This window comes from Clytia hemisphaerica, unplaced genomic scaffold, assembly GCF_902728285.1.
Source record: "Clytia hemisphaerica strain Z4C2 unplaced genomic scaffold, Clytia hemisphaerica genome assembly, whole genome shotgun sequence".
In the NCBI taxonomy this organism is placed as follows: Eukaryota; Metazoa; Cnidaria; class Hydrozoa; order Leptothecata; family Clytiidae; genus Clytia; species Clytia hemisphaerica.
The window spans coordinates 795,225-939,403 of NW_027104560.1; the positions used below are offsets into that span (position 1 = coordinate 795,225).

The 144,179-nt window shown below is 33.8% G+C and overlaps 8 protein-coding genes and 6 long non-coding RNA genes across 16 annotated transcripts; 9 read left to right on the forward strand and 5 right to left on the reverse strand.

Annotated features, from left to right (window-relative positions):
* Window positions 1–10,306: 10,306 nt before the first annotated feature.
* Window positions 10,307–11,260, reverse strand: LOC136823012 (uncharacterized). The gene is made up of 3 exons (XM_067079317.1): window positions 11,101–11,260; window positions 10,636–10,794; window positions 10,307–10,388 (listed from the first exon to the last, which is right to left on the reverse strand). Exons 1-3 carry the CDS (start codon window positions 11,197–11,199, stop codon window positions 10,314–10,316), a joined length of 333 nt encoding a protein of 110 aa, XP_066935418.1. The 5' UTR covers window positions 11,200–11,260; the 3' UTR covers window positions 10,307–10,313.
* An 8,963-nt stretch (window positions 11,261–20,223) lies between these two features.
* On the forward strand, window positions 20,224–20,817 carry LOC136823003 (uncharacterized). Its single transcript, XR_010848979.1, has 3 exons — window positions 20,224–20,302; window positions 20,508–20,555; window positions 20,751–20,817. It is a non-coding gene; the product is annotated as an uncharacterized lncRNA (long non-coding RNA).
* Window positions 20,818–26,001: 5,184 nt separating this feature from the next.
* Window positions 26,002–28,993, forward strand: LOC136823058 (uncharacterized protein DDB_G0286299-like). Its single transcript, XM_067079352.1, has 8 exons — window positions 26,002–26,030; window positions 26,227–26,309; window positions 26,593–26,714; window positions 27,088–27,146; window positions 27,344–27,540; window positions 27,843–27,896; window positions 28,305–28,388; window positions 28,803–28,993. Exons 1-8 carry the CDS (start codon window positions 26,002–26,004, stop codon window positions 28,991–28,993), a joined length of 819 nt encoding a protein of 272 aa, XP_066935453.1.
* Window positions 28,994–33,569: 4,576 nt separating this feature from the next.
* Window positions 33,570–35,847, forward strand: LOC136823045 (uncharacterized). The gene is made up of 3 exons (XR_010848993.1): window positions 33,570–33,601; window positions 34,777–34,842; window positions 35,824–35,847. It is a non-coding gene; the product is annotated as an uncharacterized lncRNA (long non-coding RNA).
* A 10,220-nt stretch (window positions 35,848–46,067) lies between these two features.
* Window positions 46,068–49,053, reverse strand: LOC136823048 (DNA topoisomerase 1-like). Its single transcript, XM_067079342.1, has 9 exons — window positions 48,843–49,053; window positions 48,668–48,734; window positions 48,474–48,553; window positions 48,026–48,050; window positions 47,834–47,880; window positions 47,259–47,308; window positions 46,973–47,085; window positions 46,559–46,680; window positions 46,068–46,446 (listed from the first exon to the last, which is right to left on the reverse strand). The coding sequence occupies exons 7-9, from the start codon at window positions 47,077–47,079 to the stop codon at window positions 46,133–46,135; spliced, it is 543 nt and encodes a 180-aa protein (XP_066935443.1). The 5' UTR covers window positions 47,080–47,085; window positions 47,259–47,308; window positions 47,834–47,880; window positions 48,026–48,050; window positions 48,474–48,553; window positions 48,668–48,734; window positions 48,843–49,053; the 3' UTR covers window positions 46,068–46,132.
* A 5,817-nt stretch (window positions 49,054–54,870) lies between these two features.
* On the forward strand, window positions 54,871–58,685 carry LOC136823059 (uncharacterized). Its single transcript, XM_067079353.1, has 9 exons — window positions 54,871–55,197; window positions 55,363–55,483; window positions 55,616–55,815; window positions 55,977–56,093; window positions 56,263–56,418; window positions 57,324–57,525; window positions 57,694–57,784; window positions 57,930–58,112; window positions 58,277–58,685. Exons 1-9 carry the CDS (start codon window positions 54,871–54,873, stop codon window positions 58,683–58,685), a joined length of 1,806 nt encoding a protein of 601 aa, XP_066935454.1.
* An 814-nt stretch (window positions 58,686–59,499) lies between these two features.
* On the reverse strand, window positions 59,500–61,247 carry LOC136823060 (recQ-like DNA helicase Blm). The gene is made up of 2 exons (XM_067079354.1): window positions 60,722–61,247; window positions 59,500–60,455 (listed from the first exon to the last, which is right to left on the reverse strand). Exons 1-2 carry the CDS (start codon window positions 61,245–61,247, stop codon window positions 59,500–59,502), a joined length of 1,482 nt encoding a protein of 493 aa, XP_066935455.1.
* A 7,648-nt stretch (window positions 61,248–68,895) lies between these two features.
* On the forward strand, window positions 68,896–69,746 carry LOC136823004 (uncharacterized). Its single transcript, XR_010848980.1, has 3 exons — window positions 68,896–68,958; window positions 69,156–69,352; window positions 69,646–69,746. It is a non-coding gene; the product is annotated as an uncharacterized lncRNA (long non-coding RNA).
* A 691-nt stretch (window positions 69,747–70,437) lies between these two features.
* Window positions 70,438–70,935, forward strand: LOC136823006 (uncharacterized). Its single transcript, XR_010848981.1, has 3 exons — window positions 70,438–70,474; window positions 70,581–70,741; window positions 70,844–70,935. It is a non-coding gene; the product is annotated as an uncharacterized lncRNA (long non-coding RNA).
* Window positions 70,936–71,331: 396 nt separating this feature from the next.
* On the forward strand, window positions 71,332–72,110 carry LOC136823007 (uncharacterized). Its single transcript, XR_010848982.1, has 3 exons — window positions 71,332–71,458; window positions 71,624–71,745; window positions 72,065–72,110. It is a non-coding gene; the product is annotated as an uncharacterized lncRNA (long non-coding RNA).
* Window positions 72,111–78,698: 6,588 nt separating this feature from the next.
* LOC136823008 (amidase-like) lies at window positions 78,699–87,803 on the forward strand. Its single transcript, XM_067079312.1, has 7 exons — window positions 78,699–78,867; window positions 79,151–79,321; window positions 80,012–80,191; window positions 80,963–81,063; window positions 81,759–81,978; window positions 86,609–86,787; window positions 87,453–87,803. Exons 1-7 carry the CDS (start codon window positions 78,711–78,713, stop codon window positions 87,735–87,737), a joined length of 1,293 nt encoding a protein of 430 aa, XP_066935413.1. The 5' UTR covers window positions 78,699–78,710; the 3' UTR covers window positions 87,738–87,803.
* On the reverse strand, window positions 82,580–85,541 carry LOC136823009 (chymotrypsin-like elastase family member 2A). The gene is made up of 6 exons (XM_067079313.1): window positions 85,450–85,541; window positions 85,031–85,172; window positions 84,574–84,733; window positions 83,864–84,146; window positions 83,244–83,408; window positions 82,580–82,813 (listed from the first exon to the last, which is right to left on the reverse strand). The coding sequence occupies exons 1-6, from the start codon at window positions 85,487–85,489 to the stop codon at window positions 82,644–82,646; spliced, it is 960 nt and encodes a 319-aa protein (XP_066935414.1). The 5' UTR covers window positions 85,490–85,541; the 3' UTR covers window positions 82,580–82,643.
* A 9,560-nt stretch (window positions 87,804–97,363) lies between the features above and the next one.
* LOC136823061 (contactin-2-like) lies at window positions 97,364–121,587 on the forward strand. 3 transcript variants are annotated; one of them, XM_067079357.1, is made up of 10 exons: window positions 97,364–97,635; window positions 102,405–102,475; window positions 115,992–116,072; window positions 116,363–116,644; window positions 117,211–117,546; window positions 117,896–117,998; window positions 118,511–118,707; window positions 119,187–119,337; window positions 119,616–119,746; window positions 120,367–121,587. In XM_067079357.1, the coding sequence occupies exons 3-10, from the start codon at window positions 116,009–116,011 to the stop codon at window positions 120,897–120,899; spliced, it is 1,797 nt and encodes a 598-aa protein (XP_066935458.1). In that variant the 5' UTR covers window positions 97,364–97,635; window positions 102,405–102,475; window positions 115,992–116,008; the 3' UTR covers window positions 120,900–121,587. The 3 variants fall into 3 exon arrangements, with proteins under 3 accessions (XP_066935458.1, XP_066935457.1, XP_066935456.1); XM_067079356.1 differs by lacking the exons at window positions 97,364–97,635; window positions 102,405–102,475 and adding an exon at window positions 109,530–109,597; XM_067079355.1 differs by lacking the exons at window positions 97,364–97,635; window positions 102,405–102,475 and adding an exon at window positions 113,594–113,939.
* On the reverse strand, window positions 99,002–100,497 carry LOC136823062 (uncharacterized). Its single transcript, XR_010848995.1, has 3 exons — window positions 100,409–100,497; window positions 99,587–99,636; window positions 99,002–99,081 (listed from the first exon to the last, which is right to left on the reverse strand). It is a non-coding gene; the product is annotated as an uncharacterized lncRNA (long non-coding RNA).
* Window positions 121,588–144,179: the final 22,592 nt, after the last annotated feature.

Sequence of the window (144,179 nt, forward strand, 5' to 3'; positions counted from 1 at the left end):
ACATTTTATCTAAAATAATGGCAACTATTTGTTTCGAGGTCATTGGATTCAAACAATATGAATAAATAGTCATCTCTTGTCATACTTTAGTCTATGATAATCTACTATTAAATTCATATTTGTGTTAAATTGTCAAGGTTTGGATAATGGTTAGATGCTTTGTTCCAACCATTGAAATTCCTTTTATCCGCTAACATTTTAAAATATAGGTCAATAATAAAGCATAAATTATTAAGCAATTTCAAATTAAACTGATGTGCTTCATCTATTGCAACATAAAAATGGTTATTGGGCACTCAAATGTGTTGAGGGAAAATGCTCTAAATGTAAGAAAGAAACATTTTAGCAAAAAGCAGTTCTCGTTGCATTGTACAGTTGCCCATCATTTAACACATAACAGCTACCTCTACCATCTGTTGGATAACAGAAAGCACAACCACAATTTTACAACAATGGCTGTTATCAATAGTCTCCTTCAACGCTACGCCGAAGTATCGATCTACAGATTCAAAAGTGACAATTGTAGTGAACAATACAAGTGTTTAAATATATTTCCATTCTTTCAAAGGCTTGCTATGAAACATAAAAAAACTTTTATTTACTACTACGGAGTGAAAGGCCACGGAAAAGGCTTAGTCGATGCAATGAGTGGTTTCGGACTGAAAACTCCATTGAGAAAAGCCATTGTTACCCAAAATGTTTTTTATGATTCGGCTCAAATGGTCTGTGAATTCATTGCACAATTAATGGAAGATGATGAAAGCAAGATATACGAGTGTTTAGATAATGTATCAACTGATCCTCCAGAAGAGCAAATGAAAATTAAGGGGAACAGGAAATGTCATATGATTGCTTACTTTCCGTCAGGGGAAATTCAGATCAAAGATAGTCTAGCATGCTAGACGACTTAACTCAGTAAAAAATAGGAAGTAGAAAACTTGACAGGAGCATCAATATAGTTTATTTTAACCATATCCCGACATAAAAATTTCCCGCTTTCAACAAAAACGTTATAAACGACTGGATTCCCAGTCTAGATCAAAGAAGAGATCTGTTCTTGTGAAAAGTGTGATCTTGGTAATTTTGTGTTGTGCAGTGACCCCACCACAGGTCAGAAAGGCAAGGTTCATTTGTCTGGAGTTGAGAGTGATGATTCTGATGATTCTGATGTAAATGAATCAAGTGATGATGAGAGTTGTTATGATGATGACGACGATGGAAGTGATGTTCCAGATGATATGGAAGAATACGAATTATTTAAGCTCACCGATTTTGGTGACACTATTAAGATTGGCCAAATCATTGCTATCTACTCCTCAGGTAATGTAAACGAGTCATTCTTTTTATGTCGCGTCTTGGAAAAGAAACATGCAAACGAAAATATATCTTATCAATATTTCATACCAGCTGATTCTGATTATATGATTTGTATCTATTTGGAGAAAACAGTTGAAAATTTTCGAAAAAGATTCGTCCAATACAAGCTACTTGAAAAGAAAATCGTTTATATAAGATTAAAGCATGTCTTGTACACAGAGGTTTCAAAAGATGATATGAAAATGGTAATGACAACGTCAGAAATTGGATTATCAATGACAGGTCGTTGAATGGATTTTATTTTAGTTTAAAGGTAGCCTGGAAATCCAAGCGTTAAACCTTTTACACAGTCTAGTTTATGATATTTTTTCTGCTTGTTTAACGCTTGGCGCAGGTAACTCGCCTGCAGGGACATTTTTCCCTGCAATGCAGGTTTGGCCTGATTGGCCAGCTTTTGGCGTATTACTTAGCAGTACTTTCGCGCGCATTTTGATAATTTCGATGCGCGCGCATAATTTATGGAAAAAGCTGACTCTGCAGAAAAAAGGAAAACAAATGAAAATGAAAACATAGATTCATTTCGAAACAAAATGGCTGTTGGCTGGAAGTCTAAATACATGTGGCTGATGTTTTGATGTGGTTTTTAGTAGTTTTGAAAGTCTTTAGAGCTTGTGAAAGAGTTTTTATGGTAAGTTGATTATGTGTTTGCCTGGGTTTCCAAAGTTCAGCAAGTCTGTCAACAAGGGTTCACACACACTTTACTTGTTCGATGAAAGATGTCTGCTTGTGCTGCTGTAGGCTGCGATAAACATCAACGTAGGGACAAAGATATAACCTTTTTCAACCTACCTAGCGAAAAAAACTCATAAAGATAAGGAACGTCGTTTGAAATGGCTTAACATCATAAAAAATAAAAGGAAAGATGAATTGCCAAGAAAATTGTTTTATGCGAGAATCATTTTAGCGATGAAATGTTTGATGAATCGAGAGAAATGCAGATTCGAATGGCGAAGCTTCAAGGTTAGTTAATTTCATTTTTATTAAATTTGCCCTTGCGTGATTGTCGCAACAGCCCTGTCTCGGAGAAAAACTAGCGGGTATAGAAAATTTCCCAGCACCCCTGTCTCTGACAAAAACTAGCTGGCATAGAAAATTTCCCAACGCCCCTGTCTCAGAGGACGACCTAGCCGATAGAAGAAACACAAGGGTATCTTAGTGTGAACCTATAGCGGGATATTTTACGTTATAGTATCAAGAAGCAAATGTACCTTTGTTTTCTGTGTTCATAGAAGCGAGTAACGATGAAACACAAGAAACGAGGAAAATAGCGAGGAAATTAAAACCTGATGCTTTACCAGACATCATGCCTCATTCTGTTGATCAAAACATTTGTACGCGACCAAATGTCATGGCCAAAGTCAGACAAAGTCAGGTATATAACAAGTAATTCGGTGCTAAAGAGATTTGTTATGTGGGGTGGTGCTTTTGTCTAGCAATACGGCTAATTTTTGTAACATAGTTACACTATATAATTGCTTTAGGTAAGAATTGAAATGAAAGACTTTCTCTTACTTTGCTTTTAAATGGTAGATTCAATGGTGAACGTAGGAAGTGTTGAACCAGAGCCAGAGCCAGATGACTTTCAGTCGCATGAAGAACTATCTTTTGAAAATTTTCAATCACTGCCGTCAGCCCAATCCCCCGTCCAACCCAGCGAAAACGTAATGGTTGAAATGGTTGAAAAGTCTATCCAAACAGATAATCGCGTCAAGACAGTATGTTATTCTCTTCTCAGCGCTGTTTTTTTTATCTGTAAATTTTTTAAAGACCTTAGTATGGCTGCCTTAGTGAGCCTTTTGATATATCTTTGTTGTTTGTCTGTCCAATTACATCAATACACCCATTGTTTATTTCTGCAGATAAAAACTCGTGCTAAGGGTGTTCAAACGGTTCAACTAGAGAGGCCAACGCCTGATGAGCATGTTACAAAGAATCCTGGACTCGACGATTCATTCGATGCCGACTTTGAACGAGTGTTCAATACAAAAGAGATAGATACATTGGCAGATACCCTTGGATTACCTTCATTACCAGCAACAATACGGTAACTATTTCTTTACAAATTCACATCCTCCAGATCTCACAGCTGAAAGTAGTATTCTAAAGGGTATATGTTGAAACTTTGTAAACACTAGCTCAATTTACTCTTTTTCCTCCATTATAGAAAATTCTACCGTCAGCAAGATCATCAACCTAATGCCTCAAATCAACCTATTGAATCCTCAACCATTGACTCAACTCAACCCATTGAAATCGAAGAGAAAGTAACCAGCCCACCAGAGAACGAACCATTGCAAAGGTACTCCACGAAGTGAATATTTTTGTTACCAAATGCTTTTTGACATTTGGGGTTTGCAAACGCTTCAACTACGAGGGCTATCCGGCTGATAATGTATTTTTATAACATGGTTACACATTTTTGTTAGTATTAGTTCTCGTCTTCTTTTTAGTGCTTTCATCTATTCTAACAACAAAAGTTTTCTTCAATCACCAACAACACCGGACGTATGGCTTGAAAACTCGCTGGAAAGGAGTGAAAGAAAAGATCCCGATTTTCAACCAAGTGGAGGGAAAAGTGACAATGACGGAGAACCTGACACATTATTGAAAATCAACACTGGAGGGGCCTACAACATGGAGAAAGACCATGTATACCTCGTTTACGAAAGCCAGCTCGATAAATTGTTCAAAACATGCCAGGTATGTGGAGAAGCGATTATTGAGACAAAGAAAATTTAAAACGAGGGTACACAATACCGACGAAAGATGAACTGCCTTGGAGGATGTCAAACAGAATGGTCATCTCAGCCTAAAGCAACCAATTTTAAGGGTATGAATGTTTTATCGAGAACTCTTTAGGGGAAACAAAGTGGGTGATAGTTACTCCAATTGGAAAACATTTACATACAATAGACGTTACAAATAAAAAACTTTTCCTTAATTACATATTCTGAACTCTCTCAATATTGTTCATCTAAAGAAACTTATTTATTCCTCAGGTATCGGAAATTTGATGGTGACAGCCGCTGCTGAGCTGTCGGGGATATCGTTTCCTAAACTTAAACGTTTCGCGCACGTGTTGAACTTGAAAATCATGGGACGGACAACATTCTTTGACTTGCGAGGTAAATCTACCAATTAGAACTATTAAATGTGATTTTGAGGCCACCCTTTCATACGATTTTTTCCAACCTTTCCCATGGCTGCTAAGTTATATTTTTTTCTATTAAAGGTACTCATTTGTTCCCTGAAATCAAAAGAACGTGGAAAAGCCATCAAAAGAATTTGATCGAAGAGGTCGATTCACGAGAAGACAAAGTCTCCCTAAGTGTTGATGGTCAGTGTGACAGTCCAGGACATAACGCAACGTATTGTACCGTTACTGCTATGGATGTTGAAACAAACAAGGTACTCGATTTTGAGGTGGTGAATGTGAAAGAATGCAAAAATTCACAAGGTAATTTTCAGCGACTTATATAGTAGCAAAAGATATTTCCGTCTTACTTTCGTAAATTACTCCTTTTTCGAAAATCTGACACTTTTTTTATTTTGACAGTAATGGAAAAAGAAGGATTCATACGAGTAATCTTACGTTTGGCCACCATGCTATCACTACTCGTCATTTCAACTGACCATAACACTCAGATCAAAAAATTGATGAGAGTCGGCCAACGATTTGCTGAGTTCATACACCAGTTTGATCCTTGGCACATGGCAAAGAACCTCTCCAAAAAGCTAGTGAAAGCAGCTAAAAAGAAAGGTATCTTTATTATATATTTCACCATCCGCCAAAAGCAATTTGTTCGCTTGCTTTCACCCATGTCACATGTACATTCCTTAGGGAGCAAATATTGTAGTTGTCGGAGATAAGGTAGGAATATGAAAATGGGCTCTTCCAGAAAAAAATTGTACATGGGGGGTGGAGGATATAAAAAATTTTAGTGATTTTAGTGCCCGGACAGGGCAAATATACACCCCGGACAAGGCAAATTTTGATGATTTTTTGCTACCCCCGGACAATATATCCTCCACTCCCCCCCCCCATGTAAATTTTTTTTCTGGAAGAGCCCAATAGGATGCTCAAACTCTTTTAAATTTCAGGCTGTGAGGAGCTCATGAAATGGATACCCGCCATTATCAACCACTTGTACTGGTGTGTGCAGAAATGTGGGCAGAATGGGGAAAAGTTGGTGGAAATGTTCAACTCGTGCATTCACCATGTGGTGGATCGACATGAGTTTCCTGGTGAGCATTACACAAAATGCCCCCATGAAAACGACACATCACAGTACGACCGGATGACAGCTGGCTCACTTCCTCATGAGGCATTAAAACGTATCGCCCTACACAAAACCTTTCAGAAGGATCTGGAAAAACTGAACTTGAACGTATTCACCACCCACCTCGAAGTCTTCCACTCGCTCAAAATCCGGTACCTACCAAAAAGTGTGTTCTTCGAGCAGACCAAAATGGAATGTGGTATGATGTTAGCAGCTCTCGACCACAATCTCAACATCAACAGAGGGTTTAAATCAGCCTTGAAAGAAGGCAGATTGGTCGGGCGCTTCAAGATAGCATACCACACCTTTTCAAAAAGGTTTGTTGCAAAGAAGGTGAGAAAGAACAAATCCTATGATTTCTTAAGAGAAATTGCTGTGACATGCTATTACCGTGCCATGGATGAAAAGAGAGTGAAAGTGAAATCGAATCGAAAATGGCTGTTCGTGACCCCCGCAGAAAGGCCTCCAAGGGAAGAAATCATCGAGAAATCCACCAAGTTTTCACGTCTAGCTAGTAATAAGTAGATATTTTTTTATTTTGATAGAACCTTTGAATTTATGAGTACAAACATGTTGTATATATTTACTTATATATTAGTCACTATCTTCGCTGTCTTCGCCTTCGTCTTCGCTTTCATACTGCTCTTTTTCTCCTTCGATTTTCCATGTCGCCATACTCTCTACAATAACTTTCCCATGTTTAAAGCCGACGTAGATGCCATCTGGTGCAGGAAACCTTTCACGGATAACCCTTAAAGCACACGCTGGCAATCTACGTCGAACATGCTTTTTAAGTTTGTTATGTACCCACCAAGTGAAATGGCGGTAAGATATATACCGATAGTTTTTCGTACTGACATTATCTCTTGTGGGTAAGAAAGTACTGTACTGCTCATATTGTCCAACTAGACCGATGTACAAGTTGTCCTCATCCATGATAAGTCCCTCGAACTTCGGATGCTTGCACAGACATTGAATTTCTGTGGAGAGAAATAATTTACAATTTAGTTTTTACAACACATGGTACATATAAATTTAGGCTAATCAATCATAATCATGATTTGAAATACATTAGCATCGGTGAGGTTGAATAATGACGTGAAAATAGCATTTTAATGAATAGGAAGACATCACTGTATGTCTAAAAGCTCACCTTCAAGTTTGTAGTACGGGTCTGACACCTTAACAATATCGTGACAACAAATACACTCTGCTTCTTCTAGAAATCCGTACGACGTCATTACACTGCAATTTCCACATTTGCACCATGATGTTAATGGATCCTCGAGATGGTTGATTTTCTCTTGTTCAGGTTTTTTTTCTTCAGGAGCCTTTTTCTTTTCGTTGCTGCTTCTCAAAGGTTGAAATTGAAATCCCAAAACGACGCTATAACATTGTGTTTTCCTTGTTTTTCTCAAAAGCGGCTGTGATTACCCCTTTTAACTGTGCAATTCTTGACGTCACAGGGTTACCATCTTGAATTACGGTGTTTTGAAAAGAAGACCACGAAAAGGGGGATTTATTATGTTTACAAAAAATGAAATAAGACATTTATGTGCTCTCGCTCAAAAAGTATGAGGTAACAAGTTTCTTTTCGTTATCAGTGTAATATGTTGAATATTTTTTGGGGAAAGTGATTTTGGCCGGACGGTCCCTTTAAACTCGTTTGCAAAGATATTCTCACATTTTTTTCAAGTTAATTTTTTAAGTAATTTCCCAGAATTTCCTAACTTATTCTTAAGTAAATATTTCCTAATTTATTATACCATATTTATGATTATCCAAAATGAGAAAATAACTATAAAATATAGAACTTAGAGTGGATAAAATATTATGGAGTTTCTACTATATGCCATATATAGTTTCATATATATACCTTTACTAAGTTCAATAAAGAGTTATTTTCAGCGATCTTAAGGCTGTGTTAGAGAGCACTGCTACATGTTACAAGTTATCCCAGTACTGTCTATTGACTAAGGTATACTTACATAAGCTGACTAATATTTCTTTACTCCCTTACTTTAAAACCGATGCAATAAAGTAAAATATAGTTGCCTATATCCTTGCGTGGTCACATATTGTACTTATTGTAAATATTATCCATAGAGCGTGAAATAATGAATTTCTTATCAAAAAGGAGAATTTAACATTTAACATTGATGATTATCACTACAAACCTGAAAAATAATTAAAATCTAATTAAATTTAATTAAGTAATTAAAATAATCTATTTAATTTCTAATTAATTTCAAAGACAAATTAAATAGGTAACTATTTAATTTTTTACCTAAACGAAAAACGTTATTAATTTTTTTAAACCTTATATAATCTTGATGTTAAAAAATTGGAGAAAATTTAACTTTGTGAAAAAAAGAAAAGTAGAAATATGTCAATATTAAAATCGAGATTTTTCACTATTATTTTGAAAAATAAAAAGCTTCTTAATTTAGGATTAAAAAACAATTAAATTACGTGTCTGATAACTATATAATTTAATCATTGAAAGATGATTATTTTCAGTTTAATTTCATTATTAATGTTACCTTATATTGTAATATATTTTGAGAGATGAAAAGCTTTTTAATTTAGGATTCAAAAACTATTAAATTACGTGTCTGATAACTATATAATTTAATAGTGGAAAGATGATTATTTAAGATTCAAAAACTATATAATTTAATAGTGGAAAGATGATTATTTAAGATTCAAAAACTATTAAATTACGTGTCTGATAACTATATAATTTAATCATTGAAAGATGATTATTTTCAGTTTAATTCCATTATTAATCTTGCATTATATTGTAATATATTTTGAGAGATGAAAAGCTTTTTAATTTAGGATTCAAAAACTATTAAATTACATGTCTGATAACTATATAATTTAATCATTGAAAGACGATTATTTTCAGTTTAATTCCATTATTAATCTTGCATGATATTGTAATATATTTTGAGAGATGAAAAGCTTTTTAATTTAGGATTCAAAAGCTAATAAATTATGAGTGTAAATTTAACTGTATAATACAGTTATGGAAAGGTACTATTTATTTAATCTCGGGTATTATTGTGGAAGAAAAAGCTTATTAATTTGAAGTCAAAAACTATTAAATTACACGCCCGACAACTATATAATCTGATAATTCAATTATGGGAGCTTGATGTTTTTGGTTTAGATTTCCACCTCTTCATTTTATTTTAACAGTGATTTGTTGCTTGAAATACTTCCAAATTTGATATAATGTAGTGGTGTTAATACAATTAAAATAAAACCTTGATATAGATTTGTTTACAATGTTTCACAATATTTAAATTCCATATCGTAACCCTGATAAAATTTAAAATATATCAATGCAAAGTGTAAAGGAAAAAACAAAGTAATGCTGGAAAATTTAGATTCTTTTTAAAAATCAAGTTGAATTATTAATTAATCTAAACCCTAGAATACAAATTTTTCTTCGAATTTACGAATCAAAGTACCAACCTTTTCGTTTTGCGTAATTGATGAATTGGTCCATTGAGTTTAAAGCCCCGAAGGAGCTAGAGTAGAGTCTTTTCGATGGGAAATGAAGCCACTTAATTTTCCATCCAGAACGCCCGCGCATGGTTTTCACACAAATGCCGGACTGAAAGTAAAATCTATCGCTAGATTTCGAAAAATATAGTACTCAAAAACAAAGAAATCATTAGATCCAATCTGTTGTCATGAGCGCAGCGCGTTCTGGGGGCGTTCTGGATAGGAAATTAAGTGGCTTCACTTTTTCTTTTTGTCTTCTACTCTAGCCCTTCGGGCTTTAAACTCAATGAATTGGTCTTTCACATTCGCCCCGGGCGTTTATTGTATTTTAGGAGGGGCGTTCATTTTTAGGTGACGTGCGTTGATTTTTATGTGGTCATCATTAACTGGTAGGAATTTTCGACAAAAAGCTATATATTCAAGAATGTTATCTATTGCTGCATTTCACTGCAGCAGCGTGGTTGCTCGACTTAAGTTTGGAGCAAACACAAGGGAGCAAATCAAACACTAAAATTATTCGGTCATTTTTTGTCTATTTGGTTGAATGAAAACTGAATTGTGTAACTAATTCTAACTTAGGCGGCACCTTTCCAAATATCCTGGAATATCCAAATAATTAGCCACTGAGCAGGATAGGGTAGGGCAAAATGACTCAATTGTTGAAAATTAAAATGACCAATTTCTTTAGTTAAATAATCTCAATACTGATAACAACCTCGTACCCCAGGCTAGGCCCCTGATTCCGACTTTTTTATTGACGAAACCAAAACGTCACGGGAGGAGGTTGAAGGTTGAACTGAAATAAGATAATCTTTTTTATTTATTTTTAGATCGAACAGTAATGAAGAAGCGTAACTGAAAGCGAAGTGAAGGAAGCATTGCCTTAGTATTTATTTTATTAAGGAAAATAAGGAAGATTCAAGTATTATAAATGAAGATGATAAAATGATTCCTTATTGATTATTATTTTTTTTCGGTCAAAAAGCTTTTGCAGTGAGAATTTTTGCTGAACAGGTTGCTTTATTTTGTAGCTTTTTGAGTGCATGCGGCATTTCAGTACGAGAATTTATTTCAAATTTCAATAACTTTTATTATTATAACTTTTATTAACTTTTATTACATAAATAAAGCAAAAAAGTTCTACAATTCATCATTTTCATCAAACAAAATTTGCAAATGGCCAGTGGTTTTGAGGTAAGATACCCAATCGTTGATCTAAATAAAGATTAAAAATAAATATGGTAACTTTACTCTGAGGGGGTTTCTAGTGGGGGCGTACGGGAGTGCAGAGATACCGAATACACCCCTTTTTCATAGAAATACCGAATACCGATCAAAAATAGACCTAATACCGACCAACCCGTACGCCCTCTTTGCTAAGGGCATTAAATTATGGAAGTAATAGAAATTGAAGAAATTTTTCTAATGTTTTATCCAATGTTTTATCCAGAAAAGTACTGACTCTGTAGGTCTTCATCACGCAAGCTTCTGGGTTTGACCTGCTCATCACCCTTCGTTTAATGTACGAATTAAACCTTTCAAAATAGAACATCCACTTTGTATGGATTGGGCCATCTATCAATCCTTCAGCGATATGGAGTAGCAAATGAAATGAAACAACCTACAATGATTGAAAAATTTAAATAAATCAAAGGTTTATAACGCTTGATTAAAATTTAATAGAAAAAAATTGCATTTGAGACCATCTCACTATATTTTTTAACCTGAGAACAATAGAAATTCTATTGGTGGAATGGATGTATGGCAGGCAGGGGTGCTTTAAAAATTGGCATTAGTTTTTCCAAAAAGATTAACAACATGGACGCAGTTTGATGGGCTAAAAATACATACTTTCGTTGTAATTTCCTTAAATGACTGTTAGTCTCTTAAAGATATTCTTAATGTTAATGGAAAATTTTTTACGTACCAGTAACGATAACGGAAAATCTCGCTCCATGTAAGCCAAAGCCTCGGTAACCTCATTTTGGATATCATCTACTCTCCTAACGTCAACTGTTTCAGCCATTAAACTGTTAAGGGCATTAAGCAACTTTGACAATGTATTTGCTTGTCTTGGAGATAAGAAACCCTCGATAGCTTCTTGAATTATATTTTGTTTCACAAGCTGTGGATAAGAATATATTACATGTTAGGTTAAGTCTTTTTCGTGAAATTTTACTGTAATGACCCAACTTTAATTTCAATTCTTGGAATAAGAATAAGAATTTAAATTTACCTGTAGCCAGTCATGCGATTTGAGGATCGGGTTTTCCTTTTCAAATATTGAGTAAACTCTCATTTTCAATTTTTGTTTTTTCTACAAACAAAATAGAAATCTATAAATGTAATTCCCATTTTTTATGAAAATGTTGCCATTGGATTTGGATTTCTATATACAGTAACAATAATTAACACTTACCACGGCTCTGTATATTTTACCATCGGCGATTTTCATTTCCTCTTTACTTAGTTGATAAATGGCGTCATCGTGTAAATCTAATGAATATAATGGTAGTGGGGGCGTTCGGCATTTCGGAATTGCGGAAATCGACCCTTTTTTATCTTCGGAATTTCGGAAATCGGGCAAAATTTCTTCGTTTTTTCGGAATGCTAAATTGTTTCGGTATCGGAAATCCATGAATTTTTCCTTCAGAATCTCGGCATTATGAAGTTTTTATCCTCTTTGTTCGGAACTCATACATGAAAAATCAAATTTGATGAAAAATTAGTCAAAACGAAGAAAAAATACCCAAAAAAATCGGTTTACTTACTTTTATGTTCAGCATCATCAGTTAAAAACTTTTCTAATGTTCCAGTGTGACGGTTACCAAGAAATTTAACAACGTGTTTAATGACATTAGTGATGGTATGCATAGGATCGGGTGTAACCTGCTTGATCATATCAAAATCCTAAGTAGAGATACATTATATTTTTAAAGGGAATTTGTAAACCAGATGTGAATGTACTAACTTGTGGATTTGTTTCCTGTTAATCATTTGTTACACAACACAATTTCAAATTTGAAGGGCTAGAATTTCTAATAAAAGAATTAATTTTGAATTCCCTACTTTTAAACTATCAAATTCACAACCACCATGGAAACCAGTGCTACGTAGAAGCATCTGTTTTTCTTGCACTGTTTTACACTTGACGTACGCGTCTTTGAACTTTTTGTAGTCATCTTTGGTGTAATAACCTGGGTGCATGTTCTCTTCCCCAACACAAGTATCTTTAAAATCTGAAATTATTTCAATTCATCCCGGGTAAAATGTGATGAATAATGATATCAGTAATGTTTTTCATTTCGAAAATAATGAGTTATGAATGAAAAGAGCACAACGCCAATCTAAAATCAATTCGAGAATTTTTAACTTTTACAGAAAGAATATCTGAATAAAAAGAAATAATGTTCCGTACCAGGATCGGTTCTTAAAGGATGGTCTTCCGGTAAGAACCTTCTAAACAAATAGACAATTTTCTTGAAAGATTCCACACGAGTGCCTAAAACAAGTGTATTATTGATTTTATTATTAATTGTATTATTATTGTATTATCAAATTTTCGTGAATCTCTGAAAAACTTGAATGCCGTGAATATCAATAAAAAATATCAAAATAAGACAATTTCTAGAACATAATCTAGGGCTATTCTAGGTCGGTATGGAAATAAATACTATATCAGCTTTGAAGCTTTTTCAGAGTTTACGTTGCGATAGAGGAAATATGTATCCGCATTTTTGCAGCTCTTGTTTTTCAAAACAAACAAATACCTGTAACATCACACCATATACACGCTGAATAGGCTCCAGAACCAGACAAGTTGAAAATTTTATTGATTCCCGGATAGTCCAAAATGAATCGACGTATGTTGACTTCAAGCTTAAACCAATCTCCTCTATTAAAACAAAGATGATGTTATATATTCAGAAAACTTAGTAATCATAAAAATAAGACATTCTGTACAATCAACGGTTTGAGAGGTCCACAAAAATAATATTAGAATATAAAGATAATAAACGGATCCAATTTACGACCAGAACAGTTTTTTATATATGAAACGACATACTTGGCTTCTGTTATACCTGAAAGCATCGTAGGTTAGCATCCCATTGGTACTTTCTATATCTTTAATCATTATCTTCAGGAAGGGACGGATGTTTGGAGTTTCTTTACCCATTGAGCTTGAAGGGATAATACCTAAAACCGAAAATAAGTGAATGTCATGGTCGAGCTTTTTGTTTAATACATCCCGTGAAAGCAAACTTTTGAGTTCTATTTGGGGGGACTTATATAACAACAGCGATAATTATTAAATTTTAAATCATAAGAGTTATAATTAGTCAAGTTTAATAATTGAATATTTTTAATTCCTACCTGTCAGTAAAAGATTTTCTCTTCTAGATCGTAGCGTACGTGGTAAATTTTCAATGGCAAAAATAATCGGCCACATCGAATACTTAGATTTCATACTGAATGGGTTTAGGCCGTCAGTGTTCATGATCAACTGGATCGTTCGTGGAGATCTTCTTGCGTCATTCCAGGATCTACTTTCGTGTACATCAGAAACAACCGACTTCTCCCTAATTTGTAGATAAACGATAGGTTTGCAAGGTTTATACACTTTTCCATCACAAGGAAAATCTTTTTCTAAATTCTAAGGGTAAAAATTGACCAAATTGTAATAACATCTAAATGTATAATATACTTGCAAAGTGAGATTTTTCAATAAAGACACCCTCTCTGAGAAAGGTGGCACCCCTCAACAATTCACTAACTAAAACAAACATCAACGAACAATTATTTGCATGATTTTGAAAATTGATGAATACTACTCACATAATATTAGCATGATCTTGAACAAGTTTTGAAAGCTTTGCATCGGAGAATATTCGAACAAGTCTGTCTTTAAGAGGCATATAGTAAAATATGCGACGTGGATTCCCAGATGGAGTGTAGCGAGGCTCGTTGCATACAGGACATTTTTGACAATTCTCGTATTTACCAAAATACCAAATACAATCTTTCACGCAAACATGATGAGATTCGATTGTTGATAAGAATGGGGTTATCATCTTCATAGCCTCCTTAAAGCATTTGGGATATGAATTACCCTCCGGAAAGATCTTTTTTTTCATCTGAAGCTGTTTTCCAAGAGCATTTTTGCTTATATTCGGAGTCGTTGCAAACCAATATAAATCATTCGCCAGGAGCTCAAGTAATGACGATGGTAAATTTTCGTGAACATTCTTGGACAATTCTGAATCTGGTGGTGGTACCTGATGCGCACCTATATAGAATAAACTAGTCAACTTCTTGTGTATTAAAATTATGGGTCAAAGACGGGGTCAAAGAATAGTCCAAAATTGCCAATTAAATGCGAGGCTCTCAAAAGTAGATTATTTAAAAAAATTTCTATTAAACCCTATTAGAACATCAAAAACGTCAAACGACGGCGACTGCAAGCCCTATTCTCAGAATTTTCTAAAGTTTAAGATTAACTTACCATTAGAAGATGAATTATTTTCGAAAAATATATCATCATCATCTTCAATGTCCGGTTCATTTTCTTTTCCCCATGTACTTGATTCATCGGAGTCGAAGTCGGATGATTCATCTAATGCCGATTTCAACGATTCGTTGGTTTCTTCTCCGTCAATTTCCATTTCGTGGTCGTGGTCGTGGTCTTGGTCGTGGTCATTGTCGTGGTCGTGGTCGTGGTCGTGGTCGTGGTCGTGGTCGTGGTCGTGGTCGTGGTCGTGGTCGTGGTCGTGGTCGTGGTCGTGGTCGTGGTCGCGGTCGTGGTCGTGGTCGCGGTCGCGGTCATCCATCACAACATCCTCACCACCCTCACAAATCCTGCCATTATTATTTTCTAAAAGATATTTCATTTATTTCTTTTTGTCCAAGATAGAATTTATGCATACACGTTTTTTTTCATAAGAACAAACTATATAAGAACATAAGGCTTCGAGGCCCAAAAATTTAAGAACATTCTAAGAACATTCTAAGGCTTTGGAGACTTAAAAACATGCATTTTCTTAAGAAATTACAACAAAATCCTCAAAAAATGCTGAAAATAAGAACATTTTAAGAACATTTTTAGGCTTCAAATCCAAAAAACTAAGAACATCCGAAGGCTTCGAAAATTTTTGACGTTCTTATAAAAAAAAACGTGTAGGACGACACCTTCTCCCTCTAGATTCCCTAGATTTATTATATCTAGAATACATTTAAGCCACACAAGGAAGTTGCAACCAGACACGGGGGCGTACGGAGTTTGTGATTTCCAAAATACTTAACCTCGCTAATACCGAAATTCCGAAGCAAATATACCGAAGGACAATTTTAGCTGATTTCCGAAATCCGAAATCCCCACACAGAAAAGCACCTTGGTAGAATGTAGGAATTAAACACTGCTCATGCTATAGCCAAAAATGCTCCGAGATGATAAATTTATGTATTTTTCCGCCGAATCCCTTTTTGATAAGTAAGAATGAAAGGTCGAAAGTAATAATCCCCATGGTGAAAATGGTACTTACGATTTTCATTGTATTCACCATAAGTACGAATATGTTTCTTTACCATGTACTTTGATGTAACCACTCCAGATCCTTTGCAAATATTGCACCCACAGTAATACATGATTTAAAAAATGCTTTGAAAAGAAAGAAAAAAAAACTAATTTGAGAGGGACGAGCCCCCATTCCCAGCGCGGTGATAACGTTTTTGAGTACAAATTTCTTTAAAATCAAAGGAAGTAAATTATAAATTACTTATTAATACTGTAGATCTAACAATAAGAAACGTTTGAAAAATGAAATATCTGTTAGATCATTTTGAAATCTTATCATAACGGCTTTTAAGTTTTGATTTCTGACACAGCGCCTTCCATGAGTCTATTTTCAGGAGAATTAACTACTTGTGGTATTCTCGCGCGCACCACATTTTTGGGCAGATTACGTAACCATTCTGCAAGAATCAATCAAAATTCTGATCGCCAAATTTATGGATCGCTTGCTTACAATTCTTGATATTCATGACGTAATCTGTTATACAGAACTTGTTTTTTCGTATTCATGACGTCATGAATATCAAAAATTAACTTTTTAATAGATAGCAAAATTTCCAGACGCGGTAGTCTAGTGGATAAGGCTGCAGCTTCACAACTAGATAATCGGTGGTTCGGGCCGAGGCAGGTGACGATGCAGGATTTTCTTTCTCTCATCTTTTTCATGAAAATGATCCCATTCTACTGTCCTCAGAAACAACTGACCCCTCCCGCTGTGAAAAAAAATCCAAAATGTGGTTGTAAAAAGTAAAATATAAAATTAGAAGATCATACGATGAAATGAAAGAATGCATAACCGAATGAACAGTAATAGAAACATAATAACCAACTCAATAAGTAAACTCTCAAGTAAACGAAAACCGGTAACTATTATTGTTGTAATATGCTGAGAAGAGAAGACGTCTCTCCCAACCCTTCTGACCGCTGCCTTCCACAAATTTAAATGAAGCACTTTTGTTTATCACTTTATTAATCTTTTCAAACTATTGCAATACAAGTCAAATTATTTGACAATAAAATCTATTTAAAATGCACATATTTAATTTGTTTTAATTTTCTATATAAATATGCTAAAATAATGATTAATCAAAAAAGAAAAATAATTTAAAATAGAAAGAATAATTACAACGTTAAAAAAAAAAAATTTTTACACTTAAAAGCTATTTAATTTCAATATTTTAGCTATTTAATTTTAACTTTTATTATTGATACAACTCATAAATGCAATGGCTTCAAAAGGACTGGGAATGAAAGGACTGGGAATGAAAGGACTAGTTCTTTTGTCCGATTTCCTTATATGGTGAAAAAATTGACAATGATGAAAAAATAAATTTCACTCTTAAAAGCTATTTAATTTCAATATTTTAGCTATTTAATTTTAACTTTTATTATTGATACAACTCATAAATGCAATGGCTTCAAAAGGATTGGGAATGAAAGGACTGGGAATGAAAGGACTAGTTCTTTTGTCCGATTTCCTTATATGGTGAAAAAAATTGACAATGATAAAAAAATAAATTTCACTCTTAAAAGCTATTTAATTTCAATATTTTAGCTATTTAATTTTAGTTATTATAAATGCAATGCAAGGTTTTCCTTTCTGTCCGTCCGATTAACCTTATATGGTAAGGAAGAATAATGATTATTTTTTGAAGGTTCGATCAAAAGTGACAAGAAGTTCGATTTTCAAACGAGACCAGCACAGTCAAAAATCAACAGTTCTTTCAGTTTACTTTTTGGATTTTTTTCAAAGTACATACTACCTTTCAACAAGATGGCTGCTTTTCAAGAATCAAACGGTAAGGAGCATTCCAAGCTAAAGTTTAGAAATAAAACCTTTTTTGTCTAGAAAGAATCTTTATGTCTGTATTTTAAAGTAGAAAAAAATTATAATCAAAATTGATATCTCAATTATCTAGCGCTGGAAGAAGTTTTCTCTCTTTCTCTCTTCATTGTGATTAAGGTTCATTTGGATATTAAGAAAATGTTTCGACACCTATGCACTTTCCTGTAGCATAATGGAAAAGTAGAGATGTAATTAAAGTTGTAATTAAACTTAGAAATAACCCTACCTTAGCATACTATTTAATTTAAATGTAAAACAATAATTAATATTAAGTCAAAAAGTATTTAATTTCAGTGCATTTTGTAATTAAATGAACAATAAAAAAATCTATCCGTAATACGGAATGCCCGTTCGAATTACAAGTTAGGTTAAAGCTGATTGGCTAATCCGAACTCGTAAATAAAAAAAGACCAATCAACAAGCATCATGACAACTATTCAAAATCGTGATCAATTTGTAAACAAACACACTGATTGGATAATTTGTAGACGTAAGAAGAATTAACCAATCAGCGCGCATTATGACCTCATACAAAAGCGTGATAGAATTTGTAAACAAACATGGCGGACTTAGAAAAGCCAAAAAATAAAGCCAAAATCTAAAACAAATCTCATTACAAATGGACTGAATTTATTTTATTATCATAACTTATTCTTACCACAAAATATTGAAACAGACTACTTCTATGTAATTCACTTTAAGAAACAAAAGCGATCATATGCCCGACGGAAATATTCAAGGAAATGAAGTGTTCTTTGACGCTACACAAACATGTGAGTATTAGAGAGATTTTATATCACAGCCAAAACCAACATCTTAAAACCAACATCTTAAAACGCCATCTTGCCATTAAAATCTTCATTCTTTCATACTTGGAGTTATCTTGATCCTATAAAAAATTGAAATTTTAAAATTGATTTCAGAATATTCCAAAATTGCTATCTTGTCTGCATGAACTGGAACAAACTGAATGGAGTGCTCATAAAATCATGAAGCACAGCGATGTAGTACAATTATTGAGAAAGGTCAGTTTGAACACACGTGTTTTGTCTACAACTAATAAAATCACGTCACTTTAATGTTTTCTGTATAAGCCTGATAAGAAATCTGCAGCCGGGTTACTTTTTCACCCGGTCGGTTTTTGGGAACACTACTTTTTTTTTATTTTCGCCTTATGGTAAATTTTTTACCCATTTACCTATTTTTCCTACCAGATACCAAAATTCAGTACAAGGTACTATGAGTGATATACCCTCCTCTTCCCCAAATGTAATGCTGGGTCCTAACATTTTTGAGATTCAAAACTAAACACCACCCCCGGCTATGAGTTAGTATTTTGCGGCTGTGATTTTATTACAATTGAAAATTTAATCTTCAGTTAAGATACTTCAGATCAAACCAGATTGTTTGTATGAAGGCCGATGCAATTTACAAAAAAATTAAAAGTTACTTTTCAAGAGGTATGATAAATGTTTACTTTTGAGTGTCTAATAATCTGTTAATCTTTGTACATTTTACTCATCCCCTCTGACCTTGTTAGGATCAACCAACTTATTAAATTTTGAAAAAATCTATTTATGTATTAGACACTCCAAGAGCACTTTTTGATTAAAGATTTATATACAACAGCAAATAAACATACTTTACACTGAATATTAAAATCTAAACAACCGAACTATTCGGATTATGAAAGAGAATTTTAAAGATTTTGTATTTAAAATCTTAAATGAAAGCTCACACCTTATAATTAAAAAAAAACATTAAACCTACTTTTTAAGTGACGACACCTGGAAACCATCAAAAGGCAAACTCAAAAGGTAACGATACTTGCACTGAAAATTTTAAGAAAATTTAAATACAATTTAATTGTTAAAGAAATTGAAATATGTAAACAAGTTGATAGGGGTTGGGTAAAAAATCAAAACCAGCCTTAATATTTTTGTTTCATATTTTTTATAATATCATTTAAATCATTTTTTTTCAGACAATTTAACAGATTTGGTGTTTGAAGATGATGTAGAGTTTTTGAAAGTTAACGATGACCATGTATTTCGACGTAAGTCATGTTTTAACTATCTAAACTATCTTTACTTATCGAGAACTCAGGCTTTGAGGATCGCATGTTTTTTTAATTTCTAGTTCTATTAATTAAATTTTCCAAACATCATAAACAATAGGACTTAACTTACGTTGAATAAGTGAACCAGATACATCATTTTACATCTGGAGCTGTTAACGCCGATTTAGCTTGACAGCCTATAAAATCAATACAGTAATATTGAAAGTCACCCCTGAAAATGTTACAATAAAGCAATTTTTTTTTCTACATACAGATGAGCTGAGCAGTGATGGAGAGTATCGTACTGAAAATGATGATAAGGAGATTTTTTGTCTTATGCAAATATAAAACTAGAACTAGATGTTGAGTATGGGTAGACCATAAGTTTATATCATATTCATATTATTTGACATTAACTGGTGAAATAGAATAGAAGCTCATCAATACAAGATAATGATCTCTTTTGATCAGTTCACAAATGAATAAACACTGTCATATTGATCTTTATATGTTCATTGGAGTCCGGAGTTATAAAATAGAAGATGATACTTACTGCAATTTACATAATGTCTAAATTTATCTCTTAGAAGAAGAAGAGCCAAATCACGATTTGGAAGAATCGTTAACCGAAAGCAACATGTCACCTATAAAGGAAGGTAGAAATATTATGCTTAGTTTTTTTACTACAAATGTATTTCAACATTTTATCACCTAAGGTCAAAGGTAATTAAAATATTTTTTAAGGCAGAAAGCTCAAGCGGTCCTTAGCATGCAGTAGCATTGTGTTTATATAAGTTTTCAATGATTTTCAAGTTATTAGAATCAGTATGGTTAACTTAAGAATGTATTATTTACTTATAGCAGCAAGCACTCAGGCTTCGACAGGACTCACACCAATTGTCAAAGAAGGTAAAATCCTACAGCTGATTTTTTGTCAATTTAAAGTCTTCCTTTTTGGAACCGATTTACCTGGATTTACACTAAATTAAACTTTCTGTTTGGAAAATTCTGTTTTTTACAAATTACCTCAATTTTGAATTGACATGTATTTTTCAAAGGACACAATTTTCTAGATTGTTTTTGATTGATTTTTTTTCTATTTAGTACAAATTGCAAAACCAAAACGTGGGAGACCAAAGGGTACCAGTAAGACTGAGGAAGAAAATTTAGAAAGAGTAAGTGAATATCATATTGCATATTTCAGGGAGGGTCGAGCAGTTAGTACAATCCATTATGCCATTGAGTCATTTAGTTTAAGAGATCAAAAAAGTCTTGATACTTTTGAAAATCGAGATGATATAAAAACATCAATAAATTGAATTGAATTAAATACATATTTTGTTGTAAGGTAAGTTACACTTTTATTTTTTATTTTAGCATACCATTCGAACAGTAGTGCAAAGCCTTGGAAATGGACGGATTTATAGAGAAGGAATCAAAATGTCGGACTGGAATGAAGTTGAAATCAGAGATTTCCATCAGTCTTCCGTAAGTAGCATTACTTTAAGGGAATAAATTAATGCAAGAATAAATTAATGCAGAATTAATTAATGCGAACGACCCCAAAAGATGTTTATGTTTTGCAGAATGAGTTAATGCCAGCAGTCCCATTTTAGGGATTTTGCGAAATTAATTAATGTGAAATAGCGTTTCATTTGATTTTTTCCATTTTCTTTATTGCGTTTTAGCAACTGGTTTTGGCACTTACTAATGATTTTTCTGATCTATTTTTTTGAATGGCCAAAATTCACAAGAATCATAAAAACAATCCATATACGACAACAAATCCAATTAGGATATATAATGTAGTCCCCTTGATATAAAAAAAAAATTCTATTGACTAATATTTGAACCAAAATGTTAAATTTCAGCTATTCAAAGAAGCTGTAACTTCAACAGATGGCAGTAAATCATTGACCATGTTGAAGTCGAAAATTAGAAAGATCTTGACTGGCCATAGAGGGTACCTTCATGTAAGTAGTTCCCATTTACATCTTTCTACAATCTGATCTCCTTTGTTCTGTAATATTAATTCCTCTAAGGTAGTTTAAAAGATATTTCTTACCAAATTACAAATGCTTTATCATGACCTTTTAAATTTAGAGCGTGAGTGAAGCAAAGAAAGAATTGATCATTTATTTATAGAAGTGTATTTCTCAGGTCTATTGACCTCTATGAAACAATCTTACATCTTTACAATTTATAGATCTTATCATTCCATTCGTTTGTCAATTCTAGTTTGAATTTCCCTACGGACGTTGCATTTACTACATTGGTTGCCAAACTGTTCCAAGTATCAATGCTCCTATAGTAAAGTGAATTCGTTTGGTATCCTCTAATGCCGTCTTCAGCGAAATTCCTCTTTAGTTCGAGATTGTGCTTACGTTGAGGTCGATTTCGAAGAACGAGTTTTTGACATAGGGAAGATTTATCATAGACATTAAGATGTTTATATACTTCCACCATGTCCCCGATTTTACGCCGGATCTTGAGGCTGGGTAGGTTCATGACTTGTAAACGTTCTTCATATGAATGGTTTCTATAACCGCCGACCAGTCTTGTGGCCCTACGTTGGACACTTTCAATTGCATCAGAGTGTTTGATCAGCCGTGGAGACCAAACAGCTTGCGCGTACTCAAGGTGAGGTCTCACAAATGCAATGAAAAGTGTGCGGAGCATCTCGGGAGAAAGGAAGTCGAAGCTTCTGTTAATCAATCCAACGATCGAGTTAGCCTTCTTGATCTTGGTGTAGATGTGTTCTTCGAAATTCAATTCACTATCAATAATCACTCCAAGATCCTTCTCTTGATCAACATGTTCTAGGACAGAGCCAGCGATCTCGTAAGGATGTGCATGTTGAATGTTCCAGAATTTCCCTAGTGTCAACACGTGGCACTTGTCAGGATGAAATTTCAACAACCAGTCAACAGACCACTTTTCCATTGCCTCGATATCGTGCTGAAGTCTAATTGCATCTTCAGCGTTATTGATTTCTTCAACAAGCTTTGTGTCATCGGCAAAGAGAAACATTTCTGATTTGGTAACTTCAGCTAGATCATTGATGTAAATAACGAAAAGGAGTGGACCTAAGACACTTCCTTGTGGTACACCACTTTGCACCTGGCATTTCTTAGATAACTTTCCATTGACCTTCACATATTGGTAACGATCGGACAAAAATGCTTTCATCCAACCAAGTACCCTTCCTCTGATACCATACGCTTCGAGTTTTCTTAGTAATCTGCGATGTGGAACGGTGTCAAATGCCTTTGCGAAGTCGAAATAGATTACGTCAACAACCTTATCATTGGATATCGAGTCCGCACATTTGTCTAAGTAGTGAAGTAGTTGTGTCACTGTCGATCGCTTACCCATGAACCCATGTTGTTTGGTTGATAGCAATTTCTCATTCGTGAGGTGTTCCATTATTTGTTTCTTTAGGATTCTTTCCATTACTCTACACGCAACTGATGTTAAACTAACGGGCCTGTAATTTTCTGCAAGGTTCTTTTTTCCTTTCTTGTAGATCGGGGACACATGTGCAGTCTTCCAATCATCAGGTAGTTTACTTTCTACGAAGGACTTGGCCATGATAGTATGTAAAGGACCTGCTATGTAAAAGGCCAGCTTTTTCAGCATGACTGGGTGAATCTCATCAGGTCCTAGCGATTTATTAGGATTCAAACCTTTTAGTTCCTTTTTGATCATGTCGATTGTTAGATCGAATGCTACATCTGTGTCTGTTCGTGATGGAAACTCAGGTAGTGATCCAGCAGGTTCATTCGTAAAAACACTGCAAAACTGATCCTGTAGGATGTCAGCTTTATCCTCATCAGTAAAACGAAGTGATGATTTATCATTTGGATCAAGGAGAAGAGGGGAGATTCCCGTTTTGGTCTTCATTGAGTTCCGGATATGCTTCCAAAACTTCTTAGGGCTTCTTTTTGCTTGACCACAAATTCGTTCTTCTAGTCTTCTTCTTTCTCGTCTGATCTTTCCTGTAACCTTGTTTCTCGCAGTAGCGTAAATAGCTCTATTTCTCTGTTCCGAAGTTGTACCTATTGATCTTATCCATTTGCGATGAAGGCGACGTTTTTCTTTTAAGCTTTGTTGAATATCTTGATCGATTGCAAAACTTCCCTTTTTTACGTAGGCATGTTTCCCCTTCGTACGAGGAACGTACCGATTCCTAAGCTCGAATAGTTTATCTCGCAACATCTTCCAGCAATCATTTACGTTTGCATTTCCTGCTTTTTGATGGAAACCTGTAACCCAGTCAGAGTTCTCAAGATGTCCTTTCATTGCTTCAAAATCTGCCTTATTGTAGTTATAGTTTTCAATAATGCATTCTGTTTCAAGGTAACATTCGAACGTAAATGATAGAACACTGTGATCACTTTTATGAAGTGGTGAAAGATAAGTTATGTTGCTAACCTGGCTTTCTTCATTTGTCAGAATCAGGTCAATAAGTGATGGCGTATCGGTACCTCTAGCTCTTGTTGGTTCATCGACGTGTTGGTAAAAGAAGGAGTCTCTTAAAGCTTCGAGAAATTGTTCGTCTTCCTTCGTGTCATCGTGAGGAGTTGACCAGTTTTCCCAATTGATATCTTTATAGTTGAAGTCTCCGACGATACACTTATGACTGTATTTCTTATTCATCGCTATTTCTTTCAGAAGAAGATTAAGTGCTGTATTGTTTTTTGCTGATGTTGGCGTGTTGGTTGGACTTCGATAAATACATCCAAAAAGCAAAGAATCCGCTCCTTTGAGTTTGATTTCCAGCAAGCATACCTCCTGAAATGGGTGTCACTTCGACTACATTTTTGATCGATTTATGTGTCAAAACGATGATTCCACGTCCAACATTATTTAAGGCATTTGTTTCGTAGGGTTCGGAGTAGCCTTCAATGTGGTAGTCTTGTATGAGACGTTCTTTTTTCGAATGTTTCGGTTTTACTTCACAAATTGCAATAATATCGGGTTGTTCTTTTGAAATCACTTCATTTAGTTCTTTTTTCTTTATTTTAGTTAGTTGGTCTGCATTAGTATAAAGTATGTTAAGGTTTTTCCGTTCGTTAGTTTGTTCGTCTTTCTTTTTTGTTACGTCTTTTTTTCGTGTTTGGATTATTGCCGATCTTTGGCGTTTATCTTCTTTACACCGAATCCGTTTTTTGCAAAACCCCGCACTCTCCAGACTCCATCTTTTTCGGTTTGATTTCGTGCCTTAGCATCTTCTGCCGCCTCTTTGTACTTTTTTCTTTGAGCTAGAGTTAGATCTTCGCAAATGCTCATTCCCTTATAGGCATCAATTCCTTTTAGCGCTGGGAGATTTCCAAATACATTCATTTTCTCTTCCTCACTGTTCAGAGTAACAATGAGGGGACGCTTTTTCCCGTCTACTGATTTGCCAATTCTTGAGATATACTTGATGTTAATTTTGACGTGGAGCTTTTCGATGAGTGTTTTCACCCATGCTTCATCTTTTTTGGTAGCATCCTCTGTCGTTGGATCCTCAACACCATGGATGATGATGTTCTTTGATCTTCTGATCTTATCCCTTTCTTCTGCTGCCTCCTCCTCGTGGACCTCTTTAACGGCAGTCTTGATATTGTCATTAGGCACTTGGACATTGGCAGAAGTTGCTGCAGCATACGATTTTTTACATTCCTCTTTCAATGATGTTAAGATTTCCGTTCGGAAGGTTTCTAGTTTCTTTTCCAGTTTACTCTCTACATATTCGACAGTATGAAACGCCGGGTCATTAGACAATTTCTTCTCGAGATTAGTGAGCTCTTTTTTTTGAGATTCAATTATCTCGAGAAGGTGTTGTTCATTAGACTTCAATTTCTTAATTGTCTTTTCGTTTTCTTTAATCGTCTCATTTAATTTTGCAAGCTCGGCGGCCGTTCGCAGGGATGGTTGAGGTCCAGGTTGAGGGAGAGGACCAAAAGATCTTTAGTTACTTTCACACAATTTTGACACACGTATTTGCATGCGTTCGCAGTTCTTCTCCCGTCTTTACAGACTGCAATCATGTAGGGTGGTAGCCTTGTACAAATGTAGTGAACTAGTCGATTACACTTCGAGCAGGTTAGACTTTCTTCGTTTTGGTCGTCAGCATAGGATGAAGGACTGCAAAGCGGATTCGGAGTATTTCTATTCCTCGTGGACGTCATGATGGATGGTTATGGTGATGTTTAAGTTGAATTGGTTGATGTTTTTGATGAATTTGAGTGGGTCTAGTAGCGATTTTTCATGATTTTTTCAGAAAAACTCAGATTTTGTTGAATTTGACTGTCGCTATCAGATGTGACCTTACTCAATTGTGGAGGATCCAAAGTCAATAGTACAACAAATGCCACCTGATTTCAACATGAAACCTGGGTAAGTGAACTTCTTGATACAAAATTTTGAATTACCTTACTGGTATTATATTTTCCAGGTTGCGATTCGCAAAATTTTACTAGGGTGGAAATTTTTGCGTGTACTAAATTTCACGATTCACTAAATTGGGCATAAAAAAATCACAAAAAATTTTTATACACAAAACATTCCTCAAGCAAATCCACTTATATTTCAGCTCACATGTGTGGTGCGTTCATAGAACATTTTCAAAAGGACAACGCTTAGCGGAGGCAGTCATTTTAGAAGATGTCAAAGATGGTAAGTCAAGTCTATCTGCTTATGAGCTTTCTTATTCCCAAAACTTGTGTTATTATTTCAATTTGGATTTGCTCAAATCCCCTTTTTTAATATATCTGGGGGGAATTTGAGGTAAAAATGGGGGGGGGGGTGTACTCAAAACGCTGACAAACAAGATGGGGGTCTGAAAATTTGGACGAATGTACTTTTTGAATACTCCCGATATCAAAGTAAAAGACAAACCTTCAAAAAAATTTTCTATGCATAAAATTTATAACAACAACTTTTGAATTCTTTTCTACAGAAAATCTTTACAAACTATGTTTGTTAAAACATGTGTCCCGTAAACACACTTTGGTGCTACCAAAAAATAATTACCAGGACCTACCAGGAATTACGAAGAAGGAAAAACTTGCGTTATTAGAGGTATGTTTTTGAAAATCAAATATGTTTTCTTAGTTGATTTTTTTACATCAGGATTATGTTTAAAAGTTTTTCAAAAATTTGTGAAAATTTAATCCCAACAAAAATTTTCAACATCTTTGGACTCAAAGTTGCAAAATATAATCCTTCCTTAAATTAAGTTACTCAAAAAATGATTTTCAACGAATTTTGTTTTGTTTTGAAAATGTACCCTTTTGCAATTCAGGTTTATCGTTTTGATTTTTCAGAATCATTTTATCATATAATTATTACTTAACAACATACATGTAACCCTCTTTTAAAAAGTAACCGGTAAACAATGCAAATTTTCAAATTTCAAGATTGATGTAAGATTAAAATTAAAACTTTTGTTTAGAATGGCGACATTTTCTACATATCAAAGACCAACACTAGTCCGTTGAAGTTGAATAATAGGTAAACAGTGACAAAATATAAACTAAACCGATTGTTAAACAGCATTTTTTTTGCAAACAGTGCAGATGTGAATAAATCTTACAGAATGGTAGCCTGCATAGTGGTGATAATTTTTGTGTTGACCAAAAGAGCTTTTTTATTTCATTTATTATAAATCGGGTTACTTTTTTAAACATAAATTCAACAATTTTTTTCAGACCCTCCAAAAAGAAACAACTACACAACGACACTACTACAGACAACAACAAAGAGAGACCAAAGATTAAGCTGCTAAGCAAGAAAATAGAGATGGAAGAGCAAGAGAATCAGAAGCGTAAAGAAAAGATAAAGGCAAAGAAAGCAGCGGCAAAAAATGAGAATGCTAGGCAGCCTCAAACGAAAAGGGTCAAATCAAGTAAGTATGAATGTTATAAAGGAATTAAGTCAAATTATTGCTTGAATCATTGAGCTATCGAACATATATAGTGTCAAATCATCTAAAGGGCTACTTGAGCAACAAATGTTTAAAATTTTGGATTTTCAAATCACAACAGACCATTTTTCCTATATTTAGGATGTCATATTGAATAACTAAAAACTCCGGAATCAAAATAATGATAAGAAAAACATTAATGTGTCATTTTTTTAATGCTAGAGTTATTCAACATTACATTCTAATTAGCAATAGATCTATATTCTTTACGATCTTTTTTAAAGGCGATGGAGAAAAGGCTGATAAAGAAAAAGAAAAAGAAGAAACTAGAAAAACAAGTAAGGATAAATTAAAAAATTAATATTGTAAGATGGCCCCTGGTTTTAATCCTAAAAAACTTCCTATGATAATTTTATTCTTGGGCAGGAGAGTTTTCAATTTTTGGTTGGTTTTGGTTGGTAATCGAACATCTTTTGCACTTGTTTTAACTTTTAGTAAGATTATTGAGTGAGCCAAAAATAGTTGTTTGGGAGAATGCAAAGAATCTTTTGAATAGCTAATTACTTCAGCAGAAATTGTTTTGATGATAACGTCATAAATGATCTGATGATTAATTCTTTTTCAACACAGCTGGTTACATGGGTATAAGATAATTTATCGGTTTGTATGTAATGGTGGGAGTATTTGTTATTCCATAGACTGGTTGTGTTCTCCAAAACAACTATTTAACTTTACATTTATTTTAGCTGCTGAAAAGAGACCAAAAGCCAAATATGACCCAAACATATTAATACCCAAGTTTATGGAGGCTACCAAAGAACCCGAGAAAGGTTAGTATCACACTGGTCTCAATTTTAGTCTGTCTCTGTTTATTCCTGTCATATGTATGTATCAAAAGTGTGAAATTAAATATTTTGTAAATATCAAGAAAGAGGGGTCATTTATATCACTTATAAGTGAACAAGATTGAACAATCTTTTTAAGATTTTCTCAGATTTTTTGAGATTTTTTGGTTCCTTTTTTGGATTTCAGCCGGGCAATTTTAATTAAGGATTACAGGAAAGGAAACATCTATCAGCAAGAATAAATAAAAAAATAAATTTAATTGCAAAGAAAATGTTTTTGAAAAACTTTTCGATTTCTATCTGGGGACCCTCTTCTATCTATTTATATATAAATACTTCGTACTAAGATTCGTACTGATTTTTAATTTTTTGACTGAGAAATATTATTTTGAATTTAAGATTTGTCATCTACTCCAAAATTGCCAACCACCCCGCCATCCAAACCATCAGAACCAACCACGTCCACCATCACAAAACAAAAACCTGGCTATACCTACACCTATCAGCCGCCTGTAAATATATACCAAGAATTAGTAGTTCCTGAAGGAGCAACAAGAAAGATGAAAGCAAAGAAACTCGAATCAGATTGATTTACAAACAACCAGCCAAATTAATTTAAAACAGAATTTCTAATAATAAATTTAATTTTGGGCCTATTTGTTTCATCGCTATGTTTGCTATATTTACACTCATCTCAATTTTTTTCTATCCAAAACTTTAGCACTTTTTGTAAATAAACTTGCAAACTTCCTATCTGCTATCAGCAAATGTAGTAAAAAGCAAAAGCAAAGCAAAGATTGCCATTTCCTCACAGTAAAAATTGCATCTAAAATCAGACTGTTTTCTTAGCCTGATTGCCGATTTTTAAACCAATAAAATTAGAGAAGTGAAGAAACTGTAGCTTGCTCCACACACGGGTCTATATCTGAAATCAAAACAGCAGTTAATTTCATAATGGCGGGATAGTGGCCACACAGCCGTGAATAAACAATGGATCAAAAAACACTTTTTAAAATCTAACGCACAACCAGGGATCATCAAGATGGCAGACGGGATTTCATAGCACTTTTAGCAGATAGCATCTACAGCATTTATAGTAAGCAGTAAAAATGAAACAAATAGGCCTTTCTTTGCTTTATATTTCTAATAATTTTAAATTCCATTATGGAAAAGAGGCTGGTTTTATTTATTTTATTTATTTATCAATAATATATTTATATGAATTTGTCAAATAACCAAATTAATTTGAAGCAGGCAGAATATCTAATTAGGCCTAATTAACCACAAATTAAAGCTACAATTGGAAAATATCTATATAAATTTGTCAAATAACCAAATTAATTTGAAGCGAAATTTCTAATTAATTACAAATTTAGTTACAATTAGAAAATATTTATATAAAATTTGTCAAATAACCAAATTAATTTGAAGCGACATTTCTAATTAATTACAAATTTAGTTACAATTAGAAAATATTTATATAAAATTTGTCAAATAACCAAATTAATTTGAAGCGACATTTTTAATTAATTACAAGTTTAGTTACAATTAGAAAATATTTATATATATAAATATGTCAAATAACCAAATTAATTTAAAGTGAAATTTTTAGTTAATTACAAATTAACTAAATTAATTTGAAGTGGAATTTCCAATTAATTACAAAATAAGTTATAATTGGAAAATATTTATGTATTTGTTGTCAATGAAAGAACCTAATTAATTTGAAGCGACATTTCTAATTAATTACAAATTTAGTTACAATTAGAAAATATTTATATATATAAATATGTCAAATAACCAAATTAATTTAAAGTGAAATTTTTAGTTAATTACAAATTAACCAAATTAATTTGAAGTGGAATTTCCAATTAATTACAAAATAAGTTATAATTGGAAATATTTATGTATTTGTTGTCAATGAAAGAACCTAATTAATTTGAAACGAAATTTCTAATATATTTGTTCTCATTTCTTAGCTTTATATTTATAATCATAACATTTAATTCCAACATAGAAAATGCTTGTTTACAATATGATAATAACATTCCAGTGAAACTATTATTTATTTATAAATAGTATATTTTATATATTTGTCAAAAAATCAATTTTATTTGAAACAGAATTTCTGATTAATTTATTCTCATTTCTTTATATTTCTAATCACAGTCAATATTGATTTCAATATAGAAACTGTTTAATTACAATTGAAATACAATTTCATTTCATTTGAAATATAATTTAATTGCAATTGAGATATGACTTTAAATTTCCCCTTTTTTCACAATTTATTCGGGAAAGAAAATGGATAATTAGTTTGTCTTTGTAATATAATCAGTTATCTACAAACCATTTAAACGTATTTTCTGTCTTTCTTCTTGACAACATTTTATTCCTTTAAATTCAACCTGAAAGTAAAATAAAAGTAGAGAGGAAAATATTTATTTTCCGTTCTGGGACTACTTAATTATGACATTTATTATAATTAATTGCCGAAAATGACAATTAATTTTGCATGCCTCTCGTAATAATTGAAGATGTTTATTTTGATTTTATATGATTAGATACTATCATTAATTTTGGATTCCTTCTTTTTAATCTGGCCTAAGAACAATAAACCGCATACATAATTGATTTAAAATGTCAGCAAAAAGGTAATAAATTTGGATTAGATAAGTCCATTGTTTTGCTCAGTATACATTATTAAAATCATTGGATTAACATATTGATACTATCGATCCATTGCTTGCATTTTTTTCAACAATTTTGGTTGTTTTCATACAAGAATTGAATTATTGTCATTGATGAAATAATTTAAATTTGGTTGTATTTTTGTTTTTACACAATCAAAGTCTTAATAATCTTCACATTATTTTCTATTTTTAAAGTGTAAAATTGTGAATTGGATATTATTGATGAATCATCCTTCAGTTTAATTAATTTCGTTTCAATAGGCATTGAGCTAATCAAGAAAATTTTAAATAACTTTCTCACCTCAAAATAAAACAATTATGCTGTATATTATCTGGTTAACAAACCTTATTAATTTTATTATTTTTTCAAATTAATATTTAGGTAATTAAAGATGATTAGAATCATAATAAATATTTTATTAATTTCATTACTTAGACCTATTTGATTTTTAACCTAAATGCAAAATCGAATTAATTTAAATGTCTTGTCTGTCAAAATGATATTTAAAATCTAATTAAATTTAATTAGATTTTAATTATTTTTCAGGTTTGTAGTGCATGTCAATGTAAAACTATTCCGCACTAAAAAGGTCTCATATGCGTAAGTGAGGATTATATCATTTTTCCTATCGAAAACGCCCGAAAAAATCTGGAAGCAATTTGATCTCTGTTTTTTGGGGTGTTTTCGATAGGAAAAATCTTGACTTATGCATGTCAATAAATGTTGGACAACTGGTCACATCAATGGGCACCGGTTTTAGGGCTGAGGTATATTTGAGTAAATTGACAAAGCCCATCATGGTTGGGTAACGGAGAAAATTTTTGAATTTTGAAGGGTTCAAAGTGCTATTTTAGGACCCATTTCAATTCAATTTGAAAAATAATTCATGTAAGAATAATGGAAATCTTTTAAAAGTACAAGCAACATGAGGGGCCATGCCCCCTGGTTGACGGGACCCATGGGCATTAATTGTGAATTAGCGTGAATAGTTTTCAAAAGGGGAACGAGGAGGCGCAACCATGGTTTGCGCCGACGGGAGAAATTTTCAAGTTAGTACGGCTAAAATCGCCCTCATTTACTCTCTTTTTTACAAAATATGGTTTAAACATCATTGGATTCTTTTGTTCAATCTGCTTAAAATTACACCTCTTAATAAACCTGTTGCTTCTTTCTGTTTAAGGCTTTGTTTTCCTGAAATAAAGGATCTGATGTCTTTGATGCAAAAATTTTCAATTTTCGAAACTCTCATAGCATTCGACTTTATTATTTTGAAAACTAGCTAGCAACTGCTAAAAACAATCGGAAGTTACAAGGATAAATGGCAGATGAATAGAACTGTTCAGTGGACCCCTTATTCCAATTGCATTTAGCTTACTTATGAGAATATCATGGTTGACTGTATCAAATGACTTAGCTAGATCAAGCAGAATAGTACAGCAGATCTTTTTCTTTTTAATTTGTGAATATATTTCATCAGTCAATTTTAACACAGTATTTGAGGTAGACTTACCTGTCTGAAAACCAATTTGGTCTTGGTAGAGTATGTTCTTATCTATGAGGAACTTTTTTATTCTATGGTTTATGGCCTTTTCAAAGATTTTATCAAAAATAGGAAGAACTGAAATGGGTCGGTAATTTGAAATATCATGCTTATCACCATTATTTTTAAAAACTGGTGAAACTTTGGCAGTCTTGAGTTTTTCAGGAAATACGCCCTTTTTTACAGATTTATTGATGATAATAGCTAATGCTGGGCTGATTAGATCGCTGATTTCTTTGATTACGTTAACTGGAAATTTGTATATATCGAGGGCTTTTTTTGGATTTAGTTCTTTAATCAGGTCTTGGACTTCGTACTCATTAACAGGTTCATAGAACATGCTTTGATTTGTATGAGGGGGGGGGGTTCGGCTCATAATGCCGGTCCGGACTAGTCGTTGTAGGTCGGGTCACCGACTTTCTAAGGTTTTTGTGGATCGGGGCGGCGCCCTTCGAGAGTCGTCGTCCGACCAGGAAGTCGTTGGGAGGGACATCGTGTGAGCCTCTCTTTCATTTTATTCGTCCTCAATTTAATCTAATTAATTAGATCTGGTCTTGAAAATATCTGTCATATCCATTGAGAGTCGTCGCTGGTCCGCCGTCCCTCGAGAGTCGTCGTTGGTCTGCCGTCCCTCGAGAGTCGTCGTTGGTCCACCGTCCTTCGAGAGTCGTCGTTGGTCTGCCGTCCCTCGAGAGTCTTCGTTGGTCCGCCGTCCTTCGAGAGTTGTCGTTGGTCCGCCGTCCCTCGAGAGTCGTCGTTGGTCCGCCGTCCTTCGAGAGTCGTCCGAAGTGAAGTTTCATGGTTTTTTCAGAGGCTAAATGAGTCTTACAAGCTAGTTTATCACACTTCTTTCTTTCGAATCTGAGCAACCACGAGGAGACAAGACAAAAATGGACAGACAGAAACTGCTATAAAATTTGCTCAGTATTGAAGAAAAGATTTTGTTGGTGAAGCAGCAACTAGGGTAAATAATAGAAAATCATTATGGTTTGATTGAGTTCTGCCCCAAAATTTGAATTTTTTTCCAATCTTCCATATAGTAGCAGTACGATTGGGGCCATTTTTACTTTCATTTGGGTACTTAAAAATAACAATTTTTCTAAAAACTTTCCACCCAGGACGTTCTTATTCCAAATGCTGGCTTCTTAATTTTTTATAAAATAGTTCCATCCTTCCGCTTTTAGGGGGCGGACGACACAGGATTTCTGAGGGCAAAAGTTTTCACCAAAATTCAAAATTTCCAAGGCGAGAGAAGAAAATGTATGAATTTCCAAGGCAATTGAATCAAAAAAGGTAAAAAAGAGTGGAATTTCCAATGCATTTTGCAAAAGTACATGGATTTTAATCAGAATTTCCGACCACCCACTGGTAAAGAAAAGTTACTTCAGAGGATAGAAAAATTAAAAAATGCACGTCGTCCGACAGGGGTAACAAAGATTTTCTGGAATGGCCCATTACAGGTACCGAGGGTAAGAGGGGGTCATTCAGCCCCTTCATTTCAACAGCACATCTGTAGCTTTTGGTTTAGTTTTATAAAAGATATCAAACAAGCTACTCTTTGTAAAAATGACTCCCCAAGTTGGCTACCGTCAACTGTTCTAACTTGGGATAATTGGTCGAAACATGTGACTGGTTGAATGATATCTGGTCTGTATTTTCACTTACTGTTAAATCTCTTTGACAACAAATTTGTTTTCGTGTATTTTTTAATACGCCGTTCATCAAGTCAAATCAAATGACTTTAGAGGTTCGGCCAAATGGAGAAACATTTTCCCATGTTTTGTCACATAGTCCCAAGTTAGAATAGTTGACGGTATCTTGTATGTATTTCTATATTTCCAAGGTACAGAATCTTTTTATTATCCATTAATTATACTTTTTCAGGGTAAAGTTTGACCAAAGGAATAAGCAAATAAAAAATTAAACTTGGCAAAAAGATTCCTTCTGTGGCCCTTAGTTAGATTATTCTTACTTGTCAATTGCTTATTTTGAAACTTTTTACTTATTAATTTTGTATGTCCAAAATCAAGAAACGGGTCTTTACCCTGAAGAAGTATAATTTGGATAGTAAAAGGATTCTGTCTGTCTGTACCTTGGAAATATGGAAATAATTAATCAATTAATCTGTCTTGTATTTAGAGCATCTACTGGAGCATCAACACTAACATCATTAAACACAACCAGTACCCTCTCATCTCTGCCACTGTGAGTTACTATGCTACAGGGTCTCTTTTTACAATTTCAGAGAGGTCACAATCAGCTGGTAACAAAACACCCTGATTGATTTCATACCTTGGGAGTGGTAGAAAGTATCTACTAGGGGAGGGGGTTGGATGATTCTAGGGGGTTTCCAAACTTCTTCCATTCCTTAGGGGAGGGGGGTCCCAAAAAATCTTCAGGGGGTCCAATGTTTCTTTCAACTATATAGATTTCAAATGTACCAGCAACTGCTACCGTAACTTGCCTTTTTATTATTTGAGTACAAATATGTCAATATACCGTAAGTTGGTCTAATATCGACATCCCTCGTCTAATTCTGACACCCTTCTTTAGAGACTGGAATAATATGAAAGTTTGCTTGAAAAAGGATTATTCCTCTCTGACCACTAAGCAAAGAAAAATAGTTTTGACCTTTTTATCAATTTCAGCTGATAAAAGGGTGTCAAAATTAGACGAGGGATGTCGAAATTAGACCAATAATAACTAAGTTTTCCTTCATATTATACTTCCTTACTGATATACTTATCCTTACTTGGATTTGTTTAGAAAAAGTTAACTTTTTTTTGTGTGTAAAAAAATCCAAGTTTCGAATGTGAATTCAATTCATTTGTAAATATACAAAATTCAAAAGTTTTTATTTCTATTCGAATTCGAATGTTTTTATTCAAAATTCGAAAAAAATTTCTGAAATTTTTGAAAATCCAATATCAAATATCCTCCCTCTATGTAGATACTTTCTGACCACTCCCTTGTATAACTTCTGACTTTTTTGTATTCAAATTGCCAGAAATACTACTTATTTTTGTATTATAGTTTTTAAATTTTGAAGTGTGTACATGAGCTAAAACCCCTTTTTTGGCTTCCCTAGGACTTGCTGACCTATATTGAAAAAGGTCTATAGCATTGATATTGTGTAGCCTATTATGGACACTCTGAATCTAAAAAAAATTAATCTTAACTCTTCAGATCATCAGGAGCAACAACTTCTTCGCCATTCAACGCAGTCAATAATGCATCTGACCTTACACAGTGAGTTGACGACTTAAATCTTATGATTTACACAACTGTTAATCAGACAAAAACATCTTGGCAAGTTTTTGGCATCACTTTTATGAGTAAAAATCTCATTTGAAGAAAAAATGCTCTAGTCTTTTTTAATACAGCTAACAATGAATTGATTTAAAAAAGGATCTAAATGACATTAGTGCTTTATGCATAGTTGGAAAGTTTTTGGATGGTTGCAAATTTTTAAGAGATCAAAATGTGCCTTGATTATTATGGTTCTACTGAGATGGATTTTGCTACGATTGAAACCGTATATGATTAGTAATCATAAACCTCAACCATTGCTTCTCTAATCTCAGAATCATCCTGATGATTATTTCTTTCAGAGCATCAGCTTGGACTTTTCAACACGGTCAATAGCAATACTGGTTATGTGCATCAACTGTGAGTTATACTTTATAGAATAAGATTAGATAACTTTTAAAAAACTCTTCTGATTTCTTCAGATTGGAGAAGATATATGTAAATAATTTAACAATTACCAAAATTATTCCAAAACAAAAACGGCTACAATGTAGAGGCTATCTATAGGATTTTAGGGGGACCTATTATTTCAGGGAGGACTTAAGCCTTGATAGGTAATAAGTCTGGTCTGCCAACCAATGACTTATTTTTTAAAGCAAAAAAAATTAATTGGGGCTCTCTCAGCCCCAAAAGCAGCCCAAAAAATACCAACCCTGAAGCCTGGAGCAACATTTTTCCTACTAGAATGATTTTGATACTAGCTAAATAAGCCTTTCAAATCCTTGAGAAAATATTTAATGAAGAGAAAAGTAAATCGACTATGAAAACATGTATTTCTTTCTATCATCTTTTTAAGGAAAATCATATATGGCAATAACATAGAAGGCGCAAAGCATGTCTGAGACGAGTAAATGTAGCTTATAAATTGTCTAAGGTCTATGAAAGCACTTTAATTACAACCTTTTAACAATTATTGTTATGATTTTATATTCTTTCAGAGAATCATCTGGATCATCAACACTTGGATCATACAATACTATCATTACTTTATCTCCTATCCCACTGTAAGCAATTTTTCATAGCAGCAAATTTTGACAAAAATTTACCCTTAACCTGCCTTAAACAAGAAAAGTTCTCCTAAAAATTAACTATTTTTTACAGTTTACTCTTGGGCTACAAGACAGCCAAATGTGGGTGCGAAATTGGGTGATCAATGTTTTTAGCCAACCTATTAAAGGATCCTCATGCAGGAATTTAGTTCTTCCAGGCTTGTAATTTATCAGTGATTGGATTATTGTTTGTAAATATTTCAGGTATGACCATAGCATTGCGAAAGAACAAGTAGACAATCAAATGGGGTATTCTTTTAAATGATTTACATTCCAGACTTATTTTGTTTCGTTTTGTTAATGTACTGTATTGGTCTGAAATACCTCAATGTCAGAAATTTCTTCGTCCAGAAAATTTTGTGACTCACTTCAAATTTCATTTATTTAAATTACAATTAGAATTGAATTTCCGAGTTTAGGCAAGATTGATTTACTTCACGAGAATCAATTTTGGGTGCAAGATTTTAATTAATAAAACACTAGTAAAAAAAAGCTTAAAGCCTACTTTTGTGTCCTTACTGTATAGGCAAAAGTTTACCAAAAACTGACCTCTGAAAACTGTGTCTTTATAAATTAATACATTTTCAGGAATGAACCTAAACAACTTTTGTAGGAATGTAAATTTCCCAAAGTTGAGGGTCATTAGCAAAAATTAGGAGTTTTCTGGACGCAGAAATTTCTGACACTAAAGTAGACTAAAAATATTTTCAGACATCCCCAACCTTAATTCAGATATTTTTATGCAAACACATTATAATTTTTCTATTGAATTGCTCCATTCTGTAGGATGCATGATAATGTAATTATTGCAAAATTATAACTTTCATGTACTGTAATCCAAAAAACTTGCACACTGTTTTTGGGGTCTGCCAATTAAAGAACTAATTTTATTCTAATTCTAGTATTTTGTTTCCCCAAACAAATGGAAGAAAAAGAAAAGCAAGTAGTCTCAAGAATCCTTTTATGAAGGACACCTTTACAAGAGACTTCTGTTGTCTCCCTTCCGTGAACTCAGCAACAAAACCATCCAGTCAAATGGTATTAAACCTGGAATATGCCAGTTTAGGTAGGAAAAAGATCACATTTTCAAATGGAAGCACACACACTGAGGTAGTTTCACAAATATATTCTACGTACCCTCGGCTGAAAAATGTTGGAATATTCACACTACATAAAGCAAAACGTGGAGGGAATGGTCAACCCTTAGAGGACATCACTTTAGGATCTTATGATGTTGACTCACTTCGGAAGCGATTTAATACAAAGTCGTTAATTTACCTGAGGACTCTACAAAAGAATTTGGACCTGACAATGATGGATGGAAGTGAGGTTAGCTGGAAATATTTATTACAAATTCAGGAACTTTTTCTTTAATCTTCATCTGATTTTGCCCCTTTTTGATGTATGTGAGAAGATTAAAAATTTCAATTTTGGCGAAACTGGAAACTGCAAAATCATCAAATAGCTGGGGGAAGGAAATAAGAGGGGGGGGGGCAAAAAATTTGAGGGGTTTCTCTATCTTCAGGATCACTACTACTTAATTAGAATGACTCCCTAAAGTTTTACCCTACTACCGTCAACTGCTTTAACTAGGGACTATCTGGTAAAACATGGGACGGCAATTCGGCCACCATTTTACCGAACCTTCAAAGTCATTTTTTTATGTTAATGAAAAGCGATTTCTCTTTTGCACCGAGTAGGCTTTTAAATCGAAAAATCGGTAGTGGAACACACGCAAATGTCTGGAATGAAGAAGACCATATTAGTGGTGAAAAGATGGAGTGTTTGACGTCACTTGTGCGGAAAGTTACACACTTGTTATTTGGTAATCCCATTGGGCGATAGGCGGTTAGGCGGCGGGTGTTCTCTAATTCTCCAATTGGTGTCCAGTCATTTTGAATGAAAACAAAAAAGTTCAAAAGGGCGCGCTATCAGTGAAAGTTATTGTGACGTGTTATGACAGAAAGTATGATTGATAAACTCGTTGGTGTTATCAAAACAAATTTGTTGTCAAAAAGATTTAACAGTGAGTGAAAATACAGGCCTGAATATCAACAGTCCCATGTTTCGACCAATCGTCCCAAGTTAGAGCAGTTGGCAGTAACAGAATAAATTTTAGATGTCATCCAACTCAAGCGTGAAATTCCACTGTTTTTACAGGCAAACAAAGAAAATCAAAACATTAAAGCGGCGGCAACAACAACACACTTCCGATGCAACAAAATGATTCCTTTGAGAAGATTTTTAGAACATCAAAGTTCTTGCAAGTAAGTCATCATATTTTACATTTTAATGGGTCGGGTAATACTAAAATATGCAATCCCATAAATGTTGGAATCCATCCATAATGGCAGAAGTTTTTCTTGTGTCACATGGTATTTTACTGCCAAACCTAAACATGTTGCTGATTATAAAAAGTCATAACAATGGTCTAATCTAAAATTTTAATAATAATGAGAATCACTTTCAATTTCTAATTTTCACCTTCGATTTCAAAACTTTGAAATAGATCGTTAAAAAATCTCAATACTGAATGTTTCACAAGGTTGCCTATTTTGTAACTTTTTTTTTAGAAACACTACTGCTACAATGGTAAATTATACAGCTGCTACAGCTACATCCCCTGTGGTGATGCAAATCTCTATGAACAATGCAGAGTAAGTTTATTTCTCTTTTGTCAACAATTAATATGATAAAAAAGGGTGTGTTGAAGGTGTAGATTCTATTATTTCTGAACTCAGGAAACATACCTCACAAAGAAGCGAAATAGTAATGCCCCAAATGTAAATGTATCCAGATTTTTGGAAACTATTTTTTCATAATTATAAAAATATCTAAAATCTTTGAAAAAAATAAATTTTCAAGTTGTTCTCTCCAGTGACATGCAAAAAAGTAAGATCTTATAATCTGAACTAAATGTTTCACAAGGTTGCCTATTTTGTAACGTTCTTTTTTAGAAACACTTCTGCTACAATGGTAAATTATACAGCTGCTACAGCTACATCCCCTGCTGTAACACCGATCGCTATGAAAAATGCCAAGTAAGTTCATTTCTCCTTGTCAACAATTCATTTTAGGGTTTGTTGGCGGACGTGCTCCTTTAAACTTTGAGAGAAATGAAATCACAAACAATAAAGAACAATTCATCTGTCAGTTCATTTTTAACTCATATTCTATAATCTGTGCAACTGGAATAACACATTTTTTTGCTTAAATTTCTTCCAGGATTAAGGAGACTCTGGATGGTGATATCATCTGCTCGATATGCAAAAAAGGCATTTACATTCCAATAACAAAAGTCACCACATGTGATTGCAGTTACAAAATTAACAAGGACGATATATTCACTCAAACCAAGGACACATTCATTGAAACTCTTATGAATGAATTGTGTGATCTGAACAGCGTCAATCCGATAGAAATTTTAAAGTTTCTTCAGCTGAAGCTTGTCAAAGGAAGAGAATTACATATTCCAGCCGGGGGGCTATTAGGTACCCGAGAGTCATGTTAGAACACTCCATAATAAAGGAAGATGGCTGTTCTTGTGGATTGACTTTCTGGTTATCCCATATAAACACAATGTGACATGAAATGAAAGTGAAGAGACATGATTTGTTGGTTTTTGTTTGATTTGTTGACTCATATATCTCATGGCAATGGGATGACTTTTCATGTATTGCTTGGCTCTTCATATGATACCTCTAACTTTGAACACCTCCAGAATATTGAAAAAAGCACTTAACGAGGTAAGTTTCGATTATAATGTTCATGGAAATTTTTAAATCGACAGATTTGACTTGGCGTCAGTTTTGTTTGGTTGATAAATCTTTAGCTACACCATGACCATGATTTTCAATAAACCTTTGCTGTTATACAATGACTTTTTATTTCTGGCTTGGTTATAACAGAACAGTATTTGATCTTATATACACGTGCACGTGAAATGAATCTTGGGGTGAACACAAGTTTGTGTATGACAGAAAAATTCCATTTTTGCAACTACCTTAAGTGGATGAATTTTGGCAGGGATTAAATTTGGCGAATTTTGCCAAAATTTGCCAAACTAAATCCTTGCCAAAATTTCCAAATTCGGCAATTCGCCAAATTAAATCCCCGCCAAATTTGACAAACAAGAGAAATATGCACACAACTGTTTAGTATATTTTTGAGTAATTTTCACCCATTTCAGTGTGACAAATTTTCAATTCGCCAAACTAAATCCCCGCCCAAAATCGTATTTTGGCCAATCGCCAAATTAAATCCAAGCCAAAATTTATCCACTTTGAAAAGGTAGAAGTTATGGAGAGCATGAGCTGATGCAAAACATTTTAAGCAACAAGTATCATGACCATTAAAATCAAAGAAATGCCACACAGTCACTCTACACATGGTACTATGCCTCCAGCCATGATTAGTATCAGAATGTTGGAAAAAAAAAATTTACGAGAAATTGTTGATAACATTTTACGAGAAATTGTTGATAGAAATTATATTGACTTATTTTTACAATTTTGCCGATGTGGATTTTGTTGGTTGATAATGTTTACACCGTGGGATGGTTTTCAAAAAAACTGTTATATTGATTGTTGTTTGTTGGAATTGATTACCAAAACAAGAAGCCTGTTGGGCGTGAAGGCCCAGCAAAAGCGAAAAGTAACGTGTTGAAAACGAGCGGGCAAAACAGCAAATGTATGAAACACACATAATTAACCTACCATAAAAGCTCTTTTACAAACTCGAAAAACTTTCAAAACTACTTTAAACTACTGTACATCAAAACATCAGCCACATTTATAATGACTGTGGCCATTTTGTTTAGAAATGAACCTGTGTTTTCATTTACATTTGGTAGTATTAATGTTAGGGTTATCTTTTTCCGCAAAGTAAACTTTTTCCATAAATTAAACGCGCGTATAGAAAAATATAAAAAATCCTACAAATATTCTGCTTAGTGAGTGGGCTTAGTGCTTTTTAACCAATTAGATGCACTCACATATGCAGGGACAAATATCCCTGCATGCATGTCAGTTGGACCAGACCAGACCAGACCAGAAAAATAATCTTAAAAAAACTAGACGGTGTCCCAATCTTGTTCAAATTTACACATTAGCTGCATTTTTGGCTCCATTAACATATTCCATATAATCAGCTTATTTGAAATAATTCTGTGTCGAGTTTGAAAAATCAAGACACCAATCCTTAAACGAGACAGATCCCGAAATAATCATTTTCACGCATAGCAAAAGTTCCAATCTTGTTCCAATTTACACATTAGCTCCATTTTAGTGTCCATTGATAAATTCCAGAATCAGTTTACTTGTACTTGAAAGATAAATTATGTGTCGTGTTTGAAAATCTTGCCCCGCCCTTACTGGCCGGTGTTAAGAGCGACAGATCCAACCGTTTTCTTGTGTGTAGCATCGAGAAAAAAGTTCCAATTTTATTAAAATTTACACATATGAGCTCCATTTTAGTGTCCATAACAAATTCCAGAATTCAGTTTCTTGAAATAATTATGTGTCAAGTTTGAAAATCATACCACGTCCCACCACTGACCGTTGTTAACAGCGACAGATCCAGAAGTGACTGTTTTCTTGTGTGTAGCATCGAGAAAAAAGTTCCAATCTTATTTATAAAGTTCTATTGAATTATCACATAATACATTACGTACATTTTCGTGATTTTAAACATAAAGGATAAAATAAAATAAAAAGTTAAAAACATTAGCGCAAGATTTTCTAAGACGCTGGTGAAAATGTGGAAAGCACAAAAGTAGGTGTAGACTCAAAATGTCAAAGTGTAAGAGTGAGATGGGCAAGACGATGACATGCCAAGCTAAGTAGAAAAATTGTAGGAACTAAAGGGAAAAATATTTGTAATTTGGAAATTAAAAACTATTAAAATAAATATTTTCATATCAAAATGTAAGATAAAAATATTAAGTTGAAATATTAAAATTATCCATGTCGATGATTCCACGATAGTAATGAGGCCAGCAGTGCTAAGTAAAAAGGAAAACGCAAAAATTGTTCAAACAGAAGAGCATGGGGACACAAGACACGAAGAGTAAAATCACAAGAGACAAAAAGGACTAGCTCAGGATAGAAAAAAGTAAAAATAAAAAAGAAATAAAAAATAAAAAATTCCACAAATTAAAATTCGTAATGCTAAGGCTAAATTTATCAGGGTCTTCTTCATTGACAATATGGGTTGGTAAGGCATTCCACAACCTAATTGTTGAGGGGACATAGCTGTATTCATACGACTGGATTCATGCATTGATTGGTATAATTTTTAAGTTAGCGGTACGAGCACAACATACAAGAGAAGATAAGCAAGCAATTCGATCGTGTAGAATCTTATGCATGTAGTTCAGTTTAGTTTCAAGCCGTCTTTGCTGGAGGGTCTTAAGGTTAAGATTACGAATCATGGTGGTTGGACTACTGGAATATCTCCAATGATTACATATAAATCTGGATGCCTTGCGTTGGACCATTTCTAATTAGTTGATGTTTGCTGTAGTGTGAGGATCCCAGACAACTGATGCATATTCAAGAATCAGCCTCACATAGGTACGATAAGCTTGGAGCTTGATTACTTGGTTTACACATGAGCTTGATTACTTAAGTTTACACATGAGCTGCTTTTGGGTTTATTTATATCTATATCAGAACAGAAGTCATCATTTTCTAAAAATAAAGTCTTTTTGAAAACAAGAAACTAAAAATGAAAGTGATTTAAAAGGAGAATTTTCACTCATAAAATTTTATGAAAACTTGAGCAAAGATATAAGATATATGACAGAATGTTGAAAAAGTTTACAAAGAAAAATCACTACAAAATTTCTTTGGTTTGAAAGTCTCTTGACCACTAAAGCAAAGAAAATGTTCAAGAAAGTATGAATCATTTTTTGATAAATGCTTTATTTTTTTCATGAATCGAAAAAACCGTGTGGATGGGTGACATCTTTTTCTATTCTTGTATAAACCAATGCAGCATAGTGTCCTTCAGGGTCTCTCCCCCCCCATGCCTAGAATGAAAATTTTCCACCCCCGCTCATTTTTCCCCACCCTGCTTCCAAAAATTTCTCTGTCCCCCCCCCCCTCAAGCATAAAAAGCTGTAATGGGATGAATTTAACGCTTATTGCTTTCCCTAAGGTAGTTCAATAAGGTAGTTTCCTAAGATATTCTTGATCACAACATCATCTCATAAAACCAGATGTTTTTCAATTTTGAATTGATTTTGGCGAGTCCCCCCCCCCCATGCCTAGAATGAAAATTTTCCATTCCCTTCTCGTTTTCCCCCACCCTGGCTTCAAAAAAAATTCTTTCCCCCCTATACGTCCTTTTGACCTCAAAACCCATTCCCCCTGAATCCAGGGGGGAGGACACTATGTGCAGTCCCCTACAAACACGGATTGCCCATAGATTATCTTTAAAGAATAATCCACGGTACATCCAACCTTAATCTAGTGATAATCTATAAAAAGACCAGTGATAATCCAAGACATAATCCAGACATAATCCAAGGCATAATCCAGGGGTAAAACATGGATTATCCACGGATTGAGCACTGGATTATTGCTGGATTATCTAATTTGAGAAAGTAAAATGATCAATCCATGAATAATCCACATTCCATCCAATGGTTTAAGTATAGGATAATCCATTGGCTGAATCAAAATAATCCACTGGATTGAACCAACTTAATCTGTTGACAATCCAGATATGGTCCAATGGATTATCATATTAACCTGGGCTACTCATAGTCAAAAATGAGATAATCCTCTGGATGAAGCAACTCTAAGTCAAATATCGCAATCGACATGATGGAATAACCCTCTGAGTACGATGCACCTATATGGTGCATCATTCTCAAAAAAAACAAAAATATATTTTTAAAACTTATCGTACATTGACAAAGAATACTGGTCAGCTTATCTTATGAAGTAGCCTAGAATACTAGACTCCTCTACTTGCCTAAAGTTAAACATTCTTTATACTTAATAATTTTAATGTTTGGAAGATTCATCTCAATATAATACTAAAATACATCAAGAAAATTTGGAAAAATGAGTGAAGAAGTAAATCTCTTACCAAACAATCCACATTACACACAACCATAAAATAAAACGATTGATAAAAATCTTTTCAAACACAGTTTTTCCAACCCATTCATCAATTCTATTTCTTTTTTTTCTCTGAAAAAGAAGAGTTACTTTAATTTGAAAGCTAAGGTAATGTATGCATCAATTTATTGTACATTTTTCAAAACAATGATTAAACATTCTTAAAGTAAAATACTTCAAATGGACACAATGAAAAAATTTTTCTGAGTAAAAGTATGTTCTATGTACAATAAAATAGATGATTTTTCATATTTTTTTTAGCGTTGTTGAACGCTGCCTTTCCTAAATCAAAAAAAAAATGGTGAAAAAGCCTTTCGTTTTTCATTTATAAGCATCATTCTTATAAGCAGAAACAGGACGCTTTCGGTCTCTGACATTTTCCTGCTTTTCTAGAACTTGGTCCTGGTTGATGGAATATAAGTGAATTGTGTTTCTATTCTAAATAAATTCCATTTGTAATGGAAATGAAAAGTGATAATATATTTTTTCTATTGATAAAAAAGTTCCTGCTATGTAATAAACCTAATATATGAAAATTTTTCCGTTTAAAAATAGTCCTATCTGAAATGAAGTAAAAGTTAATAAATGATAAAATATTTTTTATTTCTGATAAAATCTCCTAAAACAGCCTAGACCTTTTTTTATTAAGCATATGGTAATTTGAGCTGAGGCTAGTCATATGCTCAAATTTCTATTGTTCTTTAACAATCGATCAATTATTTTTTAGCTAAATTCCCCCCATGCTTATAAATAAAAGAATGTATAGGAACAACCTGATAGGAAATGCCTAAGATATAAAACATAAATATAAAAACATCTGTTTTAGATAAATAGTTCCTATTGACTGTTATTTAAAATACCTAATGTGTCTGGAAAAAAGCCAAACAGTATTTGCTTTGGGAAAAATTCTCATAATTTATGCTATTTTTTATGACCTAATTACTTGACCGCTTTTTTTCCAGACACGCTGTAATGTTTTGTTAGAGAAAATTACAAAAGTTGCAAATATTACAATACATTGAAATTGCCATTCCGCCCAAGTTCTGGGTAGGTTGGCAAAGGTTTGCCTTCTTTTTTGTACTTTCTTGCTGTTTGGAATGTGGCCGAGCAAAATTTGCGAAGCCTCTTTTTGGTTGGTTTTACATATTCAAATTGTTTTGGCTTTTTCTTTCCTCCCTCCGTGGCCTTCTTCTTTTTCTTTTTATCCTTCTTTTTCTTCTTCTTATCACTTATGCCACTGTCCTTATCTTCATCTTCATCTTCATCATCAGTTTCATTTTCGTCAGCGGGCATCTTATCTTTGGTATTTAGTAGACAAAATTCTGAAAATAGAAAAAAAAGGCAGCCATGAAGACTAGAAGATATCAAAAAGCTGAATAAATATCTTCAGAAAAGGTCATAAAATAATGGCTTTATTTTCAAAAAAACACTTACGAAATATTGCATGTTCATGTACATCGCTAGGCAATTTCTCCACATCGCTAGGCAATTTCTCATGCCGGTTACTTGGTTTGTCCATCACAGTTAAAACTGTTTGTTTTTCATGGGAATACAATCTAAATAAATGGGAATGAGAAATAACATAAAAGGCTAAATTAGTTGTGGTGTAAAATTCAATTCGGTTTAAAGTGAAAAGTTTTGGGGGATTCGTTTTTTTGTAGCATCACTCTTTTTCAAATTTCATCGATCATTTTCATGTCATTTTCCTTTTTCTTGGGCTTTCTTTTACTTTAAGAAAAAACATTGAAATGTCTAATGTTATAGAAAGACACATTTACATTGCAAAAACATTTAATCTAATTCTGCTGGGTCAGAAAAATCTACTAGCACTCTTAGAAAACATCTAACCGTCTAATCAAATATGGCACACAATCATTTGCATATTGATGTAGTAAAGCGTGGCACATGGTTTCTTGGTTAACCATTAAACTACACCCTGAAGTCAAGGCAACCATTTCATTCTGAAAAGGAAGAATAGGGAATTTAAATGAAATAAAATGAAATACATGAACTTGCAATCAAGTTATTTTGTTGTTTTTTCTTACAATAAATATCCCAGTAATTAAATACAACCATTTAACAACTCCTTTTGCTATCTTGTTCTTTAGATAAAAAAAATTCAAAGTTTTATTACCGAATGAGAATTAACTTTTCAACCATCTCGTTTGCTTGAATTAGTGCAGTCTAAATAATGATGTTTAAATGTTATTATGTCGTAAATGATAGTAGCAAAAATCTGTATTTAGTGCATGGTATACAATTTACCTAGCACCTTTACAAATTATCTAATGTAGATTATTTTTTGACATAAAATACTTTTACTGCTTTTACTACAAATACTCATTTTAAAGCTATACTACATTGTGTCCCGGAAAAAGCAGAACATAATATAAATAAAAATCCTCAAAATCATTCTTTGCCACGGAAAGTCATGTGAAATGCTTTTCAACCAATAAGATTTAATTATTGCGAGGGGAAAACAAACACTATGGTTTAACTCACTAAAAGATTTTGTTTAATGATTACACATAATTATCTTTAGCAAGATAAGTTCTGTTTTCCCCCAATTTTGACGCCATGCCGTGGCAAAGAATTAATTTAATCAAGTAATTAGGTCATAAAGATAATTTCATAAAATTTATGAAGGTTTTTCTTTATATAAATTGTTTCTCTTTTTCCAGACACACTGTATATTTCATATTGCCTTACAGTTTGTTCCTTGATCAACGCACCCTTCTCGCTCAATGTTTCATGACCTTTGTAGGAATAAGATTAGAATTACATACATTGAATCAATAAATTTCCTTTCAAGTGGTCAGTATAATGATTATTTAATAATAAACAAGATACAATTTTGAATAGCTAAATTAATGCTAAAACGATAACATTAGAAAAACTTACAGGTTGAGGTGATCCTGAAAATTATCTACAAAAACAACAATTGATTTACTTTAAAATATATTTTAGTACTGAAAAAGTGGTAGTGTCCAGCCATGTTTCGTAAAACCATTAATTAATATAACATGAATGAAATATGAAAACTGTGATTCGAAAGTTATGGGGGTCACAATTATTGGATATTGAAGTGATTTTAATGACGATCCCTAGGAAATGAAGGTTTACACTTTTGTGGGCAAAAGTCATAGAATGTGGAGGGGCATTATCACGTGATTTTGGGGAAGAAAAAATTCAAAAAAATTGGAAAAAGACAACCTTCCTACAATCAAGCACAGAAGAGTATGATATAATATGCAAAATGCTACATGATCATTAACTATGTTATAGATTAAGTCTCTCTGATATTAAGTCTCAGGGGGGGGAATCGGACTTGTCCATTATCAAGACTCACCTCCTGGTACTGTGGGACTAGTTGGTAATGATGGTTGGTTATTAATTCGACTGGACTCTGGCAACAATGATTTTCGAACACTAAAGAGAAGTAAACACTAATCAATTTATCTTAAAATATTTTAAACTTGTAAATCAAAAGATATGTAACAGTTTTTTAAGTTTCAATTCAAAAAAATAGAGCAAATGGCATACTTTATATTCCTGACGAATGATTCCTCCTGTGGTTCTTTCCCAACATCACAAGGTTTATTACTTTGGTCTTAAAAGAAAATAAATATTGCACAATCAAAATTGGTTTATTAGATACTTTAATAAATATTTTGAACGAACTTATCATAAGTTAATCAAAAATGTTCAAAATTCATACCAATGTCTGAATCTTTGGTAGCTGGAGGCGTTTCGCCAAGGATTTCAGTATAAGATGTAACTTAAAAAGGAAAGAGAAGATACAATACATTCATTCTTATCTCTTCACCTCATCCAATATCAAAATGAATGGGAGTTAATAAATTCAAAGGTTCAAAGTATTAGAGTAAATATATCAAAGGTTCTTCTTACCTTCAGTTGGTAGGTTGACATTGTATGTTCTAAAGAAAAATGATAGACAATTCTTTTAACAATTGATAGATACTTATTGTTAAAGAATTTCAAAACAAAAGTTACAACAAAAGTGGCACAGTTAATTGGATGTAGATCAGATATAAAAAAGTTATGAATGTAGCTGTTTAGCTCTTGGATATTAAGATCATGTGTAGTTTCTGGGGCCTCTGTTTCTTTTTCTAGGGAAAAAAACAGATCAAGCACTATTATACTTTCCGTTTCTAATAGACAGAAGAGCTTGAGTAAAAAAGTCCTTTTATAATTTCAGAAAGAGAGGTATTGAATTATGATACTATAAATAATTAAATATTTATTACTTTTCAAGTTTGGTTAAGTGGTTCTCAAGTTATAAGCTTTTTTGACATCTTTTTAATTTTTTCAAAAGTGAATTTTCACTTCAAAAGCTTATAACTTGAAAACCACTTAGCGATCAAACCCTTATACCTTAGGGGGACCTGGGGGACATGCGGCATACTACAAACAATTGATAGAAAAGTTTACCTTTCGATAACACATTATCAAAGGGGTATAACCTAAAAAAAAAAAGAACCAAATCTAGAAACAGCATAATAATTCTAACACTGAAATAACTACTGAGAATATTTCCTCTAATTTCTATTTCTGTAGTGGTATGTATTGGTGAAATTGTAGAAAATCAAGAACTTTTATTACCTGTTCAGCTCTTGGATCTTTAGTGCCACCTGTGCGTCTTTTTTTGCTTTCTCATCCTATTTTTTCTTTTTCCTCATATTCAGCTCTCTCTTCATCCGTTTCGCTTTTCCTCTTTGCTAATATAGGATAGTACAAAAAAATGCTGAAAATGGACGTTTAGCTTATGGGTTATTTATTTTCAAAACCTTTGAATCTGTTAATTGTAGGTAAAAGGTATAAAAAAAAATGGACCTACGGAAAAATGGAAAAATTGCCCCTTTATGACGCAAATTTTAGAACTTTACAGAGTCCCTCTTCTCTCATCGACCCATACAGTGCTCTTTTTTTAACTAACCTAAAAAACAGCCTTAAAAGCCTACTCATAAGTTAGGTCACCTACCTTGGGTGCCTGTCGGCTATTTGTAGGGGGTCTAGTGAAGAAGAAAATTGAAAGTTTGAAAAGCAACAATAAAGCTAAACCTTGCATTTCTGTTTTAAATTCAAATGGTGGTCGCGAAGCTCTTCTTCAACTTCAGAAACGGTTTGTCATCTGCCCTATTGATAAAGTTGCAAGTAATATAGCCTTTGTTTGTAAGAGATTTTATGCTCAAGTTTTGGTTAAAGAACTCGGATTAGATGGGAATGAGGGTTGTGCCACTTATGAGAAAATCTTTGAGCCAGTTACGGACATTATAGAGAGGGATATTAAAACTTTGAATGAAAATTTCTGCATTAAAGTACCAGAGGAAAATAAAAAATTACCACACATCTATTGGATGCCTAAATTACATAAAAATCCAATAAAATTTAGGTTTATTATAGCTGCCCCTTGCTGTTCCATCAAGCCGCTTTCTAAAGCAATTACAAAAATTCTGAAATTATTCTTTCGTCAGATAGAAAACTATAATTCTATAACTATAATTCTATAATTCATTCTGACGTCAAATAAAAACTGAACGGATGTGTTGTTAAAAGATGTAAAGATGGCGGAGAAAATTCAGGAAAATCTACGAAAACAACCGAATTCAGCATCAATTTACGACCTTTGCAGCCCATCTGAATGTGTTACAAGTGAAGAAGGAAGATCCAAAGGCACACTTGAATGTAAAAAGTGCAATCGAATCGTACACTACATTTGTTCAAAGCTCCCCGTCTATCAAATCCAGTTATGTCTAACATACAAATCGAGAGCTTTTGTCTGTCAAAACTGTGTCGTGATCACCCCTGATCTATTGGAACGGGTCAATTCATGTGAAACATCAACAGTTTCAGGATTCCGAAGGGAGATAAAAGCTTGCGAAAATATAATGAAAGCCCAGGACGTAGAAATCACTCAACTGAAGTCCAAAGACGTTAATACAATGATCAGCGAAATAAAGGATAGCTTTGAGACCAGAATGGCAACGATCGAAAAGAAGATGGAAGACATCGTTGAGAAGAAAGGAGAAAATAGATCACAAAGCTACGCAGCAGTCGCGTCGAGGCAAATCGAGAAAAACATAGAAAACGTACTTCGAAGGGAAAAACAGGAGGAACGACAGATTCAATCCACGGCGTGCAATCTAATTCTTCATGGTGTTGGCGAATCCACTGAAGATTCAGAGGAGTCAACCAAAATCTACGACGAAGAATATCTAAATGAAACAGTCTTACCTAAGAAACTAAGCTTAAGGAATATAAAGATGGAAGAAACTCAAAGAATCGGAAAATTTTCGAAGGAAAAGGAAGATGAAAAACGCTATCGACCAATAAGAGTCCGATTTGCAAACGAAGAAGACAAAAATACAGTGTTAAGAGCAATCACTAAAGGAGAAAGATTGCCCTTCCGTGTGACAGAAGATCTTACGAAAAGTGAAAGGAAGACAATCAAAGAGTGGTGTATGAAAGCCAAAGAAATGAACACGTCACTAAAGGATGCAAACTTTAAATTCAAAGTCAGGGGGAGCCCGAGGAAAAAACTCTATTTTAAGAAAATTGTAAACCGAACAAAGAGCGGTTCATAGAGGCCCATGTGCTCGCACGGTGGCCTGCGAACTTGTATAGCATTATTGTTTGTTATAATGCTAAATCTTTTTTCTATTCAAGTGTCAAAACATTTTGGGTTATTCAAAACAATGCCGATGTTATCAAATGAATTAACAAATTGAACAAGCGAGGTTCTTCTAGATCTATGGCCACGTTTGACTTTTCAACCCTTTATACCAAAATTCCACACGAAAGTTTACTTGATGTGTTGAAAACTCTTTCTGATTTTTGTTTTCAAGGAGGTGCTAATGATGTGATTTCTGTTTCTGGTACTAGTGCAAGATGGGTGACAAAGAAAAGTAATGCCGGTGTAAAATTTTCAAAAGATCTTTTCAAGGAGGCCCTCTCATATCTTATGGGGAATTGTTATTTCACTTTTGGGGTAAATATTTTTCGTCAGATCATTGGGATACCGATGGGGTCGGACCCAGCCCCATTTATGGCTAATCTTTTCCTTTATCATTTTGAGTCGAAGTGGATCAAGAGTAGCCTGGATCTCCATGCTAAAATTCCATCCTTCTTCCAAATGAGAACATATTTTCAGAAGTTTGGAATTTGAAGCATGGTGAAAGTCCACAACAATTTCAAATTCAAATTTTCCCTCTAACTGTCAAAGCCATGGCATAATTAGAAAGAGCCAATCAGAATTCACCATTTTTCGAATGTTTAAAATAATTAGCATAATTATGCAGCTTGAAGAGTCTCTCAGGTCCCTTTAAAAATGGCGGATTGAAATAAAAACAAAAATGAAAAAATGTGGCAGATTTCATAAAAAAGCTGCAAACAAAGCTGTTTTTGAGTGTTTTAGAGTTTGCTTTTCTTTTGAAAAATGATTATAATTGAAAGATAACACTAACAAATCGTTCTCCAAGTAAATTCGCGCGCTTAATCTTTGAGTAGGCCCATCAATCGCATCAAATAACACAGAAAAACAGGAACAAATCACTGAGTATCTCTTTTTTAAACTCTACTCCCTTTCTTCCCATGTATCACTTCTTTCAGCTACCATCTCGAATCACAATTTCAAGTTTGTTTATAAGTCCCATGCCATCCTCACTCTCTTTACCAGGTATTCTAAACTCCAGAAATGGAACTTTGGAAGTCTGACCATGTATAATTGTAAGAGTGGGATTTTGCCAACCATTCTCAAAGTATACTTTTTCGGTTAGGGCGGAGAACTTTGTTCAACAGAAAGTATTTCAATTTAAAAACTTCAATAAAATATTCAACTAGAAGAAAATTTGTTATGGATTTTTGCTCATATGATATCAAATTTCTTGATCATTTCTGTAAACAGAAGAAATTATACTAATTCTTCTTTTTTTAAACGCCCCCAAATTTTTGAGCGGGAAAAAAAAATATTTTTTCGATCGAAAGTGAAAGTGAAAGCTAATTACAACTTTGAAGAGTGAGAAAATGTGGTGAAAAGTGTGAGGTGTGAGTGAACGAAGAAAAAATGCCTAAAACTAAGTCTTCTAAAACAGAAATAACATCAAAAACATCACAAAAACAGAAGAAATCAACTCATTGCCGAGTATGCGAAAAACTTTTTAATGATACTGCAACTTCAAATGAACATAGAGACAACGTCTTCAAAAGGGACAAAGATGGAAATTCCATACAGACGAGATATGCAAAGTTTAACATTATCCTTAATCATGACAGCGAAAAGTCAGATTCAATTTGTAAAACATGTCATACTAATTTGAAGGCTTTGGAGAGAGCTGATTCGATTCTTGTTAACCTTAAAGTAAGCTCTGAATTGGGTCTACCACCATCAGCAGAAGAGGTCATGTCTGAAATACTACCACAAGAAGAACCCATGCCTGTTGAAGTGATCCAAGCAGAACCATTTGAGCCTATGGATGTTGAAACCGTGCCAGAAGGACCAATGTTTGACGTTTTACGAGAGGAATCTCAAGGAAATGATATTCGCAATGATAGAGAAGTCTCCCCACCAGCTCCTCTTTTTAACGTAAGTGGGTTATGAAACATTTTTTCTGCAAATTTTATATGGTTTTCACCTTCCAAAGTCCAAAGGGCCCGGGGGGTATCTAGGCAAGTGAAAGGATACGGGTATGTGCCGCCCTTAAGGGTGCCTTGTTTGGACCTTCAAAAATCCCTGTAAGGTAAGGGTCGTAAAAATCAAACGAATCAAAAATCTAATTTCAGTCGCCATAACTTGGATTTTATCAAAAATTTTCAAGTTCTTAAAGACCTTAAACGTGTTGTTCACTAAGGGGTAGAGAATATTATTTTTTAACGAAGGTTATAAATCAAGCAAATAAATAGAGCGACTTCTTTTTCATCATTTGATAAAAATCAAAAATATCTACTGACACACCTCAAAACCAAAGCTCACTAAATATGCTTATGTTATGCTTATTTTTTAGTAAAATTCAGGTCTCAGTACAAACGTTATGCTTATAAAAAAAACATGTATTTCTCTTAATTTTCAGGGAGATTTAGAGGATTTCAAGCAAATGTGTTACGATGAAATCAAACAAATTGATAAATCGTCAACGATCAAAGATACAAGCATCGACAAAATAGTGAATTTTAACTACAATGAAATGTGCGACGAAATCGACGAACTATGTCCAGTTCTATCGACTGCTCTTAAAGGAAGCCTAGGTGTAGCGGATGGGAAAGAGGACAAGGCAAAAGCTATTCGTTTAGGAATATATGCATCAATATTCAAAAAGAGGTAAATATATACTACTTGAATTATAATTGCTATTTTGTACTACTAAGAGAAGGAATTTTACATAGATCATTTGAATTTTACATACCTTAAGGGAACTTATTTTGGCGAGAACTAATTTTGGCGAATTTGTAGTCTCGATTTCCAGACCATAATTCTTTTATTTCCCATAAGGGTAATACTGCCACAAAGATAAAAGCCGAAAAAGAGTAAGTCTGTCATAAACAAAAATACGCGCGAGAGAGAGTTTGAATAATTTTTCCTCTTTCTGGAGTGCGTCTATCTTTTTCAGTTTCATTTATGGGTTAGCATTCTCGAATTAATCATTATTAAATTAGTAGTCTAGATCTAGACTAGCGAATTTTTGGCGAATTGAAAAAAGATTCGCCAAAATTAGTTCCCTTAAGGTAGATCTATGACTTTCATTTTTGCATCTCCTATTTACCTCAGGTATCCTAATCGTAGAAATATTGTTAATTGCCGAAATGATCAACTGTTTGTTGCGGCTGGTGTTAAAAAGAGAGCATTTGGTTGGTTTAACAAATTAGGAGTCACTAATTGTTACAGAACTGCTGTGGATGTGAATGGTGGAATGGCAAAAGATTTCGATAAGGTTGTATTGGCTTGGAAAAAGGCTCAAGAGGACGAATACAAAGGGATGAAGGCAGAGGGGTTAGATCCTAAGAATAAAGATCACGTCAAGGAGTACAGAAAGACACACCCGACACCACCAGGATATTTAGTAAGTTTAGCAACCTCAACTGTATTGCTTTTTTCTAAAATATTTTTGTCTTAATAATATAGTAGATATTTACAATAAAGCACGAGCCTAGACTAAAAATCTCTAGGATAAAACAAAATAAAAATCCAATATGAACTCATGAAAACATCTATCTAATACTAATAGGATGTTGGAGACAATCTTGATTTTGAGCAAATAACAAGGCATCAAACAAAGGATAACCACAATCAAAGTATACATTGGTTTCATCATATGGGTGTTAAACACAGGACAGATCCTATGGAAGGTAGAATTTTCATTTTCAGGTTTTATTTTCGGACATGAGAAGCTTGAGCTTTGAATCCAAAATTACAATAGTTAGAAACCTCGTTTTGCTATTTTTATGTCTTTTTAACAAAATTCTTTGTTTGTATTACAGCTAAGAGATCACCAGAAGAGTACAGCAAAACAACTATTGTCGCAAATGAAGACACTGAAAAGACGCTTTTCGAATCCAATAAGATTTTAGTTGCAAGAGTTTTGGTAGCAAATGTCCCTGCTCTCAAGATATTCAAGAAAAACGTGTGTATGCACATCCCACATATTTATACTCAAGAAATGTCTCAAAAATCAGAAGTTGTAAGTAAAAAATTACTTTTATATGGAATTTGAATTCACTTTTTAATCCACTATCAAAAATACTAAAACCAAAAAAAAATTATTTTCATCTATTTTCAATATTATGTTATAACTTTGGACTACCTTTTATAATATGCAAATGATTTTTCCTTCGAATTTAGGTACCTCTTGGACTAATATTCAAAGATGAAACGAGTACCAGTGGTATGATTGACATTGTAAAGCATATTCAAGAAAACTATGTTCCTCAAGTGACATTAGAAGATGGTACCATAGAGGTAAAAAATAAAATGAAAATAAAATGTTATTACTATTTTAGTTGCCAAAATGCTAAGGAGTTACAAGGCTTTACTTACTAGTATACTACATAGAGAAAATACCTGGCTATTTTGGGCTGCAAACATTATGAATCATCATTACTCTAATTTAATGGTATCAATTTTTAAGGTTATCAAACAAATAGCAGTGGGAGGAGACCAAAAGACAGAGGGACGGTGTGACTCAGCTCAGAGGTGCTTTCTTGATGGAAGAAATGATTTTGAAAAGCTTCAAGGAGTATGGAGTAAATTTGAGCATTGGCATTTAAAAAGAACTCTTTACATAGTAAGTATAGACACTACATTCATGTAACTTAAAAACAAAAATTATGATCATAACTAAAAATTTAAACTTGTCATGTTATATTAAAGTCTATTCACGATAAGTGTGCACTCTTTTTTCATTTACCTATAACTTTTGAAGGAATTCTTCAATCTTTATAAATTTGGTATCATTGGAAAGATATTAGTGAGTGGAACAATTTGAAATAAAAAAATTTTTAAAAAAATTCTAAAAATGAAGATGAAAATGAAGAAGAAAAAAATGAAGATCTTGTAGAAGAGTGCCATAACTTTCATTTTCACTGGAGAGATTCTTTGATTTTAGGAGATAATCACTGTGAAGAAATTTTATTAAAATATTTATTCAATATAAAGTTATGATACAAAGTTCATAAGTGATTGACCCCAAAAAACAGCAAAAAACTGCAGAAAACAGCGTTTTTAGACTTCAATCAGCTTATAACTTTGTTTGATATCTTTTGACTGAATGATTATTTTAAAGAATTTTTTTCACAGTGATGACGTTCGATGATTAAGGATTCACTTCAGTGAAAATGATAGTTATAGCACTTTTCTACAAGATCTTCATTTTTTTCTTCTTCATTTTCATCTTCATTTTTAGAATTTTTTTAAATATTTTTTTATTTCAAATTGTTCCACTCACTAATATCTTTCCAATGATACCAAATTTATAAAGATTGAAGAATTCCTTCAAAAGTTATAGGTAAATGAAAAAAGAGTGCACACTTATCGTGAATAGACTTTAAATTCAATTTGGGTATGCACTGAGTGCTCAAAATCCAAAATAGGTAAAACTATAATTCTAAGATTTTAAACTCATTCAAGGATACAGTTATCATTATATTGAGCTAAAAAAAGCTTGAACTCTCTTTTCTTTTATATTTCTAGCTCAAAGAAACACTATTTCAAAAGTCAAGTTCGGGTTCCCAATATGGCACCACTCAGTGGTCATTGAATGTAACCAATATGACAAATGCAAAATCAGGACCAAAAAAAGCCTTTAATGCATACAAAGATTTCTCAGATGTGGAGCTGGATTCTCAAATCGTTGCCTGTGCTATGGTTCATTTTGATATGAAAAATATAGATGGTATGTAAATAAAAAGTAACAAAAGTTGTAAAGCAACATTTTCCTGAAAATTAGACAGGAAACACTTAGTCTAAATTCGTGAAAATACCTAGATGAATTAAAATTACAATATGTGTACAATATTTGTACTGCAAATTTATATAAATACAATTAATATTCTAATTTCAGACGACCCAGTTCCGCAAGAAATCAAAGACTCTGAAGACCCTAAGGAAAGATTTCTTTGGCTTTACAATAACATTGAAGAAATTTTGACTAAGTAAGTATTCATTCCCAATTGGACAGTCTACAATCTAACCAGTTGAAATTTTTATTTTTGTTTTGTTTTTTCTGGTTTTAAAAGGTAATCAAAGAAATTCGCTAAATCATAGTTACTTATATTGTACTATATTGTTTGTTTTCAGATTTACAATCAAGTACAGTGATGGTTTACAGAGAGCTCAAAAAGAAGAAACACGAGAAGGAACTGTACCCATTTTGCATATGTATCTATGCTACAAGAATAAAACTGGAGAATGCTCAAAGAAAGGATACAAGAAAGCCAAAGGAAGAAACGAACATGAAAAAAAGAAGCATAACTACGACAGGTTAGCTCATGCTTCAAAAGCTCTCTAAACTTTCATTAATCTCAACTACATAAAAATTGTATATATAACAAATGGAATGCTGATTGAAATATTATGTAGTCAACTTTTGTTTATAATTTTGAATAAAAAATAGCCTTTTTAATTTGGAATTTTGTCCATTTTAGATCAAAGTGGGAGACTAAGCGGCTGGACTATCAAAAGGCTTTGTTGTCATTCAATCTGTTACTACGCAACATCAATGACTCAATCAGGGAAGGCGATGGAGAGAGGCTTATGGAAAATTACAAAGTAGCAATGTTATACTTCAAGGCACATGGGCATAAAAATTATGCTTTGTCCCTACTTAAGTATTTTTACACCATAAAACACAAATCAGAATTTGCTCACGAATTGTTGTGGGAAGGTTTTGTTAACAACAAAGGGTACCCCGGCCGAAATATTTCCCTAGATTTACATTTGGAGCACTTAAACAACTTTCTGAAAGAACTACTTAAAAACCTGAGATCTAACCTGACGAAAAACAATAACGCAGAAAGAGTTTCGAAGGCTCTGAATAACATAGTTAATGGTTGATAATACAGAAAAAATGTTGGACGTAAAAAAACAAGAATCTGGAAGTCGCAAGTTCAAGTCAGAAGATACTGTTCGACATTTAGCATCAGAACTACATAAAAACAATCCATTCAAAGAAAGTTATGAGACATACGAATCATTCAAGAATTTCAATGGTCAAATTCTGCAAAAGCTGGACTGTACAGCATTTATGGAATGGATGGTTACAAAAAGAAAAGAGTTTTTTGCTTTGAACAAACTTAACCCAAAAAAATGAAAAAAAACTTTTATTTATATTTATCAGTATGCTACATTGCATTTTTATTTACAATACAAAGAATCTTTGAATTTATTTAATGGCTTTTTTTTAAACTTTTTGAACCCTTTTTTATAGTATTTTTGAAAAGTATTGTGTTTGTTTTAATTTCTTTATGGAACTTTGCAGTGTCTAAAGTGTATAACATTGAGAAAAACATGAAAGACTTCTAATATGTACAAATAGTTTTGAAAAAAAATAAAATAAAATCCTCTTGTTAAATCACAATACTTCAAAAAGGTAAGATTTTTTGTTTGTTTTTTAATCAAAATAAAAACACTGAGTATATTTTCATTTGAGATTATATCAGTTGATATTCATGTTATAGTCTATGAAAGTAGGTTCTGTTCTTACTTGATGAGATATTTTTTGTAAATAATCCTATATACCTTCACCTGGTGTATTTTATATTGAAAAGAAAATTAGAACGTTAGCAAAACAAAAAGTAACGTGTATATATTAAAAATGTGTCTGACCCAAATAGTAATAAAAATATATACATTAAAGATTAAAAATTACCTACAAATTTTCATCATCATAATCATTGTCTGAGCTTTGCTCAGAGGAGTCTGTAAATTCATACTTAAGTTCTACAGTCTCTGTCAGATCAACTTTAGATTTTTTTGGTAAGGATGGTCCACTTTCAAAATAATTCTGAATTACATCATAAATGCGTTGAGCCCAGATTTCATCTGCTATGTAAGTGTTCAACAAATATTGGGGAGAATCAATGTAACACAAATCCTCAATAATCTTCTTCAAGATAGGGGTTGTGAGACCACTAAGAAAAGCTGACGGAACTGTACGCAAAGAATCATCAAAGTTATTATGGAAGTTACGAAGCAGATCAGATAAGTTATATTTATCATCTTCAGACACTTCACGAATAACAATTTTAAAATCTGACGGTTCTTGATTAAATTTTTGTAAATCTTCAAACAAAAACAATTGACAACAGTCATCAGCACCACAAGCGCAAGATTTTGAACAAAAAGAGCAACAACGGTGAGCAGGGGAAATAGATGAAACAGTATTAGTATTTTCGTTGAATGGAGTAAACAACTTAGTTCTTAAACACGAATCATTTCCATCACGAATGTAATCTCTCATCTGTTTTGCAATGACTGTAGAACCTTGTGGATAAGAGTATAATATTGCATGGGAAATGTCTTCACCAGACCTTCCAGCACGTCCTATTTGTTGGCAATACTCAACAAGGCCATGAGCAGGACCAAAATGTAACACATAGGAAAGATCTTTACAGTTAACTCCACAACCAAGAGCACTAGTGGCAATAATAACTCGAACATTCCCGGTTCCTTTTGTTAAACAGTCCATGGCTTTTTGTTTGTTAAAATCTGACGTGTCTGCATGATACATACCAATTAACAAATTTTGATTTGAATCAACACCATCTTTAAAAGCATTCATTCCAAGTTCGGCTAAGAACTGTTGAAATAACCAACCAGTCAGTTCTTGAGAATAACAATAAATTAAGATTTTTGGGCAGTTGATGGCATGTTCTATCAACCAGTTGAAAACCCAAGCAAAACATTTAATACTTTTTCTTTCATTTTAACAAATGAAAGACGAAGATTAGGTCTATCTGAACACGAAAAGACATATTTCAATGTTGATGATAGACTACAAGAAACTTTAATCAATTGGGTGTAGTCCCTGTCAACTGTTGCACTTAGAGCCAGCACTGGAATTTTCTCGGAGCAAAATGAGCGGACAGTACCAATTCTTCCAAAGGCCTCTCTGAAAGCTTCTCCATCTTTCGAGGAAGGTGTCCCCCAAGCAACTTTGTGTGCTTCATCAACTACAAAACATTTAACATTTTTACGAAAATGACTTGATGAGAGCATATCCTTCCAACGACTATTGTTGAGCCAAGCCTCAGGAGTGTCAATGATAAGGTTAAAACGTCCTGAAACAATATCTTGATAGTTACCATCCAGAGAACATGCACGAAGGTTTAAAGATTCAAGATAATTGTTGGCTTCTTCAATTTGATTTTGGATGAGTGCCTTCAGTGGTGAAAAAACGACAATTATTGCCTGGTCTGGCTGTCCTGGAAGCATCTTACAGACAGATGGCAGGAGCTGATAAATCATGCTTTTACCGTAAGATGTAGGTAAAATTGCAAGCGTATCATGTCCATTGATGATATTTTTAATGGATTCCAGTTGTTTTGGCTTCACAGAAAATGCTGGGTTGACTCTAGAAATGCAAGTTTCCACAGCATCTCTGACTAGAGAAGCCATTTTGCAATCTTTATCGGTCGTCTGTTATGATTTTTTATATAAACAAAGACATTGGTCACACTTACTAAAATTTAAGACATTCATCACGGGAAAAACATTTTTCAAGTAAAGACGAACAATGATCAAGCGGGAAGTTTGAAAATTATGGAAATTTATTCTGACCAATCAGAACGCAGTAGTCCAAAACGGACTAATTTTCCGAGCACTTTCACCCACCTCTGTACATATCGTTTTATTTTGATGGAAAATAAATAAGATATGTACTTTGAGGTGGGATATCCCATCTAGATCAAGAGATCTTTCGTTTACAAAAGATATTGAAAAAAATATATGGACGCCAGCAGGTATTCCATTCCCTTGCTAGCAATATAACACTATTCTTAGAAAGTCTTCTCTAGTTTTATTTAATTATCATCATCATCTAAAACATTTATCGGATTTGTCGTTTTATTTTAACATTTTTAGTTTGAAAATTGTGAATGTCTCGTTTGAACTTATTAGAAAGTCTAGTGGTTGGTAGCGCTCCACTTGTTTGCAGGATATGTGAATTAGCAACTCACATTAGTAAAAAATTTGGTTAAAGAAGTTCACGCGTATTGATATAAATTTGTGTGTTTTTTGTTTGAAGTCCTCATCCCCTTCTTCTTTTTCTATCGTACGGCCACTCGGATACAGCACGCCGAACCGGGCTCTTGGCCAACTTTTCAAACTTTTCGATTATGCGTCTTTCTTTCTAAATCTTTTCTTTTCTAGATTGTGATTGCAACACTTTCTAACCTTTGGTTAGATGACGGGTGACTCTAGAGTAGCAGGGCAAGCTTACTCATGGCCACACCTGATGCCAGACTTTGGTCTTCATCCATCGGCTTTCCATTTATTTCTGAACTTTCTTTAAATTCACTTACTTGTTTTCTCTCCGCTAAATTTGTAGATTTCTATTGATTGTTTGTCTATTGTAAGATTGTTTATTTGTGGGTTGTTACTTTTTGGTTCTTTGTTTTTATTTTATTATTGTTGTTGGTTTTAAGGTTTGTCGCTGTTTTGTTTTGTTGGTTTTCAACTTTTGTCCTTGTTGCGTTAAGTTTGAATGTTTTTTATGATTTTTAGTTTGACACGCGTTTTCTGAATTTTTGCGGAACGACCGTTATGAAGGCGCGAAGCGCCCGAATAGGGAGTGTAGCATCCTTTGGCAAGATCCGCATACGCGGGACGTAAAAAATAATGTATATGTTCGGAGAGCTGTCTCGAAAAGTGCTTGACAACGATGGACGATCGAGAAGTGCTTGACAATGGTGAAAAATGTCGACTTTGCTCTAAGGAATGATACGATTTAACCAGTGAAAAGAAGCATCTATCTCGTAAATTTCACTGGAAATTACTTTTAGAAAAACTTTATTTTTGTTTCTATCATTTTATGCAAAAATATTAAACTTTTTTGCAAAAAAGTAAAAAGTAACTGAAATTATATCGAGTTTGATTCACACGCTTGTGAAACATAAACAAAGATGGCGGTTTTTATCGACAAATTTTTTTTAAGCTGAAAGTCATCTTTTGCTTGTAAAATGACAAATGACGTTGCTACTGTTCACACTATTAGAAGTTTTACTCGAGTATCATTCTTGAGGTTTTTTACCACTTCCTCTGGGAGAGGTGTATCCTCTACTTGCTGATGTGGCTGTCAACTGAAATTTTCGATAAAATGATCTGGTGGTTGTTTGCATATAGACATTGTGGATGGCATCCAAACTTCATGGCACTTTTTTGCGATAATTGATTGGAGTAACTATTCCTATTATATCCATTAATTTCATGGAAAACTGTTCTTGTGACTTGATCAAACCAAATATCAACTACAAACAGTCAAGTCAGATTTAAAACAACATTCGGATTTCGAAATATTTTAACTTTTTAATTAAACACTATAATTTTATTGGAATTTTGTCATGGTTAAACTTAACATTCAGCGGATATTGTTGCCAAACAATGATTTTTTGTCACGTTGTCAGCCAATACACTGACTGTTCAACTATTTGAGTAACGCTTTTACAAAAAAGATTATACGCCATTGAAAAATATTTGCTTCGGTGATTGTGGTGGTCAGTAAAATTCGTTGAGGAGGAACGGTGTGAAGAACAACATTTAGACTTCGAATTATTTTAACTTTTAGACTTTACAACGTGAAGAACAGACATATTATTTTTTTAATTATTCTTCATGAAACGAGAAAGACTTTGTGGTTTTAGATCAAGCAAACATTACACTATTATTCCCATCCAGATTCGATAAAACATGATTCGATATTAAGTTGAAGTTGGTTTGATATTCTACGTTTGACGTTTGATATTCGTTTGATATTCTCAAATTTGGTTTTTGAAGTTCCTGTGATTACTTTTGGAATTGGAAACTATTGGAAGTCAATAGAGTTTATTCTCAAGGGTTTCTGTGCCAAATTTTACTGCTCTCCGTCGCAGTGTGCTCCTTCCAAAAATTGGCAACCGTCAAACCTCAAATTGGCCAAAATGACAAAATGGGGTCCTGTGGGGGAGAGGGTTCATCTTTGAAATTGGAAACTATTGGAAGTCAATATAGTTTATTCTCAAGGGTGTCTGTGCCAAATTCCACCGCTCTTCATTGTTCTTTTTATGCTAGAGCTTTTTATTATTAGTTTAAGAAAGGGTCTATTTTCACAGATACTTATGTTGAAAAATTCTAGAAGATTTGTTTTTAAGACACATCAAATTATTTTTAGTTCAAAAGCCTTGTATAAAAATACTCTCTGTAAAACAGTACAATCAGCTACGGTGCTATTTTTTGAGTTTTATTTTTTATTTTTGATATTAATTTTTGTTATTTTATGCTGTGAAAAGTTGTTGAAAGTTGTATATATTGAGCAAATATTTTTGTAATTTTAATCAGCAAGATCTTTTAAAGCTGTTAAAAAAAATTTATAAAATTGAGTACAATTCCTTTTCAAATACCTCCAGGTGCTTTTGGAACACCCCTGTCGCCATGCATTTCTAATTTTTCCAACATTCTCCTCCTTGGCATAGTCGTTTGGGAGAACGCGACCAGGCGACGGTCTTTTGAATAACTACATGATTTTTTTCTATAAGCATAACATTTATTAGCATGTGCAGATTCAGTTTTTGGTACCTTTATCATTTGTTGGCTCTTTTGTTTTAAGAACAATATAATGCTAAGCTTAAAATGCGAACCTGACATAGCGCCATAGGGGCAGACACTTGCTTATAAAAAAACGTGTACAGTAATTACTTCAGCAGAAAAAGATCTTATAAGTTGCTTTTTTGTCATTCTGCATTAATGATGGAGTAGTACATTTTGGATTTCTTCGCTTTGCGAAAACAGAACGTTCGTTCCGCAACCCCTTTTATGTTGATAATTAGCTTTTTCAGATAGAAACTACAGTTACAATCTTTCAGGCCTTACGTTTATTCAAGTTTTCTTTGTCCTGCTTTTTCTTTTTCTTCGAAGGTGTCTTGTTTATGGTAGGTGAAATCTTTTTTTTCTTCTATGTCTTTTCTTTATTGATCACAGTAGAATCAGCTGTCATCACGAAAGAAATCACAAAATCAAAATGTCAAATTGTATTTTTTCAAGGAATATTTCAAAATCAAAAAAATCATATATTGACTTTGACTTTGTAGCTTTTAAAATTCAACTACTTAATATACTGTATACTTGTTCAATTCAATTAAACATACAATTTTACCTTTCTTTTTTGAATTTATCTTTGTGATTGTTGCTGGATAGTAATATCCGTTATCGAAGTAGGCAAAACATTTCAGCCCAATTGCCAGATCCTTGTCAAGGATGTTTATGCTGTCTGGTACTGACTTTAAAGAAAAGATTTATGCAAAAAGTTATTCAATTTGTTACTTTTATTATTTAAATTTTTAAAGAGGAATGGATTGGAAAATTTTAACGGGCGGGGTGCTATTGGGATGAATTTCATTTGGCAATTCGTTTACAAAGAAGCAAAAATTTGGGTGGGAAAATGGTAGAGAAAAGCCCCAAAGCCAAAAATCTTCCTGGCTGTTTAACAAATCGGAAGGAGAGACCTCTTTTAAATCATCTAAAATTCTGAGTACTTCATAAATCAGGGGCAACCATCAAAGATAACAACAATCATCGGTATCATCTTTGATTTGCCAAAATAATTCCAGTGAAATGTGTGCTTAATGTGTCAACCTTATTTTCTGCACTTAGGGGTATTGTGGTCCTGCGGCGTCCCCGAATTTGCCTTGAAAAAGCTCAGACGAGACTCAATATTGGTTAAGTAAACACTAAAACTTGAAGCAAATGATGATCCAAAGAAGCGCTTAGCTATCAAAAAATTATCCCAACATTTGCCCCAAAGAATAAAGACATCCATACTAAATCTAAGACTGTGGATACAAGAGTCAAGAAAGAAATATAAAACAACTTTTTAAAGCAAAAATAAATCTTACAGTGAAGGCTACTTTGTCAGAAAACATGTCCATTGCCTGTGACGATAATCTAAAATCAAAGAAGTTTGCATCGGCTGATTTTGAGATGCCATCACCATAGAGTACCTCAACTGAAACACCTGAATCTGGAGGGAAAAACAAAAATATTAGCCATTTATTTATTATTCAATATCCTGTAAAGATCTCACTTTTCAAAAACCAGGAAGGTTTATATAAACAGACAAAAAATGATGTACAAAAAATTAATATTAAAAAGAGCTACTAATTTGAAGCAGTTTTTTATGACAAACTAAGGTTCAACATATACAGTTTAGTAGGGCATTTTATTTATAGATCTAATCTCTATCTATTGTATAATTTAAAACATAATACTAACCTTCCAAAAGATCCAATCTTTTTTTGATTACGGTACGTTTTCCTGCTGACATTACTTTGACAAATTGATGACAATAGAAGAAAGGTTCCTTGTTGTTATTTATATTTACGAAACAATGGCAATAATAACCTGAGCGACTGTCACTGTGCTGGTTGAAGGGGAAGCAGCTAGAGCGTGTGTAATAAATGGCGGGAGTTTGAAATCAAAATTTAAGGCGCACGATACATCCTTTAATATCTAGCTTATTCCAAAGTGTAGTTCTTCTCCTTTGGTGTTTTTTTTAACTTCGAGTAACATGTTACTTTAAGGGAGAGATAAATTTACGGAGGAGATTAGTAAAAATGGTACCTTTAGTTATAGCGAGCCAAAAACAAAAACAGTACGCAGTGCAGGTTTTATTTTACTGAATGGCTTGGATGGATACTTTATTATTTGCTTGATGCCTTTTTAAATACTATGTAATGCAATGGAAGAGTATAATCTGAACAGAAATGATAGAAAAAGAGTCTTTTCTGACTTTTTAAATTCCAAAACAGAAAGATCATTGGATCAATTCTCCAGTGGTGTTGAAAGCTCATCATTAGCAGCAGAGAAAAAAGAATAGTGAAGAAGAAGCCAAAAGGAAATCCATCGAACAATTAGAACCTTGTTCTCGTTCTGATCAGCAGAAAGATGATTCCTGCCAACATATTGATAAAAATGTATACAATATAAATTTCTCTATTGAACAAGCAAGTGCAAACAATAGTTTTGTTCAGAACAAAATTAAGTCTGAGAAGGGCATCAGTACCAGTAGTGAAAATATAGAAGCTGAAACCATTGGAAATTATGATCAAACAATAAATAATTACAACAATTCTTCATTGTCATCATTGTCGTCAGCTGCTACAGAAACTTGTTTGGAAGATCTTAATGCTAAAAACTTTCATGGTGAGACTTATTTTTAGATTTTTAGATTTGTCTTATATGTATTGTCTATGGTTAAACAGCCTATCTACAGTATGATAAAACCAGAATACTAATCTAACAATCGCATTAATAGAAATTGACTTTTAGCCTGAAAAGGCTTGTATAACGAATACATAAACGTCATTCAGTTGTTTTGGAGAACGCGGCGGTTTATTGAATAACTTATTACTCCACACTCAGTGGAGGTTAACATGCATAGCCCTCAAAGTTAAATCAAAACAAAAATAGTAGAGTAGAGCCGCAAGCGGAGCTGTGTAGTTGGTTGGTTTTGAAATTTTGCTGCTTTGATTGGTCAGTCATTTGATGACTATGCAAGTGTTACCCTCCACTGATGCAAGTAACCAGACTTCACAGTATATTACCTATAAAAGTTTTGTTCAAATTGGCGCACTAACATTCTCCCGAATTAGCACGCAATTAAGCAGCAATCACAAATATCTTCGTTTCGTGTTGCCCGACTGACTGTTGAAAATTGAGTAAAATTGAGTCAGAGAATCGTTAAATTTGTCGGACTGTTAGTGTAATTTAATTTAGACCCAATGAGACATTCTTTAAAGGGATAGCTGTAGTATCAGACCATTGACAATTAATGATAGTTCATTATATCTTTTAAAGATTATGTCCAAGGGGAACAAGATGATGCATATGATGATGAAATGGATGACTATGGAGTTGATGCATTTTTTGATAGACAAGCAATAACTGTAGATGAACCAGTATGCATAGGATCCAATACATCTCTTCAAAACTCTTTACTTCTTCATCTTGCATTTGCCAGGAGACACAACCTCACAAAGGCTGCCCTCAAGGACCTTCTTCACTTAACTAGTTTGCATCTAAGAAAACCAAACAAATTTCCTCAAAATAATGAACAGCTCCATAAAAGTTTGTCTTCAGAAGCAAATGGCATTACTAAGTTTTTCTACTGCAAGAATTGCTTTGGAAATATCGATGATCCAAAACAAACTGCATGTACCAGCTTTGGCTTCGAGAAATTTGGTAATTTTATCTACAACTCAATAGAAAAGCAGCTCAATAGAATAAGTAAAAGTATGTTTATTTTCAAAGATATGAATTAGGCTGCATGTGAATATCAACTTATTTTCATTTAAAATAAGGGCTTACATTATCAAAACTATTTGTTAATTTTTAAATTTAATAGGACCTGAGTTCAAAAGAAGCCTTATCAAACCAGTTTTGAACCAAACAACAACCTTGAAGGATGTCGTTGATGGAATAACATATCAAGAACTCATCAAGCAGGGCTATTTCAAACAGGAGGGGCTAAATTTAACATGTCAGATGAATACTGATGGAGTTAGCCTGTTTAACAGCAGTTCATTTTATGTTTGGCCTGTCTATCTCAAAATCAACGAGCTTCCACCGTTACTAAGGTAAAAAATGAATAAAACTGAATGTGTATTCAATATTTTTAATTCTTAAGGCTCCATAAATTAGTCTATTTTATTAATATCATTTGAATTAAACTTTTTATAACAAAATTGGTGGGTGGAAAAAAGGGAAACATAAACAATCATAAGCAACAATTAAATAAGTTTCAAGATTAACCAAAACATGTTTCTCCCTAAACCTTCACTTTAGGCGATCAAAAAAGAATAGGATTCTAGCTGGCCTATGGTTTGGTTATGAAAAGCCATACATGCGAACATTTTTACGTCCAATTGTTAACACTATGAAGTTGCTAGCTATTAAAGGTATGCATTTTTTGTAAACTTTTATAATTGATGATCTTAATTAAATTCGATTTTGTAAAGTTTCTTAAGATATTCTTTATTAATGTTTTCAAAACGTTTCTCAGGAACACCTGTGGAATACTTTGATGGCACAACCGAAAATACAAGACTGATGCTTATTGGAGGATTATTTGACCTGCCAGGTTTGAAAACTGTTCTTTTATTATATAGAAAATTATGTATCTCATCTAAATTATTCTAATTTCTCAAGTATAGACCTTTGGAGGGACCTCAAACAATTGCAAATTTAAAACAAATGGTAATTTAAGAGAAATATTTTGGAAGCATAAACCTTTGTAAATTGGTTGTGATGAAAAAAAGTTTTATTTCTAAATTATAGCAAAATGCATTGTTCAAGAAACGGTGCAGTTCAACGGATATTTTGGATGTAGCTGCTGTGAAATACCTGGAAAAAATGTTTCAACTGCCAAGAATGGAACAAAAGTTGTCTTTCCCCCAGAGAATGAAGATATTGAATTGAGAAACTGGAAAAAGACACTTGCTCAAGCTTCGGTTGCACTTTAGACCAACTCAACTGTATGAAATTAATATTTCTTTTGGACTGAATACTGAAAACTTTTGAACTAATTGAGTAATTGAAGTGATTATGATGAACGTTTATAATCTTTAAATGGCTTAAAAATTTCTGCTAGTGAAACTATAGCTGTCTCCTTCTTCGAAACCCCTATTCCCAATTTTCTAATTAATTTTCTCACCACGGAATAGCTAAAATAAACTGGATGTTCCTTCAAGGGATTTTTTTTCCTATTCTTATTAGAAATATTATCAAGTATGAAACATCACTCACAACCTTTTTTTATTTTCTCTAGGTTAATGGTGTGCGTGGATACTCAATTTTAGGAGAATTGCCATTCTTTGATGTTATATGGAATATTCCATTTGACTACATGCATGGGACATTTCTTGGAACATCAAGGTAAATTCAACTTCATATTTTGAAATTATATTCAGCTTTAAACAATATTCAGGGAAATTTAGAAACTGTAATCAGAGTATTCGTCTTTTCGAAAACATGTTTGTCCTGTAATCCTAGATCCCTTACAAGGTTGTGGCTTGATTCTTCAAACTCCAAGGAAAACTGGTATCTTGGAAAATTTATTAACACCATTGACAAGAAGCTGCTAGAAGTTAGGCCCCCTGATGAGGTATCACGACTCCCGGGAAGCCTTTCACATCGAAACTACTATAAGGGTACGTATACAATCCATAATTTGACTACGTGTTATAATTCTTATAGAATATTTGTGTAGCTTTCATTGCTTGCTAATGAAGAATTATAACATTTACCACTTATTTTCTTTCTCACTCTTAGCAAATGAACATAGAAACTGGATTTTGTATTATGCGTCCATTCTGTTGAAAGATATATTAGAGAAGACCTATTACAGGTAATACAATCTTCACTCCTTCAAAAATAAATCATCATTGATAATGGTCCTTATCGTAACTTGACTTTTGAAAAATATACTATTCATTTCTTATTTAATGAACAGCACAATCTTTGTGTCTTTTTTAGTCATTATCTTTTACTTGCAAATGGTATATTCTTGCTTCAAAAAGAAGAGGTCAGTTTGAGTGATGTAGATGTTGCTGAGAGGCAGCTTGATTTATTTTGGAAGAAAATGGCACTTTTGTATGGTAAGGATTTTTTCTAAATTTTACTCCAGGTAAGGAAATTGAGATTTAGTTTTTAACCAATTTTTTAATAGACATCAAAATATTGTATGTTATATATAATTTTCAGGTGAAGGAGAGTGTAAAGCTAATGTTCACAATGTGTCACATTATGGGCAACAAGTTCGTATCAATGGTCCACTCTGGGCTTCAATGTCAGGATTTAATCATGAAAGCTGGAATTCTGACTTCAAATATCTGTTTCATGGCACACAACATGTTGAACAACAGGTATGATGGCTGGAAAGTAGTAGTTCATACCTAAATAAAATTTGAATTTTAGGACTTTTTTTGCTTAATTCATCTTAAATTCAAGCTTTAACTTATTTCAAGGTTGTTCAAGCAATGAATATGGACATGAAACTTGTAGAATGGGGGTCAAAAATTCTACCACACCGGAAGGTGAATTCTTTTTGGCATTACAAGGTTCTAAGTAAGTTGATATTTTAATTGCTTCTATGTAAATAATTAATTAAAAATAATCAAGAAATTATTTTTCAAAATCAAAAGGAATACTTCCCATAGCAACAAAGACATCTTTGGACCTTACAATGACCTTGAATCTATTTCACTAAATGGATTTGAATACGATGAGGATATTTCGAAATTGATAAAAGGGTATGTATATGTCTGTCTCATTCCCCATTATTCTTTACTCAATTTTATATTAGATATTCCAATGATACATAGTATATGATACAAATGGAAATAGTTACCTTACCCTATAGTGATAATATATGATAACGAAATAATATAATACTAGTATGTGTGGAGAGTTCTGACTTATGCTTTCGTTTCAGGAAACATATGGACGCATTTCAAAAAATTAAGTTTGGGAATTCTTTCATCAAGTCGCAAAAATATTCGAGATCATCAAGAAGAAACAGTGCTGTTTTAGTCGAACTTTCAGGGGAAAAAGTAGCTGGATTTGTCATTCATTTTATCAAGGTATTCAAAAATGAAATGAAATAGTATTTTCATAACTTCATTGATTGGAATTTCTTTGCATTTCCAATTTCTCAATTCAAATTGGAGAAAATGATTTGAAATGTAGATTGTTATAACTTTAAATTTCTAGATGGACTAAGTTAGAAAAGAATTTTCAATTTTTAGGCAAAGTCAAACGATAAAACTATCCTTGCAGCAATCGAGATTTTAAAAGAAATAGACAGTGATATATGTGGCACTGTCGATGATGAAGTTGTAACACTCGGCCACATCAAGCGTTACAATAGGTATGTATCAAATATGAATGAAGTCAACTTTTTTTATTACTAGTATTGTTTTTCAGGTACGTTGGTATAATCTCAATTCTTAACCTCATTTGTGCTGGAATCTGTCTGTTTGTGTAACTTTTTGTCTCTTTCACTAATTTCGTAGTCTCCCACTTCAAAAAATGGACGGATTTGGGTTAAATTTGACAAACTTGCTTCTTTGGGCGAACTTCTGTTATTTTATTTATAAAAATACTTTGCATTGGTGACGGTATAAAATTAGAATATGACTTTTTAGTTAATAATGTCTAAAGAGAAATGTCATCTTTTTTATTTTTAGGACCAATAAGAAAATTATCTTAAAAATAGATGCGATTTTGGAAAAGAAGATCTGTCTTGACCATAAAGACAGAATTTACTTTGTTGATTTTGTTAATAGATATGAAAGTGATTGAAGTGAAATTTCCTTATACATAAGCATAATTTTCAGAAAGAAAAGAATCACAAAAATTCAATGCCTTATTCGAAGATGTGAATACATTGTTTCTTTCCTTAAAAAAGGGGGACTAAAAATGCCTTTGAAATAAGGAGGGATCTTATGAACATTTTCAAAATGAGGGGGGAGTTTCTATGGGGAGTCTTTTGATAGTTTTCCAAAATTTTTATCTACGGTTAAGGGGGGCACCCATTCTAATTTACAATTCGATTTCATTTTACATCTTTATATTCTGTTTGCCATGGTTTAGCATGGCATGATTCGTGACCAACTAGAATCTGTTTCAATTACAAATACTGTAACAGCATTTGAATTACTTCTTCAATCATTCTTCTTATTTAATTTTAGAAATAAATAATATAAGAGATATAAAAAATATATAGCAAAGACTCAATTTGGATGTTTCAAAGCAGAAATTTGAACTGCAAACAGTTGTGATGCCTATGATGTTGATGGATTAATTTCGGCAATTTTGGGCAAATTTGCAGTAAGTTTGTTGATATCCTAAATGTTTTTTTTGCCAAATTTAGGCAGTATTAATTGGTTGGGAAATATTCATTATCATGTAACGTTAAAATCGAGAGGGAAGTTGATCGATCAAAAATTACCAAATCCAAAAACTGTAAGGTTTGAACAATTTCCTTTAATCCAATGGATTGTCTGTCATATCCCTTAGTTTTTGAGTACTAATCCAATGGATTATGCAAAGTGGTCTAAAAAAGATCGATTTTTAACCATAATCCATTGGATTGTTTCTGATCAACAATTTTTAAGGATAAAATCCAATGGATTATTTTTGGATTTATCTTGGATGATGTTTGATTATGGTTGTCTATTTCATCATCCAGTGGATTATATTTCGATTATCGATGGATTTACATATTTTTTGGATTATCTCTGCTTGATCTCTGGATTGCCTCTGGTTGTTTTCAATTTTGTAGGGGTAGTTAAAAAATGATTGAATAAAAATTGGTGAAACATAAGGTGGCTCTAGGCTATTATAACTTTTAACTTGCCCATTTCTCACTTTTACAACGTTGTACAGTACTCTTAGGTTCCAAATAAACGGGGAGGGGTTGGAAAATTTTCTAGATTTTGATAAACGGGGGGGGACCTAATTGCCGGGGGGGTTCGAAATTGTACTTCTGAAACCCAAAAATAGGGTAAAAATAGGCTAAAATCTGGCTATTTGGAGCAAAATAAGGGGCCTTCTCTTTGACAGCTGAAAATATTCTTAGAGATTATCAAACGGGGGGTCCTAATAAGGTCCAGGGGGGTTGGAAAATTTTCGAAAAATTAACAAGCGGGGGGGCCGTTTATTTGGAACCTAAGAGTAGTCCTCTTAATCTAATAGACCAGGTCGATCTGGGGGGTCTGCGTCCCCCAAGAGGTGAAAAATATTTGATGGTGGTTTTGGGTTGCCAAGATGCTATTTTTTCAGGAATGAGACGGTAAATAGGCTGTTAAGGGGGCTAACTAAAATGGTAAGCTAGGTAAGTGGGGGTGTTTTTAGCCAAAATACCAATTTGTAAGGGATTTTGCTTGAGACTTGAAACACCATGGTAACTTAGAAGTGCGATTCTGCACTATCTAAAAATCGTTATTGCTTGAAACTTTCCAAATATGTTACAAATAGGTAAAATAAAATTTTGAAAAAAGAAAATTTCAAAAATATTTGCCAGGGGGTTCTGTACCAAAGAAAACAGGGGGTAAAACACGAAAAACCCCCCAAAATCGTCTTTTTTCAGCAGGAAAGTGGTCCTAGGCAAACGAAAAGCTGTTTATGATACTTCAAAGGTTATGTGGTGATAGATCCTGATTGCTCTCATCATAATATCAGGATTAACTATCCCCTGGAGGCTTAATTTTTAATTTTCAGGGGGTAAAAATTGCAAAAATACTCATTTCAAATTTTTGAGCTAATGTCTCGCGATTAACCCCTCAAACAGTCTACAACTATTAAAATTCCCAATAAAAAGCCTTTAAATAAAAAATCTGTTGCTAAGTTTAGAAAATTCAAAATACCTCAAAATCCGGGGTGGAAAAGGGCCAAAAACGTTAAATCTTTACAAAAAAAATCACTTTTTTTCAAAATTAAAGACTACCAAAGAGACTGTAATGACAGCGCGGTCCACACAAATCAGAATTACACCAATTAGGTTCAAATTTGGTTATAGTCAGTTTAATCGAAAGAAAAATATGACACCTTTATAGATTTAGAAACCTTTTGTGACCAATTTATATCTAATTATCAGCAATAATCAGCCTTATCTCATTACACAATGTGTTACGTTGGATTTTCAATCCAATCTAGAGAGTGTTTTTAGTTATTCAAAACGTTTGTAATGTAAATTTTGTAACATTTTTGTTAAAAGAATCTCTGAAAAGTGCCATGTTTAAGTTATCATGGTTCAGTGCGTGGGTTGCGTGAGTGTTATTTCAGAAAGCTCCGAAAGTGCCCGATTGTTTGTACAACATCAGTTCTGACCCTGGGAGCTTTGACGGCATGATACCTCCAAATTGGAACGAATTCTTACAAAGATTTCAGCGCTACCATCAAGATGTTCGAGATGGGAAAGTCGGCAAAACAGCCCAGCTTTGGATGATATACCTGAACATCATGAGAATTCAGCACATGATTCACACAGCTGTCCAAACAAACAACTTTGAGATGAGATTGCAAGCGTGGGATGAGATGTTGCCTTTCTATTTTGCATTTAACAAAACCAACTATGCAATATGTGGCTTGTGGTATGTCCAAATAATGAAGGAGGTTGATCTGCGATACCCTGGCTTGACAGAGACCTTCAAAACGTCTGGAATTTCTGTCCAAGCTCGATGAGCTTATCCCTCCACCAATCAGCGTGGAGAACAGTCGATCAACCGCGATGCTAAAACCTCAGGGAAATAATTACATTAATAGGGAATCAGGTTCAATATGAAATCTTTCCCAATCAAAATCAATATGTATTTACCTCGAGTTTGATCACTGGAGATAAATCAAATAGAAGGGTTACTACAGAAAAATTCTTTCGTCATTTTCAGGTGGAATCAAGTTTTTTGCGAACAAAAAGGACGCGGTTCTAAAATGGTGTTTGAATCGAGCTGACTTAGCTAAAACAACCTCTGTATTAAAAAGATGGCTGGCACTTTAAGACTATGTGATAAATACAAGCCTATGAGACCGTCCGAGATTCTTGCCAGTGAAAAGCATGTGACGGAAATTATTCAGGTGTTGAAAGGGAAATACATCAATCCTTTTGATTAGGGTCTGGATGAGTTATACAACTTTTCTTCTCTGGAGAAATGGTTGAGGAATCGTTTGCAAGCAAAATTTTGAAAATAGAAGAAGACGGGAAGAGAATGCGAGACAAATTTGAGCAGTCAAGTGTCAAAGGAAATTCAAAGAACGACAGATTGAGCCGAGTTCCTATCTACACATTCAAGACATATTATACATCAGTCATTAAACGTCAATATTTTGCAAATACAATAGAAGTAAATCGGGATATCATTGGTACCCTTCTTTCGTTTTCAATTAGAAATGAACATGCAATTGATATTCCGTCAGCTCTTGTCTACCCATTGGCTCCCCTGCACCTCTCAGTCTTGCACATGGAAATGGAAAAAAACGTGAAACACCAAAAAGCAAGCTAATGAAACTACTGGTTGCAGATACGACAAAGAAAGATCCTAGATCAGATGTTTCACTGAAGTCTATCAAGAAGAAAGATAAGTCCTTTGTCATTGACCTGATTGCTGCTATTCGAACTATGACGAAACTTCCAGATACCTACGAGAAATTCATATGGAAATTCATCGGAGACCTGCCAAAAGGGTACAACCGTATTGATATTGTTGCTGACACATACAGATCCAATTCGATCAAAGGTGCTGAACGTAATGAGCGTGGTAAAGGTCAAAAAGTTATCATCGCTTCCAAGGAATCGAGATTCCCCTATGACTTCGGAGACTTCATGAGGAATGGTGAAAACAAAACAAAATTGATTGAGCTGATGTCAGAAGTAATGAGAAGCAATTATCAGAGAGTATTGCAGACCACAAATTGTTCGAAGGTCTATTTTTCTCAAGAAGATGTTACGTATTGTCTTAGTCGAACGGGCGTCACTATTTCAGAGGATTTGTCATCTAATCATGAGGAAGCTGAGACAAAGGTCATCCTTCACTGCAGTCATGTCCTGAAAGAAAATCCCGAAGCGAATGTAATCTTAAGATCTCCATCTGCAGACACCGACATCTTTGTTCTTGCAGCATGTCTTCTAAATCCAACCAAAATCTATCTTGACTACAGCAAAGGGAAGACACGGAAAGGGTTTTGGATAAGCGACCTTGGCAAGGATGCTGTCAAGTACAAAACATCTTTGATTGGTTTCCACGCCTTTACCGGAAACGATTACATATCATCATTCTTCAAAAAAGGAAAATCAACCTGTTTCAATAAAATGAAGAAGAATAGAAATTTCGTGGAAGCTTTTCGCCGCTTGGGAGAATCATGGGATTTGGAAGAAGAAACTCAAAATTATTTGGAACGATTCGTCTGCACCCTTTATGGTTATGCTAAAGAAACATCAGTCAACGTAGTGAGAGCAAAAATGTTTGAAAAGAAGTACACCAAAAGCGGAAAAATTATCGATATGGCCATGCTTCCTCCGTGTCAGTCAGTTTTGATTCTTCACTCGAAGAGGGCAAACTACGTTAGCAAACTTTGGAAATCATCATTAACATAAGTTGTTTAGAACAAGGAGATATTACAGAAAATGGTTGGTCGAACGACGGATCTACAATTTGGGTTGATGAGGTCTTTATACAATAAGTATAAGAAAGGCAACTACATCAAAAGGATCAAAATGAGGTCTTTTCCCTTGAAGTTAATTTAGGAAAGTTTGTTTCACTAGTTAACACCTAGACACAAGATTCCTTTCAAAGGGAGAGAGTCTTTAAGGGAAAGAGATGGGAGTAGTATTTAAAGACATGTGTATTTTATTAAGACAGATAACAATAACAGTGAAAATTTAGGGCACCAAGAAAAAATTGAAAGACTGGAACAAGACATGGACAGCATTTTTCTGTACATAAAATAATCTCAAAATGTTTCACTAAAATTTTTTACCATAATTGTCCAATTTGCTCCAGAATCATTTTCANATAAAGATTTTTAGATAGTGCAGGATCGCACTTCTAAGTTACCATGGTGTTTCAAGTCTCAAGCAAAATCCCTTACAAATTGGTATTTTGGCTAAAAACACCCCCACTTACCTAGCTTACCATTTTAGTTAGCCTCCTTAACAGCCTATTTACCGTTTCATTCCTGAAAATACAGCATCTTAGCAACCCAAAACCACCATCAAATATTTTTCACCTCTTGGGGGACGCAGACCCCCCAGTTCGACCTGGTCTATTACATTTCTGCGCAGCAAGTATTACAAATTTGCGCAGAAAGTATTACAAATCTGCGCACAACAACAGGTTTGGCTTTATGGTTTGAGAATTGTAAAATACCTTCTCAAGCTCTAAATACCGGGTGCGCCACAAAAAAGTTTCTCTCATTAAAACTAATTTTCTCGAAATCTAAAACTTTTAAGCGAACCATTTCTATTTCATTAGAAAGAAGAAAGATAAACTTAAATTTTGATGGGTCATTTATTAAATTCGATTCATCAGATCAAAAGTTATGCTCAATTGAATGAAAAAGTTATTTTCAGAAAGTGCTCGAAAACGTTGAAAATCGAGCTATCAAATTGTTATTTTAAAATTGGCAATCGCCATAGCCTTTACATGATTTAGAGCATTTTTCCGTAACTAAACACTTAAATTTTGAAACTGAAGGGTCGAAAGGGTTTAAAATCTTCATCAGAATCATTTTAATTTACTTTTACCGAAATTGTCCTCAGATCTTTGGTTCTAGACTAGATAAAGTCGATGTAGGGCTGGGTGTACCTCAAACCCATATCTGATGTATTTTATGAATTTTTGCCAGATTTCTTTGCCTTTTTCGACGAATTTTCTGCCATTTGTTATAATTCAACCTTCCTTTATATAACAAAAGGTCATTTAGACAGCTAATTATCATTTTTGATTACTGAAACGAAAATACTGAGGCATCATGTAATTATGCTTCTGTTTAATTTGATAGGTCCATTTTTAACGTTTTTGAGCACTTTCAGAAACTAACTTTTTGATTTAATTGAGCATAACTTTTGATCTACCGAATCAAATTTAATATATCACCCCTCAAAATTTAAGTTTATCTTTCTTCTTTCCGATGAAATAAGAATGGTTCTTTAAAAAATGTTGTATTTCGAGAAAATTAGTTTCAAAGAGAGAAATTTTTTTGTGGCGCACCCGGTATTTTTCTTCACGAACTAAAAGCCATATACTAAGCCTTCCTAACCATTTGAATATATTTTCGTATTTAAGTATAATTCAATCTTATCGGTTGGATTTACTTTTTAGGTATGTCAAGTGTGAAATGAAAGGTTCTACAACTGGTAAATTAGCCGGTAAACGTATCGCCATCAAAGATAATATTTGTATTGCTGGACTTCCAATGATGAACGGATCAGCCATATTGGAAGGACATATCGCTGATGATGACGCGACCGTGGTCCAACGTGTCTTGAATGAAGGTCTGTGGACTTAAATCCTGTATTATATTTTTGCTGAGTTCTAAAAATTATAAATTAGGGTTGAAAAATCATAAAATCTAAATATGAAGAAAAATCCTCTATATTTGAAACGAATGGAATATCGCTCGAATAAATATTAAAAGAGTTAATTCTTTCAGATGTAACAAACGATGAATCTAGAATTTCAAATATGCTCTTTATTGCTACGTTTCCAATATTGGAGAGCGTTAATGCTCTCGAACCATGATGGTGGTAACATTCTTCCTTCTTTATAACTTTACAGGTGCTACAGTTATCGGAAAAACAACATGCGAGGACCTTTGTTTCAGTGGTGCAAGCTATTGGACACAAAAAGGACCTGTTCGAAACCCTCACAATAAAGATTATTCAGCTGGAGGGAGCAGTTCCGGATGTGGTGTTCTCGTGGCAACTGGAGAAGCTGATATGGCTATAGGTAGGTGATACTTTAAAAATTTCAAAAACCATGAAAATTATTTAAAGGATGTTGTTCTGTTTCTGTAACTTTTCGTACAAACAGTACATAAAGCAGTTGCCCCCCTCCCCCAAAAAAACTTTTTCAGATTATGCTGTTTTTTTTGAAAAAGGTGTAACTTTCGTCAATGTTGTCTGTATATACTTACTTGATTTATTTGCTTCATCTCTTCCCTCTTTTTACCACTCTTACGTTGAGCCAACGTGTGCCACAGAACGAAATAACTAACGAACGCACTAACTATGTAAGAAGATAGTCTTATGATTTGAAAATATACTAATATGGACGCGATTTCTACTTGCCTTTTGCTGAAAATTGACTTTCGGAGAGGCAGTTTTAGCCAATCTGGCAACCATATGGTGGGGGCCTCCTTAGATACTAAACATATATACTAAATTATAATTTGTGTCTACCGCACTGTAAAGTACAACCACTCCAAGAAAACTGTCATCAGGTATTTCAGCCACACCAAGAAAAAACTAAAATCATTTACCATATTTCCAAAACGTGTTTTCAAGCCCGACCGCTCATCACCCCCAAGTTAAAAAAAAAGAAAAACATTTTGCCTAGTTACTAGTCTTTTGCTTACAAACGGACAGTATATATTTAATACATGGAATGAAAAATATCCGATTATTTGAACAATTTCAGGAGGAGACCAAGGTGGTTCAGTACGCATCCCAGCATCTAATTGTGGTATTGTTGCATTGAAACCAACACATGGGTTGGTCCCTTACACCTCTGCATCACCTATCATCCCTGCTGTCGACCATCTGGGTCCGATGACCAAGAATGTTGCTGATTGTGCATTATTACTTGAAGTGTTAGCAGGTATTCAAATTTTGTCATGATTATAAACTCCTCTTGAACTTGTATCAATTTCATGACGGGTCTTGTTTTTAAAACGATTGAAAACCTCACACTAAATTTTTCACCTGGTATATATTTTTTTTGGCAGTAACATTTTTAGAATGAGAAGTGCATTAGGCCGATCTTTTGGGGCAAAAGACAAGGGTCGGAAAAGGGCGCCTCTGATTACTAATTTTGACGCCCTTTGCTTTTTCACACAAAAGTTTTCAGGCAAAAAGCGAAAAAATACCCTAGAATTTTCGTGCACTTTTAAAAGTGTGAGGCGGCAAAATCCCAGCTTTCAAAAATTGCCTCCCCAGCTTTGGCCGATCCGCCACGCTACTGGACATAATCCCTTTGATAATTTTTTGGTTACAAAGGATGGAACAATTTAATTACCAGTATATAGGAAAACTTTTTGAAAACGTCCGAACCAATGCAAATTATTCTGAATCTGCATTCTTGTGCTTTACTAAGCTCCATTAAATGTCAATCGAGTTCTGTAAAAAGCTAAAATTGCTGATTTAATAAAATTCGGTAAATTTATAAACCTTTTAAATTCAATAAATTCACCATGTGAATAAGACTATGACTGTGCATCCTTGGATTCTGCCAATCGGTAGTGTAAAGAAAGGTTTTTTCACTGCACAGCAGTGGACTTTGTTCGAATCCCAAACACATCTTGTCAGGGTGTTAGAGAAGCGATAGACTCATTAATTTTACTGACAATTCAAATCAAATGCTTATTTGTAGGTTATGACGATGGAAAGGATTACCGACAAAACCCTTTCATCCAAGTACCAAATTATTCAGAACTGATTTACCCAAAAAAGCCATTAGACCGTCCAATTAAGGTATATTTTTAATTCCATTTATTTCAATGGATTTCAATTATTCATACAATCTGGAAAAGGCATAATAAAATAAATCAGAATCCTTCATGGGTTACTGGTGTTTTAATGAGCTAAATATTTGATTTTTGTCGGTTTATAAAATCTATTACTCCACTCGTTTATGGAGAAAGTCCTAAGAGAAAGGAAAACTAGACTAGGACAATCCGGTGAAATTTATACCCTTTACAGTGCATTTGCCTCAAATTTTAAACCCTTTTAGAGCAAAAAATCAAAATTAATGGGAAAATATTTTTGGTTTTCCTGGATTTACTGAATTTTCCACCCAAATTATCACTCACACTTACAGTACATCTCTTCTCTCTTGAATAAAATATGCTTTTAGCCGCCGTACATACCCATTGGTCAATTTGCCTGAATATCCCCTGTTCCGCCAGGGGTTCAATTTCTCTTATACATATTTTCTACTGCGAAAAATGAGTTTACTTCGAAAATGCATTGTAAAGGGTATAAATTTCATCGGATTGTCCTAGTCTAGTTTTCCTTTCGCTTAGGACTTTCTCCACAAAGAGTGTAGTAATAAATAGAGACAAATTTTATAAACCGACAGAAAAATCAAATATTTAGCTCATTAAAACTGCAGTAAGCCATGAAGGATTCTGATTTATTGTATTATACATTTTACTGTTTTATCTCAGGTAGGCGTGTTGAAAGAAGGTGTTGATGTCTGTGACCAAAACGTCATTGAAATTTTCCACGAAGCTCTTATAAAAATTAACAAGAAGAGCAACTTGTTTCAAGTGTCAACGGTTAGCATGCCGAATCATGTGAATACAGATCGGCTGATGAGCGTGTTATTTCATTCGGGATGTTACGGTGCAATGGTGAGAGGTTGTGGATATGGTACAAGCATAACAGGTAGATCAATTTCTCTTTCTATTGGAAAAGCCTATATTTCAAATGCTAATTCTTATAAGTTAAACGATTTTTAGAAAGTAATAGGAGTATGTAGGCTGAATTAAGGCTAGATTAGAGAATAAGGCTAAATTGAGTGACTGAATCCTTAAAGAATTAGTGCTTTTTCTCATATAAATGTGACTGCAAATTTACTTAAAATTGAAGCAAATTTAAAGAATTACGAAAAAGATATAATTTTCTATGATATAGAAAGGAGGCACACCTTATGTTGATAAAGCAGAATAAACAAAAAAAATCTCCAAATTAGGGTTAGCGCGGCGAGGAAGCGGGAATAGTTTGTTCATTTTATTGTTTAAAAATGCTGTAAAAGTAAATGGTGGAAGATAAAAAACGCGTGCAAAAACCCTGAATGGAACTAAAATTCAAAAGTTTTTGGAATTTTTCTCAAGAATTTAAAGTTTTAAGACACCTAACAAATGACTAACTTTTTCCATTTTCTGTTTTTGCAACCTGTGCTAGGACCAGCGATTGTGGAAAAAAGGTATCGAAGGGTGTAATTTTATGCATCATGGATTCGATTGAGGAATGAATTAGAGAGTGATTTCCCAATACTAAGGATTTCTTCTAGATAATCAAGTTATGTTCTAAAAGTTGTTCACATTATTTTAATACACAAAAACACTATCCTTTACGTATTTCTTGATCCAGGGAAGATATTTGTTGACAGGGGAATATCCGGCGTATTCTTTACACAACTTGTATGCATAACTTGTCACACCTTCTAATTGCCAACGACCATCTGATTGCTGACATACTAATGGGCCACCAGAATCTCCTGAAAAATATGAAAATAGGCTTATTGCAAAACTGACTTTAAAGTTGACAGAGTGCTCAATATTAGTTATTGGCAGGGCGGTACTAGTTTAAGTGGAAAACGGGAAGACTCAAACGCGAGAAGGCTCAAACACTCTGAATGTAGACGTTTTGAATTATATGTCATTTGTAAACTCTGGCTCATAACTGCGAATATTAACATATTATCCAATGAGGATAAAATGCATGTTAAAGGTGATAAAAGTCAAACAGACGATAGTCAAGTCAAAAATTTCTTGTGGATGAAAGTTGCATTCAAAGTACTCATAGGAGCTTGAGATTTTATCTGTACATATTTTATCTTTAAAATGTAATAACCACCCCACCCCCCGTAGTTAGAAATTAGGAATGTTTACTGAATCAATAGTTTCTTTTACGAGACTATAGCTTACCTTTGCATGGGAGTGGATGTTGTTTTCCATCTGGTCCTTTTCCTGGTCCTTTGCCAACACAAACCACCTCTCGTTGGTAATGACATTTTGAAGCATCCACAACAGGTAGGTTGGTCTGTTGGAGAACTGAGCTTCCACGACCAGGATAGTTGGTCAATCCCCAGCCTGGATAATAAGGAGAAAGAAAGCTCTCTCTTGTTACTATGCTCATTCTGATGTAGGGAGCCGATTTGAGAACGACGCGTGTACATATAAAAAGTCTTAACCCTTTGTGCACGCTGTTTTCTTTTTAAAGTAAAAATTTTCTAAATTTTATTTTTTAAACTCATTCAAAGCTTTAAAGTGTCATATAAACTTGTAGCTTTTGATTTAGAAGATGGTTTTGGTATCACGGGAAAGCTATTTTTATACTCTTTTTAAAAGCATTCGGTTTATGCCCCTTTAAATCAAGTGGTCAGGAGCTATGGTCTCAAGTCTGAGACTCAGTATTTTGGCTTGTTTTGGACGCATATACGCGTCCCTCGTGGTCTAAGGGCTAAGGAAGAAAATTTGGGTTGGCGGGAAGCAATTCTGGTAATTGATCCTATTGAATTTAGCGATTTGAAAAAAAGTAAACTTACCTGCAAGGTAGCAGACTTTTCCGATCTTTGGATATACGTTAGCGCTTGGTGGTAGACATGCCAACCCAACTCTGCTGTTGATGAAGGCTGGTCTGTCGAGTTCAATAAGGGCAATGTCGGCCGTAAGCGTGTTCCGGTTATAATCAGGGTTTATGATAACTCGTTTTAAACCGATGCTCTGTGCTGAGTCTTTCTCTGAGTTGCGTAAGTCATGACGTCCCAAGTTGACTGAGAATTCTGGCTTAGGCCATGTGTTTAAGACGCAGTGTGCGGCAGTTAAGACCTGAAATTGAAAAGAATCCTCAATGGGCAAAGGCAGTTGACAGGACTGTAACACCCTAATACGGACTTCTTCTTCTAAAAGAAAACTGTAGAAAACCCTAAACTTCGGTCGGTTTCTTTGCGTTAAATTTTGTCTGTACACTTTTCTTCTATTGTTTTAATTTTTAAGCAATCTTATTTCATACACGGTGTCTTTTTTCTTGTTTAAGCGGTTTAGCAAGCTAGACGACTAAAATTCAGACATAAGTAGATAGTAAATAAAGTCAAAAGTAATGAATGGAACAATTTTAGTCAATACAAACGAAATCCCGTAACAATAATATAACGCCTTTACAATTGTATTAGACGCATTATAAACGACTCCAGTCTATAGTGAAGCGGTAAGCTACGTTCTAAAAGAGATGCATTCACTTAAATCTAATTATTACCCAGTTCGGTGAAATCAGCGAACCACCACAAAAGTGGCTTCCACGCCTTTGCAAAGAGGCGATCCAAGGCCATGAGCCAGGTTTCGGTGTGATTCCATTAACAACTCTAGATTGTCCGATCTTTGATCGCCCGCATTGGAAACGTTGGTTTGGATTGTTACTGTAAATTTAACGAGTTTGAAAGTCATTCGATGTGGCGCACGAAGCACATAGACGATAATAAAACTTCAACTTAGGCAAAAGAAATTACGAGGGTAACCACTGGACAGGACTTTTTTTTACCTCTGCGAGTCTTACATAGAGTTGAAAAGTAACTAAACAGAAAAAACGTATCCCATTCCAGCACTTTTGGTAATCTTTCAGCTTAAAGCGCACAATGGACGTCGGTAAAGGGTTAGAGGAAGTTATTGTACCAGGTTGGGGTTAAAAACAAAAATGAAAAACAAATAGATCTTACGTAGGATGTGGTGTAGTAGAAACTTTCTTGCAAATGCCACACGTCAGTTTGCAATGGTAATGTGCATCACGTCTTTTGCAAAAATCAAACTCTTTTTTCCAATGTTCACAGTTCGATTTGCCCTGTGTATCATAACATCCGTCTGAAATTAGAAAATAGTTTCTTATATTATGTGCTACCCAAAAAAAAACCGTTTCAGGAGTCTAATAAATTTTGTTAATTGATACCGTGTGCTTTAGCATATTAGCGAGTTTATGTATCCACTTTTTGTACGACAGAGTGACTGAAGTGATTTGGAAAAACCTGCACTTTTAACCCGCAAAATAGAGCGCCGTTAGTCTGTCACAGAAAACACACATACATAAACTCGCTATTACACTCGAATACAGAGTATCTGAAAAATAAATTATAAAACTCACATGATATAGCGATTAATGCTAAAATTATTAGGATCTTCATTTCTGATTCTCAGTCTTTTCTTTGACTGTTTTCAACTCTTCTTTAAAATCTGGTGAATGATTTGACCAAGAAATATCGACCTTATATACCATCCCGGGTAAGTATTGACATAAAATTTTGACCATCACCTGGCTACTGTTAATTTAAATATTAGCTATCTTGTACGTCTTTTAAGAAAATTTTGTGAAATTTTCCAGGCAAAATTTGATACAAAACTATAAAAAGAAAAGGTTAAAAATAGTTGTTTAATGATATTTGATAGGATCCTAGAAAATTTCTAAATCTTCTTTTGATTTTTTTTCTGCTGTGTCATGTGTTGTCCACGACATCCTACATGAAATTAAATTGAGTTGGCCATTAATAAGATTGACATTTGATAGGATCTAGCAAAAGAAGATTTGGAAATTTTCTAGGATCCTATCAAATGTCAATCTTATTAATGGCCAACTCAATTCCACAACATCCCACATGAAATTAAATTGTTAATTGGCCATTACCTACAAAAATTTCCAAATAATTGTTCCCTGATATTCTCGAACGCTATCACTAAAATTCAGCTATCATGAAAGCCTAAGAAACATTTTGATTTACTTAACCTACAACCTACACAGCTCGAAATATTCCTCATTCCCAGATATTTCCCAAGAAACCATATCACAGCTATAATGAAAGCCTCAAGTGAGATATATTTTCCAAAATACCATTAAGGATTAATATAGAATATTTAAAGGTAAAGATGCGACATACTCTAGAAGCCCGGGTGAGCACTAAAAGTAAATGACCGATCTCTGGTCACCCAGGCTAAGTTTCCTGAGGCCTTTTAAAGTTCATTGTAAAGGTTAACGAGAGAAAAAGTACACTGTAGTGTAATAAGTGAGAAAAATGGCATTTAAAACAAAATATTCGATTTATTCTACATTATTGATGTAGATTTTTTTAGATTAACCATACAATTTTCACAAATACTAGTTCAAGTAAATAACACGAGTAAAATTAATTTCATGCAATACAGAATGGCAATCTCCAGTGGGTTTTCAAAGCTAGGCAAGTGGTTATGTCAATAACCAATAAATATTCTTAATGTTCTTAATACAAACAATTATACGCACCGTTGTTCAGGTTATCAAGCACCGTCACTGGTCCAGAAATACTTCGAAGGCTTCAAGAACAAATCGTCTGAAATGAACCACGTTCTTAAACAACTCATGTTGATTGGTGATCAAGTGAACGAAAACCATGGACCTTATCATTACGCAAAAACATCTTCCATTATATCCAGGTTGAAAGCAGAATACGAGGTATGTTTCTTTTTGGTGATCTAAATTGACTAAAGTGTGTCTGGAAACAGGTAGGACACAATTAAAATAAAAAAAATAAAATTTGTTCCATTTAAAGTTGCTTGTATCGTTGGTGTTTTTGGCAAAAAAGTCTTTTTTCGAATTTATGTGCATCACTGTCAAAGTAAAGCTATTTTCCCTTTTTGGCGATGTGGTTGACGCTAATAGTGTGCCAGGAAATTTGGGTTGAACAAAAGTTAAAATCATTGATAACACTCTCTGATCCGAGCCTTCCGGTCTTAAATTCAAAAGATGAAATATTTTTGTTGCAAGGTGACCTAAAGCGATGGTTCTCTCTTTTCAGAAAGTCTTGAATGAAATATTTGATACACCTTTTTTTATAAGAACAAACTATATAAGAACTTAAGGTTTCAATGGCTAAAATGTTAAGAACAAGTTAAGAACATTTTAAGGCTTTACAGACTCTAAAACACCCAGTTTCTTAGAAAAATGGACAAAATGCTTAAAAAATGATGAAAAATAAGAACATTTTAAGAACAATTTTAGGCTTAAAACTCAAAAAGTTAAGATCATCCGAACGCTTCAAAATTTTTGGAGGCTCTTATGAAAAATCGTGTACTTCGATGATATTATGTTTAGACCTCTTTCTGTTTTTAATTTACTAGGCTCTTTTCAAGGAGTTTGATGTTATCATAATGCCAACTTTGAACTGTCTACCCTGCAAAATCCCTTCATCTGAAGCACCGATCAAAGAACGAATCACCGAAGCATTGAGCATGATTAAGAACACGGCGATTTTCGATGCAACTGGCCATCCAGCTTTAAGTTTGAATTGTGGATTTTCAACAGAAATGAAATTCCCAGTTGGATTAATGGTCGTTGGTAAACTTTGGGATGATTTGGGTGTCTTAAATGCAGCAAGTGTAATGGAAAGTGTCTTTGATTTGTAATTGATTCTAAAGATTTTTTTACCTTTGGTTAGATCTGTCTTCCTTGTGAATACCTGATGCTTATTATGTTCATATAAACACTTTTGAGAAACATGCTGAATATATTTTGTCTGTGATATTTTGTATAACCCAAGTAACCTATAAAGTTTGAAAAGGATGCTGATAATATATTTCAATTTTAAGCTCAATTAAAGTTGTTTAGCGGTCGTTGTGTTTTGGTCCGGTTTAGTTTTAGAACGAATTTGTTCAGCTATTCCTTGATAAAATAAATAGAGTCTTTGCTGACGAAATTTCACCGTTAGCTTTCATGAGACTTATTTGTTTTCGTTATAAATCCCCATTCTAATCTTATTGTGATAATTTTTGTCTGATAATATCCAAAAACAGTCTTCTTTTAGAATATATCAATGTTTACCATCGACAAGTCTCGTAAGTCTTAGTTAAAAATGGCAGAAGCAATTGACTTGTTTGTAGGGCTATTATCAAATAGCCAGTTTTTGAGCCTTCGATATAATTAAGAAATGAGTTTGAAGAGTTCAAATTTTGATTCACGATCACAAAGTTTGTTATTTTCAAAACCTTAAAGTTACTATCTCGATTTTTTATGATGACGGTTTTCAGGTTTGGTTTCATAATATGTAAAAAAAATGAAAGGAGAAAAAAATCAATTTTTAGTCACTTGGTTAGGTTATAAACAGTTTGTAAAACAATTCATTCACATCTATTCTTATTTTTGCAGATATACACAGACAAAACGAAATTTGTTTTTGAAATCAGATACAGACTGTTCACATTATTTCGGGGTTACCTGAAAACTCATTAGTAATCAACACACTTGTAAGTATTAATTTCTACTAATAAATTTTGAATCGACCTTTCCATCATGTTCAAGATTAAAGTCCCGATTACAAATGTTAATTGATATTTTTCTGTTTTATGAATATTAAGAATTTCAACTCGTATCATTGTTTTCTAACGGATCTATTGATCATTAAGTCAGCTTAAATGCTATAATCTTCTGAAATAGCTTCCGTAATTTGCTAATGGACTGACCTGGATCATTTATTTTCCCTGGAGGCGCTCTGCGAGGCGTTAAATCACTAAATTCTTAATAATTCTTAATAAAAATAGAATCATCTTAATTCAACTAATCTTCAAATAAAACTTCCGTATTTCTCTTTGAGTTAAATATTTAAGCTTTAGTCCCAGATTCGCCTTCATTTGAATATCATTATTATGAACAAAGATTTAACCAATTCTAGACAATTTTAACTGCCAATTGTTGCCAAATCTGTCAAATTCCAGCCAAATGATTTTTTTCGAGTCATCCACTGAACCCCACAATCATGGACAAAGAGTTTGTAGACTTCAAAATACTTCAATATCGATCAAAAACAAGTTCCCAAGAGGTTCTGGGTGCTTTCCAAACTCCACAAGGGCTACAGGTAATGGAATTCCTCACTTTTTGGTATGAATTCACAAGTTCCACCCTTGTACGATGTTGAATTTCAGTTCGACTTGACTCAGCAACATTGTAGAGAGGGGGGGAGGGGGAGAGGAGCCATAAAAACAGTAGAATAGGTGGAATTCCACTTACTTTTGGCCAGGATTGTAGATTATCTGGCTTATACCAGTATCAAAACGCTGATTTTTTGCTTGTGGTTTCCTCAAAAGCAATTCAAAAGCAATGAAACGACTTCAAAAGTGTTTTTCTTAACTTCCATCCCCTTTCAGACACATTGAAGAGTCATTTTGCTCTATTTCTCATCATTTTTCACTGAAATTTCATTTGTCTACAACCTTTTGTCCATGATTGCACTGGGGTATAATTGATGTTTTTCCAATAATTCCCCTCCCTGGGCATATAGATCTCTCATCTCCTACCCCGCTGAACAAGCATCAAATCTACTCCTTGTATACTAAAATTTCCTATAAATTAATGAATGGACAGGACGGTCTTTTCAATAGCCCTGGACAATATTTCCTCTACCCTCTATGATAAATAGACTATCTATTTTTCTTCAGGAAGGGCCCATTCTAACAGAAATAGGTATTAAAACGTTTATGAAAACGAAGTAAGAAAAAGGCGGTATATTTGTTTTTACCAAAACATGATTTTCCTGATTGATTTTCGTCAATAATTCTGTTACCTTTATCAGCCTATTATAGGGAGGTGTCTTCATTACAGAGGGACAGATGGTATACCGCCTGTTTAGTTTTTGCTATTGTTTGCAATAATAGATTCTAACTGAAAATCTATACGATACACCAATGAAGTTGTTCTATCTCTTATAGTTTAGTCAGGTTCGTAAAGGGGTAGAGAGAGAGAGGAATGAATGGATTTTGAAATTGTTATGTAACTTTCTCCGCTAGAATCTTTAAGGAGGTATTTTGTTCACAGTAATACCGACTTTTTTCTCTGCTTCTGTTTGCATTTTAAGTGTATCTGAGTACTTAAAAGTAGTTTTGAACGAACTTGATTCCATATGGTTCTGACTTTAATGATGTTGCAATAGTTGGTATGACAGATATTACTGGAAAAGTTTTCAGTTACCTAAGTTTATTTGTAATTTGGTCATGCGAAAACATCCATTTCTGGATGGATTTTATGTAGAACTTACAAGTAGTTTTATCTTGAGCAACATAAAAAAGAGAATTTTTTTTCTTGAGAAATACAACGATGAATGTTTTTCTTTGAGAAATATAAAAGTTGCTTTTCCTTGAGAAAAGTCAGGCCTTTTTAGTGGTTTGGTTGGTCCATGGTATCACCATAGAATTCTATGGTATCACACGTCAAGGTGAATCTCTGATAAAAGAATAATGTTTTTTTCTACTTCGGGTGTCATGCCCGTCGTAAATGAATAACGCCCCGCAAGGCGAAGGATTTCAAAGGTTATTTTTCCTTAAGTAATAAAAAGTTATGTTTTCTTGAAAAATACTACTCTACGAATGTTTTCCTTAGAAAAGGGCAAGAGGTTTTCAGGTCAGAAGACGTTGCAATGACGCATATCATAAATACAAAAATGCTTTTCCTTGAGAAATACAAAGAACTTGTATCCTTGAGAAATACAAGGAACTTATGTATCCTTGAGAAAAATACAATGAAAAGTTTTTTTCTTGAGAAATGCAAATCAACATTTTTCTTGATTTAATGAACATTTCAAAGGATATTTTTTCTTCATTTCCTTAAAAATAATTAATCAGTTTATCTTTAGAATTTCAAGTTTAATTATTTTCCTTGAGAAAACGAGAAATACATGGACTAAAATTGGCTTTTAACGAACTTGTTTTAGCCTGAAAAAGACGAAGGTTTTATCTATATCAAAAACCATTACCAGCTGATAACTTCAAATAAAAGAGTACGAAAGAGATTCCGAATAGTGAATTCATTATCATAATCTTGATCAGAAAATTGACAACGAATTGATGTTTGATAAAATATCTATATTTCGAGCATAACTTCACTCATCTTTCAGGATTGTAAAATGTAAAATTACAAAGTTGCTACTTATGTGAAAAATTGGAAAAAAAAAAAAAAAAAAATGTGCTAATTGAAGGCTATTAAAATTGTAAAATGGTTAAAAGACAAGGTCGTAATAAAAAGTAGTTAAAAAAGGTATAATTCTCTAGAGGCTTTTAGGCCATTGTTTAAAATAGGTTTCAGTCTTTTGATATGTAAAGCTTCTTTGTATAGAAGTGATGACCAATTATCACTGGAATCAATTACTGACGTATTATCATTTACGAGATTTATGTAGATGGAGCGAAAATTAGGCTTTTTCAATACCAAGCGTCAGGAGGGTAGTTATAAACTTGACTTCAGAGCATCCTTCAAATGTTCGAGAACTGCACTCTCCTTCTTTGTAGCATGCTCTGAGCATCGCGTGAATAAAATTCCTCTCCGTTTTGCCGACATAAGAGGCACGACAACCAGGGCAGATAAATCGATAAACAATGTTCGACTTGAACTTCAAGGGTGTTGGGTCTTTCATGTTGGTGTAGAAGCCAATTTTGTGTGTTGAATAGATTACTCGAAACATGACATTAGTGTCTTTCTTGAGACAAAACTTTAATTTTCTTTTTAATGCAGAAACAAGTTGTTCTCCTGTCGGGCCAGCGTAAGGGATACGTAACCAAAGTGTTGTCGGTATGGTATTATCAGCGTTGTCATTTTCAGAGTGTCGGGGACTGGTTGCGGTTTTTATGATTTTGTTGACGGCAAAGCGAGGAAAACCATTCCAAGAAGCGAACTTTTTGATCAGGTTAATTTCATTTTTCAATTTAGCAGGATGACCAAAGTTTGGTGGCACGGTTGGCAAGGCTAGAAATCCATGCTTTTCGGTAAGACCAAGGAGCGTAGCTATCAAAATTTGTATATAAGCCAGTGTTTGTATCTTTTCTAAATATAGATAGACCATCTGGTGCAATCTCAAGATCTAAGAAGTGCGGTGTTTCATCTTCAAATTTGTCAACTGTAAATTGAAGATTTTTATCAAATTTGTTAAGGGAGCAATGAACTTTATCGATATCTACTGGACGAATGACAAGGAGTGTATCATCAACGTATCTTGAGTAAAACTTTACGATACCAGAATCAATATAAGGTTTAATGACAGATTGTTCGAGTTCTGTCATTATGATATTTGCTAGTACAGGGCCAAGTGAACTTCCCATACTAACACCATCTAACTGTTCATAGAGAATGTTGTTTGCTGAAAATACGGTTTTTTTACAGGTGTCTTGAATTAATTTTCTGAGTGTGTTTTTTGAGATTTTAGTTTGTAACAAGTTCTTGTTATAAATTCGATCGATAATGATGTTTATTGTTTTAGATAAGGGTACGTTAGTGAATAAAGAGGTTACATCAAACGATACAAAGACATAACCATCGTCAAAAGTTCTTTTGGAATCTGTTTGATTTTTTCGGCAGCATCGAATGAATCTTTAAGTGTGTAGTCATTGACAGTTAAAGGATTAAGGAGGTTAGTGAGATATTTACCAACAGAATAATGTGTTGTTCCAGTGGTATCAACGATTGGTCGAAATTTAGGTAAGTGTTCATACTTTTTATGGATTTTTGGTAAACCATGAGCTCTGGCTTAAAGATTCATTCGATGCTGCCGAAAAAATCAAACAGATTCCAAAAGAACTTTTTGACGATGGTTATGTCTTTGTATCGTTTGATGTAACCTCTTTATTCACTAACGTACCCTTATCTAAAACAATAAACATCATTATCGATCGAATTTATAACAAGAACTTGTTACAAACTAAAATCTCAAAAAACACACTCAGAAAATTAATTCAAGACACCTGTAAAAAAAACCGTATTTTCAGCAAACAACATTCTCTATGAACAGTTAGATGGTGTTAGTATGGGAAGTTCACTTGGCCCTGTACTAGCAAATATCATAATGACAGAACTCGAACAATCTGTCATTAAACCTTATATTGATTCTGGTATCGTAAAGTTTTACTCAAGATACGTTGATGATACACTCCTTGTCATTCGTCCAGTAGATATCGATAAAGTTCATTGCTCCCTTAACAAATTTGATAAAAATCTTCAATTTACAGTTGACAAATTTGAAGATGAAACACCGCACTTCTTAGATCTTGAGATTGCACCAGATGGTCTATCTATTTAGAAAAGATACAAACACTGGCTTATATACAAATTTTGATAGCTACGCTCCTTGGTCTTACCGAAAAGCATGGATTTCTAGCCTTGCCAACCGTGCCACCAAACTTTGTCATCCTGCTAAATTGAAAAATGAAATTAACCTGATCAAAAAGTTCGCTTCTTGGAATGGTTTTCCTCGCTTTGCCGTCAACAAAATCATTAAAACCGCAACCAGTCCCCGACACTCTGAAAATGACAACGCTGATAATACCATACCGACAACACTTTGGTTACGTATCCCTTACGCTGGCCCGACAGGAGAACAACTTGTTTCTGCATTAAAAAGAAAATTAAAGTTTTGTCTCAAGAAAGACACTAATGTCATGTTTCGAGTAATCTATTCAACACACAAAATTGGCTTCTACACCAACATGAAAGACCCAACACCCTTGAAGTTCAAGTCGAACATTGTTTATCGATTTATCTGCCCTGGTTGTCGTGCCTCTTATGTCGGCAAAACGGAGAGGAATTTATTCACGCGATGCTCAGAGCATGCTACAAAGAAGGAGAGTGCAGTTCTCGAACATTTGAAGGAGTGCTCTGAAGTCAAGTTTATAACTACCCTCCTGACGCTTGGTATTGAAAAGCCTAATTTTCGCTCCATCTACATAAATCTCGTAAATGATAATACGTCAGTAATTGATTCCAGTGATAATTGGTCATCACTTCTATACAAAGAAGCTTTACATATCAAAAGACTGAAACCTATTTTAAACAATGGCCTAAAAGCCTCTAGAGAATTATACCTTTTTTAACTACTTTTTATTACGACCTTGTCTTTTAACCATTTTACAATTTTAATAGCCTTCAATTAGCACATTTTTTTTTTTTTTTCCAATTTTTCACATAAGTAGCAACTTTGTAATTTTACATTTTACAATCCTGAAAGATGAGTGAAGTTATGCTCGAAATATAGATATTTTATCAAACATCAATTCGTTGTCAATTTTCTGATCAAGATTATGATAATGAATTCACTATTCGGAATCTCTTTCGTACTCTTTTATCTATATCACTGATGAAAACCGACGTTTGCAAACGCTCAAAGAAAATAACGTCAAGCACATTAGTTCCTCACACTTTTCTGATAACAACGAATGCTTGTAAAAGGATCTTGTTGATTGAGTGCTAATGACATTTTAAGAACTTCCATATCTCTCTTTCAACTAGATTACCCTTGTAGGAGATCATTTTCTTCTTAAACCATAGGTACTGATAAATATATTAACCCTTCTCCAGAGATGCGTTAATGCGAAGGTTTTATTGAGGACTAAAATTTTCAAAGAATGATCAAAATCCAAATTCTATTTTTGACATGTGACTGCTATGAGAAAAAAGACAAAAACTAACAATTGTATTATCGAAAATATGATAAATGATTTCACCTCGCTAGGGATGTATGGAAAGCCTAAGGAAGGCTTAAGTTAGCAATTAATGTGACTTTTAAGTTGGTTTTTAATGTAAATGTAATGGTAGCTGAAATGCTTAGCTTCTAGACACAAGTAAATATTAAGCTTAACGTTGCAGAATGTTTTTTTTTCTTGAAGACTCGTAATTGTTAAATAATCCCATGATAATTTCTTGATAGGATGCCGCTGAGCAACGAATTTCATCTAACGGAGCTGAAAAGTGCGATAGCACCATAGTTCGGACCCCCCTTTCTTAAGGGGGGATGACACCTTCCAAAAAAGTGAAGAAGGGGGGGGGGTCAGAAATTTTCACTAAAAAGTGGGGGATAGCAAGGAGGGGGGATCGTTTAAGAAGGGGGGGGCTTACATATATTGTAGACTATTTTCCGGCACTGTTATGAAATTTGGTCTGCATGAAAGGAAGTTTTTTATTTTCACTAAAAAGTGGTATTATATTTGCAAGACTTAATTTTTCTTTACTGCTTCCCTACCCTTTTTACCATAAAAGATTTAGCTCGAAACCCTTGGGGGATAGGCATTTTTGGGGGATGCCAAGAAGGGGGGATCATTTAAGAAGGGGGGGATCAGACCCCTTTCTGCACTATGAGCACTGTTAGAGTACATGTTTTTTTTCTATAAGAAAATCCGAAATTTTTGAAGCCTTTGGTTGTTCTTAACTTTTTTGAGCTTAAAGCTTAAAGATGTTCTCATAATGTTCTCATTTTTGCCAATTATTTAGTATTTTTGTCCATTTTCCTAAGAAATCGGTTGTATTAGAGTTCAGACTTGTTTTCAATATTTTGGCCATCGAAACCTTAGGTTCTTATATAATTTCTTCTTATAAAAATCGTGTATTTGCTATACTTTTGCCAAATTAGCAGAATTTGAAAAAGTCTACGTATAAGTACAGAAACTTTCTTTTCCACCGAAATAGATTTGTCAAAATTCTTGGGAAGGGTCAACAAGATCATCTAAGGGATTATTTTGAAAAATTGACAAACAGACCCTTTTTGTGAAACTACTCTAATGATTGACAATTCTCAGCTTTCAAAACATCAAAAAGATCAGCCTAGAAGGCCTTGCACGTTTTTTATAAGAACATCCAAAATTTTCTAAGCCTTCGGATATTCTTAGCTTTTTAAATTTTAAGTCTAAAAATGTTCTTTATGTTTTTATTTTCCACCATTTGGTTAACATTTTAGCCCATTTTCCTAAGAAATCAGATGTTTTAGAGTCCGCAAAGCCTTAAATTTAATAGATTTTTTATAGGATTGCGCTAAATTTTCGCATATTTATTTCTAACAAGAAAGACAGTCTAACAGTTCTCAAAACTCTAGTAACTAGATGCTACACTTTGGCGTCCTAAGGAAGATATTAAATCGGCAGGTCCAAAATGCATAAAACATAATGCATATTACATAATGCATAATGCATAATATTTGGATAATATCAATTTTAGAGGCTATAATAAGGAGAATTTGAAAGATAATACTTTCAACAAAACAAATATACCATTTTCTACCAGAAAATAAAGGGTAGAAAGCTGTGAATTTGAATTTCGGATGATGAAAAAAATCCATGATCCACTGAAAATGCTTGCCGCCATTTTGATTTTCATAGTTGTATTTTACAGAACGTAGTATAATGTAGAAAAAACACGAAAATATCTCCTCCCTATATTACTTTTCTAACTCGAAAACGTAAATTTTAAAGCAAGATCTTTTTGGGTTTTCTCAGAGATTTTTTCGAACAATTCCATGCTATCCGGAAGCTAGATCAAAGAAAATAGACTTCGAATCTTTTTACATTCGAATGTTTATGGTTTTTTTTGAGAAAGAAGAAGGGGGAAACCTTTCGGGAACCTTTCTGATCTGTTGCATTCTTATTATTTATGCTGACGGAAAATCCTTTGTTGTTATGATTCGAATATTTTCTCTTTCTTTCGTATTCGAAAAATAAATATGTCTGGGGAAAATCCCTCTGATTGGAATGTTTACAGGCCTTTACAAGAAACTCTTCTAAAGAGGTTTTCGCGGTTTTAGCCTCTGCAAAGGAGAGTTTTAGAAAATAAAAAATTGTTCTGTAAATTACACAATACTATTATGCATTATGCAATATGCATTATGTTTTATGCATTTTGTACCTGCCGGATATTAAATACACGTTTCTTTTTTTATAAGGAACCTTAACTTTGCTCTGAGCCTGGAGTTCCTTATTTTAACAGAGAATTTCAGCCTCAAAGTTCCTTATCGAGTTCCTTATTTACATAGCTGCTAAATTTGGATAACCATCTCTTACTGTTCCTTAAAACTTGTTTTTTTTATTCTCAGCCTGAGCAGTTCCTAAACAACTCCTTATTTTTTGGACCATTTTCAGCCTCGAGTTCCTTATAAACGTATTCCTTATATAAAAAAAACGTGTAAGTTTGCCAGTGATATGTTTACCATCATCAATATCATTTTGATTGTATACGGATTATAACAATCAAACACCTTATTGTTTTCTATTGATTTCTTTTCTTCATGGTTACTTTTAGGAAGGATATAAAAATAACGGGTGAAAACAAACAAGTTCTATGTTGGCAAACTCCTAATATCGATACACAATTGGCATACAGATTGCTGTCAGGAGTGAAGTGCTTGTGATGATTTTTTTATACTGGTGATTTTTATAACAAGAGCTACTGGTCTCTAGCGGTCTTTAGACATTGATTTGGCTGTTATCCACAGCGTGAAAGGGGTCGATATCCGGTACGATTTTTTTATTACATTTTACCGCATAAATAAAATATACTGTAGTATATTTTGCAATTTTGATCCCGCATATTATAATATCCGTGTTACCACATACTCCAAAGTGAGACTCCGCATATTGTTATATACCCCTGAATTCATATCGGTGGAGTATAGTATATCGGTTACGTATGATGTATCTTTCATATTGACCGTATATTTTATCCCGTATATATCTGTATATTCCTGATACGTATGCAACGTGAATAAGGGAAGCCGTGTACTACTCAATATATTACATCATACCCCTTGTATATGAAAACGGGAGAATGATAGGGTTTCAAGGGTTTTTCATTTTTCTGTATTATACTCCAGTATACAAAAACAAAAGAGGAAGCGATTTTTTATTAGCACACAAACCTTTTCAACTTTTCAAAATTTGCTGTATAGATATTTTTGATAACCTTTCATTAAGTACTGAAGGAGACGAGAGAATCTTGTTTGCCAAAAAGAGCACTGTAATTATACGAAAACCATAGGAGGAATCGAGGAAGAAAAATAAAACGATTAAAGACAAAAATATTGTAATGAAGTTTGTTTTTTTGTAACATAATAGACCAAGCAGAGCGTACAAAAAATTATTTAACAAATCTAAAATGTTTAATGAGATAAAAATAGAGGTAAATAATTTATTGATTGTGTTAAAAGTATCCTCGAACCGATCAAACAACTAAATCAACAATACAAAATTTTAACAACCCTGTATCAGTGACCCGGTGAAAAACATACACTTTTTTTTATAAGAACAATGAGGCTGAAAAATGCCAAAAATAAGAACAATTTAAGAACAGTGGAGAGGCTGAAGTTAGAGAGTTATAGCAAAAAGAATCACTGGTTTCTAAAATCCTCTAAACAGTGAAGTAAATAGCCAAAACTTGTTTTTTACCTTAGAAAAAATAAGAACAAAATAAGAAAAATTCAAGGCTCAAGGTGCCAAAAAAATAAGAACAGCCGAGCCTCAGCAAAAATTTACTGGTTATTATAAAAAAAAGTGTACTGTAGTCGACATAAAATTAAGGTAGAAATTACGATGGGAATGAGATCGCTTGTCTTAAACGATTGTGTAATTCAACATGTTTTCTTTATAAGAACACAAGGCTTCGTTTGTTAAAATGAAAGAACATTTTGGACCCAATTTCTCAGAAAATGGATAAAATACCCCTTAGAAGATGAAAATAAAAATATTTTTAGGATTTTAAAAGAAAAAAAGTTAAGAACATCCCAAGGCTAAAAAAACCTTCATTATAGATTACCGGGTGGGTTCTCTAACCGGGTACAAATTGTCTGATTCTTAGAAGTACCATCGGGTCTATGACACAATACAGTATATATTTATCAATCATTTGATCATTATGCTTATATTAAAGTCGCTGGCGTCTGAATCTTTATTCATCACCAGCCAAAATGTTGTCTTGTTCAGCCGTCTGATAATTTCTTTACGTCAAGGTTCCAAGTTATAGCTGAAAGACAAAATAAAATTTTCAGAAGGAGTTCCAAAATTCTGTCAATTTGGTAGCTTGAATGGGAAATAGGGTAAGCATCTTTTAAGGTTTATATAGCGCACACTTTTGACATAATCATTACTCTTCTTGATGTGTTTGTAGGAGCTCCAATCCTTTTGCGTTTCTTTTGCACATTAATTGCATCATTTGACAAAAGATATGTAAGAAATTGCATGTATCTTTAATTGAGCAGCATTGCAACTCGTACAAATGTAAAAAATTTAAAAGTAATAATTATGACGTATGCGTTGCGGAGCGCTATTTGAGAGTTACAAATCAGCTCAAGTGTTCATATGGTTAAATATCTTTGAAAAGTGAAACAAAGTGTGACCATATTAGATCCTTTTGCCTTATGAAAAACAATCTAAAATTGTACATTTCTCAATATAGTTATTACATGGGGAAAGGAATAATAGGCTTATATGCAAGTAATCAAAGTTAACTCAAAAATATTTATTCTTACCTCGGCTAACCAGTTGGTTTCACTTGTGCAAACGAAAGGGTTTGTAACTCCTAAAAAGGATAAAAACAAAATCTTATGGTTTAAGTGACATCATAAGTTCTTCTCCAGCTAAATCGTACTTTACATCATAAGTAAAACCTTACACTTGAGGGACCAGACGGTATGTGTTCTAATAATAGGTCAAATTCTCTTCGTCCCCGACGGAAAATTACCCTGAGATTCCGGTCCACTATAAAAATTGACTTTCATTTCATCCCCATTCTAAATTCAATGTTTAAAAGTTGCATTCAAAAACCATCCCCACTGGATCTTTTAACCTTGGAACAATATAATTTCTATTCCCATTGGGATTTTGATAACAGTTCTTATCCCCACTGAAAGCAAAAGTTCCAAAGAGGCAGTGAGACAGGGGTGTCTTTTGAAACTTTTGATGAAAACATTTGGGAGGGGCCACCAATTTGAAAAGTTACATTTACAGACTGCGAAAACTTATTGAGAATCATATCTAGAGGTGATTCAAAAATTCTTTTTGATAGACATTTTAGGGAAAAATATTTCACTGATGAAAAAGTACAGGTATTTTAACTCTTGAACTCTTCTTTTAACTCAAGCTTTGTTTTTATTAATAACACCCCTGTCTCGCAGCGCCGGTGGAACTTCTTCTCACAGTGGGGTCTTCCATCAAAAAACCAACGGGGAAAGAATTTCTATTGTTTTATAGTAGTCTTTTACTGAACACTTTCTTCATTGGAGAGGAAGTAAAATAAAATTTGAGAGTCAAGATACTGAGTAAGACCATGTTGCGACATAATAATGACTTACTTAGTTTAGGGTTAATTTCCTTGAAATTTAAACAATGTCCATGTACACGCAACATCACTTTAGTGCTAAAATAAAAAATAAATATAAATACTTTATAATTATTAGCATTAAATAACAAAAAGTGCTAATTCAATTGTTGGGTGAAGCTACAGATTTTTTGGTCATGGCCTTAAAACAAGGATTTCGGCAGAGTTAATAGAAGAAAGATCAAAAACAGTTTACAACCAAGAAATTCAGGCTAAACAGGATAATGGAAATGCAATCCAAAATATATCTGGCCATGGCTAACTGACTGGTTACCGATTAACATAAACTTGCACTTATAATTAAAGATTTATCTAAAAAAATTTAACTTGCCTAATAGAGAAAATTTCAACACCTTGTCAAATAACTCTCATGCACAAAAAAACTTTGCAGAATAATCTATCTCAAACGAAATTATTTTGTTTACAAAAATGTTATTCAGAAGTTATAGTACACAAGGTTTTTTTGAAACTGCTTTTTAGCATTACACGTTTTTTTTTTTTTAAGAAACACACTTTTAAGAAACATGAGGCTCAGAATGCCTAAAAACTAAGAAACATCTAAGAAACATGCTGAGGCTGAAAATGAAAAAAAGACATTTTTAATTCGTTTTTTTAAGAACCTTCCAATCAAAACATGAAAAATAGGCTGATTATGTCAAAAAGTTTAGAAACATGTAAGAAACATTTAAGGCTCAAAAGGCTGATTTCTTAAGAAACATTGAGGCTGCTTGGTAAAACTAGTTTCTTAAAAAAAAAAACGTGTATGCTTTCCAATATTTTTAAGAAAATTAAGCTTTGAAAGTAATTACAAAAAACAAAACAAAAAAACTAAAGTCCAATTGAATCGTAATTTCTACAGTTTAAACATGGTTTAGAATGTTTTGACTGTTGATGTTGTTTTGGCATTAAAATGACTAACAACATGCACATCTGATTCAAAAGAACTTCAAAGATTTTGTATTGTTCCAAAGATTACAATCATAAGCTAGTCCCTTAGTTTTAAAACAAAGTAATATCCACATTTTGACACTCTATTGAATGGCTAATGCTGATATGTGTTTGGCATGCTTGATGACTACACATATGCCAGATATTACAGTGTTTCAAAAAGATCTAAAGGGAGAAATAATGATCATCTCTAATCAAAAAATCTACTCAAATTTAGTTTTTGCATTTACCATAACTGGAAATATTTGTTCAAAGATTTACATACATCAAAAGATTTTTACTATAATATGGACGAAATCAAAATATGAGTAAAACCAAAATGAAGAGAATACAAACACAACACAGCATAAAAACAGAATCCTAGCTACAGTTATTCTAAATTATGTTCAAAATCTGTAATTCAAGCTTGCTTTTCTCTTTACTATACAATGCAGCATATAATGTACAGCAATGAAATAATATCAACACCGTCCTGGGGTTGAAAAAAAATGCATCAAAACTAAGCCATAAAAAATTTCAACTGTTCAAACAGTATAGTACCTTTTTTCTGCCTTAAATCTTTCTTATTATTATTTAATAACTGTCTTCAATCTCAAAAAAACAATAGAAGTTTAAGTTTTAAAATAATAAAATATACTTAGCTTGGATTTAATTCTGTTATTCTTGACAATAAAGTCCTTCATGTTACTTCAAATCTTAAGCTCAATGGGAACTTTCCGCCATCTTGCTTGCCGCCAAATTCAAGAAGACTGCTTTGTTGTTTTTGTGCGTTTGATAAAATCAAAAAAGGAGCTGGAACCCAGCAAGGGCGGATGTTCTTTCTCTGAACGGGCGTGAGTCTAGCGACACCCATAGAGTATAAAATGATATCCGAACACAGTATACCTATAATGGGTTATCCGAAAAGAATATAACGTAACCGGGAATATAAATCCTAATGATATGTTTACGGGAAAATTTATACTCCATATACGTTTTATTCGTATACGGCACTGTATACTCACGGATGCGTATCAAAACAGAAATCGACATACTCCCGTATTCAGCTATGTTTCACGCTGTGATCATTTCCAAGACATTATCAAATTGCAAGGTAAACTTCAAATTTTAATGATTGAATCTCTTCAATTCTGAATGATTTTATGCATAGTTGTATTACAGTATATGGCCCCCAAAACGGAGACGGCCCCCAAAATGGAGGTTTTCATTAAAATGAAGATTCTGACTTGTAGATTTATCAGAATTAAACGATTTTTGTTTATTTTGAAAGAATGATGGTTATACTAAAAAATGAGCATGTTTTTGCTGGTTTGAGACAGATTCAAAGAAACATATTTGCGTCTGAAGGAAATATTTTAACACCAAAATTAGATAAAAATTGCTTATAACTCACTCTAGCTCCTTGGATATTGAAAATAAGTTATGAAAACGGGGTATAGGAAACTTTCTACACCTAATGCCGTTCAGAAAATGCAAATACATCTGTGACTTTAGAGGCTGGGTAAAAGATATAGCATCTTGAAGGTCAACCAGTATTTTGGAGCCCTAGAATCAGCATTGACAAAACCGAAATTTCTAAATATGAGAAAAAGCAAAAAATCTTGGAATTCTATTCCTATCACTTTGAGTTAATAGTTTATAACAAAAAATTAACACTATATCTAAAATTTTTCGCTGAATCAGCAAAAACGGCAAATTCTGTCATTTTTTTGCAAAATATAGGAGAAAAATATCTTTAAAGCTTAATATTTTCAGTTTCAGTTAAGCTTTTTTTCTAAAATTTTCACAGCTTATTCCATACATGACTGGAACTATTTTCAAAAGAGATTTGTTTTCAAAAACTTAATTAAGACGTTGTTAAATCAAAATTGTCATTTTGAAAATTTCTAAATTTTCAGTTTGGACTTTGCAATATCGAAAATCTTGATATATTTCATAAAAATCGTAAATTTTACATCCATCAGGTCGTAAATTTAAGGGAAAACACAAATATGTTTATAGTTTTTCCCCCTATTACCACTGGGCTTAATAATTTGATTTTAACTACACCTCCGTTTTGGGGGCCCCAAACCTGCATTTTGACAACCAGGGGTATACTGTAAAAATTTTATCAAATAGATTTATGCCCAAAACCCTCTAAATCGTATTCAAAACTATGGTCAAAATTTTGTATTCATATCTTAAAGATATCTCGAGAAATCACTAAAATTTCAAACCTCCGTTTTGGGGGCCATTAGAAAAAAGCTACCTATCTTTAAGCGATTGAAAAATATTGTTGAAATTGAAAATTTTGAAAAAGAATTTCCAGGAAATAAAGTAGAGATGTTAAAGGTTTTCATGCAGCAAAAATCTTTGTAATATCTCTTTTCCTCTAGATTTGAGAGAAATTTCAAATTTGATCGCCGTTTTGGGGGCCGCATACTGTATATTTTTCTTTCATTTCAATTTCCAGAAAATCGCAAATCTTCACGTTTATTGCTTGTTTGTTCTCTTAGAATCTTGCTTATATATTGATGACATTCTTTCACGTATCTAAGTTTTCACCCTAAAGTTTCAAATTCGCTCGTTGTAGGGAAATTTCGATGTTAAATCAATTATTAAACACATAGCCGATTTTCGAAAAATGCAGCATCCACTAAAAACGTTTCTAGGAAGAATGTTTTCTTTCTTTCAAACAATATTTCTGAAAAATACACATTCTTACCCTAGCAAAGAAGACAAGGTCATTGGCACTCTTAAGAGTGATACCGCCCAGCACTTATACCCGTTAAGCACGTTTTTTGATAAGAATATTCTTAACTTTTTAAGCCTTCGAGTTTTAAGCCTAGAAATTTTCTTAGCATATTCTTATTTGGAAAATTTTGGGAGTATTTTTGGCCATTTTCCTAAGAAAAAGGGTGTTTTGAGACTACAAAGCCTTTAAAGTGTTCTGTTCTTAAAATCTTGGCCATCGAAGCCTTATATTCTTATACAGTTTTTTCTTATTAAAAAAAACGTGTACTAGAATTGATTTTTATAGCTAACTTTATGGTGTGTGGCAGCATTTTATTAATGTACCAAAGAGAAGTGTATTCGAATTTGACAAAACAAAAATTTCAACCTGGATCTAAGCAAAAGTCAAATTTGTTTTTCTAAAAAAGATTGGGAAAAGTAAATTTCACGGCAAACTTAATGTAAACATCGTTTCACAAAGGGTAATGATACATTGATTTTTCTTGGAGTGTTTTTGTTTATTTTTATTGTCATTCATATTTCTTCTCTCTTATGATTCATTTTGTTTTATTTACATGCTAAAAATTTGACCAGCATGTCACTTCTCGGTTGGAAACGTGTTAATGTTTTTCTAGCTGTCACAATTGCTTTGCATCTTTTTAAAATTTTGCCAAGTTTGAACTTTTCACAACAGAAACTCCTTGAAAATAGGTATGCCTGAAAAGTAAGGGGGGATTTATTACCTGGCTGTATTTTAGATCCCAAACCCCCTTCCCCTACTGAAAAATTCGTCACGGAAACAGGGATGTACTAATATAAAAATCTATTGCTGACAGTTTATAAGTATCATAAGACATTAGAGAAAAAGCAAAGTAATTGTGAAAGCTAAAAAAAACATCAGCGTTTTTCCAACCAAGAAGTGATATGCTAGTCAATATTTTTTCATGTAAATAAAACAAAATGAATCATAAGCGAGGAGAAATAAAAATAACAGAAAAGTAAACGAAAACACACCAGGAAAAGTTTACATCTCATTATCATTTGAGAAACGGTGTTTACATTAAGATGCTGCCTCATTGTACTATGGTGAGAAGTTATTGCCGTGAAATTTACTTTTCCCGATCTTTACTAAAAAGACACATTTTAAGAAAAACAAATTTGATTCTGGCCTCGCTGTATTATGGTGTGATATTTGCTGTCAAATTAGATATTCCTGCTCTTTTCGGGGAACACACAATGCTTCTTTGGGTTGAAGCTCAGTCTGGATAAGATTCCAGTTCCGCTCTTTACGGCAGGACCAATAAATTTAATCAAGCCGGTCCACAGCTCGTTTTAACTGACTTTTACACGTTTTTTATAAGAACATACAACATTTTTGAAGCCTTCAGATGTTCTTAACTTTTCGAGTTTTAAGCCTAAAAATGTTCTTTACCATGTTTTTAACATTTTAGCCATCGAGGCCTTATGTTCTTATACAGTTTGTTCTTATATAAAAACAACGTGTATGCCCCGTTACGTTAATAAAAATACAGTAAAAAAATTCCATATTTGTCATCATCAAGAACGTGGTTCTGAATATTATTAAGGGGGTAGTCATATGAGAAATTTGAAATGTCATTTTTTAAACTTTTTGTTATATCTTGTGAAGTAGTAAATATTTTTCAATGAAACTTTCCACAATTGTAGCACAACTATAAAGAATATGAAAAATTAAAAAAAAATTCTAAAAATAGCAAAGACGGGGGTAATATCGTCCAGGGGGTAAAAGCTATAAAAATATTGTGTCAACCTTTTAAGAAAAGCTAAGAAAGCTATTCATAAAATTTTTTCTGGTGAAGGTTAGTATTATGAAAGTCTCCAGAATGAGTGGAAAATTTTTTCCAAATTTCAAGCCAGGGGGTCTGGAACCTAAAATTTGTACTTTTTCAGTTTAAAAGTCAAAAAATGATTTTTTTGAAAAACTGCTTCACTCATCCTGAGGCTTACCACAATGGAAAACTACCCTGAAAATTTCAAGTCAATAGCTTTTCTCAATCCTGAGAAAAGGCTGACAAGGTGCGCGAAAACCCCCTAAAACGCGTTTTGAGAAAACGGCGCAGAAAGTTGAAAATAGAGGTTTTTCTAAATTTTTCTGCGATACATAGAGCCGTTTTACAAAATTTTTGCTGTGGTTGACCAAAATGGATTGACACATAATTTTTAATGTTGAAAAGGTATTGGAAATACTAAAAAAGTCCAAGTTTTTTGAAAAAAATGGCCTTCCACGTGCTCCGGGAATCTCCAAGTATTTTGCGTCAACTCTGCGTACAACGCGTAAACATGGCTTTAAGTCAATAAAAGTGCATTTTCTCATCAAAAAAACTATTGCCAACAAAATATATCATCCTTGTGCTCTCTCAAATCTGTTTATATCATTTACAGTTGAATTTCAGTGTTGATCTTAGGGAAACGTGTCTTCAGGTTGAACGTCAATCATGCATAGTTTTACTCAATTTTCCAGGATCGCCTCTGGCGCCATGAGTGCCATGATTCATCAAAGACTAGATTTCCACTGGATTTAAGACTCATAATGGATACATCATTGAATGTGTTTGGTTCCTTGCTTCAAACTTTATTCAAAGTCTATAGTCCATCACTTTGAAAAGTTTTTTTCGGTGTACAAGTTTTACTGTTTGAAAACATCAGTTCGCAGAATCAAATTGTTGCTTTCACTCAAATTATAGGCTTTCAAAGCTTTCCCAGATGTGAGAAATGAAATGAAACATTCAATAATATCATAATTCAATCCAAAACAATACATAAGCTCAGTTTCCATGTCAAAAACACAGCTGACTGCCTCCAAAATGTGAATGTTTTTGAAAATACCACTTCTTCGGTTACCATCTTTAATTACGTCATATTAAGAAATCCCGGGGGAAAAAGGCGGTATTGACTTAGACGCCCAAAAAGGGCGTAAAAAGAGCTTTCATTTGGCATGTCATGATGCTATGTTTAGAGCAGCCGTACGGAAATGAGGCCCTAGCAACGGATGCGATTTCCCGTTGCTAAGGAGAACATTGTACACCAGGGCTCATAAGAAACCCAATATATCGGCAGATATTTATGCTACGGCCTTGAAATTTTCAGGGTATGTTCAGGAAGGATAAAGGATCCTAAAAAGCCCTAAATCCCGAAATTGATAAATTTTTCACCAATTTTCAAAATCTCATATGACTACCCCCTTAATACAATTTTTCAACCTTATATGATGAAGTGTGTGTAGAAATGACAACAACCTCTTAAGATGACGTAATCATTAGAAACGAAAGTTATAACAGACATTCCATAGGTTACTTGAGTTCCCCCTCTTTTCGTTTGCTTCTTGTTCAAAAACGGAAAGGATTTTGTCATAAAAGGAAAAATAAAACAGCTATTATGCTTTGTTTTTGATTTGGGCTTTAGACTCTTAATCAATTTTTTTTGTTAGAACATTAATTATTTCTAATGTCTGAAATCGTCTGTTAGCCGTGAAATATTTGATAGAATCCCTAACTTTTTTAAACATGGGGGTGATCGATACACTGACTTTTCTCCAAACATAAAGTCATTGCGGAGTAATATTCCTATTAAGCCGCCAATTGCAAGATCCTGCAGCCTACACAATTTGTTGATTCTGTGTTCAAATCAATCTGAATTTAAAATGACCTTTACTAGTGACTAATACACGTTTCTTTATGTAAGAACATAATGCTTTTGATGGCCAAAATGTCAAGAACAAGTTAAGAACATATTAAGGCTTTGCGGACTCAGAAACCCTATTTCTTAGGAAAATGATCAAAAATACTTACAAAATGGTCAAAATAAGAACATGCTAAGAACATTTTTAGGCTTAAAACTCAAAAGTTAAGAACATTCGAAGGCTTCAAAAATTTTGGATGTTCTTATAAAAAAGGTGCACTGTTTTACTTTGACTCCGAGGGCGTACAATTAGTTTTATGATTTGCATTGGACCTGTGTAAACCGGTACACATTTTAATTAGATTTAAACTGAAGTCACTAGATGTCTGCCCAACTTTTCCATAGCCTATAAAGTTTAAATTTTTTGACTATTATTTTGAATACTGATTTCATGGAGAGGTCTTGGTTTTAGTACAGCTTTATACCTAAAATGACGTCATAAGTAACCATGAATAACCAGAAAAAGATGCGAATTATTTTTGACGTAATTTCCATATTTAAAACTTTTGACACTTTTGAGCCCTCCCAGCAGAAACGAAACGTTCAGACAACATCCATATGACGTCCAAAACGTCGATAAGTCGTAAGATTGACGTTATTAAAGTGTTGTGTGCCAGCTAGGTTCTTACCTAGAAAAAACTGCCGAGATAGTCATTTTGTCATTTAATTCTATGAATACAAATTTTTAGTAAGAACAAACTGTATAGGAACATAAAGTTTCGATAGCCAAAATATTAAGAAAAAAAGTTAACTCTAAGCCTTTTGCAGACTCTAAAACACCCGATTGCTTAGGAAATCGCACACAAATACTTACAAAATGATAATAGTATGAACAGGTTAAGAACATTGTCAGGGTTAAAGCTGAAAAAAGTTAAGGACATCTGAAAGTTGCAAAAATTTTCGATTTTCTTATAAAAAATATGTTTATATCTTTCTGCGCACGCTCGAACGCATTTTTACGACTCGGCATATCCGTAGACGTTTTTTTATCTCTATTATCTCGTTTTTCCGTGATTTTGATTTTCACTGTTGATTTTTCACGGGTTATAATAATAAAGCTGTTCCTTTGGGCTGATTCATTGTTATGTTAGTTTTTCTACGTTTGTTTACACTTTGTAATAAGAGAAACCCTAACATTTATCGTTTAACTGTTAATAATCAAAAAAAATTCAGGCGTCTCACAGACATACGACTTTGAACTGAATTTTTGTTGAATCTTATACATTTTATGTGTTTTCTTTTATGTTACTATGTGTTTTATCTTTTTATTTTAACTTGGACGTCTTAAAATTGAGAAGATGGTAATAATTTTAGTTTTAGAGGCTTAGATGGATAATTTAACAATGAAACAGTTTGTGATTTTGAAAATATTGTAGAATATATAATGTTAAGATTAATTTTTCATTGAAAGAAGCTATGAAAACGTAGTTGAAAAATTATTCTTTATATGGGATAATTTTCTGATTCATATCTCCTTTCTTTTTTTTTTTTGAATTGTGAATTATCCAGTTAGCTTTAATCTGATGTTATGAAAAACTTAAGCAATCGTTGATGCACTTAGTTCATTTTGAAGCTATAATCCAACCAAAATTTACAAATATTTAGTATTGTTTGGTGATGTTTTAATTTATTGGTTGTTGGTGTTATATATGAATCATTTTATTGGTTATAATTTGTTATAAAGTCATAAATCTCTTACGTTTTTTCTAAATAATAAGTTGAAATTATAAAACAAGTGAGATTTTAAACCTTTTGAACGAAATGGATTGGAATGGACTTCAAAAAGGTAGGTCAACGTATGACAATTGTTACTGTAGATTTTTTTTGAATTATAATGAAAGTAAGTATAAAGTTTAGCCAAAGAAATCTACTTAGGGATTTTACTCCTAGATTTTATAAAGTTCTCAGCGGGTCACTGAGACGTGATCAGGGTGGCCAGGGTTTTTCATTGTTGTTTGAAATGATACAGTGTGTTCGAAAAAAAAATGGAACAAAATTAACTAAAAACACTGTAAAAACCTATACATCTAAGAAAAGTTTAAAAATTTCTCATGGATCATAACACTACCCTCGACATAATCTCAGCAAAAACTGAAACACCATCACACCCCAATTGCTCGACCGACAATACCAACAAATATGATACTAAACAGACAAAACATTCAAACAAACAACTATACAAAGAAAAAGAAAATGGCAAGATGAAGACAAAGCCTAGAGTCAGGTGTGGTACCAAGAGTAAGCACTCTCTGGCGCCCGCGAGCCAGATTTTTACAACCTCATCACTCAAATTTTTTTAATAACCTTATCACTCAAATTTTTTTAAATCAGTTTTGATTAACTTGACTATTGAATATCTATTTTATCGATCGAACCAAAAATTGCATTATGATAGTGTAATTATTCTAAACTCTAATGAGATGATAAGTTTTCAGGATTTTACTTTACACAAAATCTTTTTTCGGAACACACTGTATACCCCGGGGGGGGGGTACTACCCTTCAAAAAATGGACCCTACGTGGGACTCGAAATTTGCGAAAAAAGTGACCCTGAATGGGACTGAAATTCCAAAATTTTCTCAAATTTTCTACTTTTCCCCAAATTTTCCAAAAATAGGCACCCTACGAGGGACTGATTTTTCTATTTTGGTGTTTTTGCGACCCTACCTGGGACTCGTGGAGGTTAAAAAAGGTACCCTGGCCAGCGGAGCATCCCCGTAACCCATTTTGTCCTAGTACCCCCCCGGGCTGTATACAGTAAAGATATGTAAATTAAAAACCTGAGAGGGCAAGCTTCATTCCCACATAGATACTGTATTAAACTTCAATTTCAATGGATTAACACATTAGCCTTTATTTTGAGTGGAAACTAAACCGTTCGAAATGTATTAGTAATGTTTTGTTTTTCCGATAAGTCATCATATAGCGTGATTATGTTGCCAATTTTCAATACATCAGAACAACATCAAACTGTTTCAAATAGAATTTGACCAATCAAAAAACAACGGGAATAAAAAAATATTATTACTTAAAAATTTTTGGCCAAAATTTGCTAATACTTGCATTGTTTGTAAAGTAAATATTACATCATAATCAATCAAGGACTTCGAAAGCTTTCACAGGTCAGGTGGAATAACTGTTAAAGTGGGGAGGCTGATCTAGGAGGCTGAAGGCTGAAAATGAGATAAAATTCTTATTTGCTTAAAAGTGGGCAGGCTGAAGTCTCCCCAGTCTCCTCGCTTCCGCTGGGCCTGTTTCATTTTCCATTGTTGAATCTGGGAACTTTTATCTCATAAACATATGTAATTGGGAGCCAAAAATTAAAATTTGAATTCCCAAAGGGGTTGCTATGCCAAAAGAGGATACAAAGTACACGAAGCCAAGGTAGGGTCTCAGAGTCAATCAAATTCAAAATCAAGCAAATATACGTACTCCATGCTAATTTATTCAAAATATGGAAAAGGTCACATTTTAGGGAGTTGAACTACTACTAAACTAATCATCGATTCTTTTTAATTCCAAGGAATTTTTCTCCTACTTCAAAAGGTAGACCGTTATTTTAAAGAACAATACTGAAATTGAGAAATAGACTTCAACCACACGTACTTAAAGACAAGTGGTTGAATTATGACATGTTCCTTTTGTTTATGTAGAAAGAAAATGCGGCCGAAGTTTGACACATATACAAAAAAGGGATTGTTAAGCTTGACAACAAATGATCTAGCTTTTTTCCAGTTCTGTGGTGGTTAGATATCACTAGATATCAGGTTTCACAACCACAGTTGGCGGTGATCCGAAAACTCCTCTTTCATTAGGCTAGCAAACTAATCCGTTAATTAATCATGTCAGAAAGGCGGCGGGCGTTTGCTAAAATAAGAGCTGCGTAGGAGAACGAGCAAAAGTTGGTGAGAGAGTGCTGATTAACATCAGCCCTTCCCGCCGACAAAATTTCTTCCTACGCTTACCTAACTCCTACGCTCACTTTTCCCGCGCAATACTGATCAAGCCAGACTGGCGTGCCAGTCTACTCTTTCATCACTTTGATACATATACAAAGTGTGTCACTCTAGATTCACTGGGATTTATCCTAAGAATTCATTTACTTATTTTTTTTACTCTATCTTTTCTAAATAATGCTGCAATCCGTGCCATAATATATTTGCACTTTTGGCTACAATCATGGTCGTAATATTTGAGAAAAAAGGGAAATCCACCGGGAAGTTTTGAAACCACAATCGATTTGTAAGTGCTCTAAAGTAGGTTTGAAGGGTAGAATTTTAACTCTGAGTTTTAACACTAGACTTAAGACTTAGAACCTTAGGATCTCAGGATCCAAAAGTTCAATTATAGTCCAATAAGGCTCAGAATATAGCCTGGAAGTCTGCCAACCCCTCCCAAATTGAAATATTCGATTAAGTTAAAGAGATAGCCCAAAATCGACTTTCTCGCCAGAACTTTAAATCTTGAAAAACGTTAAAATAACCGGAATTCTCATTCTATTTCGACCATGATTGTAATTTACCATTTTTCGAAAATTGAAGTTCGAGCGAAAATGTCAATTTCAGACCCTCAACTTGATTTCATCGATTATTTCGATCTGGGAGGGATTTTTTGGTTTCTAGGCTATATTTCAAGCGCTACTGGACCAATTTTGAACTTTTGGATCCTCAGAAGTCTTAAGTCTCATGTTAAAACTCAGAGTTAAAACTCTACCCTTCCAACCTATTTTAGAGCACTTACAAATCGATTGTGGTTTCAAAACACCCCGGTGAATTTCCCTTTTGTGCCAAGTATTTTGTCACTGATTGTGGGTGTGAATCTTAAAATCATGTTAGATTTTGCAGTAGTTTCTAATGAACGCCACAATTAGCCAAATGCTGAACCTTTTGAACCTGTTAAAACACTGGCAAAATGTTGAATTGAATTGCCACCCAAATCTCCTGAGTGAATATAGCTGCATAGGAATTTTTTATTTCTTCATCTTATATTGAGCTGAAGATTTTTTTCAACGAAGTTTTTAATATGAGGTCTATCTTATTGTTGCCGCAGATGTAAGAACGCAAAATGCTTACGTAAAAATTGAAGATCTCTTTGACTCTTTGACTCTTTGACTTTCAAAGTCTTCATCTTCTAAAAAGAAAAGAACATCAGAAGATGAGAGCAGTAACATCTTTCTGAAAAGTATTAAGTTGACCTTTCAAGTGTATCTGAATTAGAGATAATTCGTTTTCAAAAAGATGGTAGTTTGTAAGATGAACTTTTGACGTAAAGTTAGTCTTTCAAATTTTTTGAAAGCTAGAAATATTCTTTCGAAAAGAAAATGCCCGAAAAAAGCGCCGTAGGATGAACTTTTGACATCCTTTCGAAAAACCGGAAGTTCTTCTTTCAAATTTATAGGTAGTTAGAGGAAAGACGAACTCTTCGGAAACTTTTTGAAAATACAATAGTTTTCAATATCTTTTGAAAAATGAGTCTTCCACCGACGCAATTTCTTCATTTCCCATGAGTGACACGTCATCAGCAAAAAATTCCTTCAGCCAAAAAGCATGACTGTTAAATATTTATGTTACCATTTTACTATATCTGACCTTTGAATGTTTTGGATTTCCCGACCACAAGAAAAAGATTTCAAAGTATGACGGAATGTGACATCATCTATTATGACGTAGATAAAGTCAATTTCCCTCTTGTTTTTGCCCAATCTAGAAAGCATACTTTTCCTTATACTTTCTCAATCGGTATATATAAGTTTAAATCATACGAATTGATCCGTTTAGTCTTTGAATTGTGGTTTTAGCACAAAGTGTGATTAAAAGGGGCTCATAGACCATTCAACAAATTGAAATTATCAAAATATTTTTTTCTCGTTGGGTGCTTGTTGTATAGTGTGACAGCATAAATCAATTTTTTGAGAAGGAAACAATAAGAAGGACCATACATACATCACAGAATTGAATGTTGAGAATTGATTTTGAGACATAATTGTCGAAAAAGGAAATTTAACAGAAGATATACTTGATTTGAGGCAATCTAAAAGCTTTCCGTGTTTGTATATCATTACTTGAAAAAATCGTTTGTGTGTAAGATGGAGGTTTTAAAGAATGATTTTGGAGGTCTGGTATCCTTAGGTAAGTTAATGGTGCATATGTGTCAACATTGTTTCCTCCGAGTGCTACCTGACATTGTCTCGAGGTTATATGGACGTTTTTTACGTTTTTTGTGTCGAGGCCACAACCTAAAACCAAAAAGACTTTTGCGAAAGAAAATTCAAACAAACATTTTCATGGTTAAATTAACGTTTGAAAATTAACATTAAAATTAACGTTATCTTTTTGGTTTTTTGGAGCTTTTAAAAGTGGAGAAGTGATTTTTTTAGATTTTTTCGCATATTCAAAAAGTCTCTTGTGCATACTTGAGTCCAAATCTACAGAAATTACCAAAAATTGATACACTATCAAGCTAGACCGGCTAAAATTTGTATTACCATTTTTGTTGACGTTGCTTGATTAGTGCGTGGTTGCGTTTTTGAAAATAGAGATTTGATTTTTATACGTTTGATGACAAGTTATGAGAAATGAGGGCACAATTCAACTCTCCTTCAAACAAGGTGTTAAGCGTTCATCTATCCTCGTTTAAGATCATCTTTTGCGGTGTATTTTGAAGTATATTTTGAGATTCAACGTCAACCTGTGTAGGATTTGTAATATTAGTTTCATGATACACAATTTTGATTATCCGATGAGAATTCGAACACTAAGACGATCTAAATACCTGAACAAAATTTGTTAATTTCTTACAACTTACAGCTGATAACTTTATTAGTGTCAATAAATTCGAACCAATCAGAAATAAATGTCATGTACCAAGCACGTAAAATTTCGAGTAAAAGCGTTATTTGTCTTCAGACTTTAATTTTGCAACCTGTGTATTGTATATATACAATATATTTGGGTATAGTTTTGCTGGTTTGAAAAGGTTAGCCAGTTAGACCAAAATAAAAACCAGCGAGCCAGCATGATTGAGAGTCTCAAACTTAGACACCCCCGATTGGGACATTATCAGTTGAATAGAGAAAAGAAAACATTCAAAGAAACTTGAGAGTTAATAAAGATAACTGTCATTTCATGAATGGTCTGTGCTGACTACCAACAGTGCTAGCCTAAGTTAGAGCTTCACGGAGGAGATCGTTTACCTCCATTTAAGTAATACGAATTATAAAGTTCACTCTCAACCACAGAGCTTTTAAATCTACTACTACTGATCAATGTATCAAGCTAAATCAGGTTTCAAAAAAACGTAAAAAAGATTTTTGAAAATATTTTGAATCAAAACAAAAATTTTGTTGAATGTAGGGTCAATTCTTTTGGGATGAAATGTACAGACTTCTTTTGTAAGAAATGAAGTCTTAAGATAAATATCATCATATCAGTTAAAATTGATTACATTACAAAAAATTGAAATTAACAAATATGTAAAAATCCTCGCATACTTTGAATCTCACTTAATTCTTCTGAGAAACCTGAGCTATCGCGTCTGTTCGATTTAAAGGCAATGTTGAAAATGATATATGAATTTCTCTTAATTACAGTCATATTTTCCTATAAAGAATACAGGAGGTATCTTTCCGACAAGAGTATACTTTGATGTTTACTTTGTAAAGAGCGAATCGCGTATTATCAAATTTCGTTCAAAAGCCTTAGAGATAGAACAAAGTTTTGACTTCTCATCATACATAATATATTGATTGTGACATAACACAAAATGCATTTATGTGAAGCGTATGGAAAAATAAATAAAATCTACGTCAGTGATTTTTTTTTTATTCAAAATATTGCTGAATATGTATGACTCGGCAATAATTTAATGATATTGCTACCCATTTTGGAGTCAACGTCGTTTCAACCTTCATCTAACGTTATATGGACATTGTTTTGACGTTACTTGTAAGCTGGATAAAATTCATAACATGACGACTTGTTAACGTTTAAAATTGCTAGGATTTCAACCCTTTAGATTAGTCTCCCAAATGAAACAAAACGTCAAACACTTTCCATCTAAAGTTCAAAAATTCACAAATGTTAAATGAGCGTTGAACAACATAGCGTGTCAACTGGGCACCAGGGGCACCAACAATCAAATTTACACTCAATATTATCAAATGTCCAAAATTTTTCTCATAGAATTTGGTATACCAAGAATGTTGTTATTTTCTTTGGTCATCATCTTGTTGTCACCTTTCACAGCTCTAAACACAAATGCTCGTAAGTCTACTTCATTACTATATACGTTTTTTATCGAAAATTCTGAGCAGAATTTAAGGTCAGAAAACGATCCGAACATTGACAAATCTTTCCATCAACGTTTGATATTCCGGTTGCGAATATTTTACTGCTATTTTTGGAAATAGAAACCCCGCAGCTGCCAAATCATGTTATTTTTACCTGATTGAACATTTATCATAGAGCTGTTGTTTATTATTTTGGTGTTTTGTGCCAATTGGAATTGAGGGTTTAAAAATTCCCTAAAACGTAATTTTTTCATCCATTTACAGTCAGTATCCCGACCATAAGTAGTTTTAACTATTACGTCGACGATCTACCCAACAATCGAAAGCGAATACACTTAGAATGTATCACTAACAGTAACCCACGACCGAAAATCACATTCTACAAAGATGGTATCGAATTGAAAGATGATCCACGTATCAACCGAGCAGCCGATGATCAAATGTATATTCATAACGTGACTTATTTACAAGACGATGGTGTCTATAAATGCTCTGTTGCCAACCACCATGGTGAAAGTTATGAAGAAAAAGAAATCAAAATCTATGGTAAATAATTCTAACAGTTTCGATTTTACTGATGACGCTCACTTATTCGACGCTCTACTATTCGATACGTTCCATTTTTCGATAATATTGAAAGTCACCGTCAAGAAGAATCTCTTATAAACAACACTTTACTTTCCGATGAATATCGAATTCCCCTTGAATGTCGAATTAGAGAGCTTCAATTGTAATTCTAGATGTATCAAGTTCTCGACATGAAGATGCCTAATATAAACTGGATTTAAAGTGGCTAAAGTGGTTTATTTCTTTTGATGATACTTCAATCGAATCACAATCGAATCACAATCGAATCTGCCAATTTTGAAAGTCCTGATTTTTCGATTTTGCGCGATTGCTTTCGTACGAGTTATGTCATAAGTCCAACCAAAATAACTGTGTACTGGTGAAAGAACTGAATTTTGCATTGGAAACTGATTCTAGAACAGTTTCTAATCTTTGACTCGGAGTTCAGTCATTTCACTTCAGTTCTCTCACTGAAGTATAGTATATATACGATAGGTTTATTCCTGTAGATTTCAACGTTACCTTAAACTCGCCGTCTGTTTTAGTTGTCGGAAACTTTGTTGCTGGTTCAAGGAAAGATGATCCTGCAGATTTGCTTGACGTCATAGTTGGACTAGGAACAAGAATCCATTGTCCAGATCATAGTCATTCCTATCCAGTTCGATATTTATGGAGAATGAAAGGAAAATTTGGTGTGGATCGTATTATACAAGAAGATAGGTCTTTTATGTATTTGAATGATGGCAAAGTATTGTTTCTATCTTTGGTGACAAAAGACATTGTGGATAGGGTCAATAAAGCTGGTGGTGTTTCTTGTTTGATGAGTATCAATTCCAATTTGGTTGAATCCAGGAAAATCAAATTGAAAATAGTGGATGAGCGTAAGTAAAATCTCTATAGGTGTAGGGTATCTTCTCCACTGGGGACGAAACTTTGGGAGAATTTTCCAGTGGGGTGGGGGTCCAACTGGGTCTTTGTAAAAACCATTCGGAATCGATCGTCTAAGTAGGCTGATATGATTTTCAACTTGTACCTGATCTTATAGAATACCGTTTTTCATCGAAATCTTATTGCTCAATGCCTTCAATTTTTCACATTGACATTATAGATCTATTGATTTCTGTCTGATTCAACTCGAATTAACTGTAGATTTTCTGTAAGGCCGACTCTTCCTTTAACTAATTTGAACTTTAGACTTCGATTCGATGAAGAATTACCTTTATTTTATAGAAACTGATTTTGATAGTAAACCATTCATTCATGAAGAACTTCCGGCAAAACAACACGTGCTTGAAGGAAAACCAGTTACTTTGAAATGTGCAGCAAGTGGAAGGTATAATCAGATTTATTACTTCGGTATTAATTAACAATAGACGATATCTACTTAACATGAAAACTCAGATTTGACCTCCGAAAATTGCCCACAATGCTTTGCGCGGAAAAAAGTTCACGGTGAAATTTTTAACGCGCAAAGCATTGTGGGGGAATTATCGGGGTCAAATCTGCAAGTTTTCATGCGAAGCTGATATCGTCTATTCCTAGTTTACAAAGCCTACACATAAGAGATACGACGTAGCCTAAATTATCAAAGAAACGCTACCAATGTTGATTTATGGAGGTTTTATCACCCTTAAAACCAGGGCTTACCTGACCCCTTATGCAAAGATGATTCTAAAAGCTGCAGTAAAAAGGATGTAAGCCCTGGTGCATCTCAAACAATTTCACCAATTTACGAAAACCCTTGAACTGACGACCCTTTGCGTTGCAGAATTGTTTATTGGCCGTTGTTGACGAGTGTGTTTTTTATAAGGCCTAGCTATATTACAATTTTGTCATATCTTATAGCCCGCTTCCCCAAGTCAAGTGGTACCGCAATGGTATTGAAATCAATATTAACGATTCAAGTTTGTATCGAGTCAACGCGAGGCTTCCAGAGAAGTTTACCATTTTAAAGATGACCGACAAACTCGAAGGAAAATACAAATGCCAATTCACAAATAGAGCTGGTATGAAAGCATCTACTGGAGATGTAATTGTTGCAAGTAAGATCCATTTATCTCTCATTCATAACTCAGTTGCCACAGCTACGTTACTTAAATTAAAATGTTCTTAAACCGTAATAAGGTCTCAAAACGCCAAAAAATACCACCGTTTCTGAAGCCGCTGGACTTAGATTCCACGTACTTTTCTGGAATCTTTCCGTTATTTTGTTTTCAGAATAATCGGCTAATAGTTGTAAAGAATTCTTTCCGAGAGGAAAGAAAACAGGCTAACTTTCAGAAGTCAATTTTCAACTAGCCGACAGAGTGCTTGTCTTATAATCCATACCTAAAACTAAAGACCACATGCAATTTCTCAGATGAAATGGAGTTTTATAAGATGCTTTAATGATTGATTATTTGAAGTAATAAAAATGACGCGTTCTTTAGAAAAAGTAACAAAATTGTTTTATTACTGGTTAACGACCAACCAAATCAAATAAGAGCTTGTAAAAACTCCATCTCGTCCCCAATTTCTTTAGGAGCACCAAAGATTAGTGACAGCTCCTCGACCACATTAAAGCGATATCTTAAAGAAGAATTGAAATTATATTGTAATGCTTCTGGATCTGGTAACCTCATGTTTACATGGGTCCGAAATGGAAGTCAACTTGCAACATTTCAATCTAACGAGTAAGCGTTCATTTATTGACTAAACTTATCAAAATTTAAGATCTCGTGTAGATTTTTTCAGGATTTTCTATAATATTCTAATATTTCTAATTTTTGACAGAAATACTTATTTTTAGGCAACAAAAAAATTAGTTACGCAAAATCGATTCTCGCTAAAATTAGTTCCATTATAAGGTACACAAAGAGATTGGTGCCCAACATAAATTCTTTGATGTCTTGATGCAATCAAAGAATAAGTGTCTTGTTTTTTTCTGTACAGTACTTTACAATATTTATAGGAGATCAATCGAGATCAATAAAGGAGTTTTGACAATCACCAATGTTAGTTATGATGAACAAGGAGTTTACCAATGTTTTGTGAAAAGTCAATACGGACGTGATTCCCAAGTATTCAACGTCTTAATCTCGCGTAAGTCGGTATTCCTAACATGATTCTTTTTTGGTTTTTGATTTAACGTTTTATTTGTTTGGTAGTACTTCTTTTACTCTTCCATGGGGGGGGGTTTGTAAGGGTTCGAAATACCGTTTTCCCGTCAAAGTTTTTGCTGAATCCCGGAATCCCGAAAATTGGAAAAATAATAACACCGTCACACCGGCTTGTACATGGAAAAAATGTACCTAAGTGCCGTCACCGTCTGATTTTAAAATACCATTTTCCCGTCTCTTTTTTCATCAAATCCCGTAACACCGTACTAAAAAAAGGCCAATCCCGTCACACCGTAAAAGTACAAACCCCCCTTACATGTCATCCTCATCTTTTGTGTTTTTTTTCTTGCAGTGGTTTTAATTCAACAAGCCACCTTCTATTAGTTGTAACTACTGATTCATAGTACTATATATTTTCCTGAAATTCATGGGGCATCAAAAAATGTTTTTTCTTTGTTTTTCAAAAATTATAAAAGCCTTTTTTCTGGCAAACTTAAGCACTCTGAATTATCATTTCAATGATGGATAACTCTCTGAGCACTTATTGAAAAAAGGTTAAGAATGGATAGTAACATCAAAATGTTCATTTTCACCAATTTTCAGAAAGAACAGGAAGTTCAATTGGCGATAAAAACGACTCTAACATACACAACAACAACAGCAACAACAATTCATCTGACTCTTCAACGTCCTCATCAGATTCACCACTTGAACTCAAATACATCATTCTCATTGGTAGTGGAGGTGGTATTTTAGTCATACTGCTATGTGGAGGTATCTTCATGTACGTCCGTACCAAAAAAGATAAGGAACAAGAACAATTTATACCAATTCCAAGCCCTGGATATAGTGATTATACAAACTCTAACAATTCAACTACTCGAAGTGAGGGTCCTATATATGCAAAACCTAGTGTCCATGAACCAATGTTAGGACATCCAGCATCATCAGAAATGGGCAGTATGAACGATAGTATTCGAGGTGCTAAAATGGATGACCCCGAATTTTTAAGACTGATGAGTACATTACGACGCGACCAACATAATAATGAGAATCCACCTTTTGAACATTTTTATCAAGATATTAATAACTCAAATGACGGTAACCAATCAACAACGCCGAGCACTGTATTGTAGGCTCCTTTTAATTGACTTGGAGGGTTTTATTATTTGCAGAATTTTACCTTTCACCTAAAGCGATGGTAAAAGAAAAGATTACACCTATCAACCTTTACTTTAAAGCTATTGGAGACTGTGTTCGAGTTTACCAGGCAGGAATGACGTCAAAATGTCGTTGCATTGAAAGACAAAGAATTTTGACGCCATTTTCTTGTACATTCAATACCAGTCCTTTCAATACCGATTTCGTTAAGAGGTGAAAGATGTAATTTTGGAATTCTATTTCTTGGGTTGTGGAACAAGTAACCAAACAATGTCAGCAATGTTTTACCAAGGATGGGAATAGAGCAGCCATTACTTACAGACATTGTAATGTACTGTGTTGAATGAGGTTTCTGGTAAGTAGAAAAAACTCGTATCAAAGCAGCAGTAAGATCCGTATTTCCAGAGAACAATTTTACCAAATACAACTATTACATCAAGTTACTGAATTAACGATACTGTAGATATAGATCGACGCATTTATGTGTGTAGAGAAAACAAATAACTGTTCATTAAGAAACAAATATTGATTTATATTTCAAAAACTGGAAGAGGAAACAACCTTTTTTATTAATTATTTTCAAGACTCAATTTCTTAATATATTTTTTGTACATATTTTTTAAAGAAAACACAAAACACCAAAGATTAGTGAATCTTTAAGAATTATTCCGATAACTTTGATTCCATAAAATTTCATATTACTAACTTTGGATATTTCATCCATCCGAGAGAGAAAGAACTGCATTAAAACCAGTTATACTGTCGGCGAAGAAGCCATATAACACCTACATCCTCTCATAACACGGTACAATAGCTTAAAAAAGGACTAAAATCCTACTTTGAAGACAATTGGTTCGCTCTTTTGTAATAGATTTATGCTACTAACCTATCAGAGTGATGATACAAATACTAGGAAATCCTTTGTTAAATTCAAATACTTCACTTAAAACTAACCTTTTCTTGCGATATATCCTGCTTGATAATCACTACCGTGCTACCACCTTTTCCGCGCGCAAATAATTCGAGTACTCTGTTTGGCTTTAGACAATATGCATGTAAGATGGTAATTATTTTCTGAGTTATTATTGTTCTTATTCTTAGACGAGGTGACACAAGCAAAGGGGAAATCAAAAGAATTTTAAGTGCCTACCTTGACATCGAAATTTTAGAAATTAAGGTAAAATGTTAAATGAATCAAGCACATACTTTTTACAATTTTTTAAAGGGTTATCTGAACCGAAGTTGCAGGCAATTATCTATGGCATGCCTCAAATTTCTTAAATCGGTCAGCTGACAAAATCTTACTAAAAAATGACTGAAAATAAAGGCTTATAAGCCGGCTATAAGATCTCCTCGTGTGGTGCCCTCAGAAGAAGATAAAGTCGACTCCACTGATAACAAAGAGTTGAATTAGATATTGTAGCAGTTGTCCGCGAATGTTGCAATCGAGGGGTGGATGACTTTCACGTTGTGAATTTCACCGATGCCGATCGATCGTATTCCAGGTTTTTATTTAGTTCTGAAAAGAACGGTTCCAAAAGAATTCAACTACTTGGACAGTGGTGCTTAGGGGTTACGGTAAGTGACAAACAGTGATCGTTTGATTTCGGTTTTAAAGCTGTCCGAACATAGAACTTGTCGCCACCCGTCGCCATGAAGTCTAGATGAATGTCGATTGTCTGACCATGTCTCTATTGATTTCGTCGAATCTGATCGGGTGGAGTTTGATCGGCGTGTTGTTGAGTAAGAATACCGATAATATGAGTATCAGAGGTTGACTTTTCAAAAAATATATCAACCTCTGAAGACCAATCATAGAAATTTTATTACGCTTGTGTCAATCTAATCACTGTAGAAAGAATCAAAGATGAAGAGCAAATATTACCATATTAAGGTATTAATGTCTAGCAGACTATCAGTATATAGTTTACTATTTACGAATTCCCCAGAAACCTACAAGTGTATTTGAAATGAGTTTCTTCCAAAAGAAATCTTCTACATGATTCCCAAATGCATAACAGTATTTACTAAACTATTAATTATGGTAATGTTACTTCAAAATGGAATCTGATCTTTGTGTTATGATTCTCTATCACTGACTCTTTTTAAAAAGCGTTCATGACATTTCTGAGTTGTTTTCAACGACGCGAAAAAAACATCAACTTTGAACTTAATCCAAGATCTTGAATTGTCGTCATGGTAACTTTTCTCTACGTTGATTGCGCGCTAAATAAAATCTGGATGATTTCAACCTGTGCTTTTCACGGTAGAATACCGGTTATGTAATGGTAGAAGATAACTTAAAAACTGGTTTTCTGTAAAGTATTCCACCCAAAGTTTCATTTTCATTTGGTTTTGAGGTTTTTACACCCGTCACCAGTGCACAATGAAAAGATTTTTCTGGCCTTAAACTCGAATTTTCGGAGCACTCTGATGGGGGTCCTTAAAATTTTTTGGAAATTGTCTGGACCCAAATCTTTATTTTTCTTAATCTACATAAAACTTTGAGCAAAACATGAAAAAAATTACTCAAAATCAAAATTTTCAAAAGCCCATACCTTGAGAACCGCTTGAGATATGAAGCTGAAATTTTCAGGATCTTCTTCTCAGTGTATTTAAGGGCGAACACACATGTTTGAAAAAGACTTTTTATATTGATTTTTAAATCGTAAATAAAATTATTCGAATATTCGATCTTGGCAAAACAAAGTACATATTTGAAGTCTCTATTAAATTTCGCGTTTTTTGATGTATATATGATCAAGGTAATTATTAAAACATAATTACTAATTTGTGGAAAAATGCAAGAATTCTCCAATTTTTAAGTGAATTCTTGAATTGCACGAGTAATTTTTCTAATTGGGCTTTGAAAATTTGACATTATCTTAAACCCATGTTTTGTAATGTGTTTTCAATAATTCGCATAGAAAAGTCTTAATAGATGAGAAGTTTTGGCGCTCAAAGTTCACTAAATCGGACTAAAATTCCATTTTTCTACTGACGTAAGCCTTTATAGAATAACAATTCCATTGTTTGGAGCCGATAAAACCTTTGCGAATTGTTAAATTTCTTGTTATACTATACACTACTTTTTGTTGAAAGCGAAATTTTCCGAGAGACTTTGATATTATCTATGCAATAACGATTGAAAGGTAATTTGGTAGCATTTCGTTGCTGATAAGATTTTACAGACCAACTTTCCAGATCTCTTTTTGACGTAACGAGCAAACAATGTTTTCAATAGATAATAGAACTATAGAGTTAAATGGAACCTATAGGATATAAAAGACCTATTTAATTAAATTAAAAGAGTAGCAAATGTTCAATAGATATAATGAACCTTTAGTAGATAGATAATAAACTTCCTTTGATAAATGGCTTTTAAAAACAGTATTGTTCAAGGGGTGTTCAAGATTAAAGTGCGCCCAAAACTGTTCATAAATGAAAACTCTTATTTATGTCTTATTGATTTATATTGTATAATAACCTCTTTATTTCGAAAACCTATACGAAAAAACCAAGACCCATTGATTTGGTTCTCGTTGTCATAGATACACCCGAATCGAAATTTTAGCCAGAAAGAGAGAAGAACTCAAAGAATCCGCCCTTAGATACACCGAGTTTTCTCATCAAAAGGATCATTTGATCAAAATTTCAGCAAAATTTGAAACATCAATGATTCACACCCTGAAGACTCTAAGAAAAAATTGCTCTTAAGGGTGTCAGAATTAAATAGACGAGGGATGTCGACATTAGACCAAGTTATGCCCTGCATGTCAAGTTGAAAACATTAATTTCCCTCACACGAATGAAACAGACGAAGCGCCAATAAGGAATTCACCTACACAGATCAGTAAAGCTGCTAACACCACTGAATCCCTTCAAATAAAACCCAACCCGCTCCAAGAAAGACACTCCTTCACATTCCAAGCACTCAAGATTTTAATAATGACAAACATTTTTTACTCAAATAATATACCTCCAAAAATGTTTTCATCCAAGAAGACATCCAAACCAAGAGACAGGTGAATCCTGATATGAAAAAGAAAGAAACTGAAAAAAGGATTTCACGAATCCTAAAACTACCGGAAAACTTGTTCACTTGTTATAAAAACAGTAGTACATAAAGTATGTTCACTTTATTTCCCAAGGAAAATGAAGTAAGTGTGTTCACTGTATTTCTCAAGGAAAATGACGTATTTTTACTGTATTTCTCAAGGAAAATGAAGTATAACGTCCCTGTTTAGAAAACTAACTTTTCTTTTTTAGAATATACCTTACAATCTAGTTTTCATATTTATAGAAACTAGATTGCTGACGTGTGGAAAGGAATTTCGGCATGACTGATTCTTTTGTTTCGATAATAACATCAAAGCGGGAATTAATTTTCTTCTCATTTCTTTCTTTCCTTTTTCTTTCTTATCAGTTTACTACTTCCAAAGCGTGGTTAGCTCAAGCGGTTAGATCGTCTGTCACATATGCATGGAGCTCTATGTTCGATTCCAATGGATGTCCAATTTTTCAATTCTTCAATTTTCTTTTTTAATTGTCCTTCTTTTATAATGAAGGTCAATCAAACAAGTAGTCCGCTCTCTGTCTAAGGTTTAGATAAGCTATGATAGTATCACTTAATAAGAACTTTTTTAAGTTTTTTTTCTTCAATCTTTTTTTTTGCCACAAGCGATTATTCAAGGCTGAGATATAGAAGAACGGATATAGGCGGTTGCGCCTGCGTTTGCTGACTGACAGTTTCACTTTCAGCCAGCGAGTGAGCGAGCGATTCTTTGTAAGAAATCGTCGAATAACTACTTTCAGAATCATCGAACTTCTCAAGCAAAATCTTTTATATTGTTGGTCAAAAGAAAAAATAAAGGAATGCCATTGTGGTCCATTCAGACGTACAGTCGAGAAAAGTTGAAATGTGCCTAGTTTTTTTTTAAAGTGCATAGTACTTTTTCATGATGCAATCTTTTCTCCAAGCTGAAAGGATTGAATCCATTAAGATGATCGCAGCGCAGACAATGAAGAGACGTGCCTTCAGGAAGCTAGACTTTTTGAGTTTATAGCTATATACTTTCACTTCATGGTGTTTCTGTATGACTGTCTGTGTGCCTAGTCTAACCACCGTTAAATGCCTTCGGGAAGGTCCCTCCTAACTTGGAAAGCCAGAATTGGAGCTATTTCACCAAACTACTGGAGCGCAAGTTATTACGTAGGCTATCACAACTGAAAAAGTTGAATGTGCGCCTATACAAACTTTTTTTAGGTTTTCCAATTAGATTTACCACACTGAACAAACAGTGAAAACACTCTAAGTTAGTGAGGTAAATCTATTTTGAAGACCAAAAAAAAACTTTACTTTTTTGTACTTTGCCGGTATCTTGTTTTACCAAGTTAAGAAAGACATTCCTGAGTTACGACCATATAATGGTCTTTAAAGCTCAAGAAGGTCTATAAATAATGAAGGTAGTTATTAATAAAATAACAAACAAAGATAAATTACAGTTTGAACAAAAATATCTTGAGCAAACTTCTTTAAAGATTCCAGAAAAAGAATTGAAATCATTGCTGAAATGAACTTCTGACTAAATTACAGTATTTATTCAGTTTTAAAGACAAGAAACAGAATTAGCCATACAAAACACTTTTTCCAGTCAAAGGCGAAAGAATCAGCTCATCATCATAACCATTCTGCCATTTTGTTTGTTTTGATTTGCAGAAGTAATATTGTAACTCGTGTTATGGTGTAATTATATACTTTTTCTATAATTTGCATTTATAACACTCGCTTCAGCTTTTCAATGCTAAATCAAAACTAATGAAATGTAATATATAATAATGGTAATAGCATATAACGTAATATGAAAATGTGTATAACATTTACCGCTGTATAATTTAGCGCTATATTTTCGCGGGACACTTAATTGGCCGGAAATCAAATTACAAACAAACACACTAAAACGCAAAGATTCGAGATTCCAGTCCAATATCTATGCGTGAAGCTATGAGTGCCTTCTCGTCGCTGCGCTCCTGCGGGGGCAATTACGTCAGAGTAGACTACGCTCACCATCGAAGAGGTTTATTTGGAAAGGGTAATTATATTTTATTGTTTGCTTCTTTTTTAAAGATTCGCCGGGTTGGAAAAGTATGAATTTCTTTGTACATATTTTACCTACCCCAAATATTTAGGAGGCTGAGTTTTAAACGAATCATCAAGTTGAAACGAACGCAAATGTATCAAAGTCTGTTTTATTTACCCCCTGGTGACTTAACAAAAGAGACTTAACTCGATGTTACAATCCAATTATTGAAAGTTTGTCTAGGCCTTTTTATAATGAGCGGGACATACGTTCTCTGATTACGCAATTTTCATATTGACATTTTTGAGGCATTTTGATGTAACTGCCTGCATATCTATGGACTTATTGAAGTGTAAAGAGCAATTATTCTTGCAATAGACCTTCGCGTTCGCCAAAAGGAGTATTCAACATGGAGAACGTTGCGTTCTACACAAAAGGTGTTTCTTCTATCACTTCGATAGACTACATATTCTTTCCTACAAAAAATAGAAGATCATACCTGTGGTTGTTGTAGTGATGAAGTGTAATGTGATAGAGATGTTCGAAAAGTATACTTTAAATCTATGTCAAGATCCCTAGCACTATAATAGTTAATTGGTGCATTCACTAACTACACAAACATAAAATACTAAGTACAACTTGAAACGAATATAAATCTCTTTAAATACTCATAATGATACACCACTCAACTCAAGCTCGAGCAGCCATTAAAAAAACTCTCACGAGGAATGTTTACAAATGCTTGGTTACCTTAACTGTGCATTTTGCAGTCTCAAAACACTAGGTTTTATCTTAGCAAGTGAGTCCATTTTTTGAATCTATTCGAGAATATTTTAGAAGTTTCTACGTTTCTACACCGTGTTAGTTATACTTTCGTTTTCTAAATTTTCGTCCGATATCGCCACAGCATGCCTATTGTAATACTTTCGCTAAGGCGAAATTAACAAGTATATCTTGGCAAAGTGTTTTTCCTATATTTAGAACACATTCAACCATAAATAGTAATAAGTTTAGGGAGACAAATAGTGCGATAAAGTTTTCCTAGAAATCAGAACACATCATTTGTATAAGAAAATTGAAGGCCATAACATATAAAAATAAGAACCACATATTTCTAAAAAATCTCTCCCCCGGCTGCTTCTGGATTTACTAAAGGAACTTTTTCTCAGCCTTTCCTGATTGTTTCGGTCGCTTGGATAGAGTTGGTTTGATATGATCGTGAAGTTTGTCAGCAGTCTGTGTTGCTCTATGCAAATGATGTCAGATAATTTTGTTGATGAAAATTCAGAAGCGACTATCAGGTTTTAAAGATTTTGCGCTCTGGCACGCATCGAAAAGAAAAAACGGGTTTTTGAACAAAACCTGGCCCACCTCTCTGGCCTGGGTCATATGGCCTACCCTTGGCCTACCTTATGGCCCACCTTACAACTCTAAAAAGATTTGATTCTTATCATTCTGAAAATCTGCAAACCAATTCTGAGGTTGGACTTTGGTTTTTCTGGCATTTAGAAAAACAACGACACTGAAATAAACAAAAAAAAGGAAAACAGTTTTGAGTCTGCATTTTATACACCTGACAAAGATTAAAGGGAGAAGGTCTGGTAAAGTCCTGTACGGGCGTGCCAACAACCCCCCCCCCCCGTAGTGCCGTTTCTTCAACTTTTAAGGACTTCGGACCCCTTTTTTCGGAATCTTCACCGAAAAAACATAAAATATCAAAACCTGGCGAAAAACTTTGGAATTGACCCGAACCCGACTCGAACTCAGGATCCCTAATGCACAATGCGCTACCATTAAGGGCTCTGACCATAGTCCAAAAATGGATTTTGGTATTTGAACATAAAAGTTATATTTCAGGTTCCTTAACACTTTTAACAAAGAATTGCCTTTATAAATATTTGTAAATTGCTTTTTAATCGAATCCCTTAAGAGTAATTAAGAATTTAATAGCAAAAATGACGTTATGAACTTTAAAAAGATGTTAATAATATGTTGCATCACCCCTCTTTTACAAAAAGTGCTTAGTTTTAATGGGTAATTAACTTTTTTGTTTCAAAATTTCTTTACACTGTTCGCAAAGAATTGAACTATTTTAAATTTTGCGGAAAATTTTTCTAAAAAGATGTGTCAAAAGTTATGACTGTTTTTTTAAGCAAAATCCAGATGAAAAATTGATGAAAAACCACTATTTTGAAGATTTCGAGACAAAGAAGCATTTACAAAAATTTTCCGCAAAAATTTTTATTGTTCGGTAAAAGATACACCATCTATTGCAAAAAAATTTTCAAAATGTTTTTTCTTCGCCGAAACTAAGCTCTTCAAAGTTGAAATACTCTTCCTCGCAAAAGTCTTCATTTTCTTCTTCGTCAAATTTTTTCAATGCAATTCTTGAATTTTCAGATTCAGGAATAGTTTGTCTAACAGAAAATGTATACCATGCCATAGTTTTGTTGGTTACATCAGTCAGAAAACACATTTTAAACACGGCAATTATGAAAAATTCACTATGGTCAGAGCCCTTAAGCAGACTTCTGGTGATATAGTAAAAAAGTTTAAGGGTCTTATGTTTTGGTAAGACAAAGCCGTTAAGAATATTTCACCCTCAATTTTGGCACTTTCTTAAGAATACTTGACCCTCATTCAAAGTACACTTTTCTTATAAAAAAAACGTTTAATTCTTAGAGCATTTAAAAGATTTGACCAATTGTTTGTCGTAAAACGGCTGATGCAATAACGTCAACGCGCTTTTATGATAAAATAATAATAAAATTAGTGCATCATAGCGAGCACCTCACTAAAAACCGGGATTTTTCATCTCGTTTCTTAGTGAGTTCCACTTTGACGATTTTCGAAAAATAGAAGCCTTTCAAGTGTTTTGACGCAAATTCGATTATTTTGCTACTGCAGGAGCTTCGAAAATTAAAAGTGACGTCAAAAAATCGAATGTTTAGAGCCCGAAAACCTGGGCTCAAAACATTCGAAAAAGTCGCAAAGTGGAATAGATGTTAATTAAATATTTCCTTTCCAGAAGGAAATATTTGTTAAAAAACGGTAATTTTTCTTCTTCTTCTTCTCCTTCTCCTTCTTCTCCTTCTCCAAGTCTAACGCTCGGTTTTGGTCAATTTCGTGATTTTGTACATGAGTCTCTTTTTAAATCAAGCTCCGGCGGTAAAAACAGTAGGATGTTCTTTTTTCGAGGCGGAAGACGTCATTTTTCCAAGACACGTCGTAGGAAATATGCGTACGGTGGTCTATTCTCCTCGCCGATCGGAAAACGTTGCCCGGTCTGAAAGCGTATTGTTGATCGGATCATACTGCTTTTTAACAGTCATAACAGAGATGGAGGCAAAAAATAGATAACAAATGTTGCTCTTTCGCTATTTTTCTTTGGCTTTTATGCTTTCATGAGTTGAATTGGATCATGTTTTTTGTACGATTGTCTGGATTTGATGTTTCGTTTACATACTCTTGGTGTGAGAGATACAATCTCCTATCTTGATGGTCTTGGAAAAACAGGACATTTTGTCAACTTTCACAACAAGCTAACTTCAATTTTGCCTGTATATTTACCTAAAGTGATTGTGGATAAATCTGACCATGTTATACCTGAAAAAAAAGTTTGAACTCACTTTTATGGTATGCACCACCCAATGCCCAATGGTCAGATGGCGATGGTTGGTGATGAACTATGATTTAGCTAGCTTTGAGCTAAAAATTTAAACATGGAGCAAAATTGACTGGTTAATGATTGAATTTCCCTTGGTGTTTTTATCTAAAACAATGAATTAACTGGTTAGTGACAGTTAGTGAAAACTCTCTTTGTGGGGAAAATTCTTTTGCGGTTCACAGAACTCTTAAAATTTTGATTGTATTGAATATGGAATTAAACAATTGGAATCATTGTCTTGAACTTGGTACTTGGAGATTTTCTTCTCCGTGCATTTATAATGTGGAAAACTTTGGTCGTGGAGATTTTTTTCCACGTGCGTTTTAAACGTGGAAACTTTTGTTGTGAATTTGGAGATTTTCTTCCCCGTGCATTTAGAACGTGGAAAACTTTGGTTGTGAATTTGTAGATTGTTTTCCACGTGCATTTTAAAGGCAAAAGGTTGAAACTTTTGTTATAAATTTGGAGATTTCTTACATGTGCAATTAAACGATGGAAAACTTTTGTTATGAATTTATTTTTTTCAATGCGCGTTGAAAACGTGGAAAACTTTATAAATTTGGAGATTTCTTACACGTGCATTTAAAAGATGGAAAACATTTGTTATGAATATATATTTTCTTCAATGTGCCCTAAAACTTGACATTTTCTTCCACATATGCATTTAAAAAATGAAGAAAACTTTAGTGTCAATTGACAATTTTTTCAAGTGATTTCCTGGCCTGGCATGACAACTTTTTTCCTTTTTGTCATTCTTTCATTTCAGATATTTCCCCTTTTTGGCTAATATTTCTGGCAATAAGTGCTTAAAATAAAATGATATAATTATGCACTATCCCAAGGCCTTTTGATGTGTTCAATAACACAACACTCTACTCAGCGGGTGCGACGCCGGGTGACGGCTAGTATAATACTAAAATCCAACTAAAGTTCACCTACTCTCGGGTACCTAATAGCCGGGGGGATTGGAATAAGCGGGGGGGGGGGGGGCTTGAAAAAAATCTCAAAACTTAATAAGCGGGGAGGGGTTGGAATAAGAATGTCCTGGGTGGTAAATTTTTTAAAAGGAGGCTAATACAGCAGAATTGGGACAAAAAAGGGAACTTTCAAAAAATTCTCCCAAAAATTAATAAGCGGGGGGGGGGTTGGAATAAGATGTCCTGGGTGGAAAATTTCGAAAGTTAATTAGCGGGGGGGGGGGGTGGCTATCAGGTACCCGAGAGTAACGAAAATTAAAGGTTGTCCAGCCAATTTGGGTTCTGCATTGTTATTCTCAGTCGAGTTCAGCTTGGATATACTCCGTAATCCGTAGGTTTGAACCTTCGTCATCTTAGGAATAATCCTGCAAATACTACCAATTACATAAACGAATTTTGAAATTCTTGGGTACTTGTGTTGCTTGATGTTATCTGAGATAAAGCACTTTGAAATCTTTTGAGGACATCAATAATTATTTTATCATTTGTAAAGGAAATATTTATCTGCATCTTTGCGGCTCTTGTTAAAGTAATACATAATATATTTGGACCAAGAGATATACATTAGAATAAATATAAATATGATAAGACTAAATTAGTTAAAAACGAATAATAAGAGGCAAACAAATCAAGTATCACAACTCCACATCATAAGGATAGTGGCATAACCTTGCGGTCACGCCGGGCGCAAAACAAGGGGTTAACGAGAATGCAAAAGTCTGAAATAAAAAATCTCAAAATCGATGAATAATAAGAAAAATTGACTAAAAATTTCTCCTAGTAGATTCATGAATTTCAATCTCATTCATATCAATGTTCAATTTCCTAACAGTTCTCGATCCACGTAAGCATAGGATAGCTTATCATAGCAAGCAATATGAGAGCTTAGTTTTTTATTTGACGTCAATTAGATAAGACGCTTTTGCAACGCTCTTCGGAAAAATGGCTGAAAACAAACAAAAACATCAAAATTCATGAAAATAACATCAAAATGGATAAAGATCAGCCTTTCGAAGCAGCCTCACCACCTCAAGCTTGCACGCCGTCAAGATGTACCAATGATGAAGACCTGGATCGCTTGGAATTAGCCTCCGTCTCAGAACGCGGTCAGAAAATTTTGCGGATAATTTCACAGCGAAAATGCATCCAGTGAAATTGGGGGTAATGTATCATGATTCAAGTCGACTGACATAATTGTACACATAATACATGTTACAAGTTCTGCATACAAATTCTCAGCTCGGTATAAAAACTATTAAGTTAGTAGCAGACCCGACGGACCAATTTTATGTAGCAGGTTGAAACACGAGTTTCTGCTGGAAAGATGCAGTTGTTTTCAAGTTAATCTTCAAAATAAAACAAACTGTGTGGTTTCCTTTACTTCCAAACACCTACCAATAGTTTTGGAACACCAGGCTCTCTTGTGGATTGGCTTTCTGATACCATAAACACGATGTGACATGAAAGTGAAGTGACATGATTTGTTGGTTTTTGTTTGATTTGTTGACTCATATATCTCATGGCAAATGGGTAGCAAATGACTTTTCTGTATTGCTTGGCTCTACATATGATACCTCTAGCTTTGAACACCTCCAGATGTTGAAAAAGCATTTTACGAGACAGTTCATTATATTTTCATGGAAATTTTTAATCGACGATTTCGCTTGGCGTAGTTTTTGGTTGATGTTTGGTATTGTGATCATTAAAAACAATGAATACCACACAGTCACTCTATACATGATGCCCACCATGATTGGTATAAATGTTGGAAAAAAACATTTACGAGAATTTTGATAGAAATTATATTGACTATTTTTACAATTTTGGCGATATGGGTTTAGGTTTTAATGTTACACTGTGGGATGGTTTTCAAAAACTGTTATCTTGATTGCTGTTTGTTGGAATTGATTACAAAAAAAAGAGAACCTTTTTTTGATAAATACTTTTTTTTTCATGATCGAAAAACCGTTTGGATAGTATGTTTGTAGTAACCAATGCAGTGTCTGTTTTCAATTTTGAAAGCTCTATACCTACTGATTGAGCTTGCTAGCTCTGTCTTAAACTTTGAGCCATGTTTTTTTCTTTGTTGCTATTAAAGATGATTTTAAATTGTCGTAATGTATTTATTTGTAAAGTTTTAGTTTTGAGTTTAGTTCTCAGTAGTACACAGTATATAGGTATTTTTCAGTAATCCTTTCTTGTAAATATGAGTAAACATTTACCAGACTCATTGCCCTCATATATTCGAATTTGTATTTTTTTAGGACTGATAAGTACTATTTTTAAACACCAAAACAAAGCAAACAACCCAGTTCTTTCTGGACAAATATATATGTAATTTATTGTGTGCTTTTGAGTTCTATTTTAATCAACCCTCTCACTGCTGATCTTCAACTTTAGGAGTATAGAATTGGCTTCCAGTACCATTTTCTCTAAGTTTTTGTTGCAAATTGCCAACAAAGACTGTCCTTGTGCTTTATGTTAAAGTTGTTCGATGGAGGAGTGCTATTTTTGGTAGCCTTCACATATCAATAAGGAGCTTTGGTGTAACTGTTTTTTCTGATGAAATCATACTAATCTGAAACTATTAGGCCTTTATGAACTTTCTAGAACAATAATCTTGAGAAACACTGGGAAAATAGGTTAGCATTCCCTGCCATAATTTCACAGATTTCCTCTGCTTTCTGCTTGAAAACGCTGTCGTATAGCCGAAAACGAAAGTGAAACTGTGAAAACGTCCGCAAATTCGGCCCCAGTCCCCCTCCGAGACGGAGGCTAATGCAAGAAATGTAAAAGATCAGTTCATTATGAGTGCACACAGCTACCTTTGTATCAACTACAAATATTCGTGACATCCTATAACGATCATTACTTATGTTCAAACTGCGTCCGAATAACGAAGAACCTAAGAAATAAAGTGGGAAAAAAACACTCAACACATAGATGCAAAATGAACTTAAAAGAAGACGACGTCATACAAAAACTGAAACAACGAGGTAACACAAAACACCAAAACCCGTGATTCCATCAAAATGATCTCAAAATTTTTCTGGCGGAAGCTACAAAAATGGAAGACAAGACAAGAACCATGATAAGGAAGAATCAAGCACACAACAGAAAATAATGACGGAGACTCAAAGAAAATACGCCGAAAATACTAAGAGCACAAAGAAGACTTAAGATCTGCCGAACAACAAAAACGGAAGGAAGAAAGTGAAAGAAAGACATAGACTCTAGAAAACTGAATATCATCGTTCACGGGTTCTCGATTCAGGCCCAGATAAGGAAAAGAAGAATGGGGAAAAATATGACATATTCGGTTCCGAGAACTCCTGGAGACATCCATGTTCCCGAATAAATGTTACTCACCACAGATTAGGAAACAGAAAAACAAAAAACGGCCGTCCTCTTAAAGTCACCTACAAGTCAGCATGACAAAGATCTATCATGAGAATTTACACATGCTGAAAGAAACTTGTTTCTTTCAGGTAAGTATACGGAAGATTTCACATTAACGAACGGAAAAGATAAAGGAGATGCACGAACAAGCAAGAAACCTTAACAAAGACATATAAGAAGAAAGACTTCAACTGGCGCGTTAGAGGGAGCCCAAGAACAAAACTACGAATCGTTAAAAAATTACAAAATCAAACAAATATATCTTCAAATTATAATGAACAAAAATACACTACAGAAGAAATCGTCAGCGATTGGGCATCAACAGATGATGTAGACTATTCTTCTACAGATGATGATGAATGAATCATTTTGTAAATAGGCAGTCGAACTCTATTAGCTTTAAAGCTAGTACATATTTGTACACTTTTTTCGACTTTAAAGAATATACACATTAACATTAACATTAGTTCTCAACCAATTCAACATGATACCAAATTCAATGTCTTTTTTGTCTGAGAGCTTCTTTGCAAGGGTCGTGATGATCATTTCCGTTTTTCTTCCCTTGTTCTCCGTACGGAGACATAACGATTTTTTAGGGATTTTCCCAATTTTTTCAAGTTTGGTGCATTATGGGACATCTGACAGGACACCTATATGACGGCTAAATTAAGTTTCTCCAAAAAAGCCCCAAAAATAGGTATGTTTATGAGGTGGAAGTACATGCATTTTTGAAAAAAACGAAAATGAGCCCCTTACGACCATTGAGGAATGTGGTATGTGAGTTTGTGCTTGAAGCCAGCGATAAAAGCTACGAAGGCGGATTGCGGTTCGGACTTGGCAATATCACACAGTACTTTTAGCTGAGAGCACCACTGTTGGACAAGCCTGTTCACGTATTCATCTTTTCCTTTTGCCCTTCCAATGAAGCCACCAAGGTATTTTCGTCCAGAGGTTGTCAGTTTAATGTCGGTACCTTCAAAAGTTTCACGGGCCTTCTCAAGCTTGCTTTCTTTGACGACGAGCCACGATTTCGAAGGCTCCGGGTAGTAGCCATAGGATGGACCAAAAGAAACGACTTTTTCCCACCAATCTCGGACGCGATCGAGTTTACCTGCACCACCCAAATCGTCAGCAAAGGCTACCTGCTGCACCGACTCGTTGTTGTTGATAGCATCCATAAGTGGTAATAGACGTTAATTGCGTAAAAAACGCGGGTGACGTTTAACAAGAGCAACCACCGGCTAGAAAACACAAAATAACTGTTCAGAAGCGTTCCCAGGGCTGGAAAAAACCATTTGTTATTTTGACTTTTGGTTCCTGGAAAAGTACATTTGTTATAGGAGAAAATTTTAGCTCCTGGAAAAAATATCTGTTCGATGAGGAAATTCAGGCTCCTGGATAAATACATGTGTTTTATACAAATTGATCCTGAAAAAAATTAAAAGTAATTTTGTTCTGTTTTTGTTTCCCAAAATGTTCTTACTGGAAAAATATATGTGTTCTTTTTCATGATTACTCCTGGATTTCGCTAACACAACAGAGTTCTGCTGGAAATTTTGATGTGTTCTTTTTTCAAACGCTCCTGGATTTTTCGAACAGATGTTTTAATGAAATTGGTGCCTGTCCTTTTGATACAATTCACATCCTCCTAGATTTTCATGTCTGGTCTGTTCGCTAAGCAAATTGTTCCTGGATTTTCTCCCTAAAATCTCTCTCCTGGAAAAATAGTACAGACATTTGACAAATATCCGTTGTTGGCTGTTCTTGGTTTAAGCATAGGCTAAGTGCATCCCAGCCGACGCACACATATCATTTTAACCTGGGTGTCCGAGAATAAAATCGGGGAAAAAATCTTTGAAGGTGGGCCAAAGGGTAGGCCAAGGGTAGGCCATATGGCCCGGGTCAGAGAGGTGGGCCAGGTTTTGTTCAAACCCAGAAAAAGCCCAGTACACGATAGGGATAACTAGATATAGCTTACACTAACTGCCACCTTTGAAACAATATGTTTAAATATTATTACTATTATTTATTTATTTACTTATTTTTATCCTTTTATTTCTAGACGAAGGAAGCTTTTATTTTATTTTAGGGAAGTCGATTTTATGATGAAAATAAAAGTTCTGTAATGGGAGATTAACTTTCTTTAAAAATGGCAATTACAAGACAATAATTCGGCGTGCATGGGGAATAAAATATAAGCATAAAGTTTGGTTACATGAAGAAATAAATGTGAAGATTTTCTTTTTTCTAAAAATACCAATGTAAAGAATCCATCTAAATAAATAAAAATGATGGGTTAGTTTTAAAAATGACAATATAAACAATATCCATCCAAATAAAAATAATGGGCTAAGCGGTTTTTCTATATGCAATAAATCTAAATAAGTACAAATCACAACAATGACTCCTTTATAACTGCAAACTGCTTTAAACTGCATCCCATTAAACGAACCCTCCCCAATTTCTTGCTGGTTATCTTGTAAAATATATATAGGGATAAGTATCAAGAATCTTAGTGCGGAAATGGGAATCTTATACAAAACAACGGTACCACTGGAGTTTTTAATGATTCAAAATGAAAATCCTGATTAGCAAAAGGTATATCAAGATCGGTGAAGTTCAATATCGAAGATTGATTTATTACCTTGTTGCCCATTTCTGACGGCTTATTAGCAGACGCCCACGCTAAAAAGCTTAATAGCCATTTTTTTTTTAAATCTTCAGAATAAAGAAAGTGTGATACCTCACCCTCCTAATGATTGTAAGGGATCGTTTAGGCTAGAGCTGTTGCGCTAGCAATTTTAACTGGAACCATTTGAGCTACAAAAACATTGATTGAACTTGATCGAACTGCGATATAAGTAATCAAACTTTAATCAAACTGAAGATTTTCCGGTAAAGTTCGATTACTGTTCGAACAGGTTCAGTAATTAAACACCTAACCGTTCGATTTCGTTCGATGAAACAGGGCTCGAAATAACGGTCGGACATCGGAGATTGTCCGACACAAATAGCTTCATGTCCGACCCAAAAATCATAACTTTCAAGCTAAAGCAACCCTGATCGGATATTTTGTCCGACCCACGTGGAATCGTTATTTCGAGGCTTGTGAAATTTGATGGTTCGATAACGAAAATTGGTTTGATAGGGTTCGGTTGACATCGCCTGGGCTGGCATCGGGGAGGAAAAGCTGGAACTTTTTCTCAACCAAACTCATTGAACACGAACACCAATCAAACTTCATCAGATAAAAAACTGACTATTTGTCACAACTGGTTAACATTTAACACATAACTATTTGGTGAAAAAAGGAAAAAAAGATAATACCTGTGCTGTTTGTAGTTTTAGTGAAGAAGAGGGCTATGTGTTGATGTTTGCTGTTAGTGCTGTTATTGATATTGATTGTGGAAAATTAACTCTTTTTGTACTTACTGAGCATTAACAATTTATTGGTGCATTCACTAACTACACAAACATAAAATACTTAGTAGTAAACGAACAAGACGACTTGAAGTCGAAAATTTCGCCTAAAGTTTAAACTGCATGGGAAAAAACAAGAAGTAGAGATGAAAGCTAATCTGAAGTCTACTTTACATCGAGCCTCAAAATCGCTAAAAAGATAAGATCAATTTACGAACAATCTATATTATAATACGCTTAAATCGGAACTCTCCCATTCTCGCATGAGGCTTTTTCGCTAGCGATTTTTAAATACACGGCAATTTTTTTCGCGCCTTTTTGATTGTATATTCAATTCTATTCGCCAAGTGCACTTCCATTTCAAGAGAGCACATTTCTCCTTGATGGAGAAACACAACTGACTGTGCAATAGCACTATCAGCATAATTTATAGTTTTTTAAAAAAAAGTTTATGTCGGTTATGAAGTAATTTTGATTCACATGGGAATACGTCGAAGATAAAATTTGAGTTTTCAAAAAGACATCATATTTATGATTACCCTTGAGATTAATAAAGCTCCGATGACATTTCCCTTTATTTGATACTCTGATAAAAACATTTCAATTTAATGGACTTGACAATATGAGAAAAGTTGATGACTTATTCCCAATTCAATTATGAAATTTTTAATCAATGTTTGCTATTTTTTGTTCTATTGAGATAGCAAAATGAAAACGCTTTTACTTACGCATTGAGTTTAATTGTTAAATAATTGTTGACTCTGTTAAGAGGTATTGAAAAAAGGCACTCTTTATATTCCACCGTAAAGCACTGTGGTCTTGGAGTGATCGGTGTTGCCAAGTACCTCTAATACTGAATTTGAATTTCTTATTGTTTTTTATCTTCATCCTTGCGTGAGGAAATAATAGTCTTTCCTCTCCCAAAAACCCCCAAAAAAGCACGTTTAAAGTATGACCGATTTCTCGCGAGAAATTTTTAACTCAATTTTCACCAATATTTGCATGAGCATTATTTTTAGCGAGTCAAGAACATATTGTTTGAAGGTTTTCAACAAAAGAAATTATGACAAATTTATACAATTTAATAAGGAGAAGAAAAATCAAAATTCAACTAAAAATACTTTCACCATATTTTTTAATGTGCATTAATTTTAGTGTCCCCTTAAAAATTTTAAACATCAATTTTTACGAAAAAGGCCTAAATTTAAGAACATTTCTTCTCGCAAAATAAGTACATTTGTATACAAATCCCTACAAGTTTCTGAAAAATAGAAAAGCGAGCGAAGCGAGCGTATTAAAAGGAGTAAGAAGTCGTCTCGGACGACGCCGGGACGGCTAGTGGTTGTTTAATTCTCAAGAACTAATAACTGAAGGGCATATCACCATCTATAAAGAGTTATTAATTTGATTCTTATAGAAAAAAAAACCTTATCAGGGAAAACTTCGTCAGGGAAAAGTGACGAAATCTTGGCCAAGTGACGAATATTTTTCCCCGACGAAAATTTACCCCGGCCTTAATGCGTTTACCAACTACCAGCAAGTGACGAATATTATTCCTCGACGAAGCTTCCTCCGATAATGTAAATATGTTCATATTGCGCGCCATCCATTGATTACTTTGTAAGAAATAATTACCGAAGGCTATATCACCTTCTATCGAGAGTTATTGATTTGATTCTTATAAAGTATATGCTTATAAGAAAAATAAATATGCTCATATTGCCTGCCATCTATTGTTTACTTTGTAAGAACTAATTACCGAAGGGTGTATCACCGTCTATCAAGAGTTACTGATTTGATTCTTATAAAGTATATGCTTATAAGAAAAATAAAATATGGCTCATATTGCCTGCCATCTATTGTTTACTTTGTAAGAACTAATTACCGAAAGGTATATCACAGTCTATCAAGAGTTATTGATTTGATTCTTATAAAATATAATGCTTATAAGAAAAATAAATATGCTCATATTGTGCGCCATCCCTTGTTTACTTTGTAAGAACTAATTACCGAAGGGTATATCACCGTTTATCAAGAGTTATTGATTTGATTCTTATAAAGTGTATGCTTATAAGAAAATAAAGAAAAAATCCAAACTGTGAAGCTAACTGAAGCTAAAGACACAAAGATATATGACGTAATCCAAAGAAAACCCGCGAAAATCGTCCCATCGTCCGTGGTTATACGAACGTGTAAAATGTAAATTAAGCTTAGTAAGTTCGTCCACCGTATCGAGTACTTTCGTTTTCTAAATTTTCGTCCGAGGACACCGCCGCTGAATGCCTATCGTAATACTTTCGCTAAGGCGAAATTAATAATAAACCTCTTTAAATACTCTACAAAAGACCAGAAAACATGATAAAGATTTATACAGCAGCAGCAAGCTTCAAAAGAAAAGCATGTGCAATCAAGCAGCCATTACAAAGTTCTCACGATGAATGTTTACAAAGGCTTGGTTACACTTCTTATACTAACGTATTTTAATTAATAGCGCTGTTTTTTATCTTTGTGAGTGAGTCCACCTTTAGATTATTGGCCGTAGTACGCCCGCAGCCAAACACCCACGCCATAACTTGCGCCCCAAAGTATTGCCCGGATAAACTACGGAATGTAAAACATACGGAAACTGAAAGACGACAAAAACAAAAAAATTAAAAAAAAAAAACAGCGAAAAAATTTAACCCGCCTCTCACTCATCGCGAAACTATTAAGCCACCTACGCTCCGCTCGGTGGCAAAAACTCATTATCTAAGTTTCCGCTTCGCTTGCGCTCCACTTTACAGGAGAATACATCACTTTCTCTACACATGCGCAAAATTAGGAACCAAACAGATTGCTCGAATTATTTGCGCGGGAAAAGGTAATAAACATGGAAGGTATTGTCAAGCAGGATGTATCGTAAGAAAAGTCCAGGTTTAAGTTAAGTATTTAAATTTAACAAAAGATTTCTTTGTATATGCATCATCAGTTTCAATGGTAAGTAGTATAAGTTCTTTTTTCTAGCTTTTTGTCGGCTCAGCTTTTAGCACTCACCTTTTTCTCCGCTACGATGATGGCCCCTTCTCTACTTCTGAAAAGTGAATTTTAAAAAGAACACTAACTGACTAAGAATTAAAAGAAGACAAGTAAAAAAACTGAGAAGATTAAAGAATTGAAGTGAAAATTTTGAAGAAGAGTAAAAAATCTAAGAAGGGAAGTAAAATTTTTAAGAAGTAACGTGGTGTGCACTTTTAGTTGCAGAGCCAGAGCAGAGACGGTGAAGGCTTCTTCATAAAGACGAAAGACATGTATCTAATTTTCGGATCCGGTATGCGGGAATAGTGTCAGGACCTGCAGGCGACCTGATAGGTTGGGTATGGGTGTGGTTTAGGTGTGGTTACGTATCACATTAGCTAGGAATTGGGTTATTATCAGTTAGGGTTAGAGTTGGAGCTCAAAACAAGCACTCTTTTGTGATTTTCTCTTAATACAGTCTGGTCTGCAGTTTGTTCAATATAAATAGCCGTCAGAAGCCCTATCCTGGCATGAATCCGTGGCGCAATGGTTAAGGCAATGGGTTTCAAAACATCGGAACTTTGCATTTAGTGGGTTCGAATACCACCGGTGACGATCTGTCGGCAAGTCATTCAGTAAGTTAGAACATAGAAAATAACTCACAAAGAAACAGAAAGTCAGAAAAAATACGAACAAGAGACTGGAAAGTACGAAATAAGTCTAGATCTGTCTTTCGTCTTTGCGAAGATGCCACGACCGCCAGAGACGGTGTCAATTGAACAACTTCGAACAAAAAACACAATCAAACCAATAGAACTTAATTGAATACAATCGAATAATTGCGATTTGATTGTCAAAGGTAATCGAATCTCAATCAAACGGCTGATTCCTGGGTAATATTCAATTGTGTTTGAGTAAGGTTAGATTGGTTTGATTGATTGTCAATTACATTCGATTAATCATTTAATCTTCAATTTCGTTTGATTACGATTATGTTCAATGACTTTGATTGCGATTAAATTAAATTGGATCACTCCGTTTGGGCGGCCGAGCGCTTAAGTACCGTACAAAAGCAAACAAAATCTAATACAATTGAATTAATCGAACGTCTACGGTCACGGGGCGTCAAATGTCAAAGTCAGAAAATTGAAGATGTAGTGTTTTTTAAAGAAAATTTAACCTATTGTGAGGCATTCTGCGCAATTTTTAAGGTCAGAAGTCCAAAATTGGCCGAACCCCCCAGGGGGTACTGATTTTGGGTAGCAAAATGTTTTTTAAGGCCAATTTTGCAAGTTCATAAACTTTAAACTGATTAAATCACATGAAATTTTCAGAGATGGAAGTCTTCAATAAAGTCTTTAAGCAAAATGAATTTCAAGTTTTTTACTTTTTTTAAAAATTCATAATGGCGTCTTCAAAAATCGCTTTTTAGCAAAAAAAATCATATTTATTAAAAAATAGCATTTTTTAAGGCAAGCTTGGAATTGCAGGAATTGCAAGATGAACCTACTGTAGGGTGATCTTTTTAATTTTTTTTCTTTTAAAGCTTACTTGGAGAGTTTTATTTATAAACATTTAAAATAAGATCATAGGTGGCTGCTATGGCGAAATAAGAAAGATTGCATTCAAAAATAGAACCCCAAAAAGTGAGGTTTTCAATCACAACCACTTTTTAGTCCACAGCGTTGACATTCTTGTGGCTGCTGTGTAGTACAAAATTCCATAAAATAAGGAAATTGATGAGCTTTCCAAAAGTGTGGCCCTCTTTGAAGTTGAGTGATCCAGTCTTGAAATATAAGATGGCAAAGTGAGGGCAGGTTTTGTGGCTGTATGTCATGTGGTTCACTCAACAGGTTGGCTTATATGTGCTGTCCTGCTTTAAAACTTCAATATTTTTTAACCGTTTGAAATTGGTAGTTTAAGGTATGATAAAGATACTTACTCTTAGGTGCCAAATAAACGGGGGGGGGGGGTTCAAATAAACAGGGGGGGTTGGGAAATTTTTCAAATCAAATAAACGGGGGGGACCTAATTACCGGTGGGCTGGAAAATGGACTTTTAAGAACCCTAAAAGGGTCAAAATAGACTAAATTTAGGCCTTTTAGAGTAAAACAAGAAACTTTCCTTTTGGGAGCTGGGAATTTTTTCAAAAATCAATAAACGGGGGGTCCTAATAATGTCCGGGGGGGGGGTCCTAATAATGTCCGGGGGGGTCCTAATAATGTCCGGGGGGGGTTGGAAAAAATCGAAAAATTAACAAGCGGGGGGGGGGGGGGGTGCGGTTTATTTGGCACCTAAGAGTATGGGTTTAATTTGTTGCTGCAGGGTTTTCAATAGGCTTAAAATGTGGCTTCAATCATACTTCAATCACTAATTTATCAATTTACACATTCCAGGTTTGGTTTTGTTTTCGAAACATGAATATTTGCAAAGCCTAAAGCAAAACAAAGACAATCTGACACAATACAGTGTTATTTTAAGAAAGAGTGTACTTTTTGTGGCTGCAAATACCATTTTTTGTAACTATAACCTTCTGAGCTGTTACATTAGGTATTAGTTGGCATTTTTAGGGTTGGCTTATATGTGCTGTCCTGCTTTAAAACTTCAATATTTTTTAACCGTTTTTCTTGAAATTGGTAGTTTAAGGTTTGATAAAGATACTTAAGGGTTTAATTTGTGGCTGCAGGGTTTTCAATAGGCTTAAAATGTGGCTTCAAT

What these genes read in the sequence shown, in the direction of transcription:
- LOC136823012 (XM_067079317.1), bottom strand. Translation starts at nt 11,199, where the DNA reads ATGGCTGAAACAGTTGACGTTAGGAGAGTAGATGATATCCAAAATGAG. An exon ending in ATTTTCCGTTATCGTTACTG is followed by an intron (nt 10,795 to 11,100) that starts GTACGTAAAAAA and finishes CAATCATTGTAG; the next exon opens with GTTGTTTCATTTCATTTGCT. An exon ending in GCGTGATGAAGACCTACAGA is followed by an intron (nt 10,389 to 10,635) that starts GTCAGTACTTTT and finishes ATCTTTATTTAG; the next exon opens with ATCAACGATTGGGTATCTTA.
- LOC136823058 (XM_067079352.1), top strand. Translation starts at nt 26,002, where the DNA reads ATGCCACCTGATTTCAACATGAAACCTGG. An exon ending in CCGTTGAAGTTGAATAATAG is followed by an intron (nt 27,147 to 27,343) that starts GTAAACAGTGAC and finishes AATTTTTTTCAG; the next exon opens with ACCCTCCAAAAAGAAACAAC. An exon ending in AGAAGAAACTAGAAAAACAA is followed by an intron (nt 27,897 to 28,304) that starts GTAAGGATAAAT and finishes CATTTATTTTAG; the next exon opens with CTGCTGAAAAGAGACCAAAA.
- LOC136823048 (XM_067079342.1), bottom strand. Translation starts at nt 47,079, where the DNA reads ATGGTTGCCTTGACTTCAGGGTGTAGTTTAATGGTTAACCAAGAAACC. An exon ending in GTGCCATATTTGATTAGACG is followed by an intron (nt 46,681 to 46,972) that starts GTTAGATGTTTT and finishes CCATTTATTTAG; the next exon opens with ATTGTATTCCCATGAAAAAC. An exon ending in ACATGAACATGCAATATTTC is followed by an intron (nt 46,447 to 46,558) that starts GTAAGTGTTTTT and finishes TTCTATTTTCAG; the next exon opens with AATTTTGTCTACTAAATACC.
- LOC136823059 (XM_067079353.1), top strand. Translation starts at nt 54,871, where the DNA reads ATGACTTTCATTTTTGCATCTCCTATTTACCTCAGGTATCCTAATCGT. An exon ending in TGATATGAAAAATATAGATG is followed by an intron (nt 57,526 to 57,693) that starts GTATGTAAATAA and finishes TTCTAATTTCAG; the next exon opens with ACGACCCAGTTCCGCAAGAA. An exon ending in ATTGAAGAAATTTTGACTAA is followed by an intron (nt 57,785 to 57,929) that starts GTAAGTATTCAT and finishes GTTTGTTTTCAG; the next exon opens with ATTTACAATCAAGTACAGTG.
- LOC136823060 (XM_067079354.1), bottom strand. Translation starts at nt 61,247, where the DNA reads ATGGCTTCTCTAGTCAGAGATGCTGTGGAAACTTGCATTTCTAGAGTC. An exon ending in AGAGGCCTTTGGAAGAATTG is followed by an intron (nt 60,456 to 60,721) that starts GTACTGTCCGCT and finishes GTTATTCTCAAG; the next exon opens with AACTGACTGGTTGGTTATTT.
- LOC136823008 (XM_067079312.1), top strand. Translation starts at nt 78,711, where the DNA reads ATGAAAGGTTCTACAACTGGTAAATTAGCCGGTAAACGTATCGCCATC. An exon ending in CATTAGACCGTCCAATTAAG is followed by an intron (nt 81,064 to 81,758) that starts GTATATTTTTAA and finishes GTTTTATCTCAG; the next exon opens with GTAGGCGTGTTGAAAGAAGG. An exon ending in GGTTGAAAGCAGAATACGAG is followed by an intron (nt 86,788 to 87,452) that starts GTATGTTTCTTT and finishes TTAATTTACTAG; the next exon opens with GCTCTTTTCAAGGAGTTTGA.
- LOC136823009 (XM_067079313.1), bottom strand. Translation starts at nt 85,489, where the DNA reads ATGAAGATCCTAATAATTTTAGCATTAATCGCTATATCAT. An exon ending in AAAAGTCTGCTACCTTGCAG is followed by an intron (nt 83,409 to 83,863) that starts GTAAGTTTACTT and finishes CTTATTATCCAG; the next exon opens with GCTGGGGATTGACCAACTAT. An exon ending in ACATCCACTCCCATGCAAAG is followed by an intron (nt 82,814 to 83,243) that starts GTAAGCTATAGT and finishes CATATTTTTCAG; the next exon opens with GAGATTCTGGTGGCCCATTA.
- LOC136823061 (XM_067079355.1), top strand. Translation starts at nt 113,897, where the DNA reads ATGGAGGTTTTAAAGAATGATTTTGGAGGTCTGGTATCCTTAG. An exon ending in TGGAGGTCTGGTATCCTTAG is followed by an intron (nt 113,940 to 115,991) that starts GTAAGTTAATGG and finishes TTTTTCTCATAG; the next exon opens with AATTTGGTATACCAAGAATG. An exon ending in AGCTCTAAACACAAATGCTC is followed by an intron (nt 116,073 to 116,362) that starts GTAAGTCTACTT and finishes ATCCATTTACAG; the next exon opens with TCAGTATCCCGACCATAAGT.